The following is a 144,179-nucleotide window of genomic DNA, read 5'->3' on the forward strand; positions in this document are numbered from 1 at the left end:
TGCAATGAATCTAAAATATATGAAAGTTTAATTTTTATCATTACATTATGAAAAATAATGAACTTTATCACAATATGCTAATTTTTTGAAAAGGACCTGTATATAGGAAACCCTATGTCATTCTATTTCTGACATACTCCATGCACTGGCTGTAATCTTGAGGACAAATTATTTGGAACGTTCACTTTGAGTGTCTATGTTTTCACACAAAAATGTGTAACATGATGCATGAACACCCTATAAAGCTCAAGTGTTCACAAACCATCTTCAGTTATCACAGTGCAAGATCTTCAGTAATTGCAGTCAAGAGGTTTTCAAAAAATGTGAACTTTAACATGCTCCATCTGCAGCAGAACCAATCAAACATGTCCTGACTCCATGTGCAAGAAGAGGTTATGGAAAAGTACTGGAAAAGTACTTTTGGACACAAGCCCATCTAAATTTACAAGAGCAAAGAATGCGTCTCACTTTTGAACTGTGTTGATTCAACACGTATAGCATATGCTTTATTTACTCTGGCATATAACAGAGTCAAATTTAACCCATGCAGATTTCGTTGTCGCGTTTATCCATTCTGTACAATATGAGGGAATAACATGAATTGATAAGAAAAATAAAAAAACAGAAGGACACATTTCATGCTGAGTATGGCGAGGTCAGCATTGAGAAAAAAACACTGCATAGCAGCAAGGAAACAGTCATCTACATCATCATCTACAGTTATTCTTATGATTGTGGGAAATGGCAGGCACTGAATAAAACCAGGAAACCTGGCAAGGTGGTATTTGAGCACTTGGGTAACCTTGTTGCTCAGAAACTGTTCATTTACTCCAGCCCTTTATAAGTATTTTCTCTAAACTATGAAACTAATTTCTAAAAACTAGGAGGAAATAGGCAAGTGGACAATTAAGCTGAAAAAGTGGTCTCTACAATGTCTTTTTTTCCCATTTATTCTGATATCAAATGATGTTAGGTTCTGTTTGTCTCAAATATGGAGCTTAATTCAGAGCTCTTATCCAGATATCACACACAATTCAACATCGTTCCGATTCTGAGGAAATAAAGACCAGATGTTAGGTTTTGTCCATAAGAAATCAATTACACCAGCTCTCAGTAAAGTTTTCATTGCCTCACAAACCCATAGATGTCTCACCCGCAACACAGCTAACCTTTAATATTAGTTCAATAATCAAGTTTATTTTATTTTTTTAATAAAAGTAGAATAGTGTAAATCCTAATGTGACTAACTGCCTAAATTGAATGACAACATTGTTAATTGACCCTTAAAAGTCCCTCCCAGTGGCGATGTTCAGAAAACCACCATCATAAATATAATTTTCCCTGCAACCAAACATTACTCTGTGTCAAGTATAGTTTTCAAAATATTTACAGCTAAACAGCTAGTACAACAAATGACACATATTTTGTCATAGCACAATAAGAGTCAGTAACCCACCAGATCTGCTTTTGTTGATGGGTGTGTCACCACAAATGTAAAATGTCTGGTCCGCTTCGGGTGTGCACGTGCATGTGTGCACACACACACACACACACACACACACACACACACACACACAAAACAATGTCCACAGGAAGCCCATGAGACGAGACTAAACCACCACTGGTGGTTCTTATTAGAGAACTACAACAGACCATCCCTGCCTTTAACAGTCAAAGACACATGTCTGAATGATTTCATCTCATAAAGGAATTCCTCTGAAGAGTAAATGGTTTTTTAAAGTGCTATCATGAAGAAAAACAGAAAAGAAGAAGGTGGAAAACCTAAGATGATGTCAACTGACTATAGTGCAGCATAATTGCTTATTCTGTATTATGTATATTTGCTTTGAATAAAATTATCTGCTAAATAAAAAGGAATAACAACAATGATGAGGACATTTAAAGTGTAAATAAATATTAAATAAGTTAAATAAATAAACACATTCAAGCTGTACAGTTTAACTGCATTTGTGTCATTTCAATTAAAGCCTGCACAAAGGAAGAAAAGAAGTGGGTACAGAAATAAAATACCACATTATGTATAACAACAAATCATCACACATAAGTAAAACATCAAGAGGCTGGCTTTAAAGGGATAACGTCGTCCTTTACTCACCCTTCTGTTGAACTAAAAAGAAGATATTTTGAAGAATGTTGGTAACCTGATAGTTGACTATTGACTTCCATAGTCGAAAAGAACCAAGTCAAAGGCTACTGTCAACTGTCAGGTCTTCAGAATGATGGATTCAGCCTTTTTTGTTTAATTTTTAGCGCTGTTTAAGTAAGTCGATTATCATGGAAATGCTTGAATTAATGAAACTACTTTAAAGCAATGTTAGTTATTGAATAAAAGTGAGAAGTTAATGATTGTATGATATCTTTGTGTTCAAAAGTTCAAATGTAATGCACTTGCCTTGTCCTTCCATTTAATGGATGATAGGAAATAATGTCTATTGTGAATTTAAACATCTCTTACATTTTTATTTGATTAGACTGCCAGATTAGAGTTGTCAAGTCTGAGGTTTTCCCACAGAATTGGTATAGCCTATACTTTAAATGTTACCGCTGGTTAAGGGTGCAGCATTTACATATTGTATAAATTACATTTGACAAATGCTTGTCTTGAAATATTTGATATTCTGCCAATGATAAAACTGTGCTAGATATTAAGTTTTGTGTAGGAGTGCTGCTGGTGGGAAGCCTTTGAGCTGTATTTATGATCATATAGTGGTTTTCAGTTTGCATCAAAGTTTTGGGCTATTTTTGATTGGCCATCGGGCTAGTTTGTTAAGCAGACTTGGCAACCCTGAGCCGAATTCAGGCAAATTTAGCCTCGGACTGTATTTGTAGCCTGACAAGCCAGACCCACATCAAGATGTTTGGTCTGGAAACTCACCATTGACAGGGCTCAATCCGAGGGGCGGGATAAACGGTTGTCTTTCAAACTCCCTCTGCACGTGATAGGATAGCGCTACACCAACCAGAGCAACGAGGGTGAAACAGAGCTTGTTGATAGATCAAACATTCACCGTATCCCGTCGGCTAAACTCCGAACACATCTTCCCTTTTTAAGAATGACTTCAGTGCCATTCTTTGTTCTTTTCTCAGAGAAAAGCTTAACTCCAAGTCTTCCAGAATCACAGTCAGAGCTGATTCGAAAGACCGCCGTTCGCCAGTTTCTGTGTTTACCAGAAGCACGCAAACACAACTCGGCCGTCGTCATTATGGCCGACTCTATACACGATGTGATTGGCCCGTCCAGATTGTGAGGAATTCAGCTCAGAAGGGTATTGAGAGTTCCTAGACACTTGCGGGCAGATTAAATATGCTGCCGCTAGGGTGCGTCTAGATTTCTAGGCTACTGTATTTGCTGAATTAAACATTCAACTCGATGAGGTTATTTTACATAGTAAGATCACATGACATGTAGCATTCTCATTAATTAAAATAGCTATATGATAAAAATCCAAGACAGCAGACAGAAAATCTGGCAACTACAGTGCTAACGTAGTAGCCTAGACTACAAATTGTCAAAAAACAAAAACAAAAAAAAACTGAAAGTACTGAAAGTACACATAGCAGGTAAGTAAAAATGTGCAGACACAACCGATTAAATGCTAACTCTAGACTGACTGGACCTTTTCTACAGTGTACACACAAGTAACCATGGCCTTTTCTCTCTGTGTGTGCGTGCGTGTTTGCGCGCGCGCATGTGTGTGTGTGTGTATTGCAAAAAAAAGGAAGAGGAAACTGGGAGAGAGGTGAATGTGTGGGGGCGATGAGTGGGAGAGGTGGTTCAGTCCTGCCTGGAGCTGAGCACAGAATGTTGTTCTAATGCTTGAATGAGGAATGCCTTATTCAAACACTAAAGTCAGAGCTGGCTCCTTAAAGGTCTCATTTAAAATAACTGGCTATCCTTCTTCAAACATAATACAGAGGGACGCATTTGATGTTGTGGGTCGACTGAAAGGTACAACAAATAATCATAAAAATTTGAATTATATATTTTTTTAAAAGAGTGAGGTGCTTTACATGAGAGTTCAAACTGGATAGAAGACATTCATGTGTGAAACATTTTCAAATCAGTTAAGAATGAAATAAACGCATAAAAAGAACCCCAGAGGGTTGAAACATTCTCATAACGAATGACATCTGAAATGACATACAATTGTACAATTTCTTCTCGATAAACAAAATAGATTAGTTTGTTTGAACTATTTTGACATGCTCTCTGTGAGGTGTCCATTTAAAACACTGCATTGTTAAAACAAGCTCTCTTTATAACCAAAAACAGGTGCTTTATCTGGTAAGATTCAAGATGGTCTGGATCAAATTATGAATAAACCCAATACTGCAAACTCAGAGACTGAAAATTGACAACTGTCTGAAGCAGAGCTAGAATACAGTAAACGATTACCACTGTGGTCTGTGGCAGCACACTCTGAAAGCAAATTCATAATCAAATAATTAAACACACTTGAGCTCCAAATAATGTGTTTTCTGGGAATCAAAACAATAATTTTATCATTGACAGTACCATAAGCAGTTGAGCTATAGAAACATGTTATGATCCCATTCCAGTTTCCTATTCAATAAAGACATAAAATAATATCCCAACAATGAAAGTCAATGAGGTGAGCAAATAATGACAGAATTGTCTAAATAAAAACATAATGCACATTTACAAAACAAAACAAATTACTGCAAAATGCACATTTAACTGTTATATAATGTAATATATATATATATATATATATATATATATATATATATATATATATATATATATATATATATATATATATATATATATATATATATTTTTTTTTTTTTTATTTTTTATTATTATTATTATTATTATTATTATTATTATTTTATTTTTATTTTAAATAACATCAACTATAGTTTATCATCGATACTAAAATAATGTTTTAGGTTAGCTATATGCATAACTTCTACATGTCCATCTTACACTATAACCTACTCTAGGTCACAATGGTCAAGTTCTACCTGACAAAGAGTGATGACACTCTGTTGTAATGTTTGCTAGGTCAAATGTGCATGCTGTTGCAAGCAGTCCAGGTACACAAAAAGTGAGAAGAAAATTAATGACTTGTCCTAAGGGTTTAATTTCACACGGAGAACAGATTACACTTCTCGCTCTTCCTGTACAGTCTGTTTGACAGAAGGTTGAGCTATAGTGGAACTATCCTTGGAGAGATTATGGGTTTTACCTAGTTTTTATGCGCTGTTGAGGTCATTTCAACTGGAAGCAGAATGGAACAACAACTGTTTGAGATGCCTTCATTTGATCTGTGTAAAACAGAAAATAACAAGAGTTGAAAATATCACAGGCCAAGCAACAATGCAGTGTCATTTAAACTAAACACTTTATTTTACTTATTATGATGCCTTGTTTATGTGTGGGTATATTTCAGACATGTTTTTTGATATACAGGGACTCGTGCAGTGTGAAAGTGACACATACTGTAATGTGCCAAAAACAAAAAATGGAATGCGTTAAAGGACACAATATGTAATTTTTTGCTGCTATAATAAAAGCTCAGCGAAATCATGGCATCATCTAGCTATGCCTTTGTTTTGAATAAGTGACTTATTCAAAACAAAAACAAAGGCGTAGCTTGATTATGCCTTGATTTTGCTGAGCTTTTATTATGCCGCACATGACCACTTCTGTTTTTTCCGGTTTTAATGTGTCTATTAATTTATATAACACGTTTAAAAACACAGATGCCAAAGTGCTGTACATCTATACAATTCAAATTTATTTTATAAAGTTGTGATACATAATACAAAAATTATTTGTTGCAAAAAGACATGCAACACATAAGCCATTCTAACACAATAAAACATATCAAGATACATTTCATTCAAAAAGCCAAGGAATACAGATAAGTCTTCAGGCGGGATTTAAAAACAGGAAGGGAAGGTGCAGATCTAATGTCCTGAGGTAAGGTATTAAATAATTTAGGGCCGGCTACAGAAAAAGCCAGAACCGCCTTGAATTTAAGCGAGAGCTTGTGAAGGAAAAGCTTGTCAGAAGATCTGAGTGAGTGGGAGGATTGCTGATAAATTCTGAAAGATATGATGGGGCTAGGCTTTTGGATATTTTAACCTAAATATCTTACATTGTGCCTGTAATGGCACATTTGATCTGAAGCATTGCTCCAGCCTTTTATTTTCATACAAACAAGCGTAATGCATAGTTTTAATGCCGTTCTCAGCTATTCAACATGTGCCGACACTCTGGGCTGTTTCATGGCTCATTCACCAGTAGATTTTGCTCTTTACTTGGCAACAGGGTCAATCATATTATCTGTTTCCTTTTACTAGCAAACAGTTCCATAAAAATAAAGCTACTGGTTCAGTGAGGTCCTCACAGTGTTTTGTGTATAAAATGCTCCAAACATTATTAAGAGTGAAATATGGCTCTGTCTTTCAAATAAAATTTGATGACATATATTAGCCTACCTTTCCCCCTCTAAGTTTACAATGACGACTTTACATTCAGAAACAAGAGCAGCTGTGTATTAGATTGAAAGAGTACTGTGAGTTCATGGGTGAGGTTTGAGCAAAAGCAATTAGATATTCTGTAGAGGTCTGTGTCCATATATAAACTTTTATTGTTTGTATAAATAGACCTTAGGTGCCAGAGAGCCATCTTTAGAATTTTGTTTTTGAACCTTGATTTTAGCGGTAACTTCTTCTAATTAACTGATGAAGTGAATTTACATATTGTAGAGTTAACGAAAGTCATCATGAACATAGTAATGCTTGAAGTGGATGGCATAACAAAATTTAAAACAAGCTGTTTGGAAGCTTGAAAACTGGAAGACAGAAAACAACGAGTGCAGCGCTGAAAAGGGACGGGGCTTCATAAGATCATATCTATCAAGCACATACACTATATTGCCTGTCTTTACATTAACATGAACTTTAACAACATCCAATTTTTAATCCATAGGGTTTAATGTGGATGTAATACAGTTCGTAGATGAGAAGGAAGGAGGCAAGAACCGACAAACGTTCCACAAAGACTTTAATTAAATAATAAACTAAACGAAAGTAAACCACGGGCAGCCCCTCACGGACGACTGCCCGCACACACATAACAAAACATTAATAAAACTCAGCATAAAGTCCAGGCCTGGTCCTCTCTCATCCTTGACTGGTGTCGCTCGTCCTTATATGCCTCCGGGCTCCCTCATGAGAGGACTCGAGAACGGTTTGACTCGCAGGTGACGCTCTTTCGCAATCACGTCCCTGGTCTGACTCGGTCTTCAGAATCTTCAGGGTCTCCTCCCAAGTCTCTCGCTCGTTCACCTCGCCACATACCCCCATCACCCCTCCCAGGCCGGGGGATACACCCGAGACGGCGCCTACTCCCCCCCGGGGGGCCCAATAGCCGCGTCTCACGCGTCTGGGGTATGGACAGACGAGACGAGAGAAGTGGGAGACGGAGACCGAACGATAGGACGAGAGAGTGGCGAGAGGAAAAAAATTATAATAATTCGGTTCCCGTACACACTGCCGCTCGGTCCTCACCAGCCGAGAGGCTCTTCCTCACGATGCCATGCGGGGATACTGGACGCCTGGTGGACAGCTCGATCCTCCTCCACCCCCTGGCGGCCGGCAATGGCTCCTCCTGCCGAGGGCAGTCGGCAGTGATCTCCTTGCTCCTTGCTCCCTGCTCCTCCCCATCGCGGCGGACGGCAGCGAGCTCCGGCTCACTGCAAGCGCCAGCAACTCCTTCGCTCCCTCCCGGACGGCAACCACCCCACCTCGACCCAGTGACACAGCAGCGAGCTCTTCGTCCCACCTCTTCACTCGCTCCAGCACCACTGCCTCGGGCAGCTACTCACGGTCCTTCACGGTCCTTTACGGTCCTTCACCGTGAGTCCCCTCAGCAGCGAGTCCTTTTAGACAGAGTGTCCCTCCTTCCTCCCGGGATTCAGCAAGAATGTAATACAGTTCGTAGATGGGAAGGAAGGAGGCAAGAAACTATGAATGTTCCACAAAGACTTTAATTAAATAATAAACTAAACGAAAGTAAACCGCGGGCAGACCCTCATTCACCATCATTCGCTCTCGTTCACCTCGCCACAGTGGAGTTTGCCCACAATTAGCTATAACAGCTTCAACTCTTCTCAGAAGGCTTTCCACGAGTTTTAGGAGTGGAGGTGTTTATGGGATTTTTTTACCATTCTTCTAGAAGAGCATTTGTGAGGTCAGGCATTGATGTTGGACGAGAAGACCTGGCTTGCAGTCTCCACTCTAAAACTCTATCAGGGTTGAGGTCAGGAAACAAGTTCTCCACACCAAACTAGCTCGTCCATGTCTTTGGATCTGTTGTAGAATGTTGGAAAGGGAAGGGGTCATCTTCAAACTGTTCCCACAAAGTAAGGAGCATGAAATTGTCCAAAATGTCTTGGTATGCCGAAACATTAGGAGCTCCTTTCACTGGAACTAAGAGAACCCCAAACCCTGAAAAACAACCCCACACCATAATCCCCATCCACCAAACTTTACACCTGGCACAATGCAGTCAGGCAATTACCGTTCTCATGCAACTGCCAAACCCAGACTTGTTTTTCGGATTGTCAGACAAAGAAGCATGATTCGTCACCCCAGAGGACATGTCTCCACTGCTCTAGAGTCCAGTGATGGCGTGCTTTACAACACTGCATTCAACGCTTTGCATTGCATTTGGTGATGTAAGGCTGGGATGCAGCTGCTTGTCCATGGAAACCCCACCTCAGCATACGCACTGTCTGATATGTTTCTGAACAATTGGTGTGTTGAACTATAGTGAGTGCTGCATCTATGAGGTGTTTTCCAAAAATAAAAAGGAAATGTTAATCTTTTTAAAGACCCCCTGTGGTTAAAATCAAGTTTTTAATGTTGTTTATATGTCTATGTGGTGTTTTTAATATGCTTTAATACAAGCCATGTGCAAATTCATAAATCAGCACCATTTCTCCTTAAAACTGCAGTGAAGACAATCACAAACTACCTTGTAAACAACCACGTCAATGTGTGGGCGTGCTTTAGCATAATAACTATGCTGCAAGCCTGCGAAGCAGGAGTCTCAAGACAAGCCCAAGCCAGGTTATCCCCGGTATATTTTTCTGTTGGTATAAAAAATCTGGTACATTTAGCAATATAGTGGGCAAATTATGTATATGATGTATATTAGGATATTATGGTGAACTAAATGCCTTTCTCCACTGACATTCTGAGCTGTTCAAAGCATTTCAAATGATGCTGATTTTTAGAAGGTATAGCTGACTCTGAGATGGTGAACGGCAACATGGTTTGTGTAACATTAGCAACACATAATTAGCGGTTTGATTACATAGTCAAGAAAAGGCTAATCATATTAATTACCGTTGTAGAGAGTGATACATAAAATTCATTACCACACCATACCATACCTGATACATCGATTGTAGACAAGCCTGTATAATTCACTCTTCCACTTATTCTGAATCAGTTTCTGGTTCAAATGGCAGAATTAAACAATTATTTCCACTTGACATCGTTTAGCGTTTTTACAGTAAAGTTGACAGAGTGGATCAGGTATTCTGAGCTTGTTAATCAGTCATTTATCTCATTAAAGCAATTTCACTCATGGCAAAGTTCTTAATGGTCAATTGAATTAAATTAATAATGCAATAAAATATTAGATTAGAATATGTTGTCATAATAATATTTATTATTATATTATTATTTTATTGTTTTAATCTGCTCACTAGTGAATGTCATGCATCAGAGGGTTCATTTAATGGCTTTTATCCATGCTGTTTTTAACTTAGATCTACACTCTTCTACAAAACCTAACAACAGGGAACTGTAGGGTGGACACCATTACACCAATTTTCAGTTATATCATGTTTCCCCACTTTTTAAAGAAAAAGTCTATTTTTATAATATTTTAATGTATGCCCCAGATGAATTCTAGAAAGCCCACACACAGTCTGTGTCCACAGAACTCAAAATGTTCCAAAAAAAATTAAAACGGTCATCATTTACAAAGTTGTACACATCCTCCACCCTTTCATGTTCATTTTTAAAAATGCCATAAGTCAGCAGAATCCATCTGGGCTTAGTATTTAGTAATAGTCTATTATTGGCACATAAATAATAGTCTATTCTTGGCACAAATATTCAAAGTTTAATTGCATATATCTGAGATTTTCAACATTGAAAGCTTTTTGTTTATATTAATTTCAATTCAATTCACATTTATTTGCGCTTTTCACAATACATATCGTTTCAAAGCAGCTTCACAGAAATTGCATGCATCTACATTACAATTTAAAGTCGTTTGTTATCAGAGGAGACAGTGTCCAAGTTATGTATTTCGGAAATATACACAGCTAACAATGGATTATAATCAATATCAAAATAAATTAAGGCACAGACAATGGCTTATGTGAAATAAGAATACATGTTGTTAACAATGATTAGGGTATATAGAAATTGAGCATGGTGTGTGTGTTGGTGCAGAGCTGCGTCATCTGAAGTCCTCGCAGGAGTTGGAGTCGTCTCTACATGATGATCTTAGCTGTTTACACAAATGGTTTTTATTACAGACTGATGCACTGTATTAAGAGCCACGTGTGTCAGGAAGAGAGCATGAAGGGCAATAGAGAATTGTAGGCCAGAAATAAGCTTTGAGTATCTGCTGCTCACATTGGGGTATCTGTTAAGAGAGTAGACCTCAAAAGGAACAGGTAAGAAAGACACCGGGCTTATAAGCAGTAGAAAATTACAGTAAAAAAGCCAGATGTGGAGCAAGCTTAATGATCATTCCATGCATTCAGATGTTATCAAATCCGAGGAGACTAGAAAATAACATTGCCTATGATATGGAATGTGTGCAGTGTAGAATAATAATTTTTGCACCTTTAAAATACTTTAGAAATCTGTGTATCAGAGACATAATGTAACAACTGCTGAGAAGAATCTTGGGTTTACTGGTATATTTTAACATGTAGAAGGTATATTATGATGACACCCTCTTTTATAGGGATACAACCATGATATACCCCCTGGATTCTGCTCAGCAGCTGTTATCCAGTTACATCACCCCGGCTTGGTATGTCTGGGGCTGTTTTAAGGCACAGAGCCAAACATGATTTGTGTATACATGCCACATGATTTCATATAAATATATATATATATTTGTGATGACAAAAATGTGCTGTATTAGAACATGCTCCAGTACACGATACAAGATTATGAATGTAAAATCTGTATAATGTGAAATGTTCTGAAATATGATATCCAAATCCTATAGAGACTTATACATTTAAAGCTGTTTTCTTTTCTCTGAAGGAAATATGAACCCATCATAGATTAACAGTTATTTCTTTTCATGATATGTTTTATGGGTTGCCAGTCATTGAATATCTGTGCAACGTATCAATCCATAAAAAACGACCTTAAAAATTATCAATGATATGAAAACATTTTTAGATTCATCTTTGTATATACATATGCATCTTCTCATCGTCTTTAGCTTGCTCATTTGGCACTTTTTTCTTGTTTATATTTCAATATTTACTTAAAATGTTTTCTTCAGGTTTAAAATGTATGCAGGATTTTAATACCAATTGTTTAGCAGATACAATTTAAGAACTTGCTCAATTTGGCTTTAGAGCAGTGGCAGTTTTTTTTTTTTTTTTTAAGTTTTGGAAACAATATGTTGCCTTTTAAAACATTAAGGTATAAAGGGGCCCATATACATCAAGCTGCCTTTATTTTTGTAAGAAATGTTCATTACAAAGGGATCATCATATTTAGGATTTGAAAGCCTGTTTTAAAGGGATAGTTCACCCAAAAATGAAAATTCTGTCATCATTTACTCACCTCACCCTCATGTTGTTCCAAACCTGTATGAGTTTCTTTCTTCTGCTGAACACAAAAGAAGATATTTGAAAGAATGTGTGTAACCAAGCAGACAGAACAACCACTGACTACAATAGTTGGGGAAAAATAATATATTGTGAATGGTTGTTCTATCTGCTTTGTTACAAACATTATTAATAATATCTTCTTTTGTGTTCAGTAGAAGAAAGAAACTCATGCAGGTTTGGAACAACTTAAGGGTGACTAAATGATGACAGAATTTTCCTTTTTGGGTGAACTATCCCTTTAAGGTAAAGGTTAATTCCGCTTGCAGGAGTAAATCTATGCGCACTGGCACCCCTCAGCTGCATGGGTTGGTCCCGTGCGCTCGTCAGAGGATACTGAGGCTGCTGTGCTGTTACTTTTTGACATGTCTGGGAAAGCTTCCAGTGATAAGGAGCCGCACAGAGAGTTTTCCATACTTTTGGAATTATTTCTGACCTTTTCTTATTTTTCTCGACGTGCGTTGTTTTGAAGTGGCGCGTGTCAAACTTCTTAAGACTGACAAAGGACCGGAGTTTGACTTCATGGGAAATATTTTCAGTAGGATAAAGGATTATATGCATTTCGATATAGGAACTATGAGATGAGAAAATCTGGCGCTGGGCAACATTACATGCCCCTTTGCTTTCAATCAGCTGTATCGCGCGCTGCATGTTCAAATGTTTCCTAAACGCACGTGCAGGTAAACAAAGGTCGATTAAACTTTTGTCTTTATTAAAGAAAAAATATTTTAATTTGTTTGTTAGATATCTAAAGATGGTTTTAACTAACGTATACACTGTTTTCAACTGAGCTTAAGAATTATGAACAGTTTTTAAAAAAATAAATCAGATCTTATGACGCTTTACTGGATTGTATCTCCTTAAGTGTAACTAAAGTTTTCAAACATGAGGGGAAGGTACATGCTTGGTTTCGGGGTTTTATGTCTGTTGACATTGGCTGTTTACGTGTCAGAGAGTAGCCCGACCGATAAACAAGTGAAACTCAGACTGCTGTCCATAAGGCGAGCTAGACAATTTAAATCACGACAGGGGCCGATCATCAAAACACGTTCTTCTTCATGGATCAATGATAGACGCCAGCAGATGCAGGGAGATGAAGGTATAAACATTACCAGGAACGTCCAATCCAGAAGGATCTTGGCACAAAGGAGACAGGGTGGGACTATGAATACAATCCAGCAAGATGATGGAACACCTGGAGCCAGGGCCAGAGTATCCCGCATGCCAAGCAGTGCCGGTTCTCCAAACTTATTGGCGTCATTTGCGGGGAAAAATCGCCTGCTGGTTATTTCCGCACCTCACGACTCGGATGGTTACTACAGATTGATGATGAGTCTTCTCAAACCAGAGGTTTACTGCGAGTTAGCCGAGCGGCACGTGCATCAGATTGTCATGTTTCACCAGGAAGGGGAATTGGGTGGGAAAATCAGACGCATTACTAATGAAGGCAAAGTGATGGAAGAGCCGTTGGATACGACTCTTATTCCCAGGCTAATAAACTTTCTTAAACTAGAGAAAGGAAAGTTTGGGATGGTCCTTCTTAAGAAGACGCTTCAGGTAGAGGAGCGCTACCCATACCCTGTCAGACTAGAAGCGATGTATGAAGTTATCGACCAGTCACCTATGCGCAAAATGGAGAAAGTGAGGCAGAAAGGCTTTGTACAGAAGTGTAAAGGAGCTGGGGTGGAGGGTCAGGTGGTTGAGGGTGTCCCCAGCACTGACTCCCAAGTGGACCCACCAACAGAGAGGAGAAAACCCATCCGAAGAACGACTACAACAACTACTCCAACTCCAACAACTACTACCACCACTACCAAAACAACTACCACCACACGTCCCCCAACTACAACTCGATCCACTACCACAACAACGACAACAACACGGCCGACCACAACGCGGGCCACCACCACTCCAAGGACGACCAGAGTTACTACTACCCTGCAATGGATCCCAGCTCACAAGACCACCGCCGAACCTTATTATTACAACCGAAGGGACAGATACCAGACAACCTCACCCACGACACTTTCTGTCTACACCAAGGCTGACACAGCAAAATACAGGGACAATCGCACTGATAAAAAAGAAGACAACCACAGACATACCAACATTATACCTACACAACACAAACCCCCTAAAGTTAAGCCTACGAAGAAAAAGAATGGCGATAAGGAAATTAGAAATGGTTACGAGGAGAAATATGATGCCGGCAGGCCCACCGATGCCTATGCTGAAGAGAAGGAGGAAGAGATTGTGCCTGCCAAGAAAGGCAAGGGCAAGACTGATAAAAAGAAGAAAAAGGACAAGAACGACAAGGTACCCAAGAAAGAAAAAGGGAAGGGAAAAGGCGGTAAGAAAAATGGAAAGAATGTTTCAAAGATCCATGAGAAAGAAGAATATCAGAAACCAACAAAAAGACCATCACCGCCACCACCACCTAAAGGAACTCTGGCAACCTTTTTGGACTATTTTGAAAGCAGAAGGAGACTAATTGTGAGTATCTTTGTAAGTAGTTTGATTTAGAAATGCGGGTTCCATTATAATAATATTACTGTTCTTCTGTTTTATACTCTTTACTTCAGTTGATCACCTCTCCAACAGAGGAGAACACCATGTATGCTCAGCAGAGGGATGAATACTTGGAACATGTGTGTGAGATGGCAGTCAGGAAGGTCTCCATCATCACCATCTTTGGCACACTTGCAAACAGCACCATGAAGATAGATCATTACCAGCTTGGTAAGCCACTTTTTTATTGATTACATGTTATTCAAACCAGCAACCATCATTTCAGTTAACATAACTCTGATAAAATGAATGTTTTCATTGCTGTATGCAGTTTTCCTGTTATCTTTTTCTATTGTTTTACTTTCCTCTTTCCTAAACCCCTGCTGAGAATCCATGTCATGTGTTGATATATGGACATTTAAACACAGGTTATGGAAGTTCCGGTCAAAGCATTCCATCCATTCCCACTGAGCCAAACTGAACTCAGGCCACCCATCATAAAACCCTGCAACTTTCATAAAAAGAACAACTGTTTCAACTGTGTCACAGTTGTGACATGGAGCTAGGAATGATTAGGCCAAAGATGGAAATGATAAACACAAGCCATTTTCTTCTGGTGGAGATTAAGAGCTTTTAATTGTATGGCAAACAAAAAGCGCCTTTTATCCAACAGTTGGCATTCACTTGTAAGTTAGGGAAGCACTTTTCCAGATTATGACCTCATATGACACAAAACCTCACAGCAAAGGAACTTTGGTCTGGGAATGGAGTGAATGGTGCTTGTTCAAGTGTCATGGAATGCTGCTAGATGAATCAAATGGAAGAGTGGGAGCAGAGTCTGCCATGGCACGTTATTCTCTCTAGTTCATTATCCAAGACATGGGAAAATGTCTGTTTCCTTTGTAGCTGATATTCTGACTGGAGAGTTTTAGCTCAGTACCAGCAGTCATTTTTTTGGCAGACAGGCCAGTTTTGTAGGGTGTGTGTGTGGATAAAGCATATGTTACTCAATACAATTTCTTCATTGTACATTTTTGATGCACCGTTCCAAAAGCAGGGAAGCCTATTACTTTAATGCTTGCTATGAATGCCAAGGGTTGTGTGCCATTCAGAATTGAATTGAAAATGCTATTTCAATTCAGATTAAATTCTATGTTTGATGCAGGATGCAGAATTTGCCTTTGAATATAAGTAGATTAGAAATGAATTTTAATTCAAATAAATGTATGCAATCTTTAAAAAAAGCCTAGTTTAAATTTGTTTAAAAAGCTTTGAGGTTTGAAGGTCTATAGATAGATCTTCTTTCTCCTGTTCAATTCAAATTCCACTCTGACTTCCTTTAGTTCCAGCTCATTGATTGAAACCAAGCCAATTCTTTAGTCCCAAATTTTGCACAAGCCTGGTTGTCAATGTTTTTGATAATCCTCTGGACATCACACAATTAGATTCTACAAGCATTAAGACAAAATGCCATGACATCATCATCATCTGGAATGCCTTTGAATTAGTCACTGCTTTGACTTTGGTTCCATATACTCATCAGTCTGGTCTGCATCATATGGTTTTGTGTGAGGAGTCACTTTCTCTGCCACGTGATGGACAAATTGAAGCAAAGCAGGTGCTCATAAACATCTCTTAAAGGAAGCTAAGTGAACACAAGGCTCTCTCTGAAGGCATATATCAGTCTGGCACGTTCTGAGCATTTATAGCCTTCCAGCTCACTGTGACTGGTTCCAGTGCAGCATCAGAGGTACTAGAAAGGAAACATGACTGACTGTATGATCAGCGGTTCCTGAACCACAATTAAAGGTCCTGTGCTATGGTTATGGCAAGCATATATAATTAGGAGCGCTGCTGAGGCTAAAGCCTAATCTTTCATTTTCCGTTTGTAATGCCTATGATGTAACGCTAGTTATTTATACTTTATATTAAGATTCCTAGTTGTTGTTTATCTTGTGATAAATTGTTTATCTCAGTGAGTAGGACATATGCCTAAAGCCTCCTTATTATTTGTTTATAGGACAGAATAGCATTTTGCCCCTGCTTTGATTCATTTTTTATTTTAGTTCCTGTCCCATGCTGAGGTAAGTGGAGTGCCTTAAACCATCTGTTTTGTTGTCCTCTAGAAATCAGAGTGAGAAATTCTTTGGATTTTGTGGAAAGGAAAACAAATACTTTGGTTTGGCCGCATCCTCCCGCACTGTTTCACGTACCCGCAGTTTCCACAGACTAAAGAGGGTCTTTCACATGAGTTGCTCTGTTTTTATCTGTCTCTTTTAGAGCAACGGAAGCCATGTTCCCAGAATAAACACACAGAACTGCCATCTCTAAGGCCCTGCAGCACTTCATTAAAAGACTGCATGTCTGGTGATTTTCCATTTAGACAAACAGCAGAACAGCATTGGGCTACTCATATAGCATATAGTGTCCCAAGTTCTACAGGCGTTGACCCCGCCAGAGGGGTCGCCCTACGTACTGTATGTTATGAAAGACACGCATGTCTCTTTGAACTGCAGTCAAAACAAACTAGCAGACTGTGGAGCCATCTGTAATCTTCTGTATTTATATCTGGTTGGTTGATCAGTCTGTGGGATTTTGTGTGGCGTCTTTGCAGAGAATGACAAGCCCATGAAAGGTCTGAGACAGGAGGATTTGGAGAACCAGGATCTCATCACGGAGCTAAGGAAAGAGTACGGAATGACCTACAGCGATTTCTACATGGTCCTCACAGACCTTGACATGAAAGCGAAGGTAAAAGACACGTAACTTGGCACACAGTACATTTTCACAGCTTTTAAGCTCTCTTCTTCCATGCTACATAAGGTTTGCCAGTGCAAGGCTGAGTTCTGTTTGCAGACAGCTGGAATAAACAAAGAAGCCACTGTGCAGTCTGGAGGTGGATAGAAAGTAAAATCTGGTGAAAATCCTTAGAGACAGCCGCAAATGCTGATTTAATTCTGGCCATGCAGAGTTAAGATTGAATTGTGAGAGTTGAATGTTGACATAACGGACTATGTTAATACATAAACTAGGAAACAAATAATCATGTATCGTCATGGCCCTTGTAAATGAGTTTTACTTTTCATTTGGAGAACATGTTAATTTTTTTTGCTATTTTTATGTAATATGTTACAATGGAATTTAATTCAGTGCCTTCATGAGCTGGATTTGATGTAATGATCAATATAAAACTAATGTAGCAGTAGCACTAAATGTAGACGTTTACATAGTAAAATAAGATAATATAAATATTAAGGTGATAATACATTTTAATGTAAAATTATATAAAAAATGAATAATACAAAATATAATTATAAACTTACATAATACAGTTTAAACACAATAATAAAATGGGTGTCTATGTAACTTTCACTGAAGAAATGTGATATTGGACATTGTGGACATGTGGTTTGCAGAAAAATTTCAAGAATTCTTCACAGCTCTGTCGATTTGACACATAATTTTAGGTTCGGCATTCTTGGCTGCTCAGGACCTATTGAGAAACTCCCCTAACTGGTAAAGGTATTGGGTTTCTAACCCTCTTAGGCTGTATATTTCTCTAAGTTTTATATCTTTTTTTATTGTTTCCAGCAATACTACGAAGTGCCAATTGCAATGAAAGCGGTTTTTGACTATATCGACACGTTTTCCTCGCGCATCAGAGAGATGGAACAACAGAAACGTGATGGGGTGACATGTAAAAAAGAAGACAAGCCAAGATCATTAGAGAACTTCCTTTCCAGGTAAAGGCTTTTTCCATTGAAATGTTGTTGTGCTCATATGGGGCTCATATTTCATCTCCTAAAAAAATGAAATTGTGCTTTTATGCCATCACACAAGCTGTCTTAATGTCATTATGTCATTATACAATTCATAGCAAATCACACACATAATTGTACATCATTTTGATTAAATGTATTTATATAGAAAAAGAAGAAAAATACATTCTTTAGAATATTTTGTTAGAATAGAGAAAAGGCATCCAGATGATGTAGTTCAGATGGTGTTAACCATAGTATGGAGTAAACCATAGGATGCTAACCAGCAAAACCTTTTTTATTTTATAGAAGCATTTCAAAGATTTTTGCTTTAATTTAATTATCTGTTAGGTAAGATCTAGAATGTTCTATATATGGTTGCATTTAATCTGTCAAGTAAATCTTTCAAAAAAAGTTGACAAATAATTTCCAAAATTTTGTATGGAATTTACACACGTGCATGATTCGTGTAGTATCAATAACAATCAACATACATATTAGTGATAAAATATAATAATGGCTATTCGAGTGAGGTAATTTAGTCAATGCTGGATTTTTTAAAATGGGGTGGCGAACAGGGGACCAACAACCAGTCAGGGGGACAAGGGAAAACAGAAATAAATACTGGCTATAGTATAGGGGATTTCATGGAACTAGATATTTATGCACAAAGACAATAGATATAGGAAGAAGATTCACTCCTATTACATTATGGGAGAAACTGCAATGCGCATTAGCCTATAGTGGAATACATCCCACAATTGAAGTAAAAGAGCCAATCACTGATTGCAGCTGCCTCTAGAAGCTCTGGTTCTCATTTATACCTGACACATGCTTATGACTGCACATGCACATTGGCTGTTGTAGACTGACAAAACCGTTTTTTAACGCTATTTGAGCATAAGAAACAACATTTATGGGACCGTTAATGTCAGATTTTGTTGAAGATTTGAAATATGTCACTTTAAATGTGAGTTTGGCAAGAAGTTTTTGAAATATTAGGATTCCCCCATTCAAATAGATTGGACTTAGTCTTGGATGCCTGAAATAGCTGCCCAGAGGCGTCGCAAATTATGGCCGCCTAGTGAACAGACTCTCCTTAAAAGGGACTTTGGTTATACATCATTTATACCATGGTGTACCACCATACAGATGGCTGTATAGCTATATATATAACTTGTATTAGGGTTTGCATTTGGATATATATTTAGACATTAAAGATGACTTTTTGTCAAAGTTGAGCTATCCACCCCTGCATCAGTCTAATGATTTTGTTCTATGATTGCATAGGTTCCGCTGGAGACGCAGGTTGTTTGTCATATCTGCACCAAATGATGAGGAATGGGCCTATCAGCAACAACTCTATGCACTGACCAGTCAGGCATGCAACCTAGGTAAGCATTTTAATCACTGGCTGGAGAATATCATTGAAGGAGAATTTTGATCAAATTACCAGATCACATTAATGCAGGGGTATTTATTCTTTAGGGACTCTTACTACAGTGTAACCCATTGTTTGCATATTTATTTATCATCTCTCATGACATTTATCAAGATAATATCTCACTTTAATTTTCTCTTGTCACTCAGCGAAGATTGAAACCAGATCTTTGTTACTGTAGTACACAGAGGTGGGTAGTAACGAATTACATTTACTTCGTTACATTTACTTGAGTACATTTTTTGGGTAACTTGTACTTTTAGAGTATATTTAAAAATGGGTACTTTTACTTTTACTCAAGTACATTTCTTGTGAAAAAACTGTACTTTTACTTAGTTACATTCGGTGGCGTTCCTCCGCTACTTTCAATGGTGATAATTAATTATATATTTTAAAATAAGTTATGACTTGTTCGCAAGTCTCGCGAAACGTTGGAGAGGCTGCTTCGCGAGAGGTGGATACGCATCACCCGCATAAAATTAGCGCGCGATTTAGTCAGAAGATGATGGCCGAAGCAGAGGGAGATGTGTGTGAGCTACGGCAGATCATCCGTACGTGGCCTCAAGTTCAGCCTGTTTTCAGTCAAAGATGTCAAAAAGAACAGTTTCATAATTTAATGCATGCTGTGTGCACCAATATGAACTGACATCTCAGCATACAATATTCCAGCTCCAACCTGAGAGAGCAGTGGTAAGTGTAACAATGATGCCTATATTTGAACACTGTTAATGGTAAATTGGTAACTATGGGCACTTTTCCTTTATTGTAATACTATTTCACACACTGTCCGAGTGTTTTCCTCATATGCGCTCTTGTGCAAGCATTGACAAATCGTTTGAATCCTCCGAACACACGTCCACAAACAAACGTTCACATCTGCACATTTACATATCTTTTTTTTCTCATAAAACGAGCAACCTCATTGGCAAAATGTACCTGTGACAATGTTTTTGCAAACCACAAAATACGTACCAATACACACTGCAGGAATTCCAACAGAAATGAACACTATCAGAAAAACTGCATTTTTTGTTAGTCTATGGTTTGTAAAACATTTTGAATTTTGCGTCACAGCTCCATGTTCTGCTTTTCTGATTCACCAGACTTGCTCGATAGCTCAGCTGATACAGATTTGTATTTGCAATGCGAAAAGCTTGAGAACGAACCCCATGAAGAACGAGTCATGATAAAAGAGCTCAAAGACGAGTTCTAAACACAAGCTAAAAATACATGGACACAATTTTATTGTTGTCACATTTGCTTTTGTTAACACTTTCGGGTAGGTTTAGTGTGGGTGTAGGCTAGGTTAAAAACACAACGTAACAAAACATGTCAGATTCACGCAAATCTGTTCTGGAAAAAAATAATCTTTTAGCGCCACCCAGTGGACATTTCACTTTGAAACTGTCGCAATATGTACGTATTGGTACATATTTTGTGGTTTGCAAAAACGTTGCCATAGGTACTGATGAGATCAGGCTAAAAACGAAACAAATTGAATAGCCTAATGTGACATCTTGCATTTATACACATATCCGGACAGACAACAGTCTGCAGTGTATACATACGTTTAAAAATGGGACTGTATTTTTAAGAATGCATATACTTATAAAAATATAAGAACAAAGTATGTTTTAAAAAGAGCTGTGGTTAGCCCAGCACACCATTAATTTACACTATTTAACCATTAAACACACACACACACACACACACACACATATATATATATATTTGGAGGTGTGTGAAATCTCTCTAAGTAGTCTGAAATTCAGGGTTTTTGGATCTTATCAATCAGATCGAAAGTAACTAGTAACTAAGTACTTGAGTAGTTTTTTCATCTAATACTTTTTTACTCGTACTCAAGTAACTATTACGGTTGTTACTTTTACTTTTACTTGAGTAAATATTTCCGTAAGTACTTGTACTTTTACTTGAGTAAAGATTTTGGCTACTCTACCCACCTCAGAAAAAAACAGTTCTTATAAACTCCACTGAGTTATGGATCTGGAATTTTTTCTTGGTATTATTCCCAAGAACAATGTGTATTCCCGATGATACTTTACAGTCAGAAATGTTTCCCACAAAATAAGCTTGACACAACAGCAGTGAATGTGTGCTATTTTGTATTTTGTCCCAGAAATCTTGACAAGCATATAACTCATGTAATTAGCTAAGCATTTATTCATCGTTGCAGCATGTTCTTGGGTGACTCTTTTTATATTATATAGCTTTGGAGACTAGTTGGATTTGACTTGTATATAGAATATATATGTATTAGTAGTTGTTGTCTTGCCAGTTCCATACCTGTTTGTCTAAGTGTTGACCACAGCCAGTGACCACACCTGGAACAGCTAATAGTGAGGTGTAGCCTCATGTTCTTTTTCACATGGAATGAGTGTGGAAAACATAAAGAGATGTTCCTAGTTGTAAATAAAAAAGTAAATAACGGCAATTTAGCAACTTGTTAGCAATTTTCATAAAAAAAACAGCTGCTTCCAATTCCACGTGACATATGATTTGTGTCAGTTTCGAATAATTATGTGTAATTTAGGTGGTAGAACAAAATGTGAAAGTGTCTTGAAATAGAAGATAATTTAAGTTACAACTTTACACAAAGTTGTAAAAAATAATTATTATGTGGCATAATGTGACCAGGAAAATATCTTGGAGCAATAACAATGAATTTCTATTCCATTTAAACTGACATCGGTTACTACAGTAGAATTGAATTTGGCAGTCAGTTAAAATATAAATGACTTGAGAAATAGCTCTGTTTACTAATATATCACCCACATATTCCATAAACAGCAATCTGGAAGCCACAAACATGCCCGTTAACAGCCTAAATGTCAATAGTAAAGACTCAGAGAGGTGTTTAGATTTTAGTCTGTTGCACTTTAACCTACAAATTCCTTTTGTGTTGGTCAATTTGCAGGTCTTCGCCATGTATCAATACTGAAGCTGGTGGGAACAGAGCTGATAGACATGGGAGGAGTGTTAGAGCTTTACCCCATCAATGGTAAGATCACCGTCACTGTAACACTAGCAAAAAAGACATGCGTCCATCTATACACTCTTTAAAAATAAAGGTTCTTTATTGGCGTCGGTTGTTCCATTATGAACCTCTCACCTGCACAAAAGGTTATTTATTGTGGACAAGAGATTCTTGAGATTAGTCAAATGTTCTTTACACTAAGAACTCTTCACATAGAGGGTTAACTTAAACACTTCTAACTTTTTTTGCAGCCTTTATTTATTTTAAATTAAATAAATTAAATAAAATTAATTTTATTTATTTATGAGTGTAGTGAGACTTCTGTAATGAGAGTAAACACCTGAAATGTTATCTATAATTTTTGGTGCAAGAAGCCTTATTATTGTGTATTTAAACATTTGTAGCAATGGTTTAAAAAGCAGTTTAAAATATCAGCTGACTCAAGATGCTTATTTATTGTGGTCACTTTACTTATATAAAGCATTTTGCTTATGAATAAAGATATGAAAAGCGTACCTATATCGTTCACAGCAGCCAGGCGTTTTAGTAAGTGTGTTAAGGGTTAATCAGCACATTAGATGAGTGTGGTGGAGTTGTGTTGACATTGGCTGCTTTTTTGTCAGCCAGTAGCCTCTGGTTTCAGGCCCCTCCCTAGATGAGTCAGCCTCTCCAGCTCCGGCCAGGCTCAAAAATGACCAAACAGTTCCCACAGGAATAATATTTTGCAGGACAAAAATGAAAGAGGGCTCAGGTGTTTACATATTTTCCATCATTGTTGAAACTACAGACAGCTTTGCCTTCATTGGCACCCAGGCCCCTGTGCATCAGCAGTCTGATGCATTAAGATCAAACAGTGATTCTGTAAGCTCTATTTAGAGTGCTGACACTGAAGTCTTCATAGGCGGTATGTAAGATGAAAGCAATGTCAATATAGATGCTGGTTTTATACAAATAAATCTGGTTTCTATTTGAAAGTTTTGTCAAATGTTTTTGTTTTATTAGTATATTAAAAAAGCTCTTCATTTAAAGACGGTCAGTGTTTATTTTTGAAAAAGGATGAATAAATGGATGGAAAGTTGGGAAGTATTTTTTTATTTTATCATTTGAAAAGGTTGCTAAACATTTTTACTTTTTCCATTTTGAGTATAAAGTAACATTTCAGTAACCACCACTGATTTTGAATGACCAACTCACCCACCACATTATATACATTTTTGTGTATATTTCCAATAATTATATATATTACAATAATTATATATAATAACAATGAATATCTCATTACGCCACCTGTTAGTAGGTAGGATATATTAGGCAGCAAGTGAACATTTTGTCCTCAAAGTTGATGTGTTAAAAGCAGTAAAAAATGGGCAAGCATAAGGAGTTTGACAAGGGCCAAATTGTGATGGCTTAACGACTGGGTCAGAGCATCTCCAAAACTGCAGCTCTTGTGGGGTGTTCCTGGTCTGCAGTGGTCATTATCTATAAAAAGTGGTCCAAGGAAGGAACAGTGGTGAACCGACGGCAGGTTCATGGGTGGCCAAGGCTCAGTGATGCACATGGGGAGTGAAGGCTGGCCTGTGTGGTCCGATCAAACAGACAGCCTACTATAGCTCAAATAGCTCAAGAAGTTAATACTGGTTCTGATAGAAAGGTGTCAGAATACACAGTGCATTGCAGTTTGGGACCCACTTTATATTAGGTGGCCTTAACTACTATGTACTAACATTTTAATTAATCATTTGATACAATGCACTTATTGTGTACTTACATTTTAAAAATACCTGCATGTAATTACATCTGTAATTAATTTCTGTAGTTACATTAGTAATTACACATTTGGGACTTCCCTTACACCTAACCCTACCCTTAAACTCACTCATATCACCACACCTGTACCTTACTCTACACGTATCCCACCTCAATATCAGCAAAAGTGCTTTGCAATACAATTTGAACACAGTAAGTACATTGTACTTATTTTTTGATATAAGTACATAGTACTTAAGGCCACATAATATAAATTGGGGCCACAGTTTGTTGCGTATGAGTCTGCATAGCCACAGACCAGTCAGGGTGCCCATGCTTCAACATTGATAATAAAATGAAATGTTGCTTGAGCACCAAATCAGCACATTAGAATTGTTTCTAATGGATTTAGATGAATATTTCTAATAAGGATCATGTGACACTGAAGACAAAATATTGGGTGCTGAAAATTCAGTTTTGCCATCAAAGAAATTTTAAATATCTTGAAATAGAAAATTTGTTTGAAATTGTAATATTTTACATTACTATTGTACTGTTGTTTTTGTACTGTATCAAATAAATGTGCTTCCTTGGTGAGCATAATATATATGTAATATATATATATATATATATATATATATATATATATATATATATATATATATATAAATCTTGCTGACTCCAAACTTCAAACGGTAGTGTAATTAACTATTTAGCTTCAGATGGTCAAGTAGAAAAAAAATCCTTTAAAAAAATAGTTTAAAAAAAGATATATAACCCATTAAATTGCAACGACGATGAAGGTGAATGCACATTGGCTTATTTGTCACTAAAAATAAACCTTTAAAACATACTTGTTTTGCATTACACACTAAACTCAGATCTATAAAATAATGAGAAGTTCAGTATCCTATTAATGACTAAGTTTCCTGTGTATCCACTATATTTTGTTTATGTGCATGCTGCACTGATTCTGACACCCACATCACGTTTTATATTTCAGGAAGTGCAACGGTGGAGCGTGAGGGAATATCTGCCAGTCTAGTAAGGGACATTAGAAACTATTTCCAGATCAGCCCTGAATACTTCTCCATGCTGCTGGTGGGAAAAGATGGAAATGTCAAGTCCTGGTACCCATCTCCTATGTGGTCCATGGCTATCATCTACGACTTAATCGACTCCATGCAACTCCGCAGACAGGAAATGGCCATCCAGCAGTCTCTAGGCATGCGCTGCCCAGAAGATGAGTACGGTGGCTACGGTTACCACCACGGCTATCACGAGGGTTACCAGGATGGCTATCATCAGGGTTATGGATATTAGGGTTTACACACAAGACAGTGTCATGGTAAGAGATAACTGAAAACTTCCTTTTTTTATCTGGTTTTACAATTATAGTATACAGCTGTTCATGTTTTAAGATGCATCTTCTCTGCTATACATCTGTCCTTAATGTTGGTGTATATCATTTCACATCTACGGACAATCTTTTGTAGATAAAAGACGCTGCTGAAACATTTGTATTTATTGGATGTCTTTACTATACGAAGTGATCATTTTTAAAGGTCACAACCTGCTTTTTCTTGTTGAACAATGTATTGTTATTGTTACTCTATTTTTAAAGAGCACTGTCTTATTTATAAACATATAAATTGTCTTTAATTTCAATAAAAATATTATATTGATAAGCCTTTTGTCATAATACATTCCAAACATCTCAGGCCATCGTGCAAACTCTATTTTTTGTTGAACGGATGTACAAGTGCTTATGTGATGCTTGAATGTTTCCCAATTTATTTTACGAAAGCACAGTGTTGACACAGCCTACACATTTAAAAGACACGGGTTTGACTGACTTTGCTTTGTTTCCCTCTGCTGGTCAGTGATATGTTAGCAGTTGCCACAAAATGTCAAGATTAGGACAAAATCAACAAATATTTGAGCAACATGGTTAAAATGTGGACTTTAATTTTTTTTTCTAAGTTCATACATTAAATACGACACGTGCAGTCACATTATGGCACATTATACATGATGCTTTGAAATGTGATTGTTCCCATTAGAGAGGTATACTAAATGAGTTCCTTTTACCTTAATACCTGCACTGTCACCTCATGACCTTCAGTTAACTTCTGTATGACAGAACAAAGAACAGTCCAACCAATAAATATAAAAGAAATACTTTCACAAAACCTCCTGAGGAATTTTTAAGAGAGGAAAATATATTAAACTCTGTGATTCCATGTTTCAAACATTTCATGTGATTGAAGTATACATATACACAGGCTGTTTACACAATATTTACACGATACTTAGAAAGAGACAGGTTCAAAACTGACTTAGAAAGATTCTTCTTCCGATTCGCTCTCTGTGTTAGCCTTGGTCAGCCTCTCCCACTCTTCTCCATCCTAAAATAAAAACATGAAATATTACATACATTCATTTTTAGACCACTGAAGTAATATAGAAAATGTGACAGTTTTTAGAGATTTTTAGTGCTGGGCAATCGATTAATCACATCCAAAATAAAAGTTTGTGTTTATATAATATATGTGTGTGTACTGTGTTTAATTATGGTGTATAAATACAGAATGAAGAAGTTTGCAATTTTGCATTTAAAGTCAGCATGAAACTTTTGCGATATTCTTTTCTTCCCTACTGTGACGCATCAGCTTCTCAAACAAGAATGTATAGGACGGGACTTGATTTTGTCTAAGGGGAATTGATTGGATTGTTGTAAACATTAGAGAAGAGATGATGTTGCACTTGCAAGAGGAAGGGAAGTTATTTTGATTAAATATTATGAGGGCACATTAATTGTAATAAATTAATTATAATAAATACTGCAATATTTAATAAAAAAATAAGAATTGTACATTTTGATTTCATGGTGACTTAAACTGTTACTAGGGTGAATTAACATTAGCTTTGTATTTAAACTGGGTCATTAATGTAGTAGAAATGTGAAATTATTTTTGAATTTGGTGCTTTCTAGACAAGTGCCTTCTGAGAAAAGACAGATTTTTGTTCATGTGGATGAAAGACAACTCCCAGAATGCACTTGCTTCGCTGCCCTACGAGGCCACTCCCAAAGCCACCTACTGGATTACTTGCCTACCGCATTTATTTTCATAAAATCAGTTAAGTTAGAGAACAGACACTGCAATTAAAAACGGACCGTGTCTGTTCAATATAATGTGAGTGAGCCAAGTGAGGGTCACACAGCACAAACGTAGCAGGAATCAGATTACATTCATCACATGAGGTAAGCACGGATGCGGCATGCATTCACAGCACATGTTCAGTCTGCCTTTTGAAGCTTAACTTTCGTAGGAATTGATTTGAAAAGTTGAAACACTCACTTTGCTCCGCACCGCACTTTTTACATGAATTAGCTAGCCGAGCACTGTGAGTGCGATCCCAACCCCCATAAGATACGGAAATAGCTTCTACTGACTGTAGTCTTTATCCTCATGCCAAAAAAAACCTCAGGTGACGCAAATTGACAATATTTACATCACTGGAGGATTTTTTTCAGAAATAAAACATAAATTTCAAATCTTAGGGGCATATGAGAAGTGGATGCACGATCATTGGAATATACTCCCAGGTTTCTACTGATACAAAGCCATATGCTAAATCGCTGAAGTAACCCTTTAAAAAGGCAAGAATCAGTGCAGCAGATTGGAAAATGCCATAGAATCAAAGATTAACCTGACAGATTAAAGTGAGACACCGAAAAGGCAGAGGGAACCGGAGGAACAGTCAAATACTTCTGTCTAGCAAATGTCTATATTAAAAAAAAAGACCTGAAATGCACACACAAAAATATTTGTTTGTAAACCGGCCCCTACTAAACGGAAAACACAAACTTTGTAAGTTGTTGAAACTAGCCGTTCTAGTTCACATTTAACATGGTTGTGTATTAAACAAAGCTCCTTTTAGCCTACAACATGCCACTAATAAAATTCCATGCTGCATAATATCTAAATAATGCAATAATCCAAGGTGGAGCTTTGCTCCTCCAAATTACATTTTCATTATAGGCAATTCAAGTTTCTAACTCCTCCACACTTAATCAGATTAGTTTGCCAGACCTCCTCTACAGAGAGCCCCTTGTTTAAACTGTCAGTGTGTACTTCAGAAATTAAGGTGGAAACGAATTAGTCAAATTAAAAAAATTGATTAACTGAGCTGCAAAGTAGCACCTTTTTAAAATTAGGCAAGTCTACATTTGACCCTTACCCCTCTTGACCTCTCAAACACCTCGCCATTGATTACCCTGAGCCTCTCCTGCTGCAGAGCATACTCTGGATCCTTCAGTCTGCTGCTGTGGTAGATAAAGATGGCTAGCAGTACTATAGGCGCCTGCAGGAAGAAATCCATCGATGGGCGAAAGTCAAATAGGAAGAGAGAGAGCGCAGTGACGATGACCGTGGTAATCTGGCCCGTCAGAACGTGGAACATGTTATCGCGGAACTTGAGAATAAAAGCCACCGACAGGCCTAGAGCGGCTGTGACGAAGACCAGGGCGATGGAGAAGACGTTGTGACCATAGAGGAGGCCACAGTGCAGCGTCAATTCACGGTAGTCAGAGTGCAGGAGCAGCGTTAGACTGTTGAAGATCAAACCAAAAACATACAGCTTGCTATTCTGGATGAAGATGCTCTCCACTAGCTGCTCCCCCTCCTTGAGAATCTTCTCATTGTAGATGTTGGCCAGCGCAGAGATGAAGCACTGCAGCAGCAGAAGGATGTAACCTAGGCCGAAGCTTTTCAGTTTGTGGATGAGCTGATTGTCCCACAGTTCATGTGTCCAGTATGTTTCATTATGGATTTGATGCTTTAGCTCAGGATGGGCATATTTCAGACAGCTGTTGGAAGGGGTGGAAGTGTGGGCTGGGTGGAGGCCGTGCACGGCGATTGCATGCTGGTCACCACTGCCAGTGGTCAACGAAACAATGGACAGAAACAAAATGATCAAAGATGCCCACTGCACCCAAGACAAGCGCCTCCTGCAAGCCAAAAGAATGGAAAGTTAACAACAGATACATTTCAAGGAACGGTAACAGATAGATAAGAAATGTCAGTACTTACTTCAAAACAACTCGGAAGAGAATGGCTGTTGTAAAAATAACAATGTTGGAAAACATTACCGCCATAGCCTATTAAAACATGAGAAAAAAAATGTAAATTTTTTTTAATTAGACAAGCAATAATGTGTTATTTTGCTACTAACATACTATCAATCACTAGAAGTCTTTAATAATTCAACATACAGGCTGTAGATAGGTCATCACATAGAATATTATAAGGTTGTCAAGGAAGTAGAGGAATGCAGGAACGGACCATTTCAGGTAGCTAAGAAAAGAGGCACCAGATGAACATCCCAAATCTTTATAAGAGCGGCCCTCTGGAAAACAAAAGCAATAGTTCTAGTCCCATACCATGTATGCTGAAATAAAGATATATCACAATTCAACAGACATACAGTATAGCTTAGTATGTTAATGCGTATGGTATGAGAATGGTATTTTGGGACAACGAATCTGACTCACCTTGAATGACCACCCGAACTGACATCACTAAACAAAATAATAGTTTGATGGCCTCTGCCATTAAATTCACAGATGCAGGAAGAAAATCATATTTGTTTTCTGTAATTAAGAAAAAAATAGTTGTAACAAAATTCTTAAAATTCTCTATTGATGGTATTTTGGTAAAGAACCATAAATCAAGTTGCTCCATGTTGGTGTAATATTTTACCTTCATTGGCTGAGAATTTTAGTAATAGGATACGACTGGTTCCCAGAGTAACAAAACCCAGACCCAGAGCCAAAGTGTAGGCTGAAGATCTTGAGCACAGGCGCGAGCAGGGACAGCAGCAGCGGCATGAAGAAGAGGAAGAGGAGGAAGACGACGGGGCCATTATGGAGAATGTAAGCTGGGCATAGGAGGATGATCAGGATCGCTGAGAAAACATAAGACAATTAACCACACTCACAGCACATAACCACTTATGAAAAAGTATACATGCTTTCATTAAATATAATAAAACAGACTGGTCTCTCCAGCCCTTTCACTTCTCAAACACCACTTTGACAAGACCTGCCGCCTTCTGTATCTATGACTTTGTTTTCAACATGATTCACAAGCACAAATAATGAGTCAAGCAAACAAAATATGCAGCGATGAAATCATGGAATAATGTGGTTTAGTGCTTACAGATGTTCAGAATGGAAGGAACATGAACATTGTGTCTTATGTGAAAGCAATGACAGTTTTAAATGTAACATCTTTCAGTACATAACTGTATATAAACATCAAACTACAAAATGAATAATAATTAAAGACATACAGAAATAGACATTCTTAAATGTAAAATATGTTAAATAATATTTTAAAATACATAACTATAACGCGAAATAATAGGATTTACTGTCGTGTGGTTAATCACATTCTCAGCAATTCAATTTAGATTGTTCTGATGTTCGGTACGCATTAAAAAAAATAAGTACAGCATTCAGTTTCATGACAGGATATTAACAATGTGTCTATTATAATGTGAATATGGTGATGAAGCGGAAAAATATTAATATTCGGTGATTTATTTACCTGCCCATATGTTCTCACTCGAACAAACAACCTGACCACGGCTTCCGCATAGTTGCGCATGCGCACAACTAAAGATACGTCATCGTTTGATTTGACGTTGCAGGGCAACAGACTTTGCTTATTAATAATATTAATTAGAAGAACACACTAGCGTTTCAACCAGGCGTTTTCGTTTTTATTTTTATTTTTTACAGTCTATTTTCATATTAAAATACTCATAGTCCGCAAAGGGGTATTGTATGGTTGATTTTAATCACTGAATGTAAAATCTGAAACTCATTTTGTATTCATTGTTTGGATGATGAATACATTAAAATGTTTGCAGAAAAAAAAAATAAAGAAAACAGACATTCCAAAATTTGGATTTATTTTTTCTTAGTATAGTTTAGAATTGAAAGTAGGCTAGTAACCTAGAATTAAATGCTGTTCATACAGTTATGTATGCTTTACATTTGAAAGTGTATTTAATGTTGTAAGGTTTAATTATCTGTTTATTATTTTAACATGTTTTTCATACTTGGCTGTTCTGTGTTTCCCAGCTTCGGTCTGGAAAATGTAACAACCCTAGTTTGTTAGGAAATTTCAAGCAGCCTATGTCTTCGCCCAACAGGCACTTCTTAGGGAAATTTGCTCATGTGTGAGTCATGTGCCAAATTAGTCTACGTTTGGTTTAAGAACAAATGTTGTTTTTCTTTATTAGTATTATATGACGTGATGCTCATTAGGCTATAGTGGAGGTAAGTGTTAAACAACGTTAACAAAGTGTTAAACAGTAATCTTCAGAGGCATGACTCATTTTACTCACACATTTATGCAACTTGTACACTGTAAACAAACAATGTATTAAGAAACTATTCAAGGGAAATCAAAGGGATTATGAGTAAATCCTTATAATGAAATTGCTGTCTGGGGCGGACTAGCTTATACGTTGGTTCAGCGTGTTTGTGAAGATTTCATGATCTCGGGGTAGAACCTTTTTTATCTTGAGCATATTTAGCCTAGTTAGTTGGTAGTATTATGACAATTTGTGCATGTGTAATCTGCCTGCATCATGAACATAGAAGTAGTCTTTCAAAAGGGAGGGAAACTGCACTGTTCATGGAAACGTCTCAGGTTACGTATGTAACCATGGTTCTCTGAGAGGGAATGAGACACTGCGTTGGAACGCTGCGAGAACGCTCCTGCGTGATTGCGTCATGAAGCACTCGTGAAATCAGTCCAATGGTGTGCATGAACATCACGGGCGGATGACGTCATTGACCAGGAAACTATATAAAGCATCCCCTGAACCAAACAGTGTCCGCTTCTGATAGGTCGAACAAGTCAGTCACAGGCGTGCCCGGAGTGTGGCAAAGCGACGCAGTGTCTCGTTCCCTCTTAGGGAACCATGGTTACATACGTAACCTGAGACGTTCCCTTATCGAGGGAACTCGCACTGCGTCGGAACGCTGCGGGAACTTAATACCCACGCTGCCATAACTCTCAAATGCCTGTATATGTGAAATCACTGCGCACATTATGATACAAGCACTCGAGAACCCGGAGTAGAAGCCACGTCCAGATTAAAAAAACTCATAAATGTGTGCGGAGAGGACCACCCTGCCGCATCACATACTTTCTGGAGGGAGACCCCTGACAGAAGAGCCTTAGAGGCACCATACTCCTAGTAGAATAGGCTCGGACTTTTAAAGGTGAAGGATGTCTGGCCAACTCATATGCTAATGAAATAGCCTTGACTATCCATTCACTCAGAGTCTGCTTAGAGGCAGGTTTTCCTTTACTCGGGGAGCCGAAACAGACGAATAGTTGATCAGACTTGCGCCACAGGGCAGCTCGGTGGACATCCAAGTGGATGCTGCACACTGGTGGTGGTTGAGGAGAGACCCCTGACATGAGTGTGAAGCGCTTTGGGTGTACAGAAGTACATTTGAAAGCGCTATATTAATGCCTCATTCATTCATTCATTCATTCATTCATTCATTCATTCATTCATTCATTCATTCATAAGCATTCAGCAATCTCACTGGACAGAGCAAATTTAGTTTCTCTTGGTCTAGGTTTTGAAATGGAGGTGGGGAAAAGGCCTGAAGCACTATCGGACCCGCCACATTAGTGGGGACCTTAGGGACGTAACCTTCCCTCGGGAACAGGAACGCCTTCACCATACCAGGTGCAAATTCTAAGCCAGAGGGAGCAACTGACAATGCTTGTAGATCCCCTACTCTCTTTAATGAGGAAATAGCCAGAAGAAAAAGTGTTTTTAGTGTAAGAAATTTCTCTGGCACCTCTTTGATCGGTTCAAAGGGAGCCAATGCTAGGCCTCCTAGGACTATAGCCAAATCCCAGGTCGGTACCCTTGAACGTTGGATGCTGCTGCCATTAAACCCAGCAGTTTCTGGAACTGCTTTACAGTGAGCGACTGGCCTAGCTTCACTTTGTTTACGGCCGTGTGGATCGAATCGACCCTGGCTGGTGATAGATGAGCCCTCATTGTTTTTGAATCCCACCCTACACCCAGAAAAGTGGTCACCTGAAGGGGTGACAACACACTTTTCTTCTTGTTTAGCCTTAACTCCAACTTTCTCATATGGGCAAGGACAGCATCTCGATGCTGAACCGCCATCTGTTCCGATTCTGATGGGATAAGCCAATCGTCTATATAATTCAGCACGCGGATGCCCTGGAGTCTTAAAGGAGCCAGAGCTGCATCCATGCACTTTGTGAAAGTGCGGGGTGATAAAGCTAGGCCAAATGGAAGAACCCAATATTGGTATGCTTCGCCCCCAAAAGCAAACCTGAGGAACTTCCTGTGTTGTGGAAGGATGGAGACGTGAAAATACGCGTCTTTTAGGTCTATTGTGACACACCAGTCCTTGGATCTGATCTGACACACGATCTGTTTCAGTGTGAACATTTTGAATTTTAATCTTTTTACTGCCCGATTTAACTGCCACAGATCTAGAATGGGCCGTAGCCCTCCATCCTTCTTTGAAACTATGAAGTACCAGCTGTAAAACCCTGACTCTCTGCTGTGGGGAGGGACCCTCTCTATAGCCTCTTTTTGCAGTAGCGTCTGTACTTCTTTTTCCAATACCAGAGCCTGCTCGGAGCTTACTACTCTCGAGGCTGGCCTCTGATGTAATTTGTAAGGCCAGCCCGGTGTCCTGAAACGGCGAACCGGCAGGAAGCAACCGAACTGACCCACAAAGAACCCTCCTCGGAGGGTGCGAGCTTCCTCACGACGCTACGTTTCCGGGCGGACATGGATAATTCTGCTCGCTGAGAACCACTGCGCCCCGAAACACCAGCGGTGGCGGGGTTGGCAGAACGGCCCCCTGATGGCACAGAGAGGAGAAGAGTGCCTCGGGCACACCGTCTCTCCACGGGGGGGACTGCCATCAGAAGTCTGACTCCTCTGGCGTCAGGACTTCTTCGCCGAGGCCTTCTTAGAGACGATCACAGTCCTTAGATCTGCTCTGCCTCGGGAAGACCTCGGCTGAGCGCGCTGTCCCGACCCCCAGTCTCTCTGTGGGGGAGCTCGGGAAGCCAATCTCACTTTTTGCTGTGCTCTATGGGAGGAGGACGCACTCTTCTGGGGCTGCTCACGCCCAGCAGAGACATAGACTTTGCGAGGGAGAAACTTTTGGAATGCTGCCTCCTGGCTTTTCGCCTCTTCAAACTTCTCAACGACCGTATTAACCGAGTCGCCGAAAAGGCCGGCAGCAGAGATGGGGGCATCTAATAAAACCTTTTTGTCCCTGTCTTTCATATCAGACAAATTTAACCAAAGGTGTCTCTCCGTGGCCACCAGTGCTGCCATAGAGTGGCCGATGGATTTTGCCGTCTCCCTGGTGGCCCGGAGAGATAAATCAGCTGCTCTCCTAATCTCTGCTATAGTCTCTCTCTCCACTTCCTCACATTCATCGTCTATGTCTTTTAGCAGGTCAGCCTGATATGCCATAGTGTGTAAACTGGCGGCCGCCTGACCTGCTGCCGAGTACGCCCTACCCACCAAGACAGACGTTGTTTTTACTGGCTTAGTGGGCAGCTGCGGGGCTTTATGCGATGATGCAGACTCGGGGGAGAGATAGCTCGCAAGCATCTCTTCCACCCGAGGCATCGCCGCATAACCATTTTCCTTTAAACCCACAATATTTGAATATTCGGATGTTATAGGGTTATAAACTCTAAATGATGCTGGTTTATTCCACGACCTCGACACCTCGGTGTGGAGGTCGGGAAAAAACAGGTAAGCCCTGCTTTTGAGGCTGCACTCTCGATGGCAGAAAGCGCTCGTCTAGTTTGCTTTTTGTTTGACGGGCTTCCTGCTTATCGGCAAAATCTAGATTTAATCCGGCAACAGCGCGAGTAACAACCTCAATAAGCTCCTCCTGTGCGTGTGTGCTTTGTAACTGAGGTGGCGAAAAATTCTCAATCTCTTCAACCAGGCTCACGACATCCAGCTCCTTAAGGTGCAGATCCACTTGTCCGTGCAACACTTCTGTCGCGTCGCGCTCCACTTTATTCCTATGGGTGACGTCAAGCGACTTTAACGTGCCCGCATAGCATTCCGGGAAGGCAGCGCTGCATTTGAAAAAATGCTGCGCATCAAAAAAGCTGACAGATTCCCATCTTTATGCAAGAACGCGACGCGACTATCCAATAGAAGTAGAGCACATGGAGACTGGGGGAAGTCTCTCGCGGGTCATTTGTTTTTCATTCCCCGCTGGCTCAAAAGCACGCCCATAGCAGTAAACTTGAGGAACGCCATCAACGCACAAATGAGGGGAAGCGTCACAACATCGCACTTCAGTCGTGTCGCAAAAGTGGATCTCCACGGTCAGAGCTAGAGTGTCGCTGCACCTGCGCTTCAGCGTGAGCAGAAGAAACCGCAGCACGTGCTTCTGACTCACGAACTGAAGCGTCAGATCTAGCAGGTAAAGGCATAGACAGGGGATCACCCGTCTCTAGCCCCGCCGCTAGATCCATCTGCGAACCCCGGGAAGAAAGCCTTCGCTGTGCCTTGGCAGCAGCGGGACCCGCCCCCTGGGGAACGAGCTGAAGCACCCTCCTCAAAGAGTGCTCAATGGGACCGGAGAGTTCTCATTGCCATTCTCTCACAATGCACACAGGAAGCCATTTTATCCATCCTGCAGCAGTAGTGCACACATTACGCAAAAGACGCTGACTGACCGCAGTAAGGGGGAAGTGGTCTATCTATCAGCTCGAGACTCCTGTCAAGACAACGACCATGCTGGCGTGTAGAAAGACGATTTGGCCACATGTGGGCTATTTATATATGCGGTTTAAATTTCCCATAAGCAAAAAAGTGGCTACAATACAAGGCAAAAGTTGCACAATACATAACAGTGCAGTACGAGTGGAAGGTCTTAAGAATTTTTTTTTTTTTTTAATTAATATTTTTTAAAGGCTGATAAGGCCTAGGCTAGGTTTAAAAAATCATTTTAATGGCTACTAAAAGGACGTCGTTGCCATTAAAGTGAAATGACTGAAGATTTAATGTATACTGCATTTATTTTTGCAAGGCCAGAAACTGAAGCCCACGATTCATCTAGGCCTATTCAAAATTCAAATTAAGCACTAAGTAGCATTTGTTTCCAAAGGGAGGGATTCAGCTCAGCTGGCACTGACAAATATGTGCATGGACACTTAGTGTTTTCCATTCTTGTCAACAGGACATTTGCTTACAAAAATAAAATAGTTTTACAAGTTCAGAAAATCCTTAGAGTACTAACAATGACTAAACAAAAACAAGAAGTGTCAGTTATTTGATAATGATAGTGCGCTGCCCTAGAACACAGTGTTTGAACATGCAAGTGAAGTGTGCGTCTGCGTGAGTGTTCAACAGGGGGGGGGGAGATAAAGCTCACTGTCATTTCTCTTAAAGTTCAGAATTTCCTGCACTCCAGGACAGACTGTTTCTACCTGGAGTTTCGTTGTCAGATATGAAACTCCACTCGTGGGCAGGGACCCTATGTGGTTTGACTTTTCTGGGATATCTGTGTCAATGTGTAACAGCTGTGGAGAGACACTATTACATTGCAGCTGTTAATATAAACTGGGACTACACATCTGGCGGACAGCAAAGGTATGAAAAATAGCATTATTTGTTGGGATTCAAATTAATTCTTATATTTTTAGAAGCTGAGTTATTGATTGTTTGCCTTGTATTTGATGGGTTCTTGTATTTCAGAGATAAAGTCACTGTTGTAAAACTGTATCAAATAATTATATTTATGTACAGAGACTATGTGACAATTAGCATTCAAACATAATATTTAAATATACATTTTATGAGTAAGAAAATCTAGGACATGTGACAAAGACATTTTTGTATGAAATACAAACATACCAAAATAGACAAAATGTTAAACCAGAAATATATGAACAGTTATGTGAAAACTAATTCAACAATTATAAATAATACACACAAATAACCCATTTGGTATATTTATTATTATTATTATTTTGCTCTGTCACATGGCCCATTGATTTGTTGCTGTTGTACTCCAGGACTGGACCATCGTATAAAAAAGTAGTATACAGGGAGTACAATGAGGGATTCACGCAGCCTAAAACACATCCCTTGTCCTCAGGTACCGGTACTGGAACACCAATTGATTTTGTTTTGCATCAAAATCCATTAATTCATTGTTAATACATGAAAATTCATGTTTATGCATCTGTCATTTACACTAACATAATGTTCTAGGGTTACTTGGGCCTACATTACGCGGACAAGAGGGCGACACAATCATTGTCACATTCAAGAACATGGCTGATCATCCCTGCAGCATCCACCCCCACGGCATAGCTTACGAGAAGAAGTCAGAGGGTGTGTGGTCTAATGTGGTTTCAGTAACAGTATGATTGATGCAATAGTGTCGTAATATATGGCACACTTGTAACAAATAGACACTGTGCTGTAGGAAATTATAGAGATGATACATTCGAGGAATGTTGTTTAGGGGAAATTATGGATTATTTTAGTGGTCATCATTTAGCTGAGTAAACACCTTGAGCAACACAAACATCTGTGTTTGATTTCTTTGGAAATATTAACCCAGGATACAAATTAACCACAGTCTGTACCTAAGTCCAAAGTAGTGAGTCAAATAAATATTTACTTATACAATAAAGCACTTTTTTTTTTACCCAAGGTTTAATTTCATTCATATATACATCAATATTAGTTTCATTTATCTATTTGAAGCTGCAACCTTTTTGCACTACTAATGTTTCCATTAGGATCTTCATACTTTGACAACACCTCACTCCTTGAGAAAATGGATGACATAATTTTCCCCGGCCAAGAGCACACATACCATTGGGAGGTGACATCTGAGGTGACCCCCATGGCTGCGGACCCCCCATGCATCACCTATACATACCTTTCCCACCATGACATTGTCAAGGACTACAATACAGGGTTAATAGGCGCACTGCTGATCTGCAAGAAAGGTATGTGAGGAAAAAAACAAGATCCTAGATTTAAATGTGATGTTAATGACATTTATACTTAGATGGGTTAAAAATTTTGTTCACCCAAATATTTAATGTCATTAATTACTCACCTTCATGTCGTTCCAAACCCATAACACCGCAATTTCCCTTTGGGGATTATTAAAGTTTTTCTATTCTATAAGACGTTAGTTCATCTCCGGAAGAGAGTTTTATAACAGCAATGTCATTACACTCTCGAGACCCAGAAAAGTAGTAAAGACATTGTTAAAAAAATGCAGCGGTTCAACCTTTATGTTATGAAGCAAAAAGAATACTATTTTGCACGCATGTGTCATGGTGCTCACTTAAAGGGTTACTTCACCACTTTTTCATATTAAACTATGTTATTCCCTTAACTAAAACGAGTTGATACATACCTCTCTCGTCTCAGTGCGTGCACTTAATCTCTCTGACGGGCAGTGATGATCTGATAGCATTTAGCTTAGCCCACTAAGCCCAGCTCATTCACTATGGAACCAAACAGAGATCAAGTTAGAAGTACCAAACACCTCCATGTGTTTGTTCCGGCCGAAACATCTTCCCTCACATCTCCCTATTGACAGAAATGAGAGAGTGAGGGGGAGGTGTGAGGAAAGATGTTTCGGCCGGAACTTTTTACTGCGCCGAGCCGAAGTACTCTCAGAAGTGCTAATCCGCCATACATTATAGTTCTCCTTTTTAATCCGATTAGAAACGTGCCACGTTTTATTTTGTCAGCATGCTTGATCGTTCAACTACTCGTGTAACTGTATTTAAATAGGGGAAACGTGGAGGTGTTTGGTACTTCTAACTTGATCTCTGTTTGGTACCATAGTGAATGAACTGGGCTTAGTGGGCTAAGCTAAATGCTATCAGATCGTCACTGCGTGTCAGAAAGATTAAGTGCACGCACTGAGACGAGAGAGGTATGTATCAACTCGTTTAAGTTAAGGGAATAACATAGTTTTATATGAAAAGGCAGTGAAGTATCCCTTTAAACAGAGTCAGAGACTGACACAGAAGAGAAGAAATATGTTAAATAAAGGTTTTTTTGGGGCACAAAAAGTATTCTCGTCGCTTCATTAAGGCTGAACCACTGTAGACACATGGACTATATTAATAACATCTTTACTACTTTTCTGGACCTTGAAAGTGGTAATAGTGTTGCTGTCTATGGGGTGTCAAAAAGCTCTCTGATTTTTATTTGTCTTCCGAAGATGAACAAAGGTCTTACAGGTTTGGAATGACATGAGAGTGAGGAAATAATAACAGAATTCTCTTTTTTGGGTGAACTACCCCTTTAAGACTCTCCTTGAACATTTCATTTTGACCACTACATCTCATCTCAACAAATTAACTAAATCAATTTTGCTGTTATTTATCTTGACTGTTAAAAATATTCCATCTTATCACTTATGAGGTTAAATTATGTTTTTGACAATGGATTATAGTGATCTGTAAATTTATGTTATTTTAGATATCAAAAGTTTTTGCCTATTTGTAAATGGGGGGGCTTGTGAACATAATTCATTTAGATTTTTTTTATTTAAGTCAAAAGCACAAGTTAAACTCTTAGAATTGGGGCAAAAGCCCTTACAAAACAAAAATATATTGCAATATATTTGAAAATATCATGCAATATATTCACATATATGGGATTTAATATTTATATTTTCCAATATATTGCAATATATTGAAAGCGGCAATCATTTGTATATTTTGCAATATATTGCATGAATATATAATATATTTTATAATACCATCAATATATTATTCCATATACTAAAATATATTTCAAGAAAATATATTGGTAAATATATTTTCCTTTCGTAAGGGAGGCTATCAATGGCATGCCGTTCAATTAGTTTTTTTTTTATATTAGCTTTAAAATGGAAAAGTTGATTTAATGTCAATTTTACATACAATTGGAAAAAACCTATACAGTGAAACCAATAATGGAATATTTTATAGTAATAATATTGCCATTGCTACCATTGTACTGTAAATAAAAAAGTATTTAATAATAATAATAATAATACTTTTATTTTACACAACAACATAATTTCTTATATCCATACATAATGTCTTCATTTCTTTGCTTTCAAATGTTAAACAGAGATTTAATTTAGGCAGAAAACAGCAGCTTTTGCTTTTTTGACAACTCAAAGGCGTGATTCTCATTTCATTGCCGGCGATTCATTAAATGCCTATTATGGATTTTAAATGGTGATTTTTGCAGAAACAGAATCATTCAGGCTACGTTCACATTGTCAGTCTTCAGGATTGACAACCACATTTACATACAGATGTGCATCTCAAAATGTCTCATTCACACAACTTACAGTATAGCTATAGCATCTCGAATATTGTAAATTTGTAAGTCGAGTTTATCTGTCAAATCTTCATTAACTAAAAGCAGCTTTTAGATCTGGGTGAAGATGCTGAGCATTTGATTTGTTTAGAACACAAAACTAGCTTGAACCCTAGTGGAGAACAGAGACTGGATGTATATTGAAATTCTTCAGATGACAGACAGCTCATCTCTGTCACTGTAAGTTACTGAAACCACACACAAAAACCCACAGCACAAGGAGGACCTGAGTTTATACAGCAGAGGGGATCTTTCACAGACAGACAACTAGTTGTGCAGTCCAGTTCTATTCACACAGTTTTTCCTAGAACACTTTTGAAAGTTCTGAAAATGGATGGGAGTTCGGTTATAGAATGCGGCCTCTGTCAGAAAATTAACAAATGTGTTCATTTCTTTTCAACAAATAGTTAATTTTCATTCTGTACATGCTGAACTTATTTTCAAATGTTATGCTACAAAGTGTTTTAAGGAGGACATATCTCCCCAGCTTATCATTTTGACTTTCCCAGAAATTACAAATATAAACAGCTCTGTTTGTTTAGACGATTAAAACGTCCTTGTCCCACAGGCACCCTAGACAGCTCCGGAAATCAGATTAATTTCCATCAGGAGGCTGTGCTGTTGTTCGGAGTGTTTGATGAGAGCAAAAGCTGGTACAGCAAAGGGGACAGTCCACAGGCACAGGATGTGAAATACACTATAAATGGCTACACAAATGGCTCTGTACCAGGTTGGTTTGGTGCATTTCCCACATAACATGTTCATTTCTGCAAATCTACTTAAGTGTAAAACTCCTTGTCGTCCTCTAGATTTGGAAATCTGTGCCCACTCCAAAGTCAGCTGGCACCTGCTGGGAATGAGCGCTGAGCCAGAGCTCTTCTCTGTACACTTTAATGGGCAAGTCCTTTTGCATGATGGGCATAAAACCTCAACTGTTGGCATCATAAGTGGAACTGCAACTAGTGCTAGTATGACTGGTGTCCATCCCGGCCGCTGGCTCTTTTCCTCTCACATTAGCAGGCACTTGGAAGGTAAGACCTGCCGGAGAAACCACAAAACATCATGAATTATTCATTAAAAACACACACATTTACAGTCTCTATTTCATAGCTTTGAAGAATAACTAACGCTGACAGTTCGTAGATTATAAAAGTGATTACTGTGCAATACGTTGAAAATGTGATGTAAAATTTGCAGCCGGCTTGCATGGATACCTAAATATCAGGATGTGTGATGAGTACACAGCACCAAAAAGAAGACTTACTATCCAAGAGAGACAAGAAAGCCAAGAATGGACTTACTATATAGCAGCAGAAGAGATCATTTGGGATTATGCTCCAAATATGCCAGACAACATTGATGGGTATGTGCATCATGATTCATCAACAGCACATGCCCTTCTTGTGTGAGCTCCATTCTAATGTTTGTTTTTTTCTCACTTTATATCACCTAGTGATTTCCGAATAAAATATTTAAAGCAGGGGGCTCAGCGGATAGGTAAAAAATACAAAAAAGCTGTTTTTACCCAGTATAAAGATAGCACGTTTAAAGAGAGAGCAGAAGATAAGCAGAGAAAGAAGGAGCTTGGGATTCTCGGGCCAGTGATAAGAGCCCAAATCAGAGATGTCATAAAGGTAAAGCTTATCACATAATCACAGCTGTATTTTATTTTTGTGATTAAAGGCAAACAGAAGAATATAATGTTTTTGGTCAGGATGCACAATGATTGTGATTTTGTTTCTATAGATTGTCTTTAAAAACAAAGCATCACGTCCGTATAGTATCTATCCTCATGGACTGACCATTGATAAAGAAGCAGAAGGAGCCAGTTATCCTGAGGGAGGTTCGTCTAATATCTATGAATCTGCACTATTCACATGCATGCAATTCCTCCAAGTACTTCTATTTAAATAAGCATAGAGCATTAGAAGATATTCTGATATATCTAATGTAGGGTTGCACAATTTATTGAAATCAAATCTAAATAGTGTGATTATTAAATCGCGAAGGCTGCAATTTATTTAAAAAATGATATATGTGTTTCTTGTTTCAGAGGTAAGTGCTGCACTGTGCAAAAACATTATTCGTTTTTGTTTCAGCATCTCAGTGTCATGGTGGGTTATTGCAGTGAAGCACACAACAAAAGGAGTAGAAAACAGAAACAGTCTTTATTAAATCCAAACAGAAAACTCAGGAGATTGCAGGAGAAAACAATAACAAACACTGATAATACCAGACAATAAACTGAACAAAACAGGGAGTATATACAGAGAAGCAAACAAGGGAGCTAAAGGATACACAGGTGTAATTAATCAGGAATAAAACACACAGGAAATCAGGAAACAGGGACAACCGAACTAATTTTTCCGCGAGTTTTCCGCGTACAGACGGCAACGCTGTGAAAATGATCCCCATTCACACAGATACGCAAAACCAACTAAAGTTCTGCTGCTAGGCCATTAGATGGTGATGAAGCACTATAGAGTGAACATTTAATACGCATGTGCTTGGCTTCACCGTTTTAACAGATTCACATTTTTGTTGTTTACACACAACAGACAGTTTTCAAAAACTTGTACTTTGAAACCCGTTTTCAAAAGTTTGCAGTTCAGACACCCAAACACAGTTGTCATGTAAATGAACGGCCAAAAAGCATAAAAGTTGTTTTTTTTTTGTTTGTTTTTTGTCATATAAACAGCCCCTAAAACACAGTGAAACTAAACATAATTCTGACACTAAGAGCATCTTGGAAAACACTAAAAACACATTTATCACGCATGTAAATGAACACAGTGCCACGCTTCACTCTGAACCAAGCAACACATTTAAAACACACATTTTCCCCTCAGTATCACACAGCTCTAATCTATAAACTTCTTTATCCATGCCGAAGATACCTGTAAAATAAATGTGCAGTGTATAGTATTTATGAGGATCTAATTACAGAAATGCAATATAATATACATAACTATGTTTTCATTGGTGTATAAATACATTACATAATGTACCGTTATGTTTGAGCTATTATGTACAATATATGACGTACCTTAGAATGAGCCATTTCTATCTACATACACTGCGAGTCCCCTTACAGTGAAATTGCTATTTTGTGCAGCCATGTTTCTATAGTAGCTCTAAACTGAAAAACTTCTATAGAGCGCTAGTAACTTTATGCTCTCTCCGACGATGACATTTTTGTCCTGTGTTGGCCCCCGTAGCTTCATGTTCTTCAAAAGAAAGGGGTGAATGGTGGGTAATTGTAATACACAACCTCACCGCTAGATGCTGCTAAAAATCACACACTGCACCTTTAAGTGCGACTTAACCGAGAAAATGTATTGAAACAAACCTGCTGTTTATTTGAAAGGGAACCATACACATGGCATTCAGCCAGGAGAGACCTACACCTATACATGGAGTGTGTCTGAGGAAGATGTACCAATGGACAGTGACCCCAGATGTCTGACCAGGATGTACCACAGTGCAGTGGACATTCCTCGAGACATTGCTTCTGGTCTTGTGGGTCCTCTTCTCATCTGTAAAAGCCAGTCTCTCACGAAAAAGAATATCCAGGTATGAAAAAGCACTTTCCATTAGCGATATATTAGGTCACAGAATTAGAGTCGGATGACACAATATATATATGTTTTCCAAATTCTTAGTATATCTTTGGAACTTTAAATAAAAATGTTCAATAGGGATCTAGTACAAGAACTATTTGTATAAAGAGTAAAAAGATTTGAAACAGTATATATATATATATATATATATATATATATATATATATATATATATATATATATATATATATATTAAATGATAAAAGAACCCCAGTTTTGGTTTAAGCTTCTTCAGCAGATTATCAATGTGTACATTAAAATATAAAATAATGTTTTTAACTAACCATATACGTAAATATTTATAGGAACTAACTCTTTTTATGGTAGTACCATATAAAGTGGACATTAGCACGTCAGTTAACTCTAAATGAGTATGATTAAAAATCATATATTTAATCGTTTTAATTTAGTTTAACACTAATTTCAACTGTGCCAATGAATGTTTAATAACGTTAAATGCATTATGTAAATGTAGTAATGCTTTATTTAAAGATGACACTGCAGTATAAAAGATTGTGTCATCAGCGTACAGATGTATTTTAGGGGAGTTCAGTCCAAAACCTAAATCAGTCCCTGAAGGACTTCAAGTATTTTTTACTTGATGGAACGATGAACTATAGTTTATCGTATAGTTTTTTAAACATACATATTATTTTCAAACCATTTTAGAGAAGCCTTAATAAAACCTATAGACCTACATTTCTGTAACAATAAATTATGGTCAACAAAAACAAAAGCTTGAAAGGTCCACAAAAAATGCTGCACAGGACTTTTGCTATCTAAGGAGTTTATAATATCGTTTGTGACAAGCAAAGCCGCAGTTATGGTACTATGACCTCTTCTAAAACCCAAATGGTGCTCATTAAGGATCTTATTATCAGTTTAAAAAAATATTTGATAATTTATCAATGATTTGAATAGCTAGAACTGGTAATTATAATTATTCTGTAACTATACTGGTAATTAATAAATGTGAGTAATGGTTTATGTTGAGTGTTTCAAAGTTATGATACTCTGTTATGGTTAACATGCTAATAACTAAGATGGTAGCGAAGCAGCTCACACAGCAATTCTTCTCCATTGCAGCTAAAAGCTGACAAAGAACAGCATGCCATGTTTACAGTTTTTGATGAAAACAAGAGCTGGTACCATGATGAGAACGTTAACACATACTGCAGTGACCCCAAAAGAGTTAAAAGAGATGATCCAGAGTTTTACAAATCAAATGTTATGCACAGTGAGTGGTTTTCTGATGTAATCATATCAGTGTTGTTGATTCATATATGGTGCATAATGTATTTATTGCAACTCTTACAGCAATCAATGGTTATGTTTATGAAAGTGGCCAAGATTTGGGATTTTGTCATGGTGAAATTGTGACCTGGCATGTGTCGAATGTTGGTGATCAAGATTACATCCAGACTGCCACATTTTATGGCCATACATTTGAGCTAAAAAAAAGAGAAGAGGATATACTCAGTCTGTTTCCCATGACTGGTGAAACAATCTCTATGAACATGGTTAATATAGGTGAGTATCAAAATTATTTATAATTATTTTATTTTAAGATTTAAATATTGAGTTTAAAAAAAGATGAATATGACATCGACATTCTCCACTTAATAGGTATTTGGCTCTTAGCATCACTGAACTCTCATGATTCCACTAAAGGGATGAGGATGAAATTCAAGGACCTTGAATGCTTCAGAGATTATGTAATGGAATATGAATACGAGTCAGAATTCACTGTATTGAAACCTGTGCCCATCACTGACATCAAAAAAGAGGAACCAAAACCAGTAGACCCTGGCTTTATTGATGAGGATACTGAAAACTATGCAGATTACTTAGGTTTGAGGACGTCTAAAAATACAACAGGTGACTTTGAGCAAGTAGATTTGTCAATCCTAGATGATGATTTATTGCCAACTGTTGAGGCACAAACTCCAGCCAATTTAGCAGTAGAAGTTGAGCAAATTGACCTTTCGATGCAAGATCATGATGATGGTTTATTGCCGACTGTTGAGGCCGTTGCCATAGACAATGAGTTGGACAAATCACACAATGTTACTTTAGAAACTTTCAATCAGACTCAGACTCATGGTTTATCAGCTGAGGCGGCTGGTTTTGACAAGATACAATCTTCATATAAAGTCCTGAATGAGAGCACAGAAGAGACATTGCTAGACATTGTGAGCATTTTTGTATCCAATTCAGAGGACATCCCAAACAATGAAAAGGACAGTATTATCTCACATTTTCCAGTTGTAGAAAGAAAGGTTCGCAGTCTACCAACAAAGCCAGTGAATGAAACAGAAAGTGTATCCACGAACATCACTCTGGATATTCAAATAAATGCCAACATAGCAGAAAACAGCAGTTCATCATTAGAGACAGAAAGTGTCTCGGCTAATACTACTCATGCTCCAATTATTGAAACAAACATTACTCACACAATGAATGAAACAGACAGTTTCCCCACTAATTCGAGTATCACTTCATCTGATGCTCCAAATGGTGACAAAAACATCACCATGGAGGATAACAATGCATATTTAAATTCATCTGAATCAAAGCTATCAAACCAAACCTTGATAAACAAAACAGTTATTCAAGATAAGCTAAATGCTAAAAATAGCACTGACATAGCAGACGGTGACCGTGATAGTTCGGGTAACGTCTTCATATACAACGTGCCTGGTGCTGACTCTCTGTCCAATATCTCAGAGACACAAGTTGAGGAGGATTTTGTGCTTCTGGACAGTGTCAATGAAATTTCAACAGATTTGGTGGATTATGATGTCTCACTTTTGGACACACTAGAGGACAGCGGTGAACTAACTGAAAACTCAACAAGGATTCAGGAACTCAACAGCACAAATGGGACTTACACCAGTGAGATGTTTTCCCAGATAAATTCTGAAACTGAGAGCGGTTTTAATCTCAATTTGTCTTTGCCATTGAGAAACAGCACTGCACAGAGCAGTGAGTCTGAATCTTCAAATGCAACTATGTCTGATTTCAGCCTTGCCCCTGAAACTGAAGAGAACAGAACATCATCCACTAATGATTCAACGCAATCTCTCAGTGAAATCTCGTGGAATGCATCACAGCCCTTAATTTTAGACAGTAAAGAGAATACATCCTTTCCCCTTGGCCATTTCAATGTTTCATTAACGAAGAACAGCTTAGAAAGCGAAAGTGAAGAGGAAGTGGTCATCTATCTGAAGAACAATCACAGCGAGGCTATACTCACATCTCGTATCGACCCAAAAGAAGAGCACTGGGGTTATGAAGGCAAAAATGAACTGGTTCATATGGAGAGCCCAGATCACATGAAAAAATACATAGATGGAGTCAATTCAAATAAGCCAAAGAGCAAAAAGGAGGAAAAGAAAAAAAAAGTAGTTCACCAGAGGGTAAAGCCGAGAAAGGGATATGGCATGAAGACGAAGAAAAGGAAGGAGTATAAGCCACAGCAACGTTCTGCTTTTTCTCCAAGGGGTCTTTCTCCAAGAGGTTTTGGACCTTCTGTGTTTACCCCAAGGGGAATCAAGCCTGTTTTAAACGAGGACGACTTGATGGGAAAGGACATTGTCATAGGAGTGCCGAGACGGGATTTCAATGACTATGAGTTATATGTTCCAAAACAAGAACAGGAAAATGATATTGATGGTTTGTTTGAACCCCAAGAAGAATATGAATATGTAGAGTACAAAGATCCTTACAGCACATCAGCAGATGTTCAAAGCCCAGGTCTTGATACAACATCCCAGCATTTCTTAAAAATGGCTGAAGACAAGGATACCAGGACTTATTTCATCTCAGTTGAAGAGGAAGAATGGGATTATGCTGGGTATGGGCAGAGGTACTACCAGCATCAAGTATTTCAAATAATAACACAATTTTGCATTTCTAGAAATAAAAACAACTAATTATATGAGACTTATTCATTTGTGAAATTACTTTGCTTTATGTTTTCCAAGGAGACTTGATAAAACATCTCATAACGATAGGCCCACGGCTTTCAAAAAAGTGGTATTCAGAAAGTACCTGGACAGGGCCTTTAGTATCCGAGACATCCGAGGCGAAATGGATGAACACTTGGGAATTCTGGGTCCGGTTATTAAAGCTGAAGTTGATCAGACTGTTCTGGTACACCATTAAACATCTGAACATGCTTGTGCATAAATGAGAATTAGAAGCAAATCATATGAAATAAACATTAACAATTACATTTTCTGTTTTCCGTGCTAGGTATTTTTCAGGAACCTTGCCAGCCGTCCGTACTCCTTGCATGCAAAAGGAGTAAAATACTTAAAACAAATGGAAGGCTTAAGTTATGATGACCAATCACCATACTGGTACAAACAGGATGATGAAATTCAACCCAACAGCACCTTTACCTACATGTGGACTATAAATTCCAAATCTGGACCTCAAAATAATGAATCTGACTGTCGAACATGGGCCTACTACTCTGCAGTGAATCCGGTAAGCATAAATGTTTCTTCATATTCCTTCAAGGAGCAAGCACTTAACCCAAGATTGCTTCAGGGAGCAATCCATTTAATAAATGCACTGTAAGCTAATTTGGATGAAAACGAGTGCAAAATGACTACAATTAATTTTTACTTACAACTGAATTACTTTCTCACACAGGAGAGAGATATAAACTCTGGACTGATTGGGCCGCTTCTGGTGTGTAGAAAGGGTACACTGGATAAAAAGCCCATGGACAGACGAGAGTTTGTCCTGCTCTTTATGACATTTGATGAGAATAAGAGCTGGTACTATGAGGAGAATAGGAAGAGGATTGAAAGTAAAAACAGAAGAGCAATCATGGATCCAAAATTTCATGATAATTTAAAGTTTGATGGTAAGAAAATGGGTTATTTTCAGCTATTTTTTTTCAGCATCATTGGATTAAAACAAACTAAATTGGAGGAAGTATTGAGAAATAAAAACTGCTTAACAAAATTACATATATTTTAAATATACTAATATTTATATCTTATTTGTTTTTATTTGTTTCATCAGCTATCAATGGCATAATATACAGTCTCAAAGGACTTAGAATGTACACAAATCAGTTAGTGAAGTGGCATCTGATCAACATGGGCTCTCCCAAAGACCTCCACAGTGTCCATTTCCATGGTCAAACATTCATAAATAAGGAATTAAAGGACCACCGTCAGGGAGTTTACCCCCTTTTACCAGGTTTGTAGGGGTGTTAGAATATACCTACATAATCTAAAAAATAAAATAAAAATGTAAAAGCCATTCACACTCAGCCCCCATCATTTAGGTGGATTTGCCACATTGGAAATGTTGCCTTCAAAGCCTGGTCTCTGGCAGCTGGAGTCTGAAGTTGGACTTTCACAGCAGAGAGGAATGCAGACACTATTCCTCTTGTTAGATAATGGTATGGTATAGACATTTCACATAGCTGATCTTATTACAGTAAAACAACATTCCGTCATATCTTAAAATCTTACTTGGTCTGTTTTGCAGACTGTGCTCACCCTCTTGGCCTCGTCTCTGGAACTGTGCAAGATGAACACATAACAGCATCTCACTATAGAGGTAGGATCTGAAAGCATAGTTTTTTTAAGTAGCATAGTCATGTTCACACTATTAACACATTTACCTTTGTTTTTAAGGACAATGGTCTCCTCATTTGGCCAGACTACATAATACAGGGAAATACAATGCATGGAGTACAACAAAAACAGGACAACATATTCAGGTAGCCCCTCATAATGGTCTGCAGACAGTTAATGCATAAATAAAGAAATGCTAATGAATGACTAGTTACTTGAGGACGTTCTATCCTGCATTCCAGGTGGACTTTCAGAGGCCGGTAGCGATTAGTAAAGTTGCCACACAGGGAGCCAAGCAATTCTTAAAACATAATTTTGTGCTGAACTACACCATTTCCTACAGTACAGACAAAAAGAAGTGGATCTACTACAAGGGAGACAGTAATACTGTCAGAAAGGCAAGTGACTATTTCTGTGTGGTTTTACACTAAATGCACATTTCAGCAAACTGGCCTGTTCGCACTAAACACATTTTTCCATTCCACTTCACTGCTTTTTAATTGTTTTTCTATGTAAAAACAGAGAAAACCAATTAGGGCAGGGACAGCCCAGTTTAGTTCCAACCCTGATAAAACTCACCTGCCTGTAGCTTTCTAGTAATCCTGAAGACATTGATTTGCAGTCTTAGCGATAACGCATTACAAGTAATGGGATTACTTTTTTAAAATAACCTATTACTTTTAAATTTTCTACAAAATATCTGATTAACTTGCGTTGTTGAGTAAGTTACTTTGTTTTCCCATTTATTGATCGGCACCTCACTTCCGTCCCAATGTTAAGAGAAATCGGTAATTAGGTTGTGTTGTGTCGTGTTGCGTTGCGTTGTGTGCGCTTTGTAAACATGATGGTTATTGTAGTTCTAGACTAAATGTGAGCACTCATCTCACTTGCAGAAAAATAGATTCAGTATTCCTCCTCAAAATGTATAAAAACTGTGCAATGCAAACAGACCTGCAGTAAATAAATATGTTAAATAAAATAAATATACTTTGTGTACTTAATCTCACATTATTAACTAATGTCTTTGCTACTGACCTTTGATGATTCAGTTCAACCAAACCTAGTAAAAATGACTTTAGATAAACATCAAAATTGGGGTTTCTGCTTCCTATTCTTCTGTATCCAGAATAGCAGCACAGATGAAAGATTAGTTTGAGCTGTTCCCTCTAATGTATAGAAGCAAATTTGCTTCTGCCTGTGGCTTATTCTTTTCCCTTTTGTTGTAAAGGTGCCTTTACATTTGCCAAAAATAGAACTTTTGTTGTGGGGATTGCTTTTAAAAGTAACTTTTGTTGGGGGGATTACTTTTAAATGTAACTTTCCCCAACAGTATTTATTAGCTTTTTCAGGTGTCTTTGATTAGGGTTGGGGTTGATTACCTTTGAATATTGTTTTGGACATTAGGAGGCCTTGGAGTTGAAAAGCTTAAGAAGCAGTGCATTAGACGGATGTCTTAGGCTTTGACACTACTTCTCACTGCTTTTTTAGCACCACATTATTTTTAAGATGTGGCATGTTAATCACTTAAACACATCTCAATACCTATATTGATTATTATGTTTTATCAGAACGTGTTCTGTTTTTCATTGCCAACAGACTCTTGACGGGAACACTGACGCTTATGATACGAAGGAGAATATATTTTTCCCACCTCTGATTGGTCGATACGTGAGGCTACATCCTTTACATTCTTACAACTACCCAACTGTCCGTTTGGAGTACTTTGGTTGTGAGATTGATGGTATGGATGAAAATCAAACAGATTTTGTTTCCCAATAAGGTTCAGATCCATTGTACCAAACCTTCTCATTGTGCTGGCAGGTTGTTCTCTGCCATTGGGAGTGGAAAGTGGCCTTATTGAAGATACTCAAATCACTGCCAGTTCTGTGGCCTCCAGTTGGTATTCTGGACAGTGGCATCCTTGGTATGCACGCTTAAATAAGCAAGGGACCGTCAATGCATGGCAAGCCAAGGTATACTTAATAAATAAAACCTTTAATGGTACTGTTACACTTCAATTAAACCTCAAGCCTCACTAAATTGTCTGCAATTTACAGAACAATGATATTCAGCCATGGATCCAAGTGGAACTCAAGGAGATTAAGAAAATAACTGGAATTATAACACAGGGGGCCAAATCGTTAGGCAATGAGATGTTTGTGACAGCATATACTCTGGAGTACAGTGAAGATGGAAAAAGATGGACAAAGTACACAGATGATGAGGATTATGAACAAAAGGTAATCAACCTCACTTTTTGGGTTTACATTTGTGGAAAACCTACCTTGTTGTATATCTCCAGAATGACAGAGTGACTTCTTTTATTTCCAGACTTTTCAAGGCAACACAGATAACAATGGCCAAGTTAAGAACTACATCCACCCAGCAATATTTTCCAGATTCATCCGAATTATTCCAAAACAATGGCGGAAATCCATTACTATGAGGATTGAGCTGCTGGGTTGTGATTTTGAATAAACACTGTGCTGTCTTTCACTAATGTGTCAATATATGTTTATAAAATACATATGTTGTGTGTTAGAATTAAATATGTAATGCCAAACATCTGAATAACATTATGGATAATTTCCCAAAAATGTTAATGTTATTGTGTTCCCACATTAATAATGGCTATAATTTCTTAATATTAATCAAATCAGAAAGCGCTTTATTGCCAGTTATATTTACACACATAATGAATTTGTCTTGGTGACAGGCACTTCCAGTGCAGAAGGAAAGTACAGACATGCATAGGAATTAAAACACACAAAAAGAAAGGAAGGAAGATAATAATTATTATCACAGCATACATACGCCACCTAGTGTTGATTGAATGTCTGCTCGCTCTCGCACACACACACACACGCACACACACACACACACACATATATATAAGTGAATGCAACATAATGCTTTGGTGGTCTTGGTCAAAAGAATCAGCTTTAACCACTGTATAAACTGTCAAGAGTTTTCCCTCTTTCATAATCGGCCAAAATATTACAATCCATGTTATGGAACTTAATTCCTTTTAAGATTTCTGACTCAGACTAAGCAAATAAAGTATTTATTTTTAAATTACTGAATGATTTCTATTCACTAAGTTCATAATTTCCGTCATTTTGCCCTATCATTTTATTTACTTAATTATTTATTTGTATGCATTTAAATAAAATATGTTTATTCTTTTTATTTATTTGATGTGTTATGCATAGTCGTTTTGTTGACATCAAAGATGTTTTTACCATATAGATTTTTTGTTGTTTAAGCTAGTTGCCTTATTAGTTTTAACATGTTTAGATATTTTAGTGGAAAACAGACATTAATATTAAAATCTGTTTTATTGAGGTTTAGCCTAGAACGTGAGTGAATCTTCAAAAAGATCTGGGGCTTTCTACAATAATCAAGGGCTTAAGCCGATTGAGCTAATTAATTTGTAGTGTATGTATGATATACCCCATGAGAACACAGTCGAGCAGATTGTGCAGTCGGTGAAAGCAAGACCCTACTGTAGGCTACCGTAGAGATGGAGGGAAGTTTTTAAGGCGAGGGTTTCCGACGCCATTGTGACGTCAGCGGCGCCTCTTTATTCGCCACCGTCGCCGACCGCAGCAGCCGCAACAAATGAACATCACGGAATCGTTGGATACTTTGAAATTGCGCTGAAACTTCGAGCATGTGTCTCCAAAAAGCGTTTTCGTTCAGCGAGAGTATGAGAAACCCCAACATATTGCAGGAGGCGATAAAGTTTTTGGATTAAAGTTAGTCGCCGCTCACTAACAAAGCCAGCCGGAGAAAGTTACCAGCATTGCACTATAGCGGGATATCGCCTGGCCTGGGGAGCTGGTACGTTATCCATGCATTTATAATTTCATTGGGATAAACTATGCGTTTTGAATCTAAAGAATCAGATGCAAATTTCTGTGTAATGCAAAATGTCGCTGTTGTTGGAAATTTGAGAAAGAAATCTGCTTGCGCTTCACTCTCTCCGTTAGCTGATCATATTGCTGTGCTGTGGTTGCTCATTGAATGGGCATCATGGTGAACGGTTTATTGAAGAGGCATGACAGATCCACATGCTCTGGCTCCAAACGCATTAGGATTCTTAAGTCATTTAAACTGTAAACAACTTGAACATATGATATGTTATGTTATGGTTTTATAATTTGTTATTAAATTCAGTGATTTATATGAGCAATGTGTCCAACAATTCGTTTTGTTTATTTGATTTTTGTTGTCGTCATTAGTTTTATAAATTATACAATAATTTCTGATCATCTTGTTTTTTGTCAGCCGTCTACAGTAAGCTGATGTGAAGCTTGGCTATATTTTGTCTGCATATAGTACACACAATATGCAAATATGTGTGCAAATAATTTAATAAATGTGATTTTTAAAGTTTTTGATTATCTTAAGTCTAATTATTGTAAATGTATTGTTATTTTTAGTCAGCTGTCAGCACTAGGCCTATGCCTGCTAACTTTGATGTAAAAGTTTCATATTTTGAGTACATATCATTGACTTATGTTTTATTCACATCCTGTTATTCAAAATTGGTAGGAGTCTTATTTATACTTAAGATCTGAGATCAAATGGTCACTCAATTCTTCACAGCACAGCTCAATTCTTAACAAACAGCACATTGTGAGATTGTGCATAATCCACATTTGTACAGTGTTTTGTACAATTAAAATCAGCTTGCTTTGTAATGCTTTACACAGTACACCCTTGAATAAACCCACCACACCAGATTATTTCTCAAGTTCCAGACAGCTTTAACCAGACTGCTTTTTGTCTCATGTGTTTTAGTTTGTCAACATGTCTGTCCAGTTCTGGGTAGCCAGCAGCCTCCCATAATGAACAGCTCTAAGAATGGGACAGCGGTGGCCAACTCCACTAATGGCCTGGACGACGGTGGGCTCGTGGTCTTGGAATCTGTCTCTATCATCATCATAGCCATACTGGCATGTTTGGGGAATCTGGTCATCGTGGTGACGCTATATAAGAAGCCCTACTTGCTGACACCCAGTAACAAGTTTGTCTTCAGCCTGACTTTGTCCAATTTGCTGCTGTCTGTACTAACGCTGCCCTTTGTTGCGGCCAGCTCGGTACGTCGGGATTGGGTGTTTGGGGTGGTGTGGTGCAACTTCACAGCACTCATCCATCTACTCGTCAGCTCATCTAGCATGCTTACACTGGGAGCCATTGCCATTGACAGGTCAGTTGTTCTGTTATCATATCATGTAGTTTGAGGAATCCTTGTGTACAAGGGTCAATAGAAGTGGTCATGTTAAAGAAAGGGAGCTAAATTTGGTTACATATGGGTTCAAGGAAAATGGACTCTAAAAATGCCTTGTGGTGTAACAATCAAGTAAAAACTAACACATTTCCTTATGTCTTACACATATGAGTGTACAGATCTTTTTACATAATCTCTTAAACATAGTTGTTTACATGTACACTATCAGTCAATTTTTTGGAAACCGTTTTTTATCATTTTAAGATATTCTTTTATCAGTTTTAAAACTTTTTTTATGGGGAGGGGGGTGATCGAGATAAACTGCTATTCAAAACAAGTTGGGGGTAAGCTAGATTTATTTCTAAGGAAAAAGCAAAAGGAGAAACTAATACTTTTATTTAGCAAAGGCATGTTGACGTGATAAAAAGACAGTAAAGACATTTATGAAATATACATTTATTCATACATATTACAAAAAAAGTTTCCACAAAAATATCAAGCAGCACAACTGTGTTTAGCATCAATAATAATAAGACGTGTTTCTTTAGCACCAAATAAGCATATTAGAATGATATCTAAAAAAAAATATGTGACACAAAAAAATGGCTGATGACAATTTAGCTTTATCATAAATTAAATAAATTGCATTTTATAATGTATTTAAACAAAAAAGTTAATTTAAATTGTAATAATATTTTTTGATCATATGCAGCTTTGGTGAGATTAAGAGACTATTTTCAAAAACATAAAAAAACCTTACATTTTATAAATATTTTTTATAAAAAAATTAATATTAATAAATATAAATGTCATAAATATAAAACTCCACATGGCATTTTACAGCTTGAGTCATGTCATAAAAATGTCAAATTATTTGATATTTTAAAAGATTAATTGACCTTGACACAAGGGGTTGCAGAGGTCCTCTTTATGAAATCATTTCCTGTGTTATGTTTGTTTTTCAGCATGTTGGTGTTAGTTAGGTTTGGTATTAAATATTGGTGAGCAGTTATTCATTTTTTTTCCAAAGAAATAATTATAAGAGATTATGCCAGACTACTTATTGACCCATAAGTAAATATACTTGAATGTTCATTCACATGTTGTATTATAATAAAATCTCTAATTCAAGTTAATTTAAGAACAGTTCTTGGCAAAACATGCTTTTTGACTGCTGTAGTCAATAACCACACTGTAATTCTTTCAGCAGTTCACTATGACACTGAAGTCTAGTCTTGCTTGAACAGTTCCTCTGTTTTTATGAACAAGATGCATATTGAAAAACATCAGACCTATTCAGCTCTATCAATACACACAAACCCTTGTGCCCATTTGAGAAACTTAAGGACCATACTTAATTTCTGGCAGTTAGAGAAAGACCTCCTTGTTGTTTCATTGACTAGTAAACTCATGAGGGACTGATTGAAGTGTATCTGTATTATATCAATGTCTAGGTACTATGCCGTATTATATCCCATGATCTACCCCATGAAAATCACGGGAAACCGAGCTGTGCTCGCCATTGTTTACGTGTGGCTCCACTCCCTGGTCGGATGCCTTCCGCCGCTTTTTGGTTGGTCCGCTTTCGAGTTTGACCGCTTCAAGTGGACCTGCACGGTGGCTTGGCACAAAGAGATCAGCTATACCGCCTTCTGGGTTACTTGGTGCTGCCTTCTGCCACTGGTGGCCATGCTGGTCTGCTATGGCATCATCTTCCGCGTGGCCCGCATCAAAGCTCGCAAGGTGTACTGCGGTAGCGTGGTGGTGGCTCAGGAGGAGTCCAGCTCTCAGAAGAACGGCCGCAAGAACTCCAATACATCCACATCTTCTAGTGGTAGCCGCAAGAGCCTGATCTACTCTGGGAGCCAATGCAAGGCATTTGTCACCATTTTGGTGGTGCTGGGGACATTCCTAACAACTTGGGGTCCATATGTGGTAGTTATAAGCACTGAAGCACTGTGGGGTACATACAGTGTTTCTCCACAGATGGAGACCCTAGTCTCCTGGCTGTCCTTTACAAGTGCCGTGTGTCATCCGCTTATTTATGGGCTGTGGAACAAGACCGTACGTAAGGAACTGTTGGGCATGTGCTATGGCGACCGCTACTACAGAGAGTCTTTTGTTATACGGCACCGGACCTCTCGTCTCTTTAGCATCTCTAACCGGATAACAGGTGAGCCTGCTGCTGTAATTTTTTTCCCTCTGATTTTTCATAACCGAATGTTTGTATGGGATGTCTGAGAGTCTTTGTTGTTTAACAGATTTGGGGATGTCACCTCACCTGACGGCCATGTTAGTGGGTGGTGGGCAGCTCCTGGGCCGTGGTAGCAGCACGGGAGACACTGGATTCAGCTATACACAAGACTCAGGTAGACTTTCTATTAGTTGTCTCACATGGGTCAAATAACTTTTAAAGGAATAGTTTATCCTGAAAGTTTTGTGGTAATTAATGCACCTTCATGTTGTTCCAAACCTCTATGACTACTACTTTCTTCTGTGGAACAAAAAATAAGGTATTTAGCATTCGATTTAATAAGGTAATTTAGGTATTTAAATGTCCTGGGTGCTCTTTCTCAAAAATAAATAAATAAATGCAGGCAATTACTTTCCATCTCAAAAATGCATGTAGGCACTGCTACCCATGAGCTGTATTTCAAGTCTTCTGAAGCCATACTAGATACATTCAATGCATAATAAACTCTACAAAATCCAATGGCTTTAGATGACTTGAATAATACATTAATGGTTGAGACAACTTTTATGTCTTTTTTGGAACTCCACATCATCTAACGTGAACATTTTGTAAGTATCAGTCAATATTGTATTATCATTTGTGTATGCTACTTTTTCAAAGGTAGATTACCTTTGTTGTCATCTAATGCTTAAATTATTCTTTAAAAACATTTGAATTTAAAAACAGTTAGATGTAATCCTTAACAAATATCAAAATAAATGTTCCAGTGTCACATACATTATATTATTGTTGTGATGCCTAAATTAATTTTTAACATTTAAAATTGACAGTAATTTGATTTATTTATGATTTCTAACTCTATTTTTAAACGGTTATATTTTGTCACAATGGAATATTATTTTTAATATCATAATTTAAAAGTATCAGCCAGAATTTTGATATCACCGCATCCTTACCTCTTTGAGTACAAGAAAACCAAATAGCAGCAACCCCCACAGATCGGAGCAGTCAGCAGAGGTGTTTTGTTGGCTTGCGGACTGCTGTTATCAGGGTTTGCCATTTGAGGAAACACAGAGCCCATGAGTATCGCATATCAGACAGACGGCGATGCTCAGCGGCTCTCCCACAGTGTCCAGACTGGTGTGGGTGGGTGGTGGTAAGCAGTGTTAAAACTGATATTTTGATTGAAAGATGCCTGCTGTGATTTACCCGCTAGCTACAGACGTCATGCTGTTGGACAGCTACACGTCCGAGCCCTCCTACTCAGCCCACTGTTCTGCCAATAAGAGAAGAAGTTCTGTCACATTTGAGGACCAAGTGGATCAGATTCATAAAGGTATATAACATGGTCTTATTTTAAATCTGACTAATACAAAAATGCACCAGTACAAAACCAAGCACATAAGTGGATCCTTGTGAAAGATAATAGTATAGAACATTTTAATTGACACCAATAACAGTTTGTTTTATTCTAAATAGGGTCAGTAAGAGTTTTTAATATTATAGAAGAAGTCTCTTATGCTCAACAGGGCTGTATTTATTTGATCAAAAAGGGAGTAAAACAGTTTAAAATAAATTACATTTTGAAAAAGAAAAACGTTTTTCCTGTGATGCCAAATTGGAATTTTCTGTAAAACAATTCCTTCAGAAAGCATTCTAATATGATGATTTGGTGCTGTAAAAACATTTCTTATCAATAATGAAAATTGTTTTTTTTACATGATTTATTTGGAAACTGTGGTGCATTTACTCTCTATTCTATTCTCTACTAATATTTCTTTAATACAAAGTTCAAAAAACATAATTTCTTTTAAATGTTATTTTTGTTTTACATTGTGTAAAAATAAACAACATGCAAAGTATTTTCTGAGTTTTGATCAATTTAATGCATCCTTGTAGAATAAAAGTATTAATTTCTAAAAATAAAAAAAACGTATTGACCCAAGCTTTTGAACAGTACAGTTTGTGCAAGTTTACATGCACACCGTTGAGAAAGTATAGTCATAGGACTTTAAACGCATTTACTTGAGACTAATTAAGCGATGAAGCACTTTGCAAAATTATATCTAGTCTTTAAGCTGTTATGGCCATATTAAGCCAATTCACATTGGCAATTTTCTAATATTCATATTCTTATGTAATCTAATATTCATATTCTTATGTAACCCACCATCCTGAATAAACCCGTCTCTTGCATGATACCCAGAAATTTTGAAAATTCCGATCTAATATGATTTCTGACCTGTAAGGTTGCGAGAATATTAATCATACACTGTTTGTTGATAGGCCAGAGGAGAACTGGCACCCCGACTGAGTCTGGTTTCTCCCAAGGTTTATTTTTCTCCATCATGCCCTGATGGAGTTTTGGTTCCTTGGCACTGTCACCTTTGGCTTGGCTTGCTCAGTTGGGGACACTAAAATTATGATCCAAGTTATTCAACTAAATATACTAATAAAATTAATTAATTAGGTCTTATTTAATTCTTTAAACTATAATACTTATCTGCCAACATTGTTGCTATATGATAAATTAAAATAAGCTGATCATGTTTTTTCCAGATCGACTGTACAGCCAAATCAAAATTTATTGCAATATTGTCCTGTTTACTACTGTGAAGCTGCTTTGAAGCAATCATCATTGTAAAAGTGCTATATAAATAAAGTTGATTGATTGATAATTTTCACCCGATACATTTATGGAAATGTAGACAAAAAGGTTTGTGCATGCTGTCTAGCACAGTAGTCCCAACTCAAAAGTTTAAATTTAAACAACTCAAATTTTTATGCTTTTCCATCTGGCACCATAAACCTCCATTGAAAATACACTACTATAAATGGGATTTTTACAAACTGACAGACAATACCTAATTAATTTAAACAAAGCAGAATCTGAAATATTTTAACTTTCCATTTATTTTCCTCAAGGTGACCCCTCAGTAGAACAAGTGACAGCAGACATCCATAACTCTCTGGACAGCTTTGCGTCCTCTCTGGCTATGGCTATAGAGAATGATGCCAAGCTACAACTCTTTGGGGAATGGACTCAAATTCCCACAAGCCTGTTTACGGTACGAAACACGCAGAGAGCTCCCCGTTACCTGGATGGACAGAGACTCAGAATGGAAAGCATTGATGAAGGAATAGTTAAAGATGATGATGAGGAGGAGGAAGCGGAGCAAGAGGAAAAAATAGGTGACAGTTCCATGTAGTTATTGGACTCAGTGAACTTCTTAAACAACCAGAATCATTGTAATCTTTAGCTTTTAAAGGTACAGAACGTTCAACAAACACATTGGCATATGTTTACAAATATACAGTGGTTTATGTGTAATTTACATACTAGGTAACAAACTTATACTTGATTATTCTAGAAGCAACTGCTGCTACTTGCCTTGGTGAGACCAAAGACCTACAATGATGGCTGTACCTGCAATGTATCAGGTACTAGAAGTCCTACTGTCACTCACCAGAATAAGTTATGTTTAAAATCATGTACAGCCCTCGTATATTGTCAGGCATTTTGCCTCTTTTGGGTACCGTATGTATTATGTTTACTCTTTTCTTACAAGGAAACTGTAACCACTCTGTTTTATACTGTGTACTGGCTGTATGAATGAATATCCTAGAGAATGTCTTCTCAACTTTTCAAGTTCATGTTTATTAATATATTCAATTATTTTAAGCACCACAAGGTTTAAAGCTACACCGTGTGATATTTTCCCCCATCTAGTGGTGAAGAGGTGTATGACCATCCAGTGAATAATAGTTTCTGTTCCTCTCAATTCTGATTTCGTTTTAACTCCAACGGTGGCCGATTTAGTCCCAAGATTAACATGGCAATCCCCCTCTTCACATTCAACACGGTGCCATCGAGTGTTAAAACGCGAAAGGCGAAGCTTGAATTTACGGGTATGTCCCTCTTTGGCTAATGTACTTTCAAGATGAAGGGGCAACATGGCGACCGGCATTCGAACCCCTCACCCGTATGTATTTTCAATGGCATATTATAAACTTACGAGAATAATGTATATTTACTTCTTTCAAGTAATAAAGTAATGAGCTCATATTTTTGAAAGAACTACGTGTTTTTAGCTAAGAATAAACAAAAAAGGTTACACAGTGTAGCTTTAAAGAAAATATACCAAATGTCTTGGTTATATTGATGTGGACAAAAAAAAAACCATTTTTTTAGGCCCTTACTCCTTACTGAGGCTGCATCCAAACTGCATACTTCCCTACCATATAGTAGGCGAAAAACAGCAAGTGACAAAAGTATGTCCGACTTTACAGTACTCATAAAATAGTACCGAAAATACATGAATACGATGGACACTTTAATATCCCGTGAAGCCACTGGAGAGGTTTATGAATGGCAGTGAAGTGACATAACTGATGCTGGTAGGTCGCTGATAATGACAACATGGCAAATGTAGTACGTCCAGATTACTTTATACTTTTTTTTGGTGGGCGTGAAGTAATTACTTATTCAAAAGTACCTACTTGAGAGTATTTGATTTCTGACATAGCCAAAGTATTTTTTTCAGGCTTTGAATTTACATTTAATCATGTAAAGGAAACAATTAAAGGTAGAATACCTCTTAAGATGCATATTTTATCCATTGTCTTAGGTGGAAAATCTGATTAAAATGCTTAGATTGAATCCAATTGTGTGAGGAAGCAAGAACAATACATTTGCTACATCTAAAGTGTTATTACTGAAGTCATTGGTACAATTGCACTTGAAGATTTTATGTTTGATCAGTGACTGATTACATTTGTGTTTTCACTCTGGTTAGTATACTCCAAAAATAAGGATTAATCATTCCTGTGGAATCTTCTTTTTGCATTGCGCCAGTCATTTATATGCCAATATTATTAGGCTTTTTTTGTCAATGGTGGTACTGCTAAAACGCTGCATTACTTGTTTGAAATCCACACAACGCTTTCTTTATTATTTGTACTGTTATTAAATTCTTTATGGGTACTCAAGCTTTCAGTCATGTTTCGTTTAAATCACAAAACATTTAATGTTTAAACTGTCCTCTGGTACATTGTTTGAAAAGGAACTGGAAATTAATTTGAAAATCTGTAGACATTTAAAAAAAAATGGCTTGCATTCCTTAACAGTGCTGAATGAGGATAGCATAGCATAGAATGACATGCTAGAATTTTCACCTTAGCTTCTCCCAGCAATTACTAGTCACTTAGCTGAATGCTCAGGCTAACAGCTGCCACAACAAAAGGCCATCTGTGCTGTTAGGAGAAAGAAACACGACCTGCTAACTGATGCTAGAACCATTTGGCTAGACAGCAGTGGGTTGTATGTATAGACCGAGTCAAAAATGGTTCTCATTTTAATAAACTTTCATAAACATTCCGCAGTGTAACAATGTGCCTGTTTTGGATAATGAAATATTGCAAGTAGTACCTGTACTTGGGATTAGGCAAGATTCAGTAATGACAAAAAAAAGAGCCTTTTTTATACACAACATTGTTAGAGACTAAGAGAACATGTTTTCAGCAAACTCATGTTTGACATGCATAATTCATGGTATACAAACATCTGAGTTCTTCATTTGAGGCTACAATAAGATTTCACACTTAACACCATTCAAAGCTCAACCGTTTGATTTAACAAATTAATATTGCACTTAAATACTCTCAAGCACCAGCCATCTAGTCTCATCTTCTCATTTCTTACATTTTGTCTTGTTTGCATGAAATCCCCAGACGCAGTTTACTCTCATATAGAGTAATTAGTTAGAAAAGTCTCGTTAAAAAATAACAATGCCAAAAACTGAACTAATAAGGAAATACTCTATTTTGTAACTTGTACAAATCTCAAATGCTCAAGTGCACTGTAGCAAAAAACCATTCACTTTTAGCAGGGGAGCTACTGTTCATCCTCGTTCTCTTGTCCAGATCCTTCCGAACGGTCACCCTCCACACGGTCTGAGAAAAAGAGAGGGGGAGAGGAAGATAGATTGGTCAGTTAGACATTCGTTCGAGGTGGTAAAGCCAAATGGTAGTACAAGTATCCACTGACAAACACTGCAGGTGTAAAAATCATTGATATATGAGACTTTTAAAAGATAAAAAAAACATGTCTTTTGCTTTGGGGGGGTGGGGGGGGGTGACACTCAGTTTCACTCAATCTTGAGTACCTATAGACTAGTATTGCATCCTTCATATCTCCGAAAAGTCTTTAGTTTTGTTATATTTATAAAAGAAATATAGGCTGTACCGAGTCTTTCCGGAAATAAACGAGCACCTGGAGGCGTATCGTGTGGGCGGAGCTAAAGAATGACAAAAGCACACAAAGAGGTGACGTCCTCAAGCGTGGAGAAGAAAACGCTACCCTAAATAAACCATGGCTATCAATCAGATTCAACTCGTACATATATATATATATATATATATATGATCCAGAATCAGATCCGGAGGCTAAAATAAAAGGAACAAGAGAAACAACAACAGCAGGACGTCCGTCTCTGTGGTATGTAAGTTACTGTATTTAGTGTCAACATTTGTGTGGGTTTACTCGCAGTTTATGATGACATGATTTGGTTTATTGACTATTGTATGCGACTAAACCTTAGCAGTAGCAAGCAAAACAGTTTTGCACGTCAGACTAGTGTAACGTTATACATAGACCGCTCCGTCAAAAACACACTTTTTTGGTAACTGTTGATTTCGTGAAGTCTGTGACAGCAGTGACTGTGGAGATCCACTTTTGCGATACGACTGAAGCGTGATGTTATGAAGCTTCCCGTCATTTCTGCGTTCAGATCTGTTCAAATGCAACACTGCCTTCCCGGAATGCTGTGCTGAAGCGTTGAAGTCGCTTGATGTCACCCATAGGAATAAAGTGGAGCGTGGCGCATCAGAAGTGTTCACAGACGACTGGATCTGCACCTTGAGAGCAGTGTTTATAGGCGTGCATTTCCTCTCTCGTTCTAGTCACGCGCACCCTACCAGGAGAAGATCCCGTACGGCCCATACAAGGACTTTCCGCTCTGTCGACGTCAAGCCGACCCATACTCGAAAAAAACTCTCCGAAACTTGTGAGAAACTGGAAGGAGTATTTTTGACACAGAAATACTCCATCAAACATCCAACATTAGTTTTTGAAACTTTTTGAACTTTTTCAATTGATCGTAAGTGGAAATAAAAGACTTGATAGGAAAAAACAGCTGTTCTTTTGAACTTTCTGTTCTTGAAAAAAAAAAATCCGGTTTCCACACATATTAAGCAAGGTTTTAAATCTTGTTCATAATCAGAAATGTGTCTTAAGCACCAAATAAGCATATTAGAATGATTTCTGAAGGATCATGTGACTGAAGACTGGCGTAATGCTGCTGGAAATTCAGCTTTGCCATCACAGAAATGAATTACATTTTAAAATAAATTAAAAATAAACTGTTTATTTTTAACAGTTTTAACAGTACTATGTTTTACAGTATTTTTGATTTTAAAAAATGCAAGCTTAAAGCATAAAATAGTTATATTTCAAAAACATGTAAGAATCCTACCATCTCCAAACTTTGATTAGAGACCTAGAAAAACTGCAGAATTTTAAATAAATGTGTCTTGCAAATTTGGTCCTTAACTTATTTTGTTTGATTTTTATTTATCTATTTATTTAATTTTCCAAATCTTCAAAGGCCAAAGGCTTTTGGACCTCACTACAAATCTATTACATTAATATTATGTGAATGTGACTTGGATCAATTAAGAGATATTCAAAAAGGAACAGGAGAAGTTCACCTGTTCTGATGTGATTTAATGATGCCAGCATTCGGAGCATGAAGGAAGCAGGGACAGTGATCGTGTTCCTCGTCTCTTCCAGCATTAACTCATTACAAGCAATCACCTACAACACACAAACGGATTAAATCCATGTGTACATTTATATAATTGGCTTATTTACTCCTATAGTTATAGGCATTGATATGCCAATACAACTGCTTTTAAAAACTTCTGTTTAATAGATTTGCCTGCCCCTATAAATCAGTTCATTAGGCTTAAACAACCACAGTACTAAGAGCTCTGGTGCCCTCTACTGGGGATTTCAATTACATCGAAACGCAAACAACAGGTCTGTGTTACTGCATGCACTTTAACATTTTAAACATTACACATTTTAAAGTCTGAAGGGTGAAAACAGAACTTTATTTGTAAAATAAAATAGAAAACACTGTCCATACCTCATCAGCAAGGACTCTGTTAAATGATGGTGACTGTTCCAAAGGCGACCACAGCTTAATGTCATAGTCAATTCCAGATGACGCAAGAACTGCACAAAAAAAACAATGTCAGAAAATGATGTGATCCAAATCATCTAAAATGAAGCCTTTAATGGCATGTTCAATCTATCGGTTTTAGGTGCTTTTTTTTGCTCACTGGGGTCAAAAGGGTGGGGCTGAAGGCAGTTGACCACATGGTTGTCGGCCTCCAGTAGCATCAGGTGCTCTCCCGTGTGTCTGTCCCAGATGAAGATGTGTCCACAATCCGAGCCACTCATCACAAAGTTATTTCCCCAGAAACATGACTCCTTAATCTACATGCACAACCAGGTAAATAAAGCCAAATGTCTGTGAATGGTTCTTTACAAAACATGACTTTTTATGTTCTAGAAATAATAAAATAAAAGCAAATGCTTTTTGTGTACAATATGCATCAGACTGTGGACAGACTCTAATACAGCGTACAGCGTACAGTGCCAGCGTACCATGGTCCTGGAGTTGCGGTGACCCTTGTACATCATCTTGACAGAGGGTCTCCTGATGTTCTGAGTCTCACTCTCCTCCATCTCACGCCTTTCCTTTCTCCTGCGGAACAACTCCTGGATGCGAGCCGCGGCGGAGCGTCTATTACAGATGGAGCACATAGAATATCGCTCATGAAATGCATCCATGCACAAAAACACTACAACTCATTAGCTCATTATCAATGCAATATTAGTCCAGGATGGTCAAATTTTCACAAGCTTAAACAGTTTTGATACGTCTTACAGCATTGAACGAGAGTGACACTTTTATCTGAATAGGTTTCTGCAGAAAATATAAGGGTTTCTTGATCGTGCAAAATTCGACATGCTAAGGTGTTGTGTGTGGTTCTGGGTCGGTCCTCAAGTGTTTTTTCTATATCCCGGTCACTAGAAATAGCTCAAATCTGTCCTTTACATCATGGCCCATTTTATAATTCACCTATATCATGATCTAATAATAATAACAGTATTAACTTCTGTCTATAAATGTGTTTTCAATGGACATACATTTTGGTTAATGTCTCTTTAAGAGAAATATTTTGTAGTTAAATCAACTTAGTTTGTAGAGAGCTTTTTTTTAGAAAACTGTGGAAAACACATACACTACAATTGAACTTGCCACACAACTGTTTTCAACATTCTTGAGCAACAACTTGGCATATTAAAAAAAGCTTTCTGAAGGATCATGTGACTCAAGACTGCAGCAATGCCTGGTGAAAATTCAGCTTTGCCATCACAGGAATAAATTACATTTTAAAATGTATTCAAATAGAAAAAAAATATTTTAAATGCTAAATAATATTTCACAATATTAGTGTTTTTACTGTATTTTTACTGTAACAAATAAATGCAGTTTTGGTATACTTTTTTTACTTGTTTTTGTGGAAATCTGAAAGCAGTTTATTAATTTAATATAAGGTAACTTGTAAATTCATGCGTGAAATTAATTTGCTTGGTTAGTAACTAACCAATGGGCCATTACTGACACATTTTGTACAGTCTCAGGCAGAAATAAAGTTAAAAGGAAATAATACATTACATACATTATATAGTAAATAACATATTTTACACAGCCACACAATATAAATGTCAGGTTAATGAAAAGTAAATCAAATCTGCACTCCTTGCAATTAGATTATATTAGTGGCCATCTTAGAAACATTACAGTACCTTATCATCCTATCACCTACAGCTGATCCTCTGAAATTAAATCTAATGAAAAGAGTAGAGTTTTACTTACGATTGTCCAAAAGATAAACACTGTTTAACACAAACATGCTCGTGTTTTATGGGACTTCCCGTCTGTCATAACATTTGCCTACACATCGTGATGATTTGCATCATTATACATCTTGACATGACGAGAGTCCATACCTCTGTCCCTGACCTCCTCTGTACCTGGCTGAAGGGATAAGGATGGGGTCGTCGTCGCTGTCATCCGAGTCCTGATTATTTCGGGAGGGTTGAGTCGGACCCTGACCACCCGTTCCTGCGCTCTCGCTCCTCCTGCAGTCCTCTGAACCAGCAGCCTGGAGCTCCTCCGAGGGGCAGGGTGCGCTGGGACGAGCTGTGTCTTCAGCAGACAGGCCCTCTGGTGGTGCCGTCGATGTTGTGCTGTTTTGAGAACTGATGGAGGGCTTTTCATTGCCACTGTCTGCAGTTTTCGCCCCATCCGGTGTGGGTTGACTCTCTGAGGGTGGGCTTGACCCTGGTTGTGTGACAGAGAAGTTTAGATAACCCACAACCTACACAACTTCTGTAGCATTGGGCATGTGGTTGTTGACTCACTCTGCTCTGAGGTTTGTCCCGTGGGCTCCTCTTTGGTCTGGCTCTCAACCACCTCCCCAGGCTTATGTCCTCCACTGCTGCCTTTGGCACTGGACGCTGGACTGCTCCTGTGCACAGACACCGACGAAAGTAAGTCACCCATTATTACCAAGAAATGCTTTTCTTAAAAATGACATACTGAAAATTAACAAAAGGAGGAAGTAATAGGTTCAATTCATAAGAATGGGTCTTTGTGAACTGGTTTTATATGCATATATTTGACATCTGGCTTGTGTGTCCAAGTATTATTTATATTCTATTATAGCATTTAAGAACATTTTGAATTAGCTTTTAATTTTATATTTTCAATTTTCATTTAAATGTTTAATTTGCTTTTGTAAATATTATTAGTTTTTTCCCCTTTAATTTACATAATAATAATGAGTCATTTTAATACTTTAAATTTGTTTAAAATTAATTGTATTTTATTTCACATTTATTTTAATTAACAAAAAACATGTTTAATAGTTTTAGTTTTAAATAACAATATTTACAGTATATATTTTATTTTAGTTACAGCAATTAGCACTTCAGCTTTTATTTCAGTTTCAAGACTTTTATTTTCACTTTTTAGGTTTTTATCAATCTAATATTAGTTTTATTTTATTTCATCTTTATTTCAATTAACAAAACAGTCCTTAATAGTCTTAATTTTAGTCAACAATGAAAAACACTGAATAAATTCTCAGATAATGCATGAACAGATAAAAATGTATGCAAGTACTCAAAGCTTTAGAATATGCGTTAAAGTAATGACTTGTAGGGGAGAGCGGGGCACAACATAACGCTTTTTGACTTTCTCAGTTTATGTAAATCCACTTGGGGTTCAGAGTATTTATTTATTCCCATATTAATTTCACAAATGTCTAGTACAATTATGTGGTTTTGCTTCATTAATACAGTGTGTACTTTTTTCTTGATTTACCCCCAAAAGAATGGAAGTGAAATGTGACAACATGCCCCATAGGTGTGAGGGGCACATTGTAACATGACCAAATGGCAGCTTAAAATGTTACCTGATATAATCAAAAAATACCCAAGACAAACTAAAATATGTTGTCAATAAAAAACAATTTTTAACTTTTTTAAAGAATTTTCTTTCGGCTGTTCCCTTCAGGGGTCGCCACAGCGAATCATCTGCCTCCATCTATTTCTATCCTCTGTATCCTCTTCTCTCAGTCCGACTACCTTCATGTCCTCCTTCACTACATCCATATAAAGATTTTTTTTTTAATCATGAAAAAAAAATTGAGTTTGACAGCATGTTTGCTGGTTAAAAACATAATTATAATAATGAATAATTTCTGAACATTGTCATTATTCACCCTTTTCTCATGGTTTCTCTGAAGAATTCTTAAAACTATAGAATATTATAGCATAGTTATAATAGAGGCTCATTGTAACGCAGTGTTTAAACACACCCCATCTGCACAACTGGGATTTAAACCCTGGCTCGTGTCTTCTGCGGTTAGATAAGCATTAAAGAACGATCTCAACTGTTAAATAACAGATATAAGACTCAAATAATGTCAGATGTCTTATTTTAAATAAACAAGAAACAGAAATTAAAAATAAACTTTTGCTAAAAAAAGCAGTTTTGCTATGGTTAAATAAATGTTCACTGATATCTTCCACAGATTTTTATTAATTTTGGCAAAAAAAATCTCTAAATAATGTTGATATGGCAACTATGCGTGTTACAACTAACCCCACATAAGGCTGTGCCCTGCGCTCCCCTACTTCAATAAACGAGTGACATGTTGATTCAGTAACCACTTTAGCAGACTCAATGAGATCATTCAGTGAAAGATTTATCAGACTGATTCAAAATAACCCCCCCCAGAGGTCAAGGCTGATTCTCTGGCCGCTCACCACTCATCCGTGAAGTCCAGTTTGATGGTGCTAGTGGTGGTGCCCTCCGTGCTGTAGTGCAGACTAAGAACTGGTTCTGCCGTGCCTGTCCGCCCAGGCCCTGGAGGATTGCTTCCGCTCCCACTGCTGTTACCAGAGCTGGTGCCAAGGGAAGGCGCTGATGTGGATGGCACGGTTTCTGTCGTCTCTTGGGAAGCTTTACTGATACCTGTACTCTGATCACTGATTACATGTTCTGCTGCTTCTGCACCTCCTGGAAAGCAGACAGAGGAAACACGACGGATGTAAAACTGAGCTTTCAGAAAGTGCGCTTTCCTTAGGAACATTACATTCGTTATAACTACAGCTAACGACGCAGCTGTTTTGACATATTAGTTAGTTTGTGACGAGTTGGTATTGTGCCTAGAACAGTCGTCAAAAGTACAGCTAAGGTGGTACGGTATCGTTAATACTGAGAACCAACATAATGCAGTACACACAGGTAGCAGCTTCAAATGCCCAGATTTCACTGAGAGTTTTTTTTCCCTTCTTAATATTTACATGAATGTTTAACATTTTAAATAAAGGATAGGAACAGCATTTTCATTTTAGCTGTGCTTCTGAGAATCGTGAAATTTCACTGTAGATATCTAGTGGAGCATAAAAAGGGATTTGTCTTTGCTGCAAACCTGTAGTACACATATATACAAAATATATGTGGGAAAGGGTTAGGTGTATACACAGACTTCATGCCCTAAAGAATTAGATTAGAGTGTGTTAAAGTTCAACAACTGCAAGCAGTTAACTCAAAGCAAAGAAATTTTGTACAATGAAAGTGAAAGTAAGCAAAGAAGTTTAAGCTTTTTTTTGAGCATCTTGTTCTGAAGGGGAATGTGTGCAGACACCAGTTTGGACATGGAGTAAAGAGGTCTGCCATAAAGAGGAAATATCTCTAAAATCGGTTTCCTCAGTTCCTAGGAAACATTCCATATTCCAAAGCAGAATAGCAAGATCATTTTAAAAGAGTCATATCATACAATATTTTTTAATCATTTGATAATTTTTTTTATAAATAATAAACAAAACAATAAGAAAATATAATTAAAAAATATTATAATTGAAAAACAAAAATGCAAAAACTCAGCATTTGTATAATCTCACTCATTACTTCACCATCCGGCCTGCAACATTGCATAGGTGTTGTTGACGTACAATACCGTTCAAAAGTTTCTGTGTGTTTTGAGAAATTACTTTTATTCAGTAAGAATGTAGTAAATTTGATCAAATGTCAGAAAATACATTTATGTTATAAAATATTTATGTTTCAAATAAATGCTGTTCTTTTGAACTTTTTATTAAACCAAAGATGATTTAAAAACAAACCATGATTTCTGAAGGATCATGTGACACCAAAGACTGGAGTAATGATGCTGAAAATTCAGCATTGCCATCACAGTAATTAATTACATTTTAATTTACATTACAATGAATTGTAATATTATTTCACAGTATTACTGTTTTTACAGTAATTTTAAATGCAACCTTGATGGGCATAAGAGACCTATTTAGAAACAATTCAAGAAAATCTTACCGACCCCAAACTTTTGAACGGTAGTGTAAATGTGGAAAGTCATTTCTTAATATTGTTAATATGAAATTTCTGAACAAGGCCTTTTTCTAGTTTAGTTTCGATAAAAACTATTTTAAACAAGGAAGGAAGTTCTGTAATTCTGGAATTTCAAGAAGGTTTTTATAGCACAATAAAGAAAAATCTCGTGATATGACTCCTTTAAGACAAATTCTGATGTTGCAAGCCCACATCAGCCTCACGGAGGGTGAACTCATTAACTAAAGAGTGAGAAACAAATAACCATGTATCCGTGTGTACAGGACATTATTTGAAAGATGAGATTTATATGAACTTGGTCCCAAAGAAGGGGAGAAAAAGACAATCGTGAGAGTTATTGACTTAAGCGCATGTCCATTAACTGATGATGCTTCACAGAAAGCCTCTGTATCTTTCTGAAGTTTCTCTGTTCACTGAAAGGCATATCTGCAGAATCTTCTTAAGATGACTGAGAACAAAGACAGCTCCAATTACTGATGCACAGAGCTCGGGTGCAAGGGAGTGAAAGAAAATCAGGAAAAGGGAAGGAAAAAGAGGAAAGGACGCACCCTGCTCCTCATCCAGAGTCATGGATCCAAGCTGTTTGTTTACCACAGATGAGGGAGAATCTGAAACAAAAATAAGACGTACTGAAAAACTGAAACAACAACAGAGCCAGTACAAACACACAAGTGCAGACCTAAATCCTCAGGAAACACTGCAGCGCAGGCAGGATTAAAAAAAAAAAAAACCTTCCCACAACAAACTCAAAAGCCACAAACTCTGTAAAGAGGATTCTAAGAGGCTTAATTCTGAGTTAAAGACACAAAGCCAAGGGTTAAAGATTGGGTAGGCTGTTCCTAAAAAAAAAAAACTTGAAATGGCATCCAGGAGGAGCAAATAAAGGAGCGCAGTTTATAAAGAACAAACTGATGCACAGTCTTCTTTAATTAAGTATTCCTTTTCAAGCAGAATAAACAAGTCATACAGCAATCCATAGTTCAGGGGTCGAGGATGATGGTGGCAGAAAAGTGTAATCAGATGCCAGACCTGCATTCAAACTGACGGTGACTTGCAGTTACAAAGCAATCAGAAGTCATTCATTTTTGTTATAGGTTTGTAAATAGCAATATGTTAAGCTAATAGCGCAATACTTGCCACAAAATATGCCACAAAATGCATAACATACAGTAGGCCTATCAAATAAAATTAACTATTCCTAAAGTGCCCAGCTTCATAGACAACAATTTGCTCAGTTTGCCTCTAACCATTTCATATTTGTCTACAATAATTGAATGCATCCCATATCACTGTCGGTATTGAGAAGTATTTTGTGGAATATTGCAGAAAGAACAAGATAAATGTGAATCAGGGTTAAAAGTTTAAAATGGAGAAAAATTAAGAAAACAAAAAGCCAAACAGCACCAACCAACTCTATATATGATTGTGTGGTTGCATTCCAAATGAATGAATTAACAAATGGCATATGCAAACATTTGACATCTGACCTCTGCTCAAAATCCAGTAAGTTATCTCACGGTCTACTATCTACAAAGGTCACAAATATTCAGCAAGGATGCATTAAATTGATCAAAAATAATAGTAAAGACATTTATAGTCACCAAAAAAAAAATATTTCAAATACATGTTGTGTATTTGAACTTTCTATTAATCAAGGTATCCTGAAAAAAAAAAAAAATCAATAATGCAGCAAATCACTATATTAGATTTCGGAAGGATCATCTGACAATGAAGACTGGAGTAATGATGCTGAAAATTCAGCTGTCATCACACAAATAAATTACATTTTAAAATGTATTAAAAATCAAATAAATGCAATTCAAAAATAAAACATCTAACCAACCCCAAACGTTTGAACACTTAGCACTAAAATCAAAATGCCTTACAAATCAAAACCTCCTCCAAATGTCTCCGGTGGTTGTGATCCTATATAGGATTTTGGGCAAAACAAAGGGACAGCTATGCATCGGGTGTGCATATGTGATGCTTAAAGAGGTTACTAGGTTTTGAAACAGAGCTCTGCTGTTGATGGATGTAAGTGCGAATGACCAGAAGTTAGATGTGTGCGCGTCAGTGTGGCAGAGAAAGAGAGACACACTTGATAGCCAGAGGTGCAGAAGCAAATCAGGACAGCCATGAGACAGGCAGCCGGAGGGGTCAGGAGGTTAAAGGAGAGCGGGGATGCAGGCTATGAGGGGTTGTAACCTGCAGGAGGGTTTGCGTCAGAAGCAGCGGCAGCAGCCTGTTGGGCTGAACTCTCTGGGCTGGAGGTCACGGGTATAGAAGGGATTGTTCGTCTGCCCTGTCCAGGGGGGTCGGACAAGAGAAGCAGTCTCTGCAAACGTCTACACACTAAACTTACCGGCAGGCGGTGAGGACCATATTCTGACAATGTAGGGTCAGAGGGAGAGAGAAGAGCAGGATGGGAAAATTGATGGGATGGGGAAAAAGAAGAGAGGCAAATCATAGATAAGGAGGAATGATGGGAAAAAAGTGCTAATTAAAGGTTGAAGCTGTAGGCTGAGTGATGACAGACAAGACTGCAGGGTTTCATCACCCGCCGCTAAAAAAAGTACTTTAAACTCACAAGCCCACACATGTTCTATGGTCATGAATGGAAACGCACACATACTAACGCCTGCAATGATACCATGGGCAAATAGGAAGGATTTATCATTCCATAAATAAAAGAAGGCAAAAGACACAACTACTTGTTTCATCCTGCTTTTGTTTGTGTGATTGTTGGTGCAGGCCCTAACAGCACTCAATGTTCAAGAAAGAAACCGCACCCGAGGACAACAAATCAGTAAACACAAAGGCCTTAAAAAAGGAAGCACATAAGAGTTGGATGATTAAAAGCTGATACATGGACTTATTTTATAAACTGAATGAGATGAATTTGACTAGAAAGTTCATAATAAGCACATCATCTTTATGGAGCAGAGATACATCGACTGTCTAAAGTAATTAACTGCAATTAACAATAACTGTAAAAGTAATAAGTCTAAAGTGGGGTGGGGTGGGGGGAATTAAACCATCGAAGAAACTGTGTTTTTTCATCCAAAGTATTGAAAAATGAGCATAAAACAATGTACAATACAGTTTACAAGTTTGGGGTCTGTACTTTTTTCCCTGCTTTTAAAATAGGTCTCATTCTCACCAAGGGTGCCTTTATTTGACTAATAATACACTACATTTTTTTATTGTGAAATATGATTACAAATAACTCTTAATCTGTTTTAGCATTTTTGTGGAAACCATGATCAAAAAAATTCAAGATTCCATGATGAATAAAATGTTTACACTGTAAAAAAAAATTCAGGTCTCCAATTGAAAAATGTCTAGTGACTGGTCACATCAATTTTTTTAGTTGGCCAAATTGCATTTCTGTGAATGAAATTGTATCAGATCACAGAAATTCAATTTGGCCAACTGAAAAATGTAGATGTGACCAGTCACTAAACAAAATTCAATTGGAGAGGCCTGACATTTTTTACAGTGTAGCATTTAATTGAAATATTTTGTCAATGTGTGATTGATAAAAGACATATTTTGTAACATTATAAATGTCTTTAATGTAAATTTTCAATAGAAAATCTTACCGACACCAAACTTTTGAATGGTATAGCGCATGCTTGCTGATATATATGTAGGAATATTTTAATAGCTATAGAAAATGTGGTTACACTTTACAATAAGGTCCATAGTTAACTACATTAGTTAACATGAACTAATTATGAACTGCACTTATAAAGCATTTATTTATCTTTTTTAATGTTAAATTCAACATTTACTAATACATTATTAAGATCTTGTTAACATTATTGCACTGTGATTGTATTAACTGGATTTGTATTAATTAACATTAACAAATATTAACTAATGCTGAACAGAGTTAGTTCATGTTAACTAATGCATTAACTAATGTTAACTAATACAACCTTATTCAGGCATGTGATTGGCTAAGGACAAAAAAGCAGGAAAATATACCATATTTTATAATATAGACCAACCCCACCCCCGCCGCGCCGCGCCGAACAAACTGGTGGCGGATCAATACGGACAGTAAAGCAGGACCCATAACAACTTATTTGAACAAAAAAAATACATTTTATTGTAATAACTTTTTTGTACAGTATGGAAAATAACTAATTATTTGGTGGATGCATTTTTACCCAATTTTAATAGCTAAATGTGCAACATGCACATTTTCATGTCAAAAGAAGGCCTCAATTTTTCTATGACTCTTTAGCCTTTGTAGAAAGCTTTTTTAGAGCCTTTACACGTTTCTTTTGGAATTTGCGCCTGGCATGATAAATTAATCTATAATGACGAAATGGGGGTGCAATTCACATTTATTCCACAAGGTGGCAATGTCTGATACACAATGATGATGTGACGTTTCACTCATAGTTACCTCTGACAGAAAACGAAACAATAATAATTATAATCTGCAAAACTTAAAATGGCTCAGTGATTTACTGCAGAGAGCAAGAACTAAACACAATCATATGTTAGTGTCACTGTCTCTGATGATGGATGTGGTCAAGAAGCTGTCAGTGAGCAAAATATTGATTTTGAAGACGTTGAAAATGAGTTGGAGAATATGCGTGAGATCGCGAATATGAGGCAGATGCTGAATATACTGGGAAACCAGCTCTGACGAGGAAATATGATGATGGTATTAAACATCTGCTCAAACTGAACCCTTCCAAGCTCCAAAAGGGAACGAAATAGGTTTTATTTTATTCTTCTGTAGCTGTTACTCTAACATCAGGAGTTGTATATATTATCGCGACAGGTAGAGGTCTAACGTTATCCATGTTAAATATAGAACCGGGTCCCCAATATGTAAGAATGTTTGGCGAAACAGTCATGCATTTAAGGGTTAAGCTATGGAATGGCTTCAGATGACTTTGTCACCCAAACTGACGTGAAAAAAGCGGGGGGCGCCGAAAAGCGCGCTGTTTGCATATACAGCTAACTTAGTGCTAGCAAATACAAGTAATGTTAGCTGTCAAGTTAATGTTAAATGCAGCTTAAACATCCTGCCATAGTGGAAAATCAATCAAAATCGATCATCTAATCAATCGACAACAAAGTCAAATTAGTAACTTATAGGTTATATATAGACACAAGCAATAGTATACCCAGATCATCCGATCCGGTGATGTTCTTGTCACGATACAGTCCTTGTTGCCCATCCCGCGATCGTGGTTTCGACCCGGGTTACCATGGTGACGGCTGTGAGATGACGGTCAACCCACCAATCCCCCCCGCCCCCGCCATTTTTTTTTTTTTTACAGATCTGCATGATTTACGTAGGTCACATTTTCAGGTCGGAAAATCCGGAATTCCGGATTAATCCGGAAAAATCACATCCCTGCTTATTATAAAGTGTTACAAAAAATGTAAATATATTTTTCTATATAATAAAAGCTAAATAAAATCACAATAAAAACTTTAAATGACAAATTATGTGCATGTAAACATGCTCATTGTTTCATGCTCTTATATGAATGATAAATGCAATGTAAAAAAAGTAACCATTTGTCAATTGTGCCATCTTACCAGATAAAGCTGCCTCTCTAGATGGGGTGGGTGTGGCTGAAGGAGTGGGTGCGGCCGACGGAGTGGGCGTAACCTCATCCTGGCTCTTCTGCTCTGTGTCTGGGGAGGAGAGGAGAGAGGAGGATGTAGCGCTCTCCATGGAGGATGAGCTAGAGGGGGGAGGAGCTGTCACAGTGGAGGAAGAGCCTGAGGAGGAAGAGGAGGAGATGGACTTGGGGAGAGGCTCTGCTGGTGCATTAGGAGCAGCAGGTGTAAGTAGAGCATCAGGGGCAGGCGTCTCCACCACCATCGCTCCTTCAGCTGACACCTCAGTGGGCTCCTGTGCCTGACCCTGTGTCGCTGAGGTCGCAAATGGCCCCTCTGGTCGAGCCGCTGTACCTGAAGCCAAATCATCAAACCTCAAGCTTAGCTTGTCACAGTACATTTAGATTGTTTTGTTTTTTAAGTAGATGACATTTAACTACAGACTTTACACCATTTTATGTGACACATGATTCAACACAGCATTTAGTGGTTGATGTTAATTGACAAATAGGATCAAAGTTGAAATTGTCTCCATAGAGTTCAATGCATGAGCTGTTATACCTCTTGGTCGAGTTTGGGGACGTGCTCTGCTACTCTGGGCCTCGCTGGCCTCTTCGAACCAGCGTGACAACATGTCCGACATCCTCTGCATGAGGGATACATTTGGACTCTGCTCTCCTGCAAAGACAACATATCCCTTCGTAACCAATATCAAACCAGATCAAAACCTCAAATCTTTCCACTCACAGAAAGTAGAAGCAATGGAGCTTCAAGAGCTCACTGCAATACATTGGAAAGTAGAGAAGTGAAGCAGTCTTTATACTAAATCCCAGTGAAAAGCTAACAAGCTCCCCTTAGACGGATAGTGTGTTGTTGATATTCTTAGTCAGAGGTACTGAGAGAGATTAAAGACGTATTGAAAGACACTGGAGACTGAGGGCTTCAGATCGTTAAAAATAATGGAGGCGAATGCCAGTGCGTATAATAGTGCTGTTCATAGAGGAGACAGCTGGAGATGAAGTGGATGTGTAAATGAGATGTGGTAAATCTGAGACACTTTTCAGCAACGAACGATAGTTTTGAGGCTTCAAGACTGTAACATTTAAAAAAATATATAATAAACACAATAACGATATTTTGGATTAACTATGATATTTTAAAATAAATTCAGTTTTTTTGATGATTACAGAGGTGTCATTGAAAGCACTTTATAACAAAGTACTACAATAAGGATATAAGCATGGAGTGGTATTTGTTACATTAAAAATTCATTATTGATGTAGTTTGGCTGTGACTAGGACGTGCTGATTCTAATATAAAATATGCTGCTTTATACAACATCTTTCTAGCCTGATATCGTCATACACAATTCTAGTGCAATTCGTAGCACTTTGGGATTGTTTTTAACTATGAAAAGGGCTTTACAAATAAAATATATTATTATTATTATTATTATTATTATTAATTCTAGTCAGAATTATAGTCTGATACTGCTCCATGTGGCTGTAATTATAGGGCATGTTTTAAACGAACCAGGAAAGACCTCAATTGGATAGACCTACAACCAATCAGAGCAACGTATAACATTAATTGTCAAATGTCAACAGAACTCAACTGCACTGTGTTGCCAAGTCTGCGTTTTTCCTGCGGGTTGACGTCTAAAGTCTTTCTAGCCTGGATGCCAGCCGAACTCAGCCCCACCCACAATATTTGAGCTTGGGCAGTTCGGTCTGGACCTGATCCATAGAGGAGTAATTATGCTGAACAGAAACTGTTTGGACCAATGAAATGGTCAGGGTGGGCTTTAGACGATGATGGGCAGATGATCAACAGTAACGTAATCATCCACGTCATCAAAGGCGCTTGGTTGAATTTGTTCTAATCCTAAACGGAGAACTTGATCGTGTATGCATTTAACCTTCACTATTTCTCTCAGAAATGATGATCATGTTGGTAAGTACTCTGTGATTCCTTAAAATCCTTTTTTTTTACAACACCGACAAAGATTGTTTATTCCAGCGTGCGTGCAGACAGGTTTGCCAAATTATTACAACAAAACCCGCTAACTACTAGCCCAAAACAATAGATCCTCAGGGGAGTTCTCCGGAAAAAATGCCGTTTACGGGGTAAAAAGTGTTATTTTGGCAAGGTTGCCTGCTAAAATGCACATTCCTGGGTCTAAATATCACATAATTGAGGTCGCTTCACTTCAACCAGTGGACATGGAAATCAACTCGCAGGAAAATCGCAGACTTGGCAGCACAGTGCAGTTGAGTTCTGTTGACATTTGACAACTAACGTTATGCGTCGCTCCGTTGCTCTGATTGGTTGTAGGTCTATCCAATTGAGGTCTTTCCTGGTTTGGTTGAAACACGCCCCATAATTACAGCCCAATGGAGCAGTATCAGACTCATATTCTGACTAGAATTGTGTATGAAGACATCAGGCTAACGTCTTTCAGTCCAAAATGCCATAAATTAAAATCAGATTTTTTTTACTATGATATTTTGATGAACTTTTAGAACTGTTTTTGGTGATTTTAGTGGTGTAATTTACAACGCTTATTTACAACTACAAATCACCACAAAAAGCCATCAGCAAGGGTTTTATAGCTATTAAATATGTTGAGGGATGACTTATGTAATTATTACATAAAGAAATGTAATACTTCAACCCTTGTTAGCTCAAATTCCCAACCCTAAAAAATTTGTTTGCCTCAACAGCTGAATCAATCATCAATTTGTGATTTCTGATATAAGAACACATATCTGAAAGATCCATTCCTGGTGCATTAATCTGAAGTCACCCCATTAGTACGTTTGTAAAAAGAGCCCTCTTTGTTTATTTGCCCGTGTATATGTACCATCCGTACTGCTATGTCTTAGGCTGCGTTTACACGTGGCATTAGCATGCAACCTGTATCCAGATGTTGTCCATATACACATTGAAAAGACAAGTGTAAATGTGTTTCTAATCAGAATGTTACCCGTCCAGTGTGTCCTGGTCCAGAGATAGTAAGGACGCATTGTGATCTCAATGTAGTGTAGAAAACTCACTCATTACAAATACAGCAGCCTATATAAATGCTTGCACTCTCTCCTTTTAATCTTGGAATGTGTAGGAATAACATTTGTCTATTGTTTCATCATACAACATCAATGTTGTGAAACAAACTGGTGTAATATGAACCAATGTAAACGCGCCATGTCCCGATTGGCTGATGATCCAACTTGCTTGCTTGGATCACGGTGATCCCAAGTTAATGCCAAGTGTAAATGCAGCCTTCAGTATTTGTGACACCGATAGGGCATGCCTGCATGTTCTTATCTTACCGTCACGCTCCCTCTCGCTCTCAGGCCGAGCGCGCGGTCCCGTGTCTGACCAGTCCCCTCTCAGCCGCAAGCGCTTCACCGGTGGCTGCCTCAGCTGTGGGAACACACATCAACAAGCTGTCAATCACAGTCAAAACCTCTCAGACGCCCTAAAAATAACACACTCTACCCCAAGCCTTGACATCACTTATCTAGACCGGCACGTTTGCAGGAATTATGAGCAACAAACATTTATATGAGGCACGTCTAGTAATGTTAAAGGAGGGTTTAGATGCCCTAACATACAAAGTAAAACACAACATCACGGTTTTCAATTACCAAGAAGATCTCGACCCCATTGACTACTATAGTATTGGGGTGGGGTGGGGGGTACTATGGTAGTCAATAGGGGCAGAGGTATGTTTGGTTGCAAACATTCTTCAAATATCTTCCTTTGTGTACAGAACAAATAAATGTTTGGAACAATTTGCAGGAGATGATGACAATTTTCATTTTTGTGGATGAACTATCCCTTTAAGTTCACTTCAACCAAAGCTCAAAATAAGTTAAAGAAATTTTTCTTTGTTTCGCCAACATTACAATGAAGTACAATTAAAATGTACTGACTTTGTAAGTCTCAATACTGAGACTTTAGTTTGTAAATATGCTAATACTGTACTCTGACTATCTTTATGTAATGCTTTTATATACTAGCTGGTATAAAGCCTTTTATTTAGTAAGGAGGTAATTATCCAAAAAACAAAAACAATTCTGTCATTATTCACTCACCTTCATATCGTTCCAAATATCGACTACAAACAACATTGGATAATATCACTGATTTTCATTATATGACTTTCTGTCCCACAGAAGAAAGTAAGTAAATGAAATCTCTTTGAAATTTAACACTAAATTTGACACAATGTGTAATAGAAGGTCTCTGTGTCCAACAAGGGGTCCATGGTCTGAAAACGTTAAAGACTTTGAGATGGTGATGGGATAAACTATTGAGGCCACCTTTTCAAGTGGCTCACTCTCATTCTTTTACCATCTCAGTCAGTCAGGACACTCTATTTTGGGTGTCAGGGTGCATTAACAAGACAAGCACCAGCTCTAACATTAGACTAAACAGAGCACATCAGAGACCAATGCATTCATTCTAAATATAATGTAATAATGAGCACTACCGCTTCTCTCTACCTCACATGAAGGGATAAAATGAGCTGTTCTTTTTTTACTTCGTTCAGAGGCTGGAGCGGACACATGCAGGTGCTAGTAGTTTAATGCAAAGTGCTGTTTATTTGGAGTAAAACTTGCAGAATGGCTCAGTTACAAGGCACATAATATTTCAAATGTAAATTTGAATTCTTGATTGATTTAACCAAGTTAACCAGCAGTTAACCTCAGTTCCGTCTGGACACCAACCATAAGTTCGCCATACTAACCCCTCAACAATTTGAGACCGCACTAGCTCCACATGTGCCGATAGAACAATTAAGTAAAATCTTGTTGTTGCAGCAAAGATTTATTAAAGTCAGTAGGAGCTCCTTCACTCTCTCTCTGGCAGTCATTGTGCACTAGGTATCTATTTCTGTCTCGGCAGTGGAGCTCCGCGTGTTTCTGCACCTCTATTTGGAAAGGAATGTGATCGCGGGGGATCCGGACACAGCTGATCACACCGTACAACAGCTGAACGCACTGGAGCGGTGACCCAGCACATTTCACCACTACTGTCCCAACACAACACAAGTCTGTACACTGGCAGTTTAGATCAAAGTGACTTGATTAATGAATAGTATAGCGATTAATAAAGTTTACCAAACCAGCATATAGGAATGATTGTCACTGAAGACTGGAGTAATGATACTGAGAATTCAGCTTTCAATCACAGGAATAAATTACATTTTAAATCATATTAAAATAGAAAACTGTTATTTTATATTGTACTAATTTTTCACAATATTACTGTTTTTATTTTACTATTGATCAAATAAAATGTAGCCTCAGTTAGCATAAAAGAAAAAGATTTGTTTTGTTTTTTTAATCCAGGAGCACAGAATAGACGTTATGCTTCTGGCTGATTGGCTTCGATTGTCTTTTCTGGTTGCAAAAAAATCTAAACATTGTGACAGAGAAATTAGTTGTTGCTGCAAACGTGTTGCATCAAGCCTGGTTAGTACGTGCCATGGTATAACAATCACAAAGCCTGTCTAACTTCCTTTGCTATTTCATTCCCTTAAAGCTGCACTCAGTCATTTATTTCCTCATTAAACATCAAACAAAGGAATGGTACTGAAAACTGTACAATTTCACTTGCAGAATAATTTCATTAAACCATCAGTATAGTTAAGATATAAAGATCCCAACTGCATTTTTCCATCCCTTGGCCAGAATCAGTCTTAAAAGGGGAATGTCACTCAGCAGTGCAGCAAGCAGTGATCCACATCCTAAACCAAAGCAGCAATGTCTTTTGATCCATCCTCTCAGACACTTCTCTAAAAAACTAATTTCAAACTGCATCACTGAAGCATAATACTGCTGAGGATTACACAGAGTGCATGAGACAAGAGCGCAGGGAACTTCAAAAGTCCTTTATTTAGTTTTCGCCTTGGGCAAGAACAGACTAACTGCACACACTTGCCCCCAGACCAGTCGCTCTTGACTTTCAGATGTCTGGCTCCATTTTCATTAAGACTGCACATCTCATTGAATTAAAATTGAAAGTGTGATTTGGTCTTGTGTGATTAATAAATGGCAAGAGGTTGCGATTTGATTACATAATATATAGTCTGAATGCTTCAGTGTCTGCAGTCAAGTACACATACTGAGAGGGTGCAGGGGTCTCATGCTTTCACATACTAATACAGTTCACTTTAAATGTGTAAAGTGCTCGTTCGCAATGTGCACTGTGCACAGAAAGCCCCAGGTTCACACTTGCACAATTCCAAAGAGTCCTGGTTATAGTTATTACACAAATCTAAAAAGGAATAAGGATTTTAAAAACAACAATCCTAGTGAAATTGAATCGATTCATTTGAATTGAAAACATTAGTTTGAAAATTGGCATGAAAAGTAAGTTGCGTAACTTTTCTTCCCTATTGTGATGTATATCCAAATTAAATGGCTTCTCGAACTAGAAATTTATTTTGTCCATCAGGAATTGATTAGATTGTTGTATCGTTGTGGTTGGCTATAGAGTGGTGCAGGCATGACATTTCTTTTTTAGGCCAAAATGCCGAAGTTAGTTAGCATTTCAGCACTTCCGGTTCCATCCTCCCAATGTCAATGGGTTTTTTGAATGAGATTTTGTTTTAATTACTGAAATAAGGTCTGTGGTGACACAAGCTCAAGACACTTTTACGCATTATTCTACGACATAAAATACATCACTCGTGAATTTTTGAAGCTGTTACGCGTCTTGAAAAAGGCAGTTGCTAACAAGTGGCTAAATGGAACTACAGAGGCTGTCGGGGAGATTAAAAGTTATCACACCGAACAGGTAAGCCATCTCAAAATTTATTTGAGATGAAAACTGAAAGAGTTGTCAGAAGCTTAGTGATGGTGACGTAGAAGTCGAGCGACCGTAGTTGCAGTTCGCTTATAGCCTACTGCACCTAGTAGGTGCAGTTCGCTTATAGCCTACCTTTAGCTTTTTACTTCTGGTGACTGCATTTATGCTTCAGAATTCATAAAAGTTGTGTTAATCTATGATAATTAAGTATCATAAACTTTTGTTGAGCACTTTTTTGTTATAATCCCAAAGCCTATGGGAAAATCTTATCGAGGGAGACAGTGCAATACTTACTGCCAGTTGGCCTACAAAGTGATGTCATACCTGCACCACTCTTTTTGCATGCTGCAATATTTCATAAAAATAAAATACAAATCACTTTTGCTTTTAATGGTGACTTTAAATCATTGTAAAACATACCTCAAGTTAACCATGTCCCTGTTAAATACTGAAATGCTTGGTATTTGTAATGTATACTGAAATAACAAAATATATGTTTCAGTCGAATCAATCTCTTTGTTGTGGGTTTTTGAGTATTTCCTTTTTGTTCTGCTCTCACAATGTTAAAAAAAAGACAAGAGACACTGTGTTCTTGCGATCTTCTTATCCAATTTAATTATTTTCCATGAATTATTCCACTGGACTTTGCTTGGAAGTCGTTTCTCTCCATAAATTCTCACTCTAATCTTTCTCTCTCCTTATTTTCACAGAGTGCTTTAAATCTCTACTTTTCTTCTTCACTTTTAATCCCCATTAGCATCTCATACTGAGGGAGTGTTTCTGAAGTAGGGAAACACAACAGACAAAACGCTTTATTTTGTTTGTCTTTTAAATATGATGTCAAGAATACTGAATTATCTGTCAGTGTTTTTAAAATGTAATACATCACCTCTTCTCTTAAAAAAAATACCTCAGGTGCTCACCATAAGCTCTGGTGTGAAAATGGCTAAAGAACATCCTGCTGACATCAGCTTACCTCCTCTCGCCGCTCTTCAGAAGGGCCCTTGAGCTCCCTGGCCTGGTCATCTTTGGGGTCAAACAGGTAGATATAGTCAGAGGAGTAACTGACCAGCACTTCTTGCCCATCTTCACTGTAACACAGAGAGGTGACGCGGCAGGATTTGGTGGACAGGTGGGCAGGGACAAAACGCACACACATGCCGGTCGTCCCTCTGCCCATGTAGTTACCTAGCCAAACAGAAAAAACATTTACAGGACAACGTGATGAAAAATTGAAAACTCTAGGCTTGTTTCTAGCCTAAAAAATAAAGTATGATTCAGAGGATGGGAATCATCTGTAGGAGAACTTAAAAATATATACTATCGTTCTCAAATTAGTTCTAAGAGTTCAAGACCTCTCGTTGCGGTATAAGTCTCAGATCCATATCTGGCTCCTAATGCTAAATATAAAAGCTCATGAAATCAAGCAGTAGACATTTGTTCCTCTATAAGCATGATTTAAAGAAGAACAAAAGGCGGAAATGTTGAACATGAACCATTTCTCACCCGTAGCTCTTGTTCCCAGCATTCTTCTGTCGTAGATCCTCACTGAGCTATCTGAACAGCCCACAGCAAGATAGTAGGGGACCAGGGGGCAAATGGATATTGAGGTAGCGGCTCTCCGGCAATTAATCAAAATGTCCTGATAAGGGACAACAGAGGGGGGAGGGGGGTGGAGATGACGTAAAGTAGAACAGAAAATAAAGATGTGGGATAAATAGATAAACATTAGTGAATCAAACACAAAGTGCAAATAGAAACAAGTGTGCGTGTGTGTTTATTGACTGAGATCATTTGGAATATAATCAATAATGTTGGTTAACATTCAAAAGGTCATGATGTTTTTAAATGTTTTTAAAACAAGTTTCTTAAGCACACCAAGGCTGCATTCACTTGATCAAAAATACAGTAAAAACTGAAATAATGTGAAATATTACAATTTAAAACACCCATTTTTTAAATTTATATTTTAAAATTGTATTCAGTATTGTGATGGCAAAGCTGAATTACCAGCAGTCATTACTCCAGTCTTAGGTTTCACATCAATCTAATATGCAAATCATTATAATATGCTCATTTGGTATGCAAGAAACATTTCTTATTATCAATGTTGAAAACTGAAGACTGAATCTGGGATAATATGTATTAACCTTTAATGAATTAACCAGTGCACAGCAAGTATATGCAGTTGCCCAAAAAGTAATAAATATGTAAAAATGCATAAATGCTATTACATCAGTATAATAATACTGAACAATAGACACCTTTGCAGTTTATGGCATTAGATTTAAAAAAGTAATTTATTTTATATTTTAATATTTTATTATTATTGTTTAAACACACCTTAAGTAAAATATATTGTACATAATATAGCCCTGCCTACAAAAAAAATCTCATTGGTCAAAATCCCACTTAACATGTAATTTATATTAAATCTACTTGACAGCTGAAGAACGCAAACAGAGATCCAAACAACAAGCAATGTGTTGTCTCAGCCTCATAAACAAATGCCTTCTGATAGCAACAGAAAGCAATCATGCCCTCAGGCCAATACCGTCCTCACAGCACACACACTGTAGGTTGAGAAATCGAGGTTGGAGGCTGCTTCCTCAGAAATATATCAGAGGTGCTGCACTGCAACAGTGTTATTCACCAGCTGGAATGGTGACATTGAGGGATGTGGGAGGGGAGCCTGATCTCAGATCAGTACAGCCCCTCCCCGGAGCACCACCAGGAAGAAGCATGCTGAGCCTTTGGGTATATTTGGGGATGTGTGTATCTACAACTTGTTCAAAGCCTTCTTACATCTTTACAGTCCTCCTTTGTGCAGCTCGTCTTCATCCGCAAGTCAAACCACCTCACCGTACCGTCTTCTCCACAGGACAAGAAGGTATAGGGGTCATTTGGCACCGTCATTATCTGTAGACAGAAACAGAAAGAAAGAATTATGCGAGACGTCAACCTCCACCTCGCCACACATCGACTACAAACAAAGACACTGCTGACACAGAAGCAGACGTTGTGGATTTTATTTCCTTCTCTCTGCACTCTGTAAATAACACCTGTACCTCATAAGCAGTGCCATAGTGGCATGTGAACTGGCACTGTCTGTTGATTTCTTGGCTCTTCTCTGTGTGTGTGTAGAATATGATGCCATCTCCTGAGCAGGACACAATCTGTTGATCGTTAGTGTGGGGCATAAACTTTGCGCTGAAGATGTTGGCCCGATGTCCTGAACGAATAGTCGTCTTGACCTAAAGACAAAAGTTCGATAATTTTAATTGAACAAAATGTCAACAAATATGGCATTGTTTAGCACAGGTCTGGTTTAATAAAGCTTTGACATTTTAAAATGTCAAATCAGCATTCAACGCATCGACTTTTCAAGATTGTTTAGAAAATTCCGGCTGATACAAAAACAGATAATAATAATGTTCCTGTTATGTCCATTAACTAATAAATGGCTGATATATTAAAAACGATATACTCTGTGTTGTATAGAATTTCACATAGTGTTTTGTCTAAAATATCTTCTCCAGATAATGATAAATTGGTAACACTTTACAATAAGGTTTCATTAGTAAACACTAATTAAAATGAACTAAGAATGAACAATTTTTCTACAGCATTATTTATCTTAGTTCATTTTTATTTGAACATTTACCAATACATTATTAAAATCAAAAGTTGTATTTGTTAACATAAGTTAATGCACTGAGAACTAACATAAACAAACAATTAACGACTGCATTTTTATTAACTTACATTAACAAAGATTAATAAATACTGCAACAAATGCACTGCTATTGTTAGTACATGTTAGTTAATACATTAACCAATGGTAACAAATAATGATAACTGATAAATAAGTCCTATAACCAATATGGTACTGATCGCACGCCATCGATTCAAAGCAATCCAAAATTTAAATATAATGCCTACAGTAGCATGCATCGCAAAAGTGAAATGCAGTTTTATTTCTAGCGGTTTTGTCTTTAACTTACCTTTCTGTTGTAAGGGTTTGTGATAACCAAGTTAGTGTCATCGGAACCTGATAAGATGTATTCTCCTGTTTCATTCCAGGATATGGTGTTAACCTTTGAAGAAACACGAGAACAACCTCATATGAACACCAATGTTGATTGCTCTAAAAAAGAAAAGCTTATTTCTTCTGATGAATAAACTGTGCCATTGTTTACCCTATAGTCTTCATTTTCTTTGAAGAAATAGTTCACCAGAAGCTAACATTCTTTCATCCCTGACACAAAAACGCTTATCATTTCTTCTTTGGAACACAATTTTGAAGAATTATCTTTTGTGTTCCTCTAAGTTCCTACTTGATGACATCATTAACTGAGCTCCACTGATAACACCAGTATATTAACCATCACATAAATTTCTGCTTGAACATTTTAGAGCTGAAATAGACTGAGGTAGTGTGTGCTGCCTGTGCCTTTAAGAGAAAGCAATCAATATTTCATTAACTCGAGGTTGATACGCTCTTTTCCTCCCCTTTCTAGAGCAGCTCAAACATCATCACAGAGGGTCCATTTCCTTTGACCTCTGCCTTTCGAAAATAACATCATTGGGAGGGATTAAGCATTTATCCCTCATTCTGCTCTTCCGTTTTCACTCTACAGCTCTGCTTTGTGTAGTGAGGAGATGGAATTAGATTGTGTTAGATGTAGGAAGATGCATTGCATGTTAAAATAACAAGTGCTGAAAGCACTACAGTCTGAACTGTAGCATTAGGGAATGCGGGGAGTCTGCTTTAAATGAGGCAACACTGGAACAGAACCTGAAACGTTACCCCAAAGTCAGGTGATAAAAGACATCTATCTCTTCTTAAAGTTAAAAATGCACAGTGCGCACTTGTCCTGGGTTTTAAACATCAGCTGACAGAGTTCAAAAAGGGTGAAAGACTTCTGAGCAAATGGAATACACTTTATAAACGGCATCTGTAAAATTCTGTCGTTTTTAGGGAGAGAACTAGATATGTTCATTACGGTAGTTTATGGTCAAACACATATTTTTCTTTAATTTATGAGAAATGTTTAGTTCCAACAAAGAGAGAGCTAGACTTAAGATCTAGATCAAGATATATATATATTTTTTTTTTATGTTTTTTTTTTTTTTTAAAGCTGCATTTATTTGATCACAGTAAAAATAGCATAACTGTCAAATTATTACAATTCAAAATAAACATATTTTATTTTAATATATTTTAAAATGAAATTTATTCCTGTGATGGCAAATTTAAATTTTGAGCATCATTACTTCAGTCTTCAGTCACATGATCCTTCAGAAATCATTTTAATACCGGTGCTGATGCTAATCTAAAGCTGATTTGGTGTTTAAGAAACATTTGTTATTATTATCATCAGTGTTAAAAACAGTTTTTTTGGAAATCATGATAAACTTTTTCAGGATTCTTAGAAGAATATACATTTTTAAAGAACAGCATTTATTTAAAGAAGTAATGTTTCTAACTGTTACTTTTGATTATTTTAGAGCATATTTGCAGGATAACAGTATTAATTTATTTAAAAGAAGAACTTACCGACCTTATCTTCATCAGAATACATAATGATAGATGCGATTTTTTTGAATGGCCAACAACTGAGAAAGATGCTCATTGCAGCCAGATGACACCATGGCATCTAACAGCGGGGGCGTTACAAACATGATGTAGTGTATCTTCTTATTGTGACCCTATTAAAGTGCTACATTCTGTTCCTGCTGTGTTTCTGGCCATGATCAGGCCTCAAATCCTCACAGTGATCACCTCACTATCACTATCAGACTCAGTTGTTCTGTAGCAAAATACAGAATCCTTTTCCCTGATACAAATTCAAACCTTGCACCAGCTCGGTTTTTCAAGTTTTTTTAAAGCCCGTTAACGGTTACATTGGAGTGATTGTCACATCCAAGACTTGCAATTAAAATAGAGTCCATGTCCCAGCAGTAAAGTAGAATTGACAAAATTATGTCCCCAGCGGCTGCCTGGCGCCTATCAGCTTTTGAGTTTAAATCACTGACAGATAAAGAACAGGAGCCACTGATAAGTGGGTAGAAAGAGACACACACACACAATAGAAGCACAAAGATTCCCCTGAGACAAAATAACCCAGACAGACACATTCTCCTACAGGCACATTTATCAAGGAAAAAAATTTGCCAACAAAAAAAGACTGCTGGGGGGCAAAAGCATCAGACACAAATGGAGACTTGAGTACAGGTGAAACCAAGGCTTTAGTGACTTACACATCCATCATGCACATTGAGAACGGCTTCGAGCTTCAGTCGTTGCACAAACTCTCTTCTACCTACAGGAAGAAAAAAAATTATTGTGGCATCTCTTCTCAATTACAAACTCATTTGCATTGTCTGTTAAACTACTCAAGAGAGTATTCACAAGGACATACAGCTGACATGTCCCACATTACATTCAGTCCTTTAAAGCTGTCATTTCTGTGCTACTAACATCAAATGTAAGTGCACAATGACTGTTTCCAAACAGGTTTTAGCAAGAATGTTTATAAGAGACATTAAAGACTTTTATATTGATATAAAAATGCTGTTCTTTTGCATCTTCTATTCATCAATGAATCCTGAAAAATTATGCATCACAGTTTCCACAAAAATATTAAGCAGCACAAGTATTTTCAACACTGATAATCAGGGATGCACCAATATGGAAACTTTGTCTGATGCCGATAACCAATAATTCCTTATATCCGAAAGCCACTAACTGATATATTAGCCAATAAATCTAAATCCAAATTTGTATATAATTTTTGTTCTCAATATAATTTTATATTATATTGCATATATAATATTAGCATATATGACAGACTGTTTTATGGCTGTTGTTCTTAACTATATTTTCCTTTTCAAAGGGATTTCAATCATAATTCAAGCAATTCAAAATCACCATGGCAAACAGTGTGCACATGAAGTTTCTCAACTGAAGAAAATGATTACTTTTTTATCGGCTTTAAAGGTGGGGTAAGTGTTATTTCAAAACCGTTTTAGAAAAAGGACTCTGGCCGAGTGGAATAACAAACTTGTAGCCAATCAGCAGGTAAGGGGCGTGTCTAATAATGATGGTGAGAAGATTGCTCTGTGCACATCATTATTCAAAACACACAAGTCACACATGACGGACATTAGCTGAGAACTAGCCTAATATATGCTGCTTTTGCTTCACTTTGCTCGTGTGTCATGTTCGCTTGTTTGTCCATTTGCGATCGTATTGTGGCGGCTCACTTCAGCGATGATAAAGACCCGTTCATTTCCACACCGTATGGAGTGTCTAAATCTCCTCACTGTGTGCTTCAAGCATCAGCTCACAAAATGTGTCCGACAAGTAAGATACTATACTCCTAATACTATGTTTGTTTCCTCTTTTCATGATCTATATAACCCTTATCCAGTCATAATTGTATTATATCGTTATAGCTGCACTATTGTGCTTGTGTACTATCGAGTTGTTCATGAGAACGGTTTGTGTTTTGTGATCGCTATAACTTTAATCTTGTCATAATTGTAATATGTTCGTTAGTTGTTCATGAGAACGGTTTGTGTTTTTGTGATGGAAGGGCTGACTTTTTCATTGAATATTCAACCTGGATTAGTTACACACAGATTCTGACACAGTCGTTACCTGGGTTACGTATGTGTGGGGCGGAGCTATCAAAATGGGGGAGAGAGCCTTTTTGGGGGTAGGGGCGTGTTTGTTTTGGTGATTTGAAATATCAACAACAGTTACCAGATAGCACTTACCCCACCTTTAAAGAAGGCATGAAATCAAATTTTACAATTCGTATTATTACATGTAATATTGTAGTGTTTACTATAAAGGATTTATCTGTGCACTTCATTAATTTTTAAAAAATGTATTTACCCTTATAATCTTTAGTTAAATACATTAACCTCCCCTCCCCGTCGAAATGACTTCTCTTCTCTCCCAGTCATGTACATTTGCGTGAGGGCGGGGCTATCGCGCTCTGTCTCGTTTTTGCACAAACTCTCAGACACCGGTTGCTGAGGGCATTCAAATCTGCCTCCATTTTGTTAGCAACGCCCAACTTCCAATGATCCAATCAGTTCCCGAAGGACGAAATCAAGCCATGCCATACATTTTTTCTAATTTCAGAGTCTGTTTCACTCGGATATACATCAAAATAAGGAGAAAAAGAAGATCTCAACTTCCGTTTTATGCCGACTTTAATAATCAGCCAAATTTTCAGCCGATAACAAAATCTTAACATATATCGGCCCGTACCGATATGGTGGCCGGTATATTGAGAATCTCTACTAATAAGAAATATTTATTGAGCAGCAATTCAGCACATTTTAAATTATACTTTAATTCTATTTTAAAAATCACCATATTATGTCACAATGTTTTTACTGCATATTTGATCAAATAAATGAAAAAATGCAAGTCGATCCAATTCTGAAACTCTCAGACAAAAGACGGCAGTGTTAATAACACCACAGCATTTACAGTTTTTGACTGAAAGTCGGAAGTCAACCACTATTGCCAAAACTCTTTTCAGTTTAATGGGACAGCATGTCCCATTTACCCTTAAAGGGGTACTTCAGCGCTGGGAAGATGAATCTGTATTTAAACTGGGTCATCAATGCAGTAGAAATGTGAAATTATTTTTGAATTTGGTGTCTTCTAGACTGAGAAAAGACAGAAAATGTATTTTTGTCCCATGGGGATGAAAGACTACAATTCCCAGAATGCTTCGCTGCCCTGTGCCATTCCCAACGCCACCAACTTCATTACTGTGACTGAGTTAGAGAAGACACTACAATTAAAAACTGAACGTATGTGTTCAATATAATGAGTGAGTCACCGCGCGAGTGTCACAGCCCTGAGCACTAACTGCACGAGTGATGAGAGCTGAGGTAATCGCGACTACATTCGCGGCATACATTCACACAGGAGTTCAGTCTGGCACGCGTTTCAGTTCATGCCTTTGCAAGCTTAACTTTCATAGAAATGAATTTGAGAAGTTAAAAGACTTACATTGCTCACGATAGCTCCGTTTAAATGATCCTGTCTGCAAGCTGAGCTCTCCCTGCCAGCTGAGTGTAATCTCCCATCCCCCATGCGCAGATTCAAAACATGCGGAAATTGCTCCCTCTGCTGGCTGTAGTCTTTAGCCTCTGGGCAAGCATTCCTCCTATGATGCAAAAATCGTCATTTTGCATCATAGGAGGAATTTTTCCAGAAATAAAATGCATAAATCTCTTGTCTCAGGGGGATATGAGGGGGGAAAGCACAATAATTTGAATATTCTCCAGGGTTTCTACTGATACAAAGCCATATGCTAATCGCTGAAGTAACCCTTTAAACTGAGCTCAGCTATAGACAATCAGAGGCAGTTTACTTTATGTTTATGAATAACATGCACAATAATCTAAGGTTGAAAGCTCATTTATTTCGTAAATCTAAGCTGGAGTGTCATGAAACTATATTATGTGCATGAGGAGGCTGCCGTTAATGGCTGCTAATATCTTCACTGCTTTGGAGAAATGCCACAACACTATTACGTTACCTCCTGCATTTGCTGAGTCGCTGTCCAAAGATGGAAAACATCCTGTCACACACTGATGTGGTAATTCCAGCCACCCTGATTTGGTTTGTTGATGTTGTTTTCTTTTTACAAAACTCTTACAACATACCTCAGATTTATTTTACATGCAAAAACTGTAGTTTAGTCCCAACAATGCTGGTGCAATACAACAATGCACACTCGGCACTTCTTGCATTAAGAAGCCTTGCGACATTTACAACATTTATGTTTTAATTCCTGACAAGCAGATATCTGAGTGTGGTTGGTAAATGACGGATCTTTCCATGGCTGTATTTTCAGCCTGTGTAATAAGGAGCTACAAATAGCAAGAGCCAAACTTAGGCCAACCGTTTTCAATGGTGCGAGTCCAGAGAAGAGCAGCAGCCTGAGATGACATTGCTCTATGCATTGGCTGTACAACCTCTATACTGACAGATCACACATGCCAAAATAAAGCAAAAGCTGGCATTCACTTATAAAATGCAAAATCTCAGTATTTTCAATTGGGTTATAATTTGTAGACTTGAATTTGTGAACATTTGCAGGGATGTGGGTTAAATTCACTCTCGCTCCATTCACAAATGCATGAAACGGAGATACTCAGTTGTATTTTTGGCTGATCTTTGTTTCTAACCGTTAGCGCTGGCAGGTTTTATAACATGAACAAGAGCAGAGCTAAATTCGGCACAGTCTGAATGATAAGCTATCATCACTATCTGAATGTGAGATCCAGAGCAAAACAGCTCACAGACACAAAATACTGAACATATTGGCAGAGTTCATAAACCAAACAGAATTCTGCATCCAATTTTTAGGGCATAGAGAAGAAATTAGCTGAACTGGTCTTGTCTAAAATACATATTTGGGTCAGACTAGGTGGATTCTATTACATAAGCGTGCTTTGAAGTCTGCCAAGACCGGCTGACACTTCTCTCAGGTCTCTCAGCTCAAGTGTAATGTTGCAGAGGGGGATGTCTGACTACACAACAGAGCTACTAATTCACCAGTGAAGTAAAATAAAATGACTTTTAGAGGTCAGATAATGTCAGATTCTCTTCACTGTCAAGCCAATTCCTATTTATCCCTTTAATAAGTATTCAGTTTATGGAGGCACAGCGTAGTGAAAGTTCACCCAATAATGAATATTCCAAGCCAACTACCATTTCATTACAAATCCTAACCCTTACACAAGGCGATAATATGGCTTTAAAAGACTGAAATAGTGCAAACATCATATGTACTTGGTTTGTGCTATGTGGTTTTATCTTGGACCTCAACAGTCTTTGCACCTGTTCTCTTTCATTGTATGGAAAAGTACAGCATGGACATTCCTAGATTTAACTCTTTTTGTGTTTTACAAAAGACAAAAATACAGGTATTGAATAATGAAAGGGTGAGTAAATGACAGAATTTAAATGATTGTGCGAACTATGAACGTTTTTGGAAACATTTTACAATCCTGATATAGTAACAGAGGTTCTCCATCTAAAATTTAAAAAAAAAGAGCTAAACTATATATGGCAATCAATCAAAGATACCTGCAAGCCACATCAGTCTGTACCTAACACTGAAAATCATTCTAGAAAACAACATTACATGTTTTGTGTCATAAATAAAAGCTAGTACTGTTATTCAATACAAGAACCTTGGGCATTTTATGGAACAATAAGGTTGCTAAAAAAGAAAAACATTATGTCTGAAGTTATTAAAAACATAACAGATCAACAAAATAAAACAAATCAGTGGCAGTATTGTGTTTTGAATGTTTTGATGGATTATTACATTCTCTTCACACTATGAATCCCTCCAATAACAATAGACAAGACTCGTAACAAGACTTGTGCTGACAATGACACCAATCTGCATACATAAAATGTAATAACACAAACCTGCCAATCTAATGTTTCATGACAGGTAGCTCCTTCTCCTTATGCTTCTTAAATTGTATTTTTCTTAATTTGTTTTGGCACTTTATAATCCATTTAAAGATTGTCCATATATGCATAAATGTTTTAGATATTTTGAAACATCAAGGACTTATGAATCAATGCTACCAATAAAAAATATGGTGTTTGTAATATTTTCTGTGGGGTCTGATTCATTTTGATATAATATACAATTGTGATATATGCATCATTTAAAATGGGTACAAATTAAAAAGAAAGAAAAAAGGAAGAAGAAAAAATTAGCTAATACAAGTAACTAATTCTCCTTCAATCTGAAAATGTACGCCTACTACTGAATCAGTTTTTCAGTTTGTTTGTTTTTTTAAAGCAAAATCTTACCAGTAACACTGGTACGATTCCATTATATCGTTCTGAAAACAGATCAGCATCAGAGTAACAGGTCAGATGATCTTTAACCAGTGTCCCTGTCCTGTGTGCAAGCTCGAATGACAGCTGTCACCTAAAAAGGTCTACGTAAACAAGTCTGATTTTTAAGTGTGTGATAAATGCATACATACATACTGCTCGTAGTTTCTTACCTAAATAATTTGTCCTGACCGCATAAGGATCTGTGCTTCCAATGGTGCGTTTTCTTACATCCCAAATGAGATTGCCAGAGCAGGACATGGTGTTTAAACCTCTAATGTTGAGACATGCATGGATAAAAAGGGGAGAGCAGACGCTTTTCTTGTGTGTTTGTCTTCCTTCCGTGTCGTTTGATTATTATTGTTTCCCTGCACAAAGCCTTATAGTCGGTCATATAAGTTCATCGACAACTGATATTGGATGAATGAGAATATTACTCCTCGATATCGACGCCCCCGTGGCGATCCGTTTCCGACACTATGTCCATGATTGCTTTAAGGTGTAGTAAAAATATTGCGCTTCTTGTTTGGCTATCCGCTTTAGCCTCTGCTGCTCTGGTACGTCAAATCCATCTCGAGCCCAAAGCCAATGAAGGGAGAGAGGCGCAGTATGTTGACTGTAATGAGCGGCTCGCTCTCGAGAACGTCAAGTGTGCGCAGAATTTACGCAGAAACTGCGTTTGAATCTCAAGATTTTTTTTTTTTTTTTTTTAAAGGTAAGAGATTGGTTCATACTTAAAAGCGTTGAGAAAAGTAACACCTTTTTTTCTTCTTAAAAATAAAACAAGACTTTAAGAGGGATTTAAAACTATAATAGTCTCATATTAAAATATGAGAAATATTTTGACCAATGTCATAGACAAACAAGTCATACAAATACAAATCCAATAGCCTACAATATTTTTTAACACACTATATTTAACAAATAAACCCAACCCAACATTTGTTCATTAATTGAACAAATCTTTAGGCATATTTGTTCAAATTAATTTGGAACCACTTTATTTTCCTGCTACACCCCTCACTTAAAAATGATACTGTGAAGGACAATTTTTTGACGGCTTAATAATCCTATTAAACAGTAGGCTACATTTCTTAAGTATCTTATTAAACATATATATTACATATATTAATATGTCTATTATGAGATCTCCTATTCCCATTTCTCTTAAAGGCACAATATGTAATTTCAACATAATGGTCACTTATTCAAACAAAAGCGCAGAATCATGGGAGTTGTTGTCTTCACCACCTCTACAGCCAGTGGAAAATACTATACAGGACTTGGGCAGAAATCATATTTATGGATGAGCTAATGTATTAAATATGTATTAATGTTATAAAGGGTGGGGCTAAACACTGTTGGAGTGGAATGAGGTGGTTGGAGCAATTACTAGTGAGAGACAATCGTGATACACTTTTAGAGCTTTTATTATGCCACTTCTTCAGGTCATGTGGGGCAGTTTTATCATATTAGATACATATGAGTGTGTTTGAAGTTGTTATAATGCTACATGTGCATTCGCTTGGTGGCTAGAGGCGCTTTAGATCAATATTAGGCATAGTAAAACAGACATAGTTAAATTGGAATTGTTCTCTGGATTAAGTATACATTATTCTACTGGTTTTTGGATATTTGAATCCCCAAATCTTGCATATTGTGCCTTTAATATTTCCTTAAGAAATACCTTTTCATTTTCATAAGCAGTACAAGTAGGCTACATGCTGCACAATTTCTGCTGATGCATATAAATAATTCCTAGACTCATGTTTGTTCGTTCTTAAAACAAAAATTAAAAAAAGGGCTGAAAAATGTAGCTGTGTGCCCAAGGCGAAGTCTGGTAATAACTGTCTTCTCTTCTACTTCAGAGATTCCCTCTTTCACCCCATAGGCTACTTGAATTTGAAAATAAAAAATGCCTTAATTCCTGTTGCTTCCACATTCAAAAGTTCTTGCCTTTGCCCTTTTAAAATTGTTAAAGTTGTTCTGATATTGGCATTAACCTCTTCCTTACTTCGTGAAATATTCATTTCGATATGTGATCATTACTTCTGCACCCAGTAGCCTACTCTGCTAAATCAACTTCCTCGTTAGAGCTTTCTTTCAACTTGGCCTTCTCAAAGGTCCCGCCTTTTAAGAGGGCGCGAACGCCTTGCAGGCAATCACACAAAGAGGCGTGACCATAGCAACCAATCCTATACTTCAGAGGTTCAGTCACGTCATGACGCAAATAGCTTTGCGACGCGTCCCGGCTGACAACATACCAGTAAACTGCCTTAGCAAGGTCGAGAGTAGGACAATAACGAAGACTTTGTACTTTATGCTCGTCCTAAGGTCTTGTTTTCTTGACTACGGGCTCTTGCCTTTTGGAAATACCACGGGTCAATAGCAGTAGAGTGCTTTGCACGTCACACGCTGTATTTTCGTGCGTGCAAGTGGTAGCATTTAGCTTATTTAGAAGTCACCATGGCTATGGTGGGGCTGAGAGCTTCTTACCACAGAATCCTCGGCAGGATCGAGCATTTGCTGCCAGCTAAACTGAGACCTTTTTATAACCACCCTGCAGGTAACACAAATGCTGTTAGTGTGACAGCTTTTTTGTCACTGACACTGATCCTGTTAACCTCTTGAAGCAAGCGGCGGTGCAGCAATAGAGACTGCTACCTGAGCAGGTGTTTTTGTCTTACTGGTCATATTTAAAATAAAGGTAATAATTAGCTTGGTACACGGATAGAACATAATTAGTCTTCTTTGATGTAGATGTAGCCTAGAGTAAATCTCAGGTTTTCGATATAAACAGTGTTGATTATATTAGGCGCTACACGTGTGTTTTATAGGACAATTTATTTTATAGTAATAGCCGCTGTATAATATGTAGAAAAGGTTTTTTTTTATTATTATTTCTTAATGGAAACCATGGTGTATTGTAAATCAGAGTAAAAATAATTTCCAAATTCCTCATTATTTTGTTATCTGCAGCTCTGATCTCGGGATAAGTTACTTGTTTTGTGTGTGTTTTGCATCAATCATGGATACAAATGGGGGCTAAAATTTGCATGTAAACACAAGTATTACTGCATATTGAAGTGAAAAATATTACACTTTGTTTTAATTATTTTTATTTGTTTTCAATTTAAAGACATGATACAGTTTATAATCCTTGTGTGATTGTACTTTTCCAGCAATTCCATTAAGTATTAGTATTATGACATTAATTGTGCATGTTTGATTTTAATTTTACATGTAATGAAAAATGTCAAAAGCTTATAAAGCTCAAAAATATCACAGATCACCGAAGTGTACTGTATTCGTGCAAAGTGCTTTTTACAAACAGAAATCTTTCTCAGTAATGTATTCTGTTACTGAATAACTTAATATAATTTTTGTTATAATAACCTTGCATGATTTCTCTTAAGAGAGTCAGTGTTTATAGTTCTTCTAGTTTTTAATGGTAGAATAAAGAGATCAAATGACATGCATGTTGATAAACAGAGGTTGCCTGACAAGAAAGAAACTAAAAAAAGATTAAACAAAATTACCGTGTTTGCATATAGCACAGCAGATTTTGACCTTAGCTTCACCTTTGCCAGAAGGAGAGTGTCATATTAAGCACTAGAGATAACCGATCTTTTATTAAATGAAGAAAAAAAAAATGTTTTCAATGTTCTAAAACAAATCTGTTGTGATATGTAGATCACTGATGGCAATGTAAGCTGATTAATGTCTTACTGAATGTTCAAATATTCAGTGTTTTACAGATAATGGTCCACAATTTCACCATCATCCATTGTACATTGCACTTATTGAAAATCAATTTAAGTTTGAGCTTTGTGGTACACATGAAAAGAGCCACAGGAATGCAGGTTCAAGTATCCCTGCCCCTTCCTCGACTTTTGTGTTCTGTAAATAAAGAAAAAAACCTGTCACAATTACACGCATTCTCTGTGAACATTTGACCGGTGAACCATGTTTAACTTAATTGATTTGCTCTTTATTTAGGTCCAAAGACTGTGTTTTTCTGGGCACCAATGTTTAAATGGGTAAGAATAACATTAACATCATACAGTATCTGGAGATTCTTTGGATACTTTCCTTTTTCTTCACTTTTTTGTGTTTTTACACAGGGTCTGGTCTTAGCTGGCTTAGCAGACATGGCACGTCCAGCAGAAAAACTTAGTACCTCCCAATCTGCTGTGCTGACAGCCACTGGTATATATCACATCTCTTTTTATAAATATGCACATTTTGAAGTTCCAAATCTCCCTTACTCTCTGTTTTTCAGGTCTTATTTGGTCCAGGTATTCCCTGGTTATTATACCCAAGAACTGGAATCTGTTTGCTGTAAACTTCTTTGTTGGAGGTGCAGGGGGATCACAGCTCTACAGAATATGGCAGTGAGTACACTCATTCACCTACAGAATACATTCAGTAGTGTAAAATGTAAAATCAGTGCTCTTTGGGAAAGGGGTAAGCAACATAAAAGGACATGTGAGGCAAAGGGCAGTGTAACAAAAAGCAACAGATGAAAAAAGCACTTAAAACAACTATACTGAAACCAAAATATACTTAACAGAAAAAAATCAACAGAACATAGCTTGTCTTCAGTTGCTAATAGGGCATCACGATGTGCACAAGATTCACTGCTGTGTGCCTCTCGTCTTATATACTCCAGGAGTCATTAGAGCAATGGGGCACAGGGGCGGAGCCTGACAACACTCAGAAGAGAAAGAAAACAAATCAGAGCACAGAAACAGACACGCACAAAACACAAATGCAATACCCAATGGGCTTAGACCATAACAATCACCTAAATGGGGAATTAGGGAAAAGGGAAATGTTCTGGGTTTTCGACTGTCTTTCATAGTAGCCAGCTGATGTCATTCACAACAGCTACATATAAACCAGATCTGAGATACATTTTTTGTACGTCGCTAACTCATTTAGCTGGATTTGATTGTTTGGCGATTTATCATGATCTCGGATTGTTTGGTTCTTTGACCTTCATCCTGGACTTGCTGTCATAGCAACATGTCAGTAAGCTTAAACCTGCTTGTGAGCAGGGCTTTTTCAAGTAAATAGGGTTAGATTGCATCTTTTTAAGTGGCATTGATACTTAAAATCAAATCAGTCCCAGCCGCTGCTACTTTATTACAAGATTACTTTATTACTTGATTACTTTATTACAAGACTTACTGAACCAGGGCAATAATAATATTATAATGTTGTGTAGTCTATAATATTATAGACACTAGACAGCCACTTGATTTGAGATATTTATTTGTGATGGAATAATTACTTTTATAATTGTATTGTTAAAATTAGAGCCGTGCAGTAATTTGACTGGTGACAGATTTTATGGGAGTGGCTTGTTGCAGCACAGGAGATGCAGATAACTTGATCTTGACCATTAAGAAACTTTATTTAATGCTGTCATGTAACAAATCTGCTTCAAATATAAAATCAAATTAATTGCTAATTACAACATTGTAAAAATTTACAATGTACAAATACTAGAAAATGGGAATATAAATAATTGGAAATCATGGTTTAAAAAAAAAACAGTGAACATATAAGTTATCTATTATAACGTTTATGTTGTTTTGGTCCCTTGGCTGTTTCCTTATAAAGGTCCTGAAATTAGTAATGTTTTTCGCCTGTTGTCTTTAACTATTTGATGTCATTACATTGCTGCCTTGCCGCCAGCCAATCACTGCATTGCTTATTGTGGTTTCGAGTATCGATGTATCTGCCCATTTTCCACTTCTCTAAATTCAATGGGCTTTGTTGCTGTTGTCTTTAAAAAAAAAAATTCTTCCCACATTTTATATGGTGTGTGTGAACTCAGATTTTTATTTCTTTGGTTATCAACCGTTTAACAAAATTGTCAATAATAGCAATAAAGCAGACAGGGTCTTCCAGCATATTGTACAATATAGGTATGTGACCTAAGGTGGGGGATTTTCAATATATGAGCTGTTTAATCCCCACAGGTATAACAGGGAGCAGAAGGCAAAGGAGAAGGAAGCACAGGCTTGATATCAGTACTGTGTAAAGTACATCCAGAGGACCCAAAGGGACTCTCCTCGACTGGTACCCCAGAAACTTCCCCTTTATCATCAGTCATCCAGTACAGCCTCCAGACACTTTCTTCTTGAACAGAGATCAATAGATTGTTTTAGAGTTCAGGTCCTTGTCCTGTGCCACTATTACCTATAGCAACAATTATTACGGTTGTTAAAAACGCACAAAATGTTACATTTTCATATGAGTAAACTGCTCTTTTCTTTTTTTTATGCATCTTGATAAAGGTGCTTTTTCATCCAACATACTTGTTACCATCATGACTCTTACTATTGAGTGAATTTCTTCATTCAGCCTGTGTCATACTATTAACAGAATGTCTCCCAATACATTTTAGAAAAGTCTATTATTTGTATTTCTTAGGAAATATTTATTATTAATAGCTGTAATTAATATTTTGTAGTTTTTTTATTATTTGATTCCACATATCCATAAAATGAAATAGTTTGTCAAAACCCATACGTTACAAAATATAAACTGGACTGTATTGTAATATTGGAGATTTTTAATCCACATAAATAAAGTAACATTAAAGTCAATTTACTAAATGCGCCTTGCTCTTACAATCTTTTGTGGTGTTACATGTTCACATGTGCATTAATCTAGTTATTTACCAGTCTTGCATTATAAATAAGGTATATAAAGTGTATGCACGAAACACATATGGTACTAAATTTTGCCAGAATATGCAGCATACAACCAGAGCACATAAATCCTAAAATAAAAAGCATGCAGCCTGAACATACAATTTCCAACGACAAATTAACTGGAGGGATTATCAACTGATTTTTCACCTAATTTCATCAGAAAGCCACATTTATTTTAAAGCTGCAGTCTGTCAATTTTGTCAATAATTTTTGGGTTAAAAACTGATGAAATGATAATTTAATCACTCCCTGAATCAACCATGTGGTAAGGCCACATTTGGTAGCATTCTTGCATACTACTTGAGATGTTTGTAGCAGGAAGTATATCTTTTTGTGACAGTACACTGCTGACCCCGTGTGGTGTTACAATAAACTGCATTGTGTTCAGTAGAATGAAAATAGCTGTCTTATTTCAGAAGGCCGCGTCCTCCGGAGGTCGCATTCAAAGGGTGCATACGTCATAAGGCCGTCTCTTTTCAAAAAAGTGAGCAGAACACTCCAAATGCGACCTCCGAATGCGTCCTTCTTTCACAGGAATTCGGAGTGTGCATGAGGAGTATCCTTCACGGGTGGAGATGACCCACAATTCTTTGCGTCTCCGTTAACAACCGTCATTTTTTTTTTATATTATATGAAAAAACGGCACCACCGCCAGATATACATGCGAGCGTAGGTGTGGTGTTTAAATTAAGTAGTTCAAGCTTTTTTGTTGTTGTTTTTTAAGCTCTATAACCTCAAACAGATAGTTGTGATAAACAGGATTACAACGCTTTAGTGCATTTTAAACGTTTTGAACAGTACATTGCTGTCAAGACAAGAAACATTTCATAGTCATTTTCGAGTAATAAATAATTTTCATTCATATAACTGGCGTGAGAGCGGGAGCGCAACGAGGCTGAACTTGTTGGCATAGCAACGTGATACTTCCTGCTGCCTGTGTGTCCTACGAAGGACGTCTCGTTTAATTCTGTTTGAGGACACTCCGTATACTGCATCCTACTACACCGTTGAAAAAGAGAGTTACGACACTATATATGCTTATATATGTGTGTATATATGCACCTATATGTTCAACTACACTGTAAAAAAAATTAACTATATTGACATTAATTATAATTTATTAAACTGTGGAAAAACGAATCAATTATGTCGAATTACACATAAAGCAACACATTTTCAATCAAATTTATTTTACAAACCTGCTCTGTCCACAGTAATTCACTTTTAAAATATAGGTTTTCCATGTACTACAATAACTAAGATATTATTTATAAAAATGCAGTAAGCACATCAATTCAAAAACATGTTTGCATATTTACTGTATCTTTATTTTAAAAGAACCACTCACAACTTCAACCTCTAAATTAAGTAGACCTACTTGTTCATAAATAGCAACCTTTACAGCCAATTTCTGTTAAATTTACAAAATGTAGTACAGAAAATGCACATTTACATTATTAGTCATTGTACATAACAACTATAGGCCTATGTCAAGTTACTTCCGTTGTAGAAAATACAAGCTTAGTATAACATTTAGAATATGCAAAAATATCTACATTAAAAGACACTGATCTTTATATTTTTATACTGTAACATTGCAGTTAATATTTTATACATGTACAATTACATTTTATCCAAAGCAACTTACAAATGAAGAGTGAAGCAGCAATTAGTGCAGTGACAATTTTTAGTTAGTCTAGCAGTTTACCATTTATTTTCTTTTGAGTGAATTTTAGCTATAGATGATCAAATCACTAATATAACACGTCTATTTTTATATCTATTTTTGTTACTTTATTTGTACCTAAGTGTTAAAATAGGCTAATTAACATCACAAAGTCTAATGAAATCAAAAACATCTGACTAAAATCCCCAATAGGCTAAATCTATTTAAATCATTTGCTTATGAGAGGATTTGTAGGTAATGAGAGAGAAGATGAGAAGACGTAAACTTGCACTAAATTCATTCATCGTTTTGAGAGTGTATACAACTTGTTTTGATCGATGTAGCTACTCGCGTGACCCAAATAATATAACCATATCACTCATTTAGCCTATTGGGGATTTTAGTCAGATGTTTTTGATTTCATTAGACTTTGTGATGTTAATTAGCCTATTTTAACACTTAGGTACAAATAAAGTAACAAAAATAGATATAAAAATAGACGTGTTATATTAGTGATTTGATGAGACTTGTATGGCTTAATATAACATAAATGATGTCTCTTACTGAATTATGTAGTAGAAAACCCATGAAAGAACCCATGTTATTTTAAAAAAATCGATTTTATATTTGGACCATGGGCGGCGCCATTTTGTTTGTGTTCTAGGTTGATGACGTAGATTGGTTGAACTCCTCAATCAGCTGGCATTACCCGTAGCTATTTTTACCACAACGCAACTCGAAAATTGTTTCAGAGTTAAACAAAACCAATGAATTGCTTTGTAATTGTACTTAAAACACACTCAAACATACATGTGCACACAAACTCACCTACACAAGTCACAAACAGATCGGCGGGCGCGCACACACACAGTGCTGTCTCAATCGAGATGTTGGGCTGCTCAGTCTCCACGACAGGGGCTGAATCCGAAATCGACCCCCTATACCTTGAAATAGGGCATTATTTGAAGGGACGGCCATTTGTAGTGTTGTCCGACACTATAGTGGACATGTTCGAGTGCAGTCATTCAGTCTCACGTTCACCGCAATAACGAGTGTACAGCCGATTACACACAACAGCTGTCCGACTTCACGCACTCGATCGTCTTCATTCACTCCTTCAAGTTGTATTAGTGAACAAAAGTAGCGAAAGTAATTTGTGTCTTAAAAGTGAAAGTTTATAGATTGAGGTTAATTCACTGAGCGTGCTCAAACTTTAATGCACAAACCAATCCCATGCATCATCACCAAAACATCCTGCCTCTCTTCCTCACGTTAACTTATCCCATCATCCTACCTAGATATTTCCCTCTGCTGGATACATTAGGCATTACAGTTAATCTACTGCATATCAACAGTCTATCTATCAACACAGGGAATAGTGATGTATGCGCGCACGCAGTACGTGTGTGTTCGCGACGATCTGTTCGCGCCTCATATGTGTGTGTGTTCGCGCCGATCTGTTGGGGTGTGTGTGAGTCTGTGTGAGCGAGAGAGTTTGTGTCCACATTTGGGTGCGTGAAGTCTGACAGCTGTTGTAAATCGTCTGTACACTGCGGTGCAACGTGAGACTGACTGCACTCGAACATGTCCACTATGATGTCGGACAACACTACAAATGGCCGTCCCTTCAAATAATGCCCTATTTCAGGGTATAGGGGGTCGATTTCGGATTCAGCCCCTGTCATGGAGACTGAGCAGCCCAACATCTCGATTGAGGCAGAGCAGTCAGATGTGTGTGCGCGCCCGCCGATCTGTTTGTGACTTGTGTAGGTGAGTTTGTGTGCACATGTATGTTTGAGTGTGTTTTAAGTACAATTACAAAGCAATTCATTGGTTTTGTTTAACTCTGAAACAATTTTCGAGTTGCGTTGTGGTAAAAATAGCTACGGGTAACGCCAGCTGATTGAGGAGTTCAACCTACGTCATTAACCTAGAACGCAAACAAAATGGCGCCGCCCATGGTCCAAATATAAAATCGATTTTTTAAATAACGTAGATCTTTCATGGGTTTTCTACTACATAATTCAGTAAGAGACATCATTTATGTTATATTAAGCCATACAAGTCTCAACACCAGGGGATCCCTTTAACGTTGTGAATAAACTGCTACTGTAAAGCCTAGTCGAAGTCGATGCACATATTGTGTTAATATTTTACAGAAATTGCTGCAAATATAGTGAATCTACTGTCTTTCCTGCTTAATCCCATTCAACTGGATCGACAGCGCGGAGTTGTTTGGAACTATTGAGCGCTCTATGAACCACGTGACACCGTAGTGGCGAGATCAAAGAGTGTCGTAACCCAGCAAACACACAACGTTGGCACAACGTACTCAACCTTCTAACAACGTTGACACAACATGGCCAAAGGGTTGCTATAATACGTTGTGTGGTGAAGGTTGTTACAGTGTTGTCACAACGTTGACATTGAACCACCGTCCGGACCATTGCTTAAAGTTGTGCCAAGGTATCTGGACAACCACTGGGCGACCTATACTCGTCATCACTGTCCTGAAGCGTGAATATCAGCCTTTTAAATTTCAACTGACAGTTGAACCGTCTCATTCTTCAACGAGTAGGCTATATCTATAGGTTATTATAATAAGTTGATACGCGGATCCGTGAGTATTGCTTTTAATTTACCTTAGCTGATATGTAAATATTCAAACAAGCTACAATTTCCGTGTCTACGTGACATTCATTCGTTCTTTATTTTACAAACTACATTTTTTTTTTAAATAAAATAAACGGACAAATCATATTATTCATGGAGTTGCGATTTTGTGTATAACCATCATAACGCTATTTCTTTTAACGTTAGGCTACCAGATTTACTCAGATCCTTACCGTAAATAAATTGTTCAACATCTCATACCTGCTGGTTTCTGGACTTGCATTTCTCCTTTGGATTTGTTGATATTTCCTGGACATGATTCCGCTTACCGACCTCATCAGCAGGCTTTCGAATACGATTTTCTGCCATCTACAAAACCCGGTTTTGCTCTTAAATGTTCTGACCTAGGCCTATCTTTGCTTTTTTTGTGTTTGATGTAATATACTTAAACTAAATATTTGTTTATTCTATTTTATTTATTTTTAAAAAATGTATCTGTATGGTCGCTTACCACATGCTGTTATAATAAAGTTGAATTAGTTGAATAAACTTGTATGTAATTTTTATTCTTCAAAAGTGTGTTGCAGGTGTTGATTATAATGAATTTACTGTTAGGCCCATAAATAATAGGATAAACAATAGGCATATAAAAAGTATAATAACTGAAATTAAAAATGAACCACTATGGGGAATGGTGAATATAGCATTAAAAAAATGTTGTCAGAATGTCGTCTTGAAGTTGCTGAATGTTGCGCAACAACGTTGCTACAGCCCCGTCGCGTCTTACAATTCTACGTTGTTACAATGTTGCGAGCACGTTGACATGTATCGCAAGCCATTTTAGCATTTAAACCTTTTTCTGACTATCTATAATTATATTTAAAGATAGTAACAATTGTATTTTGACTAGTGATAATTATAATTCGACTAGTCAAAATGACAATTAGAGATATCTGCAATTATAATTGCACTAGTAAGAAATCTGATTCGAGATATCTCTAAATACATTTCGACTAGTCAAAACTCTATTAAAGATATCTGTAATGAGGTTAGAGATATCTTCAATAGACACGTCACACATACGCAAAGGTAATTAGAGATATCTCTAATTCAATTTCGACTAGTCACAACTCTATTTTAAGATATCTGAATTGTACCTGCTCCTAGACTATGGCAAGCCGTTTTAGCATTAAATACACCTTCGCATACTAGTCATAAATCAGTTTTGACTAGTCATAATTCCAGTTCCAGATATCTCCTCTGCAATTTTGACTAGTCGATATTGCAATTAAGATATCTACAATGTGATTGTGACTAGTCATAATATGGATTGAAGATATCTACAATGTTAATTTGACTAGTCATAATATACATTCAAGATATCTATAATGCTATTTTGACTAGTCACATTCTTCCATTGACTTCCATTGGAAAATATTTCCAGATATCTTCAAATGAGTTTTGACTAGTAGAAATTGTAATTAAAGATATCTATAATTGATTTAATACTAGGCATAATTCTAATTAGAGATATCTCAAATTACAATTGCACTAGTCATAATTAAATTAGAGATATCTCTAACTGAATTATTACTAGTAAAAATTATAATTAGAGATATCTCTAACTGGTTTTTGACTAGTCATAATCACATTTAAGATATCTTTAATTCATCAAATTTAAAGATATCTAAAATACATTTGTAGATATCTGCAAATAATTTATTACTAGTCAAATTATAATTGAAGATATCTTGAATTGGAATTCTTCCTAGTCAAAACTCATTTAAAGATATCTGCAATTTAATTATAGATATCTCTGTCTGATTTTTGACTAGAACGATCTTTCTTTGGAGATATCTGCAATTAGCTTTGTGACTAGGAAGAATATAAATGTAGATATCTGGAATTAACATTCTGACTAGTCAAAACTCATTTATAGATATCTTAAACATGCATGCAAATATGCCTTAGCTAAGCCACACCTTAAACATTTTATTAACCAATCCTACCGTGGAAACCGTTGTCATCTGCCATTTTGTTTAAGAATTGTAAAATAAAAGTCCTGCGTCTTTGGTCATTTTAAGCTCATTTATATAGAAGGAAATCAAACGTATGAAAATAAAAAATGTACCTTGGACATGTGTAAAAGTGACATATAATATGCTGAGAAGATCAAGAAGGTTGTTGTCTAATTCTAGGCTATATATTAAAGTAATAAACAAGGTTGAGCTGTGCATGCTGTGGATTAAATTGTGTTAGATTTTATTCCCAAACGAACACATTTAAAGCTAAGCATTTGGCCTTATTTCTGGTGCAACATTATATATGTTATAATTTTAAAATAACTTTTCAACGCACTGGCGCTCATCACTCAACACAGCAGAATATCACATCGCAGATCTTTTGCTATAATACAACACACCACTCCCACCTTGTGGATTATTACCTTTATGACACGAGTAAACACAACGCAATATACTAATCAATGTAATCAGTATCTACATCAGGTCAATGTTATTTAAACATGTATTAACCTGTAATCTTTTTAAAATCATTCTTAAATGTTTTTGACTGGGTCTGCTGGAGACATTTAATCATATGCATCCAAATGTTGTCACTCGTCGATTATTGGTGGAAAATTTCCTCACGTCACAACCCTACACAACAGCGCAGATTTGACTAGGAGCAGGTACAATTCAGATATCTTAAAATAGAGTTGTGACTAGTCGAAATTGAATTAGAGATATCTCTAATTACCTTTGCGTATGTGTGACGCGTCTATTGAAGATATCTCTAACCTCATTACAGATATCTTTAATAGAGTTTTGACTAGTCGAAATGTATTTAGAGATATCTCGAATCAGATTTCTTACTAGTGCAATTATAATTGCAGATATCTCTAATTGTCATTTTGACTAGTCGAATTACAATTATCACTAGTCAAAATACAATTGTTACTATCTTTAAATATATTTATAGATAGTCAGACAAAGGTTTAAATGTTAAAATGGCTTGCGATACCTAGTCAAATCTGCGCTGTTGTGTAGGGTTGTGACGTGAGGACATTTTCCACCAATAATCGACGAGTGACAACATTTGGATGCATATGATTAAATGTCTCCAGCAGACCCAGTCAAAAACATTTAAGAATGATTTTAAAACGATTACAGGTTAATACATGTTTAAATAACATTGACCTGATGTAACTGATTACATTGATTAATATATTGCGTTGTGTTTACTCGTGTCATAAAGGTAATAATCCACAAGGTGGGAGTGGTGTGTTGTATTTTAGCAAAAGATCTGCGATGTGATATTCTGCTGTGTTGAAAAGTTATTTTAAAATTATAACATATGTAATGTTGCACCAGAAATAAGGCCAAATGCTTAGCTTTAAATGTGTTCGTTTGGGAATAAAAACTAACACAATTTAATCCACAGCATGCACATCTCAACATTATTTATTACTTTAATATATAGCCTAGAATAAGACAACAACTTTTTTGATCTTCTCAGCATATTATATGTCACGTTTACACATGTCCCAGCTACGTTTTTATTTTCATACGTTTGATTTCCTTCTCTATAAAGGAGCTTAAAATAACCAAAGACGCAGGACTTTTATTATACAATTCTTAAACAAAATGGCAGATGACAACGGTTTCTGGGGTAGGATTGGTTAATAAAATGTTTAAGGTGTGGCTTAGCTAAGGCATATTTGCATGCATGTTTAAGATATCTATAAATGAGTTTTGACTAGTCAGAATGTTAATTCCAGATATCTACATTTATATTCTTCCTAGTCACAAAGCTAATTGCAGATATCTCCAAAGAAAGATCTGTCTAGTCAAAAATCTATCGCAAGCCATTTTAACATTTAAACCTTTGTCTGACTATCTATAAATATATTTAAAGATAGTAACAATTGTATTTTGACTAGTGATAATTATAATTCGACTAGTCAAAATGACAATTAGAGATATCTGCAATTATAATTGCACTAGTAAGAAATCTGATTCGAGATATCTCTAAATACATTTCGACTAGTCAAAACTCTATTAAAGATATCTGTAATGAGGTTAGAGATATCTTCAATAGACGCGTCACACATACGCAAAGGTAATTAGAGATATCTCTAATTCAGTTTCGACTAGTCACAACTCTATTTTAAGATATCTGAATTGTACCTGCTCCTAGTCAAATCTGCGCTGTTGTGTAGGGTTGTGACGTGAGGACATTGTCCACCAATAATCGACGAGTGACAACATTTGGATGCATATGATTAAATGTCTCCAGCAGACCCAGTCAAAAACATTTAAGAATGATTTAAAAAAAGATTACAGGTTAATAAATGTTTAAATAACATTGACATGATGTAGCTACTGATTATATTGATTAGTACATTGCGTTGTGTTTACTCGTGTCATAAAGGTAATAATCCACAAGGTGGGAGTGGTGTGTTGTATTATAGCAAAAGATCTGCGATGGGATATTCTGCTGTGTTGAGTGAGCGCCAGTGCGTTGAAAAGTTATTTTAAAATTATAACATATGTAATGTTGCACCAGAAATAAGGCAAAATGCTTAGCTTTAAATGTGTTCGTTCGGGAATGAAAACTAACACAATTGAATCCACAACATGCACATCTCAACATTGTTTATTACTTTAATATATAGCCTAGAATTAGACAACAACCTTCTTGATCTTCTCAGCATATTATATGTCACTTTTACACATGTCCCAGGTACATTTTTTATTTTCATTCGTTTGATTTCCTTCTATATAAATCAGCTTAAAATGACCAAAGACGCAGGACTTTTATTATACAATTCTTAAACAAAATGGCAGATGACAACGGTTTCCGCGGTAGGATTGGTTAATAAAATGTTTAAGGTGTGGCTTAGCTAAGGCATATTTGCATGCATGTTTAAGATATCTATAAAGGAGTTTTGACTAGTCAAAATGTTAATTCCAGATATCTACATTTATATTCTTCCTAGTCACAAAGCTAATTGCAGATATCTCCAAAGAAAGATCTGTCTAGTCAAAAATCAGACAGAGATATCTATAATTAAATTGCAGATATCTTTAAATGAGTTTTGACTAGGAAGAATTCCAATTCAAGATATCTCGTATTAAGTTTTGCCTAGACAAAAATCCAATTCAAGATATCTTCAATTATAATTTGACTAGTAATAAATTATTTGCAGATATCTACAAATGTATTTTAGATATCTTTAAATTTGATGAATTAAAGATATCTTAAATGTGATTATGACTAGTCAAAAACCAGTTAGAGATATCTCTAATTATAATTTTTACTAGTGCAATTGTAATTTGAGATATCTCTAATTAGAATTATGCCTAGTATTAAATCAATTAAAGATATCTTTAATTACAATTTCTACTAGTCAAAACTCATTTGAAGATATCTGGAAATATTTTCCAATGGAAGTCAATGGAAGAATGTGACTAGTCAAAATAGCATTATAGATATCTTGAATGTATATTATGACTAGTCGAATTAACATTGTAGATATCTTCAATCCATATTATGACTAGTCACAATCACATTGTAGATATCTGGAACTGGAATTATGACTAGTCAAAACTGATTTATGACTAGTATGCGAAGGTGTATTTAATGCTAAAACGGCTTGCCATAAAAATCAGACAGAGATATCTATAATTAAATTGCAGATATCTTTAAATGAGTTTCGACTAGGAAGAATTCCAATTCAAGATATCTCGTATTAAGTTTTGCCTAGACAAAAATCCATTTCAAGATATCTTCAATTAAAATTTGACTAGTAATAAATTATTTGCAGATATCTACAAATGTATTTTAGATATCTTTAAATTTGATGAATTAAAGATATCTTAAATGTGATTATGACTAGTCAAAAACTAGTTAGAGATATCTCTAATTATAATTTTTACTAGTAATAATTCAGTTAGAGATATCTCTAATTTAATTATGACTAGTGCAATTGTAATTTGAGATATCTCTAATTAGAATTATGCCTAGTATTAAATCAATTATAGATATCTTTAATTACAATTTCTACTAGTCAAAACTCATTTGAAGATATCTGGAAATATTTTCCAATGGAAGTCAATGGAAGAATGTGACTAGTCAAAATAGCATTATAGATATCTTGAATGTATATTATGACTAGTCAAATTAACATTGTAGATATCTTCAATCCATATTATGACTAGTCACAATCACATTGTAGATATCTTAATTGCAATATCGACTAGTCAAAATTGCAGAGAAGATATCTGGAACTGGAATTATGACTAGTCAAAACTGATTTATGACTAGTATGCGAAGGTGTATTTAATGCTAAAACGGCTTGCCATAGACATGCGACGTTGCCATAGTAGAAATGCAACGTGCCACAGACGTTGCCACAGCGTAAACGTGTTTGCTGGGAACTCTCTTCTATGGCTCTACTCTCTTTTTCTATGGCTCTGCTGCATCCTACAGGATGTGTCATCCGCAGGACGCAGCCTTCTAAATTTAACGAAATGAGACACAGCTATTGATACATGGAAATGCGGATTTCGTGATTACATTTACAACCATTCCACATAGTAAAACAATGCCTGTGGTCATAAATAATAATCAGCCTCCTACAGAACTGTAGTAAAATAACTCCACAACATTTCTCATCATGTAAATAAAAGAGAATGGTTAACACCACGCGTGAAGATGAGTTTGGATCATAGGTTTGGATAGAGAGACATTTTATAGGTTATGACCCATGATTATGACGCGTGTCACTCTGTCTGAATCGTCATCGTAGTGACGTCGGCACATTTTAACAATTACTGCAGAGCAGCATTATGTTGATTTTTATTTTTATTTTTTACATTCTTTAATATGACCAAGCAACGCCTGTATTGTTTTTGGATATATAGTAGATAAAGTAAAATACAGATGAATCCCACCACCAGAAATTAATCTATGGATTAGCTCGTGCAAAATTGTGAAAAAAAGGACGAATTTGGGAATAATGCTGCCTTTACGTAGCCTAGAAATCTAGACGCACCGTATCGTTTCCTACGTAAAAATTGCACAGGCAGTCCCATTGTTGAATACGATGAGCTCAGAAGTGAGAATTATAAGATTTCCGATAGCACGAGAAGGCAGCATATTTTGGAGTGCTGTCCAAACAAACCTGATGTTTTATGCTGCCTACCAGGAAATGTCCTACTTCCCATTTCTGAAGTCGTGCGTGATTACGAGCTCATTACATTCAAATTTTGATGTCGATGTTCATGTCCCATCTCAACTAAGGAACTATTTACGATAACCCCGATAGCACGTGAAGGCATCATAAATACAGAGCAGCCTCAATGACGTATGCAGCCGACAAATGCGACCTCTTGAGGGTAAAACAACATGAACATCCTTCGATACAACGTAAGAAAAATGTTAACGGAGCCAAAATTCAAAGGAATTATTTCTTATTATTTTATATTTATGCGCAATATGTGACCACGTGAAATAATGACCATTATCACCGTTTTCCCCCTCCTGTTTACAACTGGGGCGGAAATGCTGATGCTTGATCAAGTGTTAGCAAACCATCTCGACGTGCACTGCAGCCGCTGCTGGTTGTCCTCTAATCTGGTCTGGTCTGCTCTGCTCTAGTCTGCTTCAGGCACTCGGTTATTTCGTTTATTTTTGACTGACTGTTGGTCATGATGTTGGCGTCATAATGGATAAGGCAGTCAGCAGCAGCAGCACGTCTGGACAGGAGCATCAGTGCAGTAGGTGAGTGAACGATGCTACATTCGAATTAGCAGTTACATGAGTTGGATTAGCCATCCTTACATCATTGTATGCATGCCTTAACAGCCGTGGCATCTAAACAATATCCCTGACGCGGTCATGCACCAAAATAAAGTTGACTTTAGCGTTTCAGACTCTAAAAGCTAAGTAGTGGCAAAAAAATGCACCGTTGTGCCAATTGCAATGCACTAGATAGAATGTAGGACACATATCCTAGATTAATTTTCTTAATCTACTTTGATGTATTGAAATGCTACCTCTACACACACTCGCCTAAAGGATTATTAGGAAAACCTGTTAAATTTCTCATTAATGTAATTATCTAATCAACCAATCACATGGCAGTTGCTTCAATGCATTTAGGGGTGTGGTCTTGGTCAAGGCAATCTCCTGAAATCCAAACTTCATGTCAGAATGAGAAAGAAAGGTGATTTAACCCTCAACAGACCTTCAGGACAAATAGGGGTAAAATATTTGTTTTATTTATTTTTAAAAAATACTTCCCTTAATCTGAGCAGTACAAGGTTTTGCCACCTGTACACGCACACAAAAAAAATACATTAACTCGAGTTTAAAATTTTAAGTGGTTGGAGGTCGGGGATTCCTTAAAGGTGTCATGAACTGGCTTTTTAAAAAAAATTATACTGTTGTCTGAGGTCAACTAATGATGTCTGTGTGGTTTTTACATTCAAAAACATAATAACTAATAAGTAATAGGCTATTTTCTACACTGGTTTTGAGGCTCTCTCCAAAACGCTGGGTTTTGATGGGCGTGCAAGCACTGGAGACTAGGAAGTAAACGCCCACGGCTAGGTTTGGATAAGATTTGCATATTTAATGAGCTTAAGATCCCCTGTCAGTTCAGGGTAGAGGTTAGATCGGGCTCAAAAAATCAAGCCTGACCCTACCCAAGCCTGTACACGTTGAGTCCGAGCCCGGCCCGGCCCAACACATTATCTGTAATTATGAGCCCGAGCCCAATTTAAACTCAGCCATTTTTTAATACGTGTGCGTTCTGACGAGAACGAGCCTGTAATGAGCAAAGTGCAGCGAAGCAGACTGGAGAGACTCATGTTAAAACTAACATTAATAAACTTAAATGAGTTGATAACATCGCTGTTTTCTCCACAGAGACTGTACAGCCGAATCAAATTTTGTTGCAATATTTTCCTGTTTAACACTTTGAAGCTGCTTTGAAACAATTGTCTTTGTCAAAGTGCTATATAAATAAAGTTGACTTGACTCCGCTCAATAATCCGCAGGCGCGCACGCTCATGATCCGCTCACCAGTAAACTGATGTTTGCTCAAATCCAGCTCAGACATTTATCTGTAGCTTACTTTGTTGTAGCCATTAAACAATGTGTTTTTTCCTTCATATTTATGTTTAAATATTATAATATTATTTTTACATTTCATCTGATTATGATAAGTGAAAAAATGCGAGTGGGTCAGAAATGATTTTGGTGGTTATATTTAGTTTAATATTAAAGCTACACTGTGTAACTTTTTTAGTTTATTCTTAGCTAAAAACACATAGTTCTTTCAAAAATATATGTGCTCATTAATGTATATTTACTTACTTCTTTCAAGTAATAAAGTATTCTCGTAAGTTTATAATATGCCATTGAAAATACATACGGGTGAGGGGTTTGAATGCCAGTCGCCATGTTGGCCCTCCATCTTGAAAGTACATTAGCCAAAGAGGGACATACCCATAAATTCAAGCTTCGCTTTTCGTGTTTTAACACTCGATGGCACCGTGTCAAATGTGAAGAGGGGGGTTTCCAAGTTAATCTTGGACTAAATCGGCCACCGTAGGAGTTAAAACGAAATCAGAATTGAGAGGAACAGAAACTATTATTCACTGGATGGTCATATACCTTATCACCACTAGATGGAGGAAAATATCACACAGTGTAGCTTTAAGTTTTGTTTTGTAGAAAGTGTTTCTTTCGTTTTGTTTAAATTGTATCTTAATTTAAAAAAAAAGGTTTATTAGGCCAATTGCCCGGATTTAATAAATAAAAAGCAAATAGCAGACTATAATTGCGACAAGAAGTCGTGGGAGTGATTGCTTTCATTGCTCATGAACTGGAGCACGTGTCTCATAAATAAACCGAAACTCAGCAGGCTACTTGCCTCACAGACATGACAAATATGCGTATAGAAAGCTTGAAATGTATAGAAAAACGAAACGATTCAAAGATATTTAATTAAGCAAAGTGCAGTGTTCACGCGAGCAGCTCTTGACACAGAGCGTTTCTGTTTAGAATGCTGCGCGCCATCACTGCACAAGCTGTGCGTTTAACGCAAATTTTTACACTAATCCTGACTTGTGCATCTTTGTAACCTACACATTTGTTTCTTAGTTGTTGTATTAGTTCTTACTTTGCTAAAAATATATATAATTTCTGATTATAGCACTTTCTGCCCACCCAATTAGACTAGTAAAGTAGGCTAATAATTAAAAAAAACAAATGCTTGATCAAGGGCCCGCCCCTACCCGGCCCGATGATAGTGCCGGGAAATCTCGGCTTGACCCGGCCCGCGGGTCGGTTCGGGTCAGGTTCGGGCTCGGGCAGAGAATCTAAACTCTAGTTCAGGGACATGAGGGAGGAGAGTGAGGGAGAAGCAACCAGAATGATTATCTTGATCACAGGGCTCGGGAACTTCTTTATCAAACAAACACAATGTTTTATTTCTCATCAACCCGCGATTAAATGGACTATTATTTTTATATTACACATAGCCCGCAAGATCGGACAATATAAGCGCGAACCGCGCACACACATACACGTTCGGCGCGCCCTGCCCTTCAGATGTCAACGAGAGAGAGAGAGAATAGCAGAACAAGAACGGAATAAGAGATTCATCGGCCTGCCGGGCTTTACAAGCCCTGGCCCATACGTGTCTGAATCCAGCGTGCTAAAGTTATGCTCTGTTAGACACGTACACATAAGCAAAATGATCTATAACAATGCAATACTATCACATATCAAAACACGTTTTACTCACGTGTGTTGCACTATTCCTGTCGGATCCAAATCCAGCATCGACCGGAGATTTGTTTACAAACGATTCCGCAGTGAACGGAAGTGAATATGTCTTCCCCATGTGAGCTGGAACTTCATTAAAAATAAAGTTCAACCACTCATTCCTAATATTAGGATCAGAAGGAAGCTTATGCAGCGACAGTGTTCTTCCACAACCAGGAATAGCGCAATATCTTAATCTTCCTCGATGTATTGTTGTTGACCAGCTAGCACGAGCCCTCCATGAGTCGGTGGGCGGGGCTACTGAACTACTTGTGCTCATTATTCTGTAGAGGCGGTGTTTCATCGCGCACTGACGTCAGTAGAAGCACAGGACCCTGGTGTCTATAAAAGCTTTTCTTTGACTAACAAGGAAGTTTTCAGCTCTGAAACTTACAGGATATTCTTATATTACCATGACCTTTTATATATCAAAGGCTCAAGGAAAATTTGATTCCTCAATTCATCACCCCTTTAATTGGGCCTTTGTGGACAAAAATGGGCACCCATAAGAATGAATGGGAATTTAATAATTTCAGAATAATTTATTTGTCCCAAAAAATAAAATAAAAACACAGTGATGATCATTCATACACATAAATGAAGGGGTGAGTTTGTACAACATTCTGAATGTGGCAAACACTGCGCGCACACACACACACACACACTTATTGCATGGTCAGATTTGTGTAAGCATGTTTTGGCATTTTTGTATAGTCTAAAACGACAAAGTTGTTTTTGTTTTGTTTTTTTGTTGTTGTTTTTTTACAATTTTAACTTTTTTATGTATAACTTAAGAGGTTAAAGCAGCACTAGGTAACTTTTCAACCTTCATAATATATTTTTTAAGACTCTTGTGATGATAAATCGACTTACAATAGGTGAATGACACGTCTGCCATAGCCTGATGGGGTCTGTATCGTTTTTAATCGTACTTTTAAACTTCGGGTTTCGGGTAGTAACCCGAGAAAAAAAAAGAACTACAAAATTCGACTGCTTTACGGCATATACGTCACTTCCACCGACACCCACACTTCCTTAAATTTGGACGTGCGAGCCCAACTTTGTTCGTCGGATAATATAGTCATGTTCGAAGCAGCAGAGACAAATAAGAAAGAAAAGGTTTTGTTGGAGGAAAGCAATAAGAGGAAATGAAAAAGTGATGTGATTAAAGGCAGGACGAGGATCAACATGTGACCAGCGTTTGCTCGTCGGCAAGAGCTGAAGGAGGCGTGCCTGACCGATGATGTCCTGCTTGTTACGGTGATTACCTACCACTCAAACATTGAACTGAAGTATCATATAGATTCTGTTAAACGGTAACCAATAGACTACTATAATGACGCTGGCTTGTAAACGTGAGCATCGTGATTATTTGGCGTTTGAAAAAAATAAAACCCATGAAATTATATTCATATGACATGCTGAAACATATGCCACTGACTGTAACGTTACCTGGGATGAAGACATTTCACACGCGACGCCAGAAGAACTCTGAACTCCTCTTGCAGTGTTCAGGGGAACTTTTAGTGCTGCACCGACCCTCGGGACGCTTTTATGAAGTTATTTGGCCCGCACCGCACCACTGTATATATTTTTACATATCCGGGGTCCGCGGGTTATGAGACGACCCGCGCATCACTTGTTCAGGGCTATCAGGGTTGTCATATCAACAAATGCACGCGCGATGGCATCCCCTGTTGTAGGATGACAGCTCTTACGACAGTAGTTGAGGACATTATTTTTTCCAAACTGTAGGGGGACCCCGAGAGCAAAAGTAGCCAAGTGGGGCTTTAAATTTGTTAAAACATAGGTTTATAGAGTTTTGCAGCTATGCATACATTGGGTAGTATTATTGCCATCTAGTGGTTACTGATTTTTTTTATTTATTTAAATTTTGTACCAACATAGATACACCAGATGTCACCAAAGTCATCACATTTTTAGGTTTTGGCTCGCTGAACATACTGGAATTGTTTTTTGTTTTTGTTTTTTTACTGAAGTTAAATTAAAGGTGCACTATGCAACTTTCCGTCCACTAGAGGGCTCCTATTCTAAACAAAGGCATAGTTTGAGGACGCCAAGTTTGAGCGCAGTATCTTGGGACATGGGGTCTTCACCTCACAGCCGGTGGAAAATAGGACACGGGCAGAAATCATGTTCATGGATGTGGTTATTAACGTTATTGTAGTGTAAAGCAGAGTGTTGTGGAGCTGAGCATGGCTGCTGAAGCTAGGGTTGTGCCGATAGACGATAGTATCGTGTATCGACGATAGGCAGAGAGATCGCCGAAAGCTGAAGCTGTTGGCGATTTCAAGGCGATATTTGGCTTGTTCCCCATGAATATAATAAATAAATAAAAATTATTATTAAATGAAAATATTATGATCATAGTTATTATTATTATTATCATCATCATTACATTAATTGTACTTATTCTGCTTAGCCTTACTATTCACATCAACATCAAAGCGCGTGGTGTTGCACTCACAGGCTACGTGCCGCATATACTGCGAGTGCAACACCACACGCTTTTAAAATGTAAAAATGAGTTACTCTTCAGTGAAAAAAATGTTTTTTTAAGACGAAAAAACTACATAGTTTCAGAATTTAATTGCAAGGTGATCAACCTAGCCCTATATTCACAAATTCACATAAGCCACGGCGAAAACGGCATCATCATCATCATCAGGCTAAAGCATTTTTTTTTCATAAATGTACATTTATTTTATACTTATAATAATACAATAACAAATTGCTATATTATAATTATAGGCTATAGCATATACATTTGAACAGAGCAATCAGTCAAAAAGTAAAAGCAGCTTTATTTCAAACGACTTAACGACGGAACAACAATGAACAAAAAATATTGCACTGGCTGTTAAGCTAAGATTTCTTGTTAAAGTGCAGTGAAATACTTAAATGTCAGCAGACAATGTATTTTCTAATAATGTGTTTTAGCCCTTGCCCGCTGTATGGGCTACAGAAATAAATAGTTTATTAAAATAGACAGGCTGTGACACCACGTTGACGGTAGCCTAAAAATAATAAATAACGAAATAGGCTTTAATAAATAAAAAACACAATGAAATAACTCAAATAAAACGGCAAAACAATTAAATCACCTCAAATGTATAGACTACTTGAATTAACTTATTGCTAAAACAAACACAAGGCCAGAAACAATTAAGACAACAATTATTGTTATGCAATTCAGGTATCTATTCCCAAAAATGTTTTGTATAAAGAAAACCAGCTGGTTTGAGAAGGTTGCGGTGGGGAGTTATGTTGCCCGCTGCAATGAACACGCGTTCCGATGGAGCCCGTTTCATACATAGGCTACTCCGTCTGCAGTGCGTGTGCGGTGCGTATTTTTTTCCGTACCCATGTTAACGGATGACAGCTGTCACACTGCACGCGGGTGCTGTCCGTCAGTCCGTTCCAGGAGCGGTGCGTCTGCAGCAGTGCACGGATCGTTTTCGTACCGAGGCTATTTTTTGCTGCGCTGCGTTGCTGCATTAAAACGACAGAACATTGTTCGCATTAAAATAAACAGGTAGGCTATTGACGCGAAAATCTAGTAATTTAACCACAGATGCGTATAATTTAAAATATAGGCCTACTCTTGTTTCAAAGTCAGCACATGGCTTTTTTTCTCAAGTTAAGCAAGGAAACGAGACTGCAGGATTTCCTTTAAAAGGTTTAAAAACGAAAGAAAAGACGAGAGTCGGCTGTTTTTGAATAGCCTATTGTAAGTTTCTAATTTAAAATGTTTGTGATTTAGGCTATAACCTATGTTTAAATGTTTTGCCACTTGTGTGAGCTAAATCTAAATATGAATAAATTAATTGAATAAAATGCTGTTTATGTAGGCTAGTGACGAGCCATGTTCAGTAAAAACTTTTGGATTTTAAATAAAAAATAATGAATAAATGCTGTGTTTGTGGTATGCAACAGCGGACCAGTTGCACACGGATTGCTTCACGGATGAACCTAATTAATACAAACACAACACATCTGGTTAACTAGAAGAGCATCATTTCGATTGTTAAATAAGAGGCGATCGGGTGCTCGTTGCCGCTGTTTTCAGTGGTGCAGATTTCTCTCGTGGCTCGTGCATGTGCAGAGCACTTTAATCTAACTTTTGTATTCGTTCCGGTAAAATCACGAAACAAAATGCACAAAAACTGTCCCTGCTCTTCATGATATTCGGTTTTAATGAGAAAAAAATACGAGGATTTAAAGTGTGCAAATCTATGCCTTTATTCACGTGAAAAATCTGAACACTAACGCTATATTGTGTTTAGATGCATCCCCTTATAATACGCCATAAAGTGTGTATCATATGCACACAAAAAACTGCGTAGCCTACCATTTGTAAGCCAAAGCTCATTTTGACGTATACATTCCACGAGATTGCACACTCGTACTATACGCATTTTCGTGAGACTGTCCCACCCACTTTTTAAAACAAAGTTATGCCACTGAATGCTCCGCCCCGACGCGATAAGATCGCGTATCGGCGATCTCACAGGCTGACGATATGACGATTGGAAAATTAGGCATATCGCCCAACACTAGCTGAAGCGATTGTTTTACAAACACACGGCTTGCGAGCACCGGGGCTTTTATTATGATGGGACGGGACACAGTCGCCAGGAGCCTGCACTATTTCTGCTTTTCCGGTCATGAGTATAAGGTAAAGCAGCTCTGTTTATCATATTAGATACATTTAAGTGTGTTTAAAATGATGTTATGACGTTACTCTGTGCATTCTCTCTGCGCTGCTGTGACATGTTCACACTGCTAAGAGAAAAGCGCTTTTGCCAAATAAAACAGAGGGTAACGCGGATATGAAGCGATTGCGACTCCCTCAAACGCTATGCTGAAAAGTCCCGGGTGCTCACAATTTTCTCACAATTTACAAATAGTTGGAGACATTTGGGATATTCTAAATACTCAACTGAACAAAATATATAACACTGGCCTAGTGGTTTTTGGATATTTTACTGCAAAAATAATATAGTGCACCTTTAATATTAAATGTAAAATAAATTAAAAATATAAAATAGATATATTTTACATAAAAATATGGTACTTTTAGTGGTAAATAAATTCAAAAATACAACAACAACAAAAGCTGCATAAATTGATTGTTTTCATATTTTTTTATTTTTTTTATTTAAAAACAATTAATAAAAAATTCACTTAATGTTGTCATATTGACCCCAAAGACAACATTAAGTGAATTTTTTACGTACCTTCAGAACAACCGAATCAAGTCCAGGGTTTTTGTTCATGTATAGATAGATAATTTAGCAAAAGTCACCAAATTTTATTCCTCTGAGATGAAGGGAACTTTTTTTTAATGAATGAAATGTCGATTTGGGTCATATTGACCCCAAGGACAACTTGAGTTAATGACTCACCCTAATGTTGTTCCACACACCAGTAGTTTTTGCTATTTTTGGACCAAAATGAGTTGTGTGTTTTTGACATAGAAATATATTTTTGGATGTATTTATTTGTGAATCTAATTCATTTTTGTGAAACTCCTGCATATATCTGTGGATCTCATTCTATTGATTTTTGAAATTATTTATTTTTTGTGAATGGCTTTACATTTATTTGTGGATAACAATATATTTGTTTGGAATAAAGCTACAATAATACCATAAGAGGCGACTATACTGGGACCGGCCATCTGGGGGCGATCGAGGGGCGGAGGCTTCAGTTTCTGAGAGGAGTGCTGCAGCCTAGTTCCGTACAGATTAACTTTTATGGTCGATCGCTGAGTAAACTCCTGGTCAAACTATACGTCTTCTTCATTTCTCCCTCTTTCATACCCGATCAAGACAGAGACGGTGAGATTTCAGTAAATTTTCTGGGGACGGTGGGCAAGCTGCACGTCAGCTCGTTTGGGGAGATAACTAACGAGCAGCGAAAATGTAACGTTACATTTTGATTTAATTTATTCTTATCCCAGTATTACAGTCTTTATAAAATTGATATAATGTTATCATAAATTGTTAAATACACGAAATTTTATTGAATAAATGCTTCGAAATGGACATTTTTAAACGTCATTTGCGGGCGATGACAGCTTTTTTGCGCCACTCCCAGTCGAGACAGGAAGAGTTTTGAAGTTTGCACCCATAGACGTTTGCACCATGGTTGTCTTGTGATGCTTCCGTATTGGTGTTCTCTCTGCGTTTTCTGATGGGATATTTCGTTAATTCGTTTCACTTGAGTTTTCGCCGGGTTATCTTCGGGGTTCCCCCACACATCAGGATTGCTGCAACGACGTTCTTGTCGCAATGTCGACTTTTGTGATTGGCCAATACCATAGACTAAAAAAATAGGTCAATACCTACAGACCGCAGTCCGCAGCCAATGGAAATTATTCTCCGTCATTGTGCGTATTAAGATGATTCCTGACAGAATTTCGAAACACACCCTGAGGTAAATTATTTTAAATGATTTTGACCGATAATCTGAATAGAAGCCGTTACTTTAACAAATGCAATAACTGAAACTTCGAAATTAATAAAGCTGTGTTAACGTACATGAAATGACCCTGTCTATAATCTAAATGTTCGGCAGTTTTGCCCGAAAAGAGCGCGAATTTCCGTTAGCTCGTGTGAAAACACAGGCAGTGTTGCCAGACTTGGGCGGTTTTGAATTTGATTGTGCGGGTAAAAATGGGTTTGGGCGGGTGGACAAAATTTGGGCTGGTTTAGGGTCAGTTTGGCGGTTTTCAAACATCTAAATGTTATAGTCTAATGGGTTAACAAACTCAAATGTGCATGTCCTCCATGAAATCAGTCATCATGACACACACAGGCCCAGCATAGAGTCAGCTGGCAGGTGTTGAGGTCGCCAAACGAGCAGCAGCGATCAGCAGGGAGACGCGCTCATTTATGACAGGTTTTTTGAAGTTGTAGCTATTCAAGTGATCGCTATGCAAAAGTGACATAAATATACAGCAAAGAGTGAACCAACTCTCAAAACATGGATTACACCTGTGACTCGAAGATTCTTTAACCGACTCTAAGAGCACAGATGAATGACTCAAATATACGGTATCCTGTCCATCATTTGCACACTGGCCTGACATGCACCTTTTAAACAGAGACTGCGTTCTACTCGTCCCCACAGCTACTGTCCCCACAGCTTCTGAAAGAGGTTTGAATCAACGATTAATCAATTTGTTCTTCATTATGTTCTATAAATATGTACTTCACGAAATACATAACGTTACTGTAGTTCTGTCTAAAGAAGCACAACACAAACGCGTTCTTGTTCATTTTTGGTTTTAGGATTATCATACAATATGTATCAGTGAATGACACATTTTGGCGGTGGTGTGCGTGCATTAATGTGTGTGTAATGCCTGCTAATTACGTTGTTTATTTCAATTTTTGCACATAACTTCACTTTTTGCACATAAATTAGTTTATTCTTACTGTTGACATTTGAAAATGATAGCCTACATGTGTCATCATCGGTTAATTTCAAGATTTTTACAGTTTTCACTTGGAAATTTTAGTCATACATGAATTTGCCCTGTTTTGATCCGTTTTCCTGGGAAATTGATTATTTATTTATTCATTTATTTATTTTTGTCATAATTTTGTTTTAAGGAAATAAAATGATGCTAATCAATCTTGACTGACATGGTAATGCAATTATTTTACGTTATTTTATTAGTTAAAATTTTGGGCGTTTTTTCTTTCTTGGATTGGGCGGGTTTTAGTGAGCTTTTGGGCTAGAAATCGTCAACCCAATGTGGCAACACTGACTGTAATCCAGATCTAGAAACGAAGACTGTAATGTTAATCCAGAAATGCATGCGAGATGTGCACAAAACACTCACAAATAGATACACACACCACAGAGGCTACCTGATAAATAAAATAAGGATTAAAGGGAATACAAGAACAACAACAACATAAGAAATAAGAACGTTAAAAGAAGTTCCAGTTTAATTGTAGCCTAGCTGTGAGGTAATCAATTTAGGTTTAACTCACAAAATGCAAATAGCATTTTGTTTAAAATATACACTAATATGTCAAGTGCAAAATGTGTCATATCATTTTCATAAAATATGGCGAAATTATTACAAATTCAGCCATATAAATAATTAACAAATATTACTAAATAATATTACTATATATAATATTATTAAATAACAACACAAATCCTCCTTGGACTGCACAACTTTACTGTAAAACATTTTTTAAAGCTTGTGATATTACATTTGTTAAAAAAATTACATTACATATTGGGGCAGTACAGCACCATGTGTGTGGTGGTTACGGCCCTGCTTGTTTTGTGTTTTAAGCGGGTTTGGCTAATCAGGGCAATTAAAGAGAATTACTAATATTTCCCCCTTTTTTATTCATAACAAGGGTTTATTGATGATGCGTAGGCTATTATTAAACTAACCCACGACCAAAGTGTAGAATTCAGAAAATAATGTTGAGAAATCTTTTTTTTCCCCTCAAAATAATATTACTGTAACAAAGCTTTCTTTGTTTTACCTTTCATACTCACACACAAGTTGAAATGTTCCAAATGACTGCTAGCCTTTTATTTTAATGGGCTTGTGTGAATATTGTTTTAAGTTCACTTGGAATTGATATAACTTTTATTTATACTTTAATGTTAAATGACTATCACTAGTGTTTAAAGGAACTATATATAAGAAATGTATTATAAAATGATGATTGCACTACCAGTTTTGTCCACAATCTTACATACTCTTCCTTTAAAACGGAAAAAAAAAAACACATCAGTAGCTGTTTTAGTGTCAAGCTGTTTAGCCTTCATAAAAATATACCATTACAACAAAATTAAGTTGCAACTCAGTCTGCCTTGTAAATTTGTGTGTGTGTGTGTGTGTGTACACAGTGGTGGAAATTCATTAGGTGGTCTCTGGTTTGGAAAGGTTTTTTGTTTGTTATATATATATTCAAGCATGCGTGTTTGCATAAGCATTTGGATACTGCTGCTTACATGTTGTTGTGGTCTGTCTTATTTTCTTAGCATGCAATAATGGCCAGCCATGACCCACTTTAGTGTTGGACAGAAGGATGACACAGAGAGGAAACCATGGAGAAATACCTTCCCAAATATGTCCCTTTCTTTACTCTGCTGGCACTGTCAGGACTCCTATTCCTGCTGTGGAATATCACCTCGTTGGAAGTGAGTAGAAGCCTCATCTTGTGTTTTATAGTTTCTAAAACATTTATAGCTTATAGCATTTCTAGTTACTGAAAAATCAGTAACTATCTTATTTTGCAGTGTAGAAGTAGTAGTTCATATTTCATTTTTTTGTGTGAGACTTATTTTTCATCTGCTAGCTAACTTCTTAGAATATAATTTTATATATTACAATTTAGTGGTTTCTGGTCATATAACAGGATGTTTGGCAACACAATTTCATGTCAGTGTAAATATAGGATAATTCAGTTTGGAACACAGCAGTAATGTATGATTAGATCATTCACTTACTGCCATTTTACAGTTTTGTTTGTGCAAAAACATTACAGTAAAAATAAGGTCTGTTACTTTTAAAGGATTAGTTCACTTTTAAATAAACTTTTGCTGTTCTGAGACCATTTTCATCTAAAATAATGATAATTGCATATAATGCAGGTACAGCTTTTCAAAGATCAATACACTTTAATTTCTAAAGACTATTTAACACTAAAAATGGAAAACATTTTAAATAACCACAATAAATGAACAAAACAACCAAAAACAATAAAAGTAATGGACTCTCAGTCTGTTTAAAAAAAGCATTTAAATAAGTACCAAAAACAATAAATAAAATGGATGAAAACTGCAACGGATGAATGTGTTTTAGGTGCATATTAGGGATGGCACAGTTCACAAAACCCACAGTTCGGTTGGTTTCACGGTTTAAGGGTCACGGTTTTCCGTTCTGTACGGTTCTTGTTATTTTTTTTCTTTTAATCCAGAAATGTACTTCAGCATATGATATATTAATTATTCACAATTTAGGATACAGTTGTTACGATCCTCCCTTCTAGTCTAGGGGCAGGAAAGGAGGGTAACAAAAAGTTGCGGGGAGAGGATGAGAGAACTGCCATCTCCAGGTCCCAGGGCAGACACACACGGCTCAATGACACCAGTTTCAAGATAACAAGATTTATTAAATTAACAATGAGCATTAACAAACAGGACGTAAGGAGGGGAGATGCCAAAACAACAAACAAAACAGTCTTACTCAAGATTAAGGATACCTTACCTAACAAAAAGGAATAAAAGAAAATACAGAAACAATTACCTAACTCCCTTACTACACCAAAAACAGGAGAAAAGGTGGGTCTTAAAGCAAAAGGCTTCCACCTCCCTACAGTGAGAAAATTAAGGAAATAAAAATAGAATGCTGATGTTCACAGACAGCTCACATTGATTTACACTGCTCAGATTGAGTTAAGGTTAAGGAGTGCAAATATTAGCTGTAACACGTAACAGCTCACTTTGCTATACTGGTTATACACAACTTAGCTGAGACACTTCACAGCTATTTACCTGCCACTACAGGCAAAACACTATACACCATATAAGCACACAACAGCACTGGGATCAGAAGATGTCAGTCCCTCCCGCAGAGGAAAAACCTCAGTCTCTCTCGCTGACTGGAAATCTCTGGGTTCCTTTGTTCTCCACTTAACGATCTGGAACAGGATTCAGGTGACACTCATGAGCCTGTCAAGCAGACAGTAGGAGGAGCAAGAACAACAGAACAAGCACAAAATAGAATCCACACAAATGAAGAAAATAAAATAAATCCCTACGTCCCTGTGGACGTAAAACAGTATTAAAAAAATTATATATATCATAGCCTAATCATGCACAAACTGAACTTGACCATCTCTGAGGAAAGTGATATTTTGATACAGCAAGAGAGAAGACATTGATGACATGCTTTTCATTTATTTGGCAAAAAAAGGATAATATAGTATTGCTATCTCTACAAGAACGTATGTGCCTTTTTAGCACACAAAGATTGAACTGAAGAATTAACTTGCGTTTATCAAACTTCAGTGTAGATTTAAGCCTCGTTTATGCACGACGCATCTGCTCGAGCACAAGGGTGCGCGTGGCAAAAATGACGTCGTCGCGGAGTGCGCGAGACCCCATTTCGCTTGGCGTGGTGCACGTCAAATTTCGTAACTTTGTGTGTGGCTCCGCAACCGAAGAGTCATGAGTTCCAGACGAATCTCCTGGCTGAGAATGACATCTCATCACGCCGCACCCGGTCTGCACGTCGAGTATAAACACCTCCCCAAACGGACGACGCGCGCAGTCAACGAGAGGGTCATGCACGTTCATGAAGTCACGTAATATGCAATTACGTTGAAAAGGTCACGTTCGACGTAGGCAGAAGTACTGAGTCGGTGTTTCAAATGTGTGGAAGGAAGACCATATATACAAATTCAAATGTCTTTGTCTCAGTTTATCGTTTAAAACGTTTTTACGGAAACTTGTAAACACTTACTCTGTACTTCCTCCTGGGTTAAGCGTGACCTTTCAGTGTAAGTTTATTTTAAAGTTTATTTAAAGGTTTACTAAACCTTTAAAGGCAGGGTAATAAGCAGGTTTAGTCAAATACATGCATTATTTTAATATTACATGATGATCCACTTATCTTTGAAGGCCAACAATGAGCCAACACAATTTAATCTTGTGTTTTAAACTCTGAAAGACTTACCCATGCTTATCTGTATTGAAATTACACATTGAAGTTTCTGTGTTTTTGTCTCCTCCAGAGCTGGAACTGTCAGACAATATCTAACTTCTATCAGCTTCAAAACAGCATCCAGTCAGTCTTAAAGACCTCTGAATTTTTCCTACCTGTGGAGTTCAACTACTCATTCTGTGCCCACCTCGGCCAGGAGCCCTCTGCAGAGGAAGCCAGGGAGGAGAGCTATCTTCTCAAATCCATCGCCTGGCCAGAACCATCGATCCTAGGACTGCCATTGCGTCAAAGTAGCGATCCCGCACAGAGCTATTATACTATTCAAGACCCTGGAGAGCTGCATGTTGGTGGGCAGCTGGTAGTAAAGGTACAGATGCACAACTTTTTGGGCCAGCCCAAAAAACATGGTGGAGACTTCCTAGTAGCGCGGCTTCACACACCAGAACTGGTGGCAGGTGTGGTGGGGAAGGTAAACGACCACAACAATGGAAACTACACTGTATTTTTTCCACTGCTTTGGGCAGGTGTTGTGCAGGTAGAACTGACCATGATTCACTCCAGCGAGGCCGTGATGGTCCTCAGGCGACTGAGAGAGGAGCAATCGGACCGAGTGTTCTTCAAGAGCCTCTTCCGCTCAGGGTACCTCTCTGAGACCACTTTGTGTAATTTGTGTCTGCCACTCAAACAGCAGCCACTTTGCAACTACACAGACCCACAGACCGGAGAACCCTGGTTCTGTTATAAGCCCAAGATGTTGGACTGTGATACACGGATCAACCACTCAAAAGGGGGGTATAAGAAACACCTTCTCACTGTTTATGAGTCACAGTTCTTCCAAAGGTAAGTGAGAAGTTAACTACAGCAATATTTTTTATTTTTTTATTTTTTTGGCCGATGCCGATATTTACTGTTCTCAGAATGCTGATTAATTATAAATACTTCAGTTTAATGATGAAAGTGCACCTTTTTCTACTTTCTTCATGAATGACACTTCATATTTTGTTTTGTTCTAGTGGAGTAAATATCAAAATCCCAATACATTCTGCAGGGGTGGACAATGTGACTGTTCTACCTGCTACTAAAGGTAATGTGCCACATGGAATATCATATACACTAACGTTCAAAAGTTTGTTCAATAAAAGTCTCTTTTGTTCTAAAATAGTCTGCATTTATTTGAATCAAAAACAGTTTAGTCACAGGACCACTCGGCAATAAAACCACATGTTGTTGTTGTTGATTAATAACAATGGTCTTTGGCAATATGGTTCATTATGGGGGTTCTGGTTGGCAGTAAATAAAATATATCTGATTTTATTTTAAAATGGCCTTCTGCTCAGTTTGAAATAACTCAATCAACAACATTTCCTCGTTGTCATTTCTTTCCTATCTTGAACCTTAAATGGGGGGTGAAATGCGGTTTCATGCATACTGAGCTTTTTACACTGTTAAAGACTTGGATTCCCATCCTAAACATAGACAAAGTTTCAAAAACTAATGTTGGATGTTTGATGGAGTATTTCTGTGTCAAAAATACTCCTTCCGGTTTCTCACGTTTCGGAGAGTTTTTTTCGAGTATGGGTCGGCTTGACGTCGATAGAGCAGAAGGTGCTTGTATGGGCCGTACGGGCTCTTCTCCCGGTAGGGTGTGCGCGAGCGTGACTAGAGCGAGAGAGGAAATGAACGCCCATAAACACTGCTCTCAAGGTGCAGATCCACTCGTCTGTAAACACTTATGTCGTTATAGTCATATCATTTCCTCATAAACTGCGAGTAAACACACACAAATGTTGACAGGCCACTAAATACAGTATATACCACAGAGACGGACGTCCTGCTGTTGCTGTTTCTCCTGTTCAATTTATTTCAGCCTCCGAATCTGATTCTGGATCATATCTGTATTAGCTGAATCTGATCGATAGCCATGGGTTTATCCACACTTGAGGACGTCACTGCTTTGTGCGCACTCGTCATTCTTTAGCTCCGCCCACACGATACGCCTCCAGGCGCTCGTTTTTTTCCGGAAAGACTCGGTACAGCCTATATTTCTTTTATAAATATAATAAAACTAAAGACTTTTTGGAGATATGAAGGATGCAATACTACTCTATAGGTACTCAAGATTGACATGAGATTGACTGAAACTGAGTGTTTCACCCCCCCATTAATATTTCTGTTTCTTTCCAGTAAGAGCCAAAGGGATGCGCCCCAAATTCCTTCCTTCCGGGTACTACTACCAGGGATCATGGAAGCCGTTGAGTGGTGTCGTCATGCGTCAGTTTAATGACTCTTCAGTCATAACCCAGTGTCTTAGAGGGAAAATGGTGTACATGTATGGAGACTCCACTGTGCGACAGTGGTACGAGTATCTCATTGCCCGTGTTCCAGGTTAGTAATATTTTTTTAAATCTTTTTTTAGTGGCTTTGATCACATCTTCACCAACATCAACAAACCAGAGCACACAAATATTATTCACATTGAGAGCTTTTCTGATTGGTTGTCAAGGATGCAAACTTTTCAAACGTTTAGGCAGAAAATTGCCATTTTGAATACAAAATGGGTCATTTGTGATCTGACATTTTTCAAATTGGGAATGGGAGGTCTGTTTCTAGTGTTTTTTTGCTAAAATAAACGGTGGTTTAAGTTTGAAAGCAACTAAATTAAGACTGCTATGAATATTAGTATTAGCATTTTAAACTAATTTTAAATGCACTATTTAATTTACAGTACAATATAACAACTACAATAGTAATACATTTCTTTAATAAAAATGTATAGTAATAATATTAGTACTATTATCATTATATTTTTATTTAATTCATAATAAAATATATTATTATTATCATTATAGTATAGTATAAATGAATAGGTTCCATTAAAACAAAAGTGTGAATTTGTCCTGAGACAACTGTAGTAAGTAGAGAGATTTGTTTGTAGTCTGTGGTGAGTTTTTCTATACATCCTCATGCTAAAGCAGTATTTTCTTTTCCTTAGTCATATCTACAACTCACACTGTTTTATCTCAACATTATAGAGTTTAAAGAATTCAACTTTCATAGCCCGAAGAATGTTGGCCCTTACATGGCAGTCGACAGCAACCACAACATACTGTTGAGATACCGCTGCCACGGGCCGCCGATCCGCTTCACGTCCGTGCCCTCGGCTGAGATGCACTATATCTCGAATGAGCTGGACCACTTACGAGGGGGCTCGGACACGGTGGTCCTGATTAGCATCTGGTCACATTTCAGCACTTTCCCAGTACAGGTGTACATGCGGCGCCTGCGCCACATTCGAAAGGCTGTGATCCGCCTGCTGAACCGAGAACCAGCGACTTTGGTCCTGATCCGCACAGCCAATCTCCAGACTCTGGACCCTGAGAACAGCTTGTTCAACAGCGACTGGTTCTCCCAACAGCTTGACACAGTGCTCCGAGCCATGTTTAAAGGTCTGAACGCCCAGCTGGTGGATGCCTGGGAGATGACACTGGCCCACCACCACCCTCATCAGCTACACCCTCCACCTGACATTATATCAAACATGGTTAACTTTCTCCTTTCCCACATCTGCCCAGTAAAGAGAAAGAGAAAGCGGGGCTAATGGACGGCTAAACTTCTCAAGCAGTATTTGAGGGCTGTTTTATTTTGGCCCTTTTTATGCCTTTATTGGATAGGACAGTATTCACTATTTTTCAATGCAGAAGTAAGCTATTTACTGTGAATTTGCGAGACTTCTGATTCATTAGCCATTATAGTTGAATAAAAGTGCAGTAAACGGTAAAACCATTTCTGCTACAAACCAGTGTTTACATTAAAATAATATAGTAAAAAAAAAAAAAAAAAAACAGTTTGCATCAAGCAGCATAATCAGCCGTCTTTATAGCTAAAACAAAAACATGCAAGTGGATCTAGAAATGGCCGCGCTAGCTCTATCTATTCTCTACATTAAAAGAGGGCATTTACTTGCCCTTTGTTTCAAACCTGTATGACTTTCTTTGATATGCAGAAAAAGATAAAACTAATTTCATACACTTGAATCTAAAAAGTCAATTTTAATTAAAATAAAATGTTACTTTGTTGCTAAGTGTACATTTAACCAATTTGTTCAGTATTAATGTTTACCCATTTACCTCTGAATGATCCATACATATATAAATATATATATATAATATGAATGATTATTAACTTTTTGAGTGGAAGAGTTCTTTAGTCAGTTAATGTGCCTTATTTAACACTTCCTGTTTATGTGTTAATTTATGTTCCATTTTTATGTTATTTACAGCTGGAAAATTAGGACTCTTGATCCTACTATTAAAGGGTGCCACATAAGTCAGCATGGATCATAATTTCTGATATGCTCTATTGTGATGTATGACTGTAACAGCTTCACTAATGAGAGAAAATGTGGGGCAGGACGTGATTTTCTCCATCTGGAATTGATTGGATTGTAATTTGCTATCGCTGTGAACTCATGTGAATGACAGGTTGCTGGAGGGGACAGGTTATTTTCCCGCCCTCACACCGGTTAACATGTCTTCAGAGAAGAGATGTCATTACAAATGAAAGAAAATTACTTTGATTTAAGATTGAAGCTCTTAACATTCCTCATCCATCATCCAGTGTTGCTCATGAATGAACAAAATAAATTCCTTAAGCATCCATTTTGTTTCTGTTGAAACATTTGTTGAATAATCTTTGGTAGCCTACCGCAGATTAGTAATTATATATTTTTTTTACTAGCAAAATTAGTTTAAGTAAAATATATTTATTCAAATGTAGAGGCTAATCTCCCGTCGTGCCTTTTGGAAATAGTGGTTTGTTCTTTTTTTTTTTTTTTTTTATGAATGTATGCCAATCCATCAACGAAACATTAGGGTTGACCCTAACTGAAACTGAGCGTAGAGGAAACAAAAAACTGGATATTTGAGAAGTGAGTGAGCATCACATGTGAAGTATTATAATTAGCAGCTGCTGTAACTGATAATAACCACAAACAAATCTGTCTGTATTCTCAGACACCTAGTTTCATTTCAAAACTTCGATAACCTAAAAATATTTGTTCAACAATGATTTATTGTTCATTATAAACATGTTTAATCCAGGCATAAATGTTTACAATGGTCCAGGACTCCAGACTTCCCCTGGACAGTCCAGGTTTTTAGTGTCCTGGAGCTGTCCCAGTTTTACAGCACCTTAAAACACTCCACAAATACACTGCAAAAACATCCAACATAGTCTGCTGGTTGAGAAGAGAGCAATCATGTAGTGGTCATTTTCACCAACGGGGGACTAGCAACACTAATACCACTACCAACCTGAACCAGGTGAACACAACACTATTATCAAGTAGACATGTACATTTTCTGCAGAAAATGTGAGTAGTTCTTTACTATGGTTGTAAGCCCAAATCACATGTATCTGATGTTCTGATTCATACCATAGATGGAAAAAAAAAAAACATACATATCTATTTCATATGCTAGTCTATTGGGTGGTTACTTGAGTGTGGCTATGAAGATTTTAGGTAATTATTCCTTATTAGCAGCATGATAAGTTAACCCTCTGGTGCTCTTCGGTCATTTCTGACCAGAAAATGTTCTGTTTTGAAATTTTAAAAATCACTGCTTCATCGGAATGATATGAAACTTGGTGACTTTTCTTGCATTAGGTATGTAAACACAAAAAAACTAGGGATCATGATTCGAGCATGCTAATTGGTCGTTAAAAAAAAAAGTAGAGTTCATTGTCTTCGGTCAAAAATGACTGACAATAGGGAATGGAAAATCGCCAAAAACACAAATTCTCTGAATATTTGTGTACAATCTACAAATCGGTCACAATGCTGAAAAAAAGTACACAGCAGTAAAGGGGTGACACTAAACCATCAAGAGTGTGATATTGACACATCCACTCACACACACCTATAAAAAACTGAACCTATAAATCACATTTTGAATTTTTTAAAATCACAGCTTCATCTGAAAATTATAAAACTTGGTGATTTGTCTAGCATTAGGTATGTAAACACAAAACAATTGAGGGCATGATTCGGGCATGTTAATTGGTCATAAAAATTTATGTTAATAAATGTTGAAATTAACATTAACAAAGATAAATAAATGGTTTATAAGTGCAGTGTATGTTACCTAATGTAGTCAAGTGATGTTAATGAATGACCATTATTTTATTCAAGTGTTACCAAAAATTGGGAAATTAAAGTTGTAATCTTAATTACAATTTAAAAATGTTCTCGTATTGTTTAATGTGTAAAGTTATAATTGTTTTGATCCGAGTATATCCCTTTAAATTAGTTTGACAGCAAACAAAAACAATTGCTAAAGAGAAAACCACTCATTCCAAAGCCAGCTCAATATCATAACACATAAAATCCATTTTGTTTTTTGAATTGTTTATTTAAAAGTCACTGTCCCTTTAAAATCTCCTTGAATATTTGGAAATAAAATTCCATGATCAAGCTGTAATATTAATAAGCAAAGCATATTCCTAAATTCCTAAAACAATTCCACATTCTGTAATGAACAGAGAAAAATAACATACTTCTCAGGTGGACACTTAAATAAACAGATATAACCAAGCTAACCATTTCCAGTATTCATCATACGTGACAATTATGCATTTAAAATTAGACAAACTTTGGTGTAGACAACAGGAGAAACTTGTAAAAAATAAAAATCCATAGCAAAATGACAATTCACACAGCAGTCAATTGGTTAGCTACTTTACCTACCTAATAAAAATCCCTTCTTATACAAACATTCAGACCAAACAGTCTTTCATTTCTCAGTGGGAGTTGTGTACAAAAAAAATAAATCTCTCCCTACACTGATATTTTCATTTTTGCAGGAGCACTAAATAGTTGGAGTGGATACCTGGTTAAAAATAAACGAAAGAGCTGACAGAACAATAATGTAGAACAAATATACTAGAGAAGAGGACCACTGAGAAACATGCCTGATTAAAGTGGGAAAGTGCTTGTGACTTCTTCAAACATAGCTGCATTGTTTTCCCTTTGAACTGACCTTTATTTTGAGTTTGAATGAAGACTGCATTCTTTTATCGCTTTTAGCCTGCAGTGGATACATCAGATACATCAAATCAGTGGGAGAAGCTACTGTTTTAGGATTGGGTGGCCTGGAGCTGGAGTGTGTATCATCAGATGATTATGAACTGAGAAATAAGGCATGTGACTGATATGAGTATATGTAATAATCTACACGTTCTGAACCTTCATGGCATCCCCGGGCCAGCTGTATGAATCCAGAGTGAAAGAGTCGTAGTCGGCGTTATAGACATGGGATAAAACAAAGGCCTCTTTATCTTTGGGTTCAGGGTAACAGGAAGCAATGCCCTGCTTGTAGGCATGGTCCACGATCTATAGAAAAAAGGGTTTGGGAGGAAAAGTCGGTGAACAAAATTATTGCTTTACAGCAGAGCGCAGTGACAGATTTGCTCATGTTTGCTATTAAAACGTATGCAAAGACAAAAATCATCCATTTTTTATAACTAATTATTGATAATTTAAAGTATAATAGTTATATATACACACACGTGTATAACAACACACATGTGTGTGTGTTATATATATATGTTGAATAATAAATATATTATTATTACTCAACTTTTAAACTTCTATGTTTAAAAGTTTGGGATCACATACTGACCCCAAACATTTAAGCATAGTGTATTTTATTTTATTAATAAATCTCTTAAATTTAGCATGATCTCATTCCATATTTCTTGTAGGTGTTTTGGAATTTAGATTTATACCTTTCCATTGATGTATGGTTTATTAGGATAGGACAATATTTGGTTGATGAATCTGAGTGTGCAAACATTTTTTAATATTGAGAAAATCGCCTTTAAAGTTGTCCAATTGAAGACCTTAGCAATGCATATTACTACGAATAATACATTTTTTATATATTTATGTTAGGAAATTTACAAAATATCTTCATGGAACATGATCCTTACTTAATATCCTAATGATTTTTAGCTTAAAAGAAAATTTGATAATTTTGACAGATACAATGTATTGTTGGCTATTGCTACAAATATACATGTGTGACTTATGACTGGTTGTGTCACAAATAGAGTTGGCTAAGAACTAATCTCTTAGTTTAATACAATAACCACTTTGTTCTGTGTGCTAATACATTTTTATTTTAGTTCACTAACACTAGTACTAACATCTGAAAAAGTAACTACAGCACTGATTTACTGTAAAATCCGACCCGACAGCTCTTACAACCTACTTTGCTAAATTTATAAATTACTTAATTTAGCATGGTCTCATTACATGTGTAATGGGGGCCGAAATGCAGAGTTGGCTAATGAGACCTGTTTTTGAAGTCATCATCCTCATCCACATCATCATCCTCATCATATTGGAACAGTTACTGACCTTAACAGCAATTTTGAAGGACACTTCTCTGATGGTGTTCAGAGGAGGATACAGTCTACCCTCTGCCAGATTCTCCTCAGTAACCATGTCAGATATTGCCTAAAAGAGAAATCAAAGCCTTAATTTTTGCTTTCACATTGAATACATTTGTAATCGTTATGTTGTCTACTGAAGCACAAATTCACATTTACTATTGTTGTCTTTCCGTTTAGCTTTGTGTGCATTTACCTCTGCTGTAGTAAGGAAAATGTCATCTGATATGTGGCGAACACCACAGGCGATGACTCCCAATGCTACTCCAGGAAACACATAAGCATTGTTTCCCTGGCCTGGGTAGAAGCTGCGCCCATCAGCCAAAGTGACCTTTTTAAAGGGGCTTCCGCTGGCAAATATGCCCCTTCCCTGTGACACACACACATACCCTTTTAATTGATGTGAAGCATTTGGTCTAAATGGCTATATGGGATTCTATAATAAGAGACCAGTTTCATCAGTATTATTAATTTAATTTCAGTGAGGATTACCTCAGTAAGCGTGTAACACTGCTCTGCTGTGCACTCAGCTTTGCTTGTGGGATTGCTGAGGGCAAAAATAATTGGACGGTCGTTGAAACTAGCCATGTTCTTGATGATCTTTTCAGTAAAAGCACCACTGATAGCAGCCACACCTGTAGATGGGAATCAAACAGTAAAAGTGTTATGCATTTGGCATTATAAACAGAAACACATTGACTTTTGTAAAAATCTAAACATGTATGCCCCCTAATGGCTTCAATATGCCATTGCAATTCTTACAGTATATAAAAGCACCATTCTAACTATAAAACACGAGATACATCTGCAATCCTTCAGTTTCATAAACAACCAATCGGTCCGACACTCGCTGTCAAATTATTTAAATAAAACCAAGGTATGCGTGTTTAAAACAGTGTTAACTAAAACAAAAATACATTTTGACAGCTGAAATAAACTACAATAAACAAATATCAGATAAAAAATATAAATAAAATAAAAACTGTCACGTGATTTCAGCACGTGACATTGGCGATCTGAATCATTGATCGATTCACTGATTCATGGCCGTTTGACTCTTTATTTGAGGACCACGGAAGAGAAGACAATGCTGAATAAAGTCGCAGTTATTGATATTTTTGGACCAAAATGTATTTTCCATGCTTCAAGAGATTCTAATTAACTAACTGATGTCACATATGGACTACTTTGATGATGTTTTTATTCCCTTTCTGGACATGGACAGTATAGTGTGCATAGACTGCATATCCTCTGGGATTAAAATATAAAATATCTTAAACTGTGTTCCGAAGATGAACGGAGGTCTTACGGGTGTGGAACAACAATGGGGTCAATTTTATTTTTGGGTGATCTAACCCTTTAACTAATAAAATGACAAAAAACTATAATAAAATATTTATAGATAATTATAAATAAATAAAAATTATAAAAGCCATTTCAAAATATCAATAAATGCTATGATAGTATATGAATAATACTAAAATAACACTGCTAAAGAAAGGGATCAAACACTTACCAATTATAGCTGTGGGCTTAATCGTTTCCACCACTTCCTCTAGAGTCTTTATGTGTGGATAATCATGTGCAAATTCTTCCTTCTCATGATTCAGATGACTTCTCCCCTAAAAGACCAAATGACACAAAATTACAGTTTTGGTATAACGTTTAATTTTGGAAGTGTTCAAAAGGCAGTTTATTGCTGTAATTTATGCATTTACATTTCAATTAAGCCTACATACATTTGTATATTCAGATGTTGAGTAGGAGGACAAATATAGCTTAAATGAAAGAAATGACAAAAAAAGGCAAGCTAGTCTAGCCAGGTTTGATTGTTACCTTGACAATTAGGCCTTTAGAATCCACCATCCAAATCCTCTTGGCAGCCTCAGCATGAGATATGCCCTCCTTTGCCATGGCCATTATCAGTAAGTGAGCAATGCCCAAAGCAGCCTAAATCATGTGACAGACCAAACCCATCTGATAATTCTGAAACAACTTGCATAAAGGCCCATTCACACTTCACACCAAGATAACTATAAAGATATTATTTGTTTATTCTAATCGCGCGCTGCAGATTGTCATTGTCGCTTTAAATGCTCAAGCTCTTAGAGCAGAATGGATTTTGATTGGCTGTTTTTATTGTTCATCAACTGGATCAAAAATCATTATAAAAGTGATTCTAATGATATCATTGTCTTTATAGTTGTGTGGTCTCTGCTATACTTTTATATTTAGAATGATTTTTAGAACAATATCCTTATTATAGTTAGTCCTTGGTGTGAAATGGGCCTTAGACTTTTTGGGTCTTGAATTTGCTGTCTCTCAGTAAAATGTTGTAGCATCTTTCATTTGAATGAACATTACCTCTCCTGCTCCCTGAAATACGAACTTGTGGTCAGAGAGTTTATTCTTTGTGATCTTAAGAGCAGCAAGGATCCCAGCAACAGCAACAGAAGCTGTGCCTGAAAAAGGTGGAGAAATGGCTCTTGATTAAAGTAAGACAAGACAAGAATACAAATCATTACAGTAATACAATTTATATTACAGTGTGCATACTTACCCTGGATATCATCATTAAAGGTGCAATAACGGTTGCGGTATTTATTGAGAATACGGAAGGCATTGCTGTTGGCAAAATCCTCAAACTGAATTAGACAATTCATCCCATACCTGAAACGAAATAAAAATATGGCACATTTTTACAGACTGGACGTATTTCACACACATAATCTTAGTTAACTGTATACTTGAGAACCACCTAACTGAGTCTTTGAGTTAATAATATCGGATTCATGATAAATGAATTCAGACTGGATTTGTGAACTTGTTTAACTGATTCACTGAAAACATAGCCTCAAATCAATTACTTAAAAAACATGATGGTGAGTAAATTAGCTTTCATTTCAGAATATTAATATTAAACATACTTGTCAGTTACAGCTTGCATGAACTCATCAATGAGGTCATCGTATTCTTTGCCCCTCACTCTTTTGTGTTTTAAGCCAATGTACAAGGGGTCATCCAAGAGGGACTGAACAAAAACAGAACAGAAATAGGTTAAGAGAAGACAACAGGACAACCATGTTTGTAAATGAAACCTATGAAAAATAGAGTGCAGTTACAGTATGCACTACCATGTTTCGGGTCAGTAAGATTTTTTGTTTTTTTGAAAGAAATAACTTTTACTTAGCATATTGCATTAAATTGATCAAAAGTGACAGTAAAGTAAATTTAATTTATTTTAATTTTTAACATTGATAATAATAAGAGTTGTCTCTTGAGCAACAATATTAGAATGACTTCTGAAGAAACATGACACTGAAGACTAATGGCTAAATTCAAATGGCTGCAAAAAAGATTTAGATTACAATAGTTTTATTTTTAATAGTAATAATATTTTACATCATTACAGTTCTACTGAATTTTTTTTTATCAAATAAATGCTGGGTGAGCAGCAGCAACCTTGCTGATCCCAAACCTTTGAACAGTAGTTGAATTATGCTAATCTCGTTTTACCTGATTATCACTGCCTACATCTAGCAGCACAGGTAGGCACTGCTGAGGTGGCACTCCTCCACATGCTGTATACAGAGCCAGTTTGCCCACTGGGATGCCCATTCCATAGCTGCCCAGGTCTCCTAAGCCCAGGATTCGTTCTCCATCCGTCACAACTATGGCCTATTAATGCACATACAATGAAACGTCCATCTAATGGCACTGGAATGATACTTTATCAATCTGCACATACCTTAATGTCCTCCTCCGGCCATGAGTTCAGCATGGTGGCAATATGCCCCTTGTCATGGATGGTGATAAACAGCCCTCTAGAGAGAGAGAGAGAGAGAGAGAGAGAGAGAGAGAGAGAGAGAGAGAGAGAAAAGGTCCAAATCCTGTGTCCCTTAAAGCTACACTGTGTGATATGTCCCCCCCATCTAGCGGTATAAAGGTATATGACAATCCAGTGAATATTAGTTTCTGTTCCTCTCAATTCCGATTTCGTTTTAACTCCTACGGTGGCTGATTTAGTCCAAGATTAACATGGCTTCCAGTTCGACCTCGTTCATGACTGCCATCGAGTGTTAAAACGCAAAAAGTGAAGCTTGAATTTACGGGTATGTCCCTCTTTGGCTAATGTACTTTCAAGATGGAGGGCAACATGGCGACCAGCATTCGAACCCCTCACCCGTATGTATTTTCAATGGCATATTATAAACTTACGAGAATACTTTATTACTTGAAAGAAGTAAATATACATTAATGAGCACATATATTTTTGAAATAACTACGTGTTTTTAGCTAAGAATAAACTAAAAACGTTACACAGTGTAGCTTTAAGTGTTTGTTTTTTTCCCCATGAAGCTAAGAAAAACCGGTTGGACTGGTCTGAGTGTTTATAAAGCATTTGATTCAGAATAGGTCTGGGTAAACAAGTCTTTCCAGGTCCAGAATGTATATACCTTACCTTGGTCTTCTGAATGCAAGGCCATACTGTTGGCAGGCCAGGCCCACAGTAGGAGTATAAACAATTGGCATGAATTCTTCAATGTCAGAGGTCAACACACGATAGAAAAGCTTCTCATTCCTGTCCTGCAGGGTCATCAGCAATATGTATCTGTAGAGTTAGAACAGTTATTTTGAGTATGAATGGGAAATGGACTAAATATTCAACTAAATTACCGATCTGCCCGCATTGACACTATATAATAATTGAACTGAGCTCGACGATGACATTACTGTTTTCTCCAGAGCGGCTGTACAACCGGATCAAATTCGGTTGCATTATTTTTCTGTTAAAGGTGCCCTAGAATGAAAAATTGAATTAACCTTGCCATAGTGAAATAATAAGAGTTCAGTTCATGGACATCACATACTGTGAGTCTCAAACACCATTGCCTCTTATTTCTAATGTAAATCTCATAAATCAAAAACTCAACAGAAAAAAAGTGCTTCTCAACATAAACCCAACCATGACGTAAGCGTTGGGGATCATTTGCATCTGTCCAAACAAGCCGAATCTACTGATGGTAAACAAGACACTCGAAGATAGTAAAAACGTTGTTCGTTTGTTTGTTCGGCCCATTTCAAGCAAGCTTCACTCAGCGTCTTAAACTGCAGAAAGGGGCGACTATATTCCTGCAAGCAGTAAGTAATTTATCCACTTATTGACTAGCTGTTTAAACAATTTCTGATTAAATTGAAAGTTTCTTAGAGACTGCATTGTCTAGATGACAAAGGTTAATATTATTTTGCATTACAAAATACAACCGTAGATACCGTTACTTTGCTTACAGATCGTTCATGCGATCCTTCTAGCAAACGTCACCTTTTCCATCATATAAGTTAAAACGATAGTCAATTGAGATTGATCAAGCAGCTTACTTGTTTATTGGTGTTTTCAGATTTAATTACTGAAATCTGGCAACCGCACAAACGCGAACTCTCTCGCTTTTGGATGATCTAAAAACATTAATAAACAAGTAAGCTGCATTTTATCAATCTCCATTTGAGATGTTTTGCTGATGTAAAGTGTCATTTAGCCAGTCTGTGTTCTTTCAGGACGGTCAGGACTCACGAGCCGCTTCACTAAAATGCGCTGAGCTGTGAGCTGCTGAAATAAGCCAATCGGAGCAGAGCTCAACATTAATATTACATCCTAGGGACAATTTATAGGGTTGTAAATGGACCTGTAAAACTGTATCTGGACAATTTTTGCCCTTAAATAAGCCACATACCCTCTATGTAGATATCAGAGAACAATTTAACATATTGTTTCAAATCATTCTAGGGCACCTTTTAACACTGTGAAGCTGCTTTGAAAGAATCTGCATTATGAAAAGCTCTATATAAATAGAGGTAACTTGACTTGGACCAACAAAAGTATCATGGCATGGATCAGGCTGAGTTTGTCCTGGATGTTTCAACCAAAGTTTGATTACTTGTCAAGAGGGTTCATGCGTGTCTCATAGCTCTTCATGACACGAAGCACTTGGACATCCTGAGAGAGGAAACAGGGAGGAAGAAGGCCATGGATTCCCAGCTGCAACCTCTCCTCCAGGGTGAACGCCATGCCCTGTTAACAGCACCATAACGTCATTAACAACATGTGACAGCTGCGAATGTAATAGAAAAATGCACACTCCTCCTACAGTCCGGTTGGAATACGAATTATCCCCTTGCAAGTGCGTCTGCGCTGGGCAAGCCTCCAGCTTAGGGTAGATGCATC

At 37.2% G+C, this 144,179-nt stretch overlaps 8 protein-coding genes across 21 annotated transcripts in view; 5 read left to right on the forward strand and 3 right to left on the reverse strand.

Moving 5' to 3' along the window:
- The first annotated feature begins 12,259 nt into the window (after window positions 1–12,259).
- On the forward strand, window positions 12,260–26,054 carry ccdc80 (coiled-coil domain containing 80). The gene is made up of 7 exons (XM_067444127.1): window positions 12,260–14,432; window positions 14,522–14,678; window positions 17,062–17,198; window positions 18,039–18,190; window positions 19,496–19,599; window positions 22,582–22,665; window positions 25,391–26,054. The coding sequence occupies exons 1-7, from the start codon at window positions 12,825–12,827 to the stop codon at window positions 25,708–25,710; spliced, it is 2,562 nt and encodes an 853-aa protein (XP_067300228.1). The 5' UTR covers window positions 12,260–12,824; the 3' UTR covers window positions 25,711–26,054.
- Window positions 26,055–26,335: 281 nt separating this feature from the next.
- Window positions 26,336–31,089, reverse strand: slc35a5 (solute carrier family 35 member A5). The gene is made up of 7 exons (XM_067444129.1): window positions 31,002–31,089; window positions 30,153–30,357; window positions 29,945–30,043; window positions 29,666–29,799; window positions 29,484–29,551; window positions 28,633–29,401; window positions 26,336–26,795 (listed from the first exon to the last, which is right to left on the reverse strand). The coding sequence occupies exons 2-7, from the start codon at window positions 30,313–30,315 to the stop codon at window positions 26,727–26,729; spliced, it is 1,302 nt and encodes a 433-aa protein (XP_067300230.1). The 5' UTR covers window positions 30,316–30,357; window positions 31,002–31,089; the 3' UTR covers window positions 26,336–26,726.
- A 5,820-nt stretch (window positions 31,090–36,909) lies between these two features.
- Window positions 36,910–52,594, forward strand: f5 (coagulation factor V). Its single transcript, XM_067444130.1, has 25 exons — window positions 36,910–37,110; window positions 37,536–37,618; window positions 37,735–37,857; window positions 38,271–38,483; window positions 41,444–41,605; window positions 41,685–41,906; window positions 42,073–42,238; window positions 42,329–42,509; window positions 42,622–42,718; window positions 44,243–44,448; window positions 45,582–45,732; window positions 45,813–46,025; window positions 46,122–48,363; window positions 48,482–48,650; window positions 48,753–48,989; window positions 49,158–49,374; window positions 49,536–49,715; window positions 49,804–49,920; window positions 50,010–50,081; window positions 50,159–50,244; window positions 50,341–50,496; window positions 51,695–51,839; window positions 51,920–52,071; window positions 52,156–52,338; window positions 52,430–52,594. Exons 1-25 carry the CDS (start codon window positions 36,968–36,970, stop codon window positions 52,574–52,576), a joined length of 6,063 nt encoding a protein of 2,020 aa, XP_067300231.1. The 5' UTR covers window positions 36,910–36,967; the 3' UTR covers window positions 52,577–52,594.
- A 728-nt stretch (window positions 52,595–53,322) lies between these two features.
- gpr161b (G protein-coupled receptor 161b) lies at window positions 53,323–62,714 on the forward strand. Of its 2 annotated transcripts, XR_010905051.1 has the most exons (7): window positions 53,323–53,941; window positions 54,905–55,313; window positions 56,789–57,507; window positions 57,596–57,703; window positions 58,745–58,864; window positions 60,454–60,797; window positions 60,900–62,714. XR_010905051.1 is itself a non-coding variant. In XM_067444139.1 (6 exons), the coding sequence occupies exons 2-6, from the start codon at window positions 54,952–54,954 to the stop codon at window positions 60,735–60,737; spliced, it is 1,593 nt and encodes a 530-aa protein (XP_067300240.1). In that variant the 5' UTR covers window positions 53,323–53,941; window positions 54,905–54,951; the 3' UTR covers window positions 60,738–62,714. The 2 variants fall into 2 exon arrangements, 1 of the variants encoding a protein (XP_067300240.1); XM_067444139.1 differs by having other exon boundaries at window positions 60,454–62,714.
- Window positions 62,715–62,869: 155 nt separating this feature from the next.
- Window positions 62,870–96,518, reverse strand: dcaf6 (ddb1 and cul4 associated factor 6). 8 transcript variants are annotated; one of them, XM_067444132.1, is made up of 21 exons: window positions 96,099–96,518; window positions 90,285–90,346; window positions 88,025–88,117; window positions 87,089–87,274; window positions 86,826–86,939; window positions 85,527–85,662; window positions 84,997–85,208; window positions 80,531–80,624; window positions 77,760–77,876; window positions 77,175–77,552; window positions 73,809–73,988; window positions 72,152–72,211; window positions 69,998–70,250; window positions 68,087–68,193; window positions 67,697–68,006; window positions 67,469–67,510; window positions 66,260–66,398; window positions 65,932–66,088; window positions 65,736–65,824; window positions 65,296–65,401; window positions 62,870–63,480 (listed from the first exon to the last, which is right to left on the reverse strand). In XM_067444132.1, exons 1-21 carry the CDS (start codon window positions 96,184–96,186, stop codon window positions 63,422–63,424), a joined length of 2,982 nt encoding a protein of 993 aa, XP_067300233.1. In that variant the 5' UTR covers window positions 96,187–96,518; the 3' UTR covers window positions 62,870–63,421. The 8 variants fall into 8 exon arrangements, with proteins under 8 accessions (XP_067300233.1, XP_067300232.1, XP_067300239.1 ...); XM_067444131.1 differs by having other exon boundaries at window positions 67,673–68,006; XM_067444138.1 differs by lacking the exon at window positions 96,099–96,518 and adding an exon at window positions 93,064–93,114 and having other exon boundaries at window positions 67,673–68,006.
- Window positions 96,519–98,152: 1,634 nt separating this feature from the next.
- mpc2b (mitochondrial pyruvate carrier 2b) lies at window positions 98,153–102,554 on the forward strand. The gene is made up of 5 exons (XM_067444147.1): window positions 98,153–98,491; window positions 99,925–99,965; window positions 100,050–100,134; window positions 100,208–100,319; window positions 101,916–102,554. The coding sequence occupies exons 1-5, from the start codon at window positions 98,392–98,394 to the stop codon at window positions 101,959–101,961; spliced, it is 384 nt and encodes a 127-aa protein (XP_067300248.1). The 5' UTR covers window positions 98,153–98,391; the 3' UTR covers window positions 101,962–102,554.
- Window positions 102,555–105,959: 3,405 nt separating this feature from the next.
- On the forward strand, window positions 105,960–134,163 carry nxpe3 (neurexophilin and PC-esterase domain family, member 3). Of its 6 annotated transcripts, none has more exons than XM_067444142.1 (7): window positions 113,926–114,363; window positions 114,518–114,717; window positions 126,820–126,978; window positions 129,576–130,345; window positions 130,519–130,589; window positions 131,690–131,890; window positions 132,538–134,163. In XM_067444142.1, the coding sequence occupies exons 3-7, from the start codon at window positions 126,886–126,888 to the stop codon at window positions 133,101–133,103; spliced, it is 1,701 nt and encodes a 566-aa protein (XP_067300243.1). In that variant the 5' UTR covers window positions 113,926–114,363; window positions 114,518–114,717; window positions 126,820–126,885; the 3' UTR covers window positions 133,104–134,163. The 6 variants fall into 6 exon arrangements, with proteins under 6 accessions (XP_067300247.1, XP_067300243.1, XP_067300244.1 ...); XM_067444143.1 differs by having other exon boundaries at window positions 114,595–114,717; XM_067444146.1 differs by lacking the exons at window positions 113,926–114,363; window positions 114,518–114,717 and adding an exon at window positions 105,960–106,089.
- A 1,853-nt stretch (window positions 134,164–136,016) lies between these two features.
- Window positions 136,017–144,179, reverse strand: part of me3 (malic enzyme 3, NADP(+)-dependent, mitochondrial) — a 9,777-nt gene continuing 1,614 nt past the window's right edge. Inside the window, exons 3-15 of the mRNA XM_067444148.1 lie at window positions 143,893–144,026; window positions 142,419–142,568; window positions 141,705–141,780; window positions 141,473–141,634; window positions 140,884–140,987; window positions 140,517–140,626; window positions 140,321–140,418; window positions 139,793–139,906; window positions 139,473–139,578; window positions 138,449–138,591; window positions 138,153–138,326; window positions 137,925–138,023; window positions 136,017–136,895 (exon numbers count right to left, since the gene is read on the reverse strand). Of these exons, the coding sequence (XP_067300249.1) occupies window positions 136,734–136,895; window positions 137,925–138,023; window positions 138,153–138,326; window positions 138,449–138,591; window positions 139,473–139,578; window positions 139,793–139,906; window positions 140,321–140,418; window positions 140,517–140,626; window positions 140,884–140,987; window positions 141,473–141,634; window positions 141,705–141,780; window positions 142,419–142,568; window positions 143,893–144,026 (1,632 nt within the window). The 3' untranslated portion in view covers window positions 136,017–136,733. The remainder of the gene's footprint in view (window positions 136,896–137,924; window positions 138,024–138,152; window positions 138,327–138,448; window positions 138,592–139,472; window positions 139,579–139,792; window positions 139,907–140,320; window positions 140,419–140,516; window positions 140,627–140,883; window positions 140,988–141,472; window positions 141,635–141,704; window positions 141,781–142,418; window positions 142,569–143,892; window positions 144,027–144,179) is intronic.

Source organism: Pseudorasbora parva, chromosome 5, assembly GCF_024679245.1.
Source record: "Pseudorasbora parva isolate DD20220531a chromosome 5, ASM2467924v1, whole genome shotgun sequence".
In the NCBI taxonomy this organism is placed as follows: domain Eukaryota; kingdom Metazoa; phylum Chordata; class Actinopteri; order Cypriniformes; family Gobionidae; genus Pseudorasbora; species Pseudorasbora parva.

Coding starts and splice junctions, on each gene's coding strand:
- ccdc80 (XM_067444127.1), top strand. CDS start 12,825: ATGAGGGGAAGGTACATGCTTGGTTTCGGGGTTTTATGTCTGTTGACA. Junction 14,433..14,521: donor AAAGCAGAAGGAGACTAATT/GTGAGTATCTTT, acceptor TCTTTACTTCAG/TTGATCACCTCTCCAACAGA. Junction 19,600..22,581: donor CAGTCAGGCATGCAACCTAG/GTAAGCATTTTA, acceptor GTCAATTTGCAG/GTCTTCGCCATGTATCAATA.
- slc35a5 (XM_067444129.1), bottom strand. CDS start 30,315: ATGGCCCCGTCGTCTTCCTCCTCTTCCTCTTCTTCATGCCGCTGCTGC. Junction 30,044..30,152: donor AAAATTCTCAGCCAATGAAG/GTAAAATATTAC, acceptor TCTTAATTACAG/AAAACAAATATGATTTTCTT. Junction 29,552..29,665: donor TGATGACCTATCTACAGCCT/GTATGTTGAATT, acceptor ATGTTTTAATAG/GCTATGGCGGTAATGTTTTC.
- f5 (XM_067444130.1), top strand. CDS start 36,968: ATGAAACTCCACTCGTGGGCAGGGACCCTATGTGGTTTGACTTTTCTG. Junction 38,484..41,443: donor ACTGCTGATCTGCAAGAAAG/GTATGTGAGGAA, acceptor CTTGTCCCACAG/GCACCCTAGACAGCTCCGGA. Junction 44,449..45,581: donor TCACGAAAAAGAATATCCAG/GTATGAAAAAGC, acceptor TCTCCATTGCAG/CTAAAAGCTGACAAAGAACA.
- gpr161b (XM_067444139.1), top strand. CDS start 54,952: ATGAACAGCTCTAAGAATGGGACAGCGGTGGCCAACTCCACTAATGGC. Junction 55,314..56,788: donor GGAGCCATTGCCATTGACAG/GTCAGTTGTTCT, acceptor ATCAATGTCTAG/GTACTATGCCGTATTATATC. Junction 58,865..60,453: donor AGTGGATCAGATTCATAAAG/GTATATAACATG, acceptor ATTTTCCTCAAG/GTGACCCCTCAGTAGAACAA.
- dcaf6 (XM_067444131.1), bottom strand. CDS start 96,186: ATGTCCTGCTCTGGCAATCTCATTTGGGATGTAAGAAAACGCACCATT. Junction 77,553..77,759: donor TCCCCAAACTCGACCAAGAG/GTATAACAGCTC, acceptor ATTTGGCTTCAG/GTACAGCGGCTCGACCAGAG. Junction 72,212..73,808: donor TGACGCAAACCCTCCTGCAG/GTTACAACCCCT, acceptor TTTTTGTTTCAG/ATTCTCCCTCATCTGTGGTA.
- mpc2b (XM_067444147.1), top strand. CDS start 98,392: ATGGCTATGGTGGGGCTGAGAGCTTCTTACCACAGAATCCTCGGCAGG. Junction 98,492..99,924: donor TTTTTATAACCACCCTGCAG/GTAACACAAATG, acceptor CTCTTTATTTAG/GTCCAAAGACTGTGTTTTTC. Junction 99,966..100,049: donor GGGCACCAATGTTTAAATGG/GTAAGAATAACA, acceptor GTTTTTACACAG/GGTCTGGTCTTAGCTGGCTT.
- nxpe3 (XM_067444146.1), top strand. CDS start 126,886: ATGGAGAAATACCTTCCCAAATATGTCCCTTTCTTTACTCTGCTGGCA. Junction 130,590..131,689: donor TGTTCTACCTGCTACTAAAG/GTAATGTGCCAC, acceptor GTTTCTTTCCAG/TAAGAGCCAAAGGGATGCGC. Junction 131,891..132,537: donor TCTCATTGCCCGTGTTCCAG/GTTAGTAATATT, acceptor TCAACATTATAG/AGTTTAAAGAATTCAACTTT.